This window comes from Antechinus flavipes, chromosome 2 (assembly GCF_016432865.1).
Source record: "Antechinus flavipes isolate AdamAnt ecotype Samford, QLD, Australia chromosome 2, AdamAnt_v2, whole genome shotgun sequence".
NCBI classification, from domain to species: Eukaryota; Metazoa; Chordata; class Mammalia; order Dasyuromorphia; family Dasyuridae; genus Antechinus; species Antechinus flavipes.
The window spans coordinates 659,427,828-659,572,006 of NC_067399.1; positions in this window are offsets into that span (position 1 = coordinate 659,427,828).

Sequence of the window (144,179 nt, forward strand, 5' to 3'; positions counted from 1 at the left end):
TTAGCACTTTTCTAACAATTATGAATTATCTTACAAAATTGCTCTAAAGTTTAAAAAAGGCAATCATATTAATGAGAAATGGTCTCTGACATCCTATTTAATCCAACAAACATTTATGTAGCTGCCATTCTATACAATGCATTGTGTTAAGCCCCCAGGTTAAAATGGCAAAAAACTTTTAACCTTTTTCAAGTCCTCCTAAGTAGATAAGACACATGGATATATAGATATGTAAATGTAAACTAACTTGAGAATTAACAACTGGGGAATGAGAGCAGCATAATTTTTTAGTCAAATGACCTGATATAAACTATGTTCTTTCTAGCCGAGTGGTATAATTTGACTTTTGCACTAAAAGTAAAGAACCCCATCCGCATATGCAAATTAAGGCAGTAAAATCCATGTGAACAAAATCACAACTCAAATTTATATTCAAATAAAATTTATAGAAAGCTTTATATACTCATCTAAGCATTTAGATGGTACAATAGAAAAAATTCTGACCATGTATTAGAAATGTTAAAACTATATGATGATTTAAACCACTGTAATTCTTTATTTTTATGCTTTTTATAAGTTCATAATATTGAACTCATAGTAGGACTTCAGGAGTGTGAACTCTACTGACCTCAATAGAAGAAATAAATTTTCAAAGTATATTCACATTAAAGGTCCACCAAATAAGTAAATCATCTAAACAGGTGAGTCAAAGGTTTCAAAAAAGGTCCTGGATCTTAATATCCCACAAAGATACCCCAGAGAATATTTAATGTCTTTTTTAATTTTTGTCTTCAAATAACTAGAACCTTGCAAGAAACTTGACATGAAAAACAACTCTCAACTTGAATTCAGTTTAAAGCTTGTAAGAAAAAAAAAAAAAAAAAGAACCTGGATGTTCAGATAAGTGTCTATGGTTTCTAAGTCCAGGTTTCTTAACATGAATAAATTAAAAGGCTTGATTAAATGATTTCTAGTCTTTGATTCTGTCATTGATGGAAATAAACCCCAAGGACAAAAAAAGACAAAAAATAACAATAAAGAAATCAAAACCAGTAGTAATTTTAAAATAATATCCAATTAAAAAATAGACGAGAACTGCAAACAAACTATATGTGGGCAATGATTGAACAGAGTATGTATGATCTATGAAAAGAATTATGTATTATCTCACTATGAGAGTTTACAAATATGATAAACATGAAAAAACAGATGAGTAAAAAAAAAGGAGTAAAGGAAGCTGATCCAATAGAAAAGGGATATACAAGACTACTTCCCAAAATGCAAATAAAAAGAAAAAATTACCTATTTTTATATGTGCATGTGTGTCTCTGTGTACATACATATCATTACACATACATATGCATACACATACATCTTAATATTTAGAGTAATACAAACTACAAGCTTCCTTGGGAGGTAGTAAGTTCCTCCATGTGCAAAGCAGCAGAATGATAATGATTAATTCAATTTGGATAGACAGATTTTTTTCCCCCTTTTTATTGAAGATATTAAGGTGGACAATAGCTGTGAAATGCTTTAATTCCTGTAAGGTGGGGTATATGTAAAACTTTGTTTTTCCCCTTCACTGCCAAGGAAGGCAAAGATAAGAAGTCAATCTGGCAATGATTACTATGAAAACTAGAAAGAATGGATATGTTTAAAAAAAATAAAAATAAACTGTCAGGCTGGGTGAGGTTATAGATGAGAGAACTCCTTCTTCTCAAAAAGGAGGCCTGAGGACTACCTGCCCTTGGCACTCAATAGTTATTTTTCAGCACTTACCTGTCTTCCCTATTCCCTCTTAGTTCACTATGATTTTGACCCCAGATGCTCTCACCATTGGTTCTCTTCCCTGCTTGTCTTAGTCATTCCTCCTAAGCAGTGGTCCATTTTGGTGCAATATGACAACTAAAACTCTTCTATTTGTTGAAGTCCATCTCAGTCCTGACCTCAATCTCACCTGCTTTGTCTGCATTCATTCAGCAGTGAATGGCTCCTCTGTGCTTTTGCCCTCACTCTCATTGTCAGAACCACTTACCCAGCTGCACAGCATTGATGCCCACTTGTGGATCCTGTGCTGTCTGGCCTCTGCTGCTCTAAGCCATTGTGGATAGTTTCTAGACAACTTAACCCTTCAAATCCTAGAGTCCCACAGCTAGTCTAAGGGAAAAAAAAAGGTATATCCCAAATCTGCAGACATAAACAGGTTAGATTTGAAGTAAATATCACAACAAAAGGAATCAGCTCCTGAGTCAGAGATCTGAGATGAAATCTCACTTCTGATGCTTCTTTGATGCTCCCATGAGAGCTTGGCCAATCTGGTTTATCTCAAGGAATTTCTGAGTCTTCCTATGCAAAAAGATGAAGTTGGACAATTTGAATAGAGATTGTTTCATCATTTCTACTCTGTCACCTTGCACATTCACTGCAACGTGGAATGACATTTTGGCTATTGGAGCCTCATCATCTTGGAACATCCAACCCCTCATGATCTTTTCACAGCTACACATCTCTCTGATTGGCTCTTTCTGTAAGTTCCTCCTGGAGCCCTCCGTTATAGGTAACGTCCCAGAGCTGAGAACATTCTCCTCACTGTGCTTCTGAATTTTATCAGAATGCCTGATCTTTAGTCTTCCTCTGGAAACTCTCTCAGCACCAGAACTGTCTCATCCTGGAATATCTATCAACACTATGTACTTTTCAGTGTTGATTAACTTGATTTCAAAACCATGTTGCTTCATAGATACCTTAATGCTTCATTTTGACCTCCAAATGTATAAATCCATTTTTTCATGTTGTTTTTCCACATTAGAAAATAAGCCCCTTGAAGATAGGGATGGTCTTTTTTAGGAAGCTTGTATTTGTATTCCCAATATGGCAGTTTCAAGCATATAGTGAAGACTTTGTACTTGTCTTACTTTACTCTCCCTTGTCTTAATAAAAATTTACTGAGTGATTGATGCTATTTTGTGACATTTCATCTGGCTCTAATCCAAAGAGCTCCTGTATTATATTTCAAAAGAGATGAAGTTTGGCATAGTGACTAAAGTTTTACATTGCTATATTTGAAGATTTGCTTCATGCTGATGGCCTTCAAGATCCTGATACAATGATGTATCAGTATGAATGACATACGTTCTGGAAGTACCTTTCAGGGCAAAAAAAATTAAACCTAGGCTGATACTCATGAAATCATTGGATCATAGATTTCAAGACAGAAAATATCTTTTCCATCATTTCACTTAAATTATAGATGAGGAAACTGAGGCCTTCTGAGGCTAAGTAATAGATAGGATCATACGTCCAGAACTAGAGGGGACATCTGAAACTTCTAGCCCAATTCTTTATTTTATACTTGATGAAACAGAAGCCAAGGAACTTATGACTGTGGCAAACAACTGGGTTGATTTATGGCTAATGGTCTAAGTACAGTTTGTTATCACCAGCCCTGAGTCTCTATATCCTAAATTGGACAAGTAGGGAGCAGTGATCAATTTTGCATCCAATCATCAGCAAATTGGATGAGCTACCTGCCTGTGACAGTTTGGTATTTGGAGTATAAAGATGGAAGAGGGATTAGTCTTATTCTCTTTGTCTCCAGAAAGAGAGATCAAAAAGAAATCAGGCTTCTATTTATCAGTTCTTCCTCTGGATATAGACAACATTTTCCTTTGTAGTAAATTTGAGTATTTATAATGTTGAAAATGACTTTGATCTTGTAAAAATACATACATATACACATATATCCAAACATATACACACACACAAATATCAATTATACACACACACACACACACATATTTGTGCCTAATTGTAGCCATTTTTAAGGTAGGGGAGAGGAAAGAACAAGAAAGCAAAAGAAATTTGCATGATATATATTTAATAGAAATAGCAAGTTGTACATAATATATTTATTGTTTCATATGCAATCATCTTTTTTATTATACTATATTATGGAAATGCTTATTTTATTCCATAAATTAAAAATAAAATAAATTTTAAAAATCAGTCTTGCTATTTAAAAATATAGATGTTTGACTCAACAGTCATTCACTGGAAGAGAGGGGGGTAATGTCAAAGTTTTTGTGGTTGGAATGATCAATGAGTCAGTGGCGTAATATGTTATCCAGGAAAGTCTAATTCAATCTTATGCTGAGTTTTTAAAAGACCATGTGTAGATTAAGGAAGGTGATGCCATCCTCTGCCCTAGTAAGATAACATCTCAAGTATTGTGTTCGTTTCTTATTATCATATTGGATGGCATAGATGTGCTCACTATCATATAGAAGATAGTGAAAAAAGATGGCAAAGGATTTTGGAATTATATTCTCTGTCTAGTGGTGGAATTTAGCTAGCAATGTTTAGACTAGTAAGGAGACTCGAGAGTCCATGAAATCTGTCTTCAAGTATTTGGCGTGATGTCAGGGCAAGGAGACATTCAAAATATTATTTTTGGAAACAGAAGACAGAAGTAGGAGTAATGATTACAGGGAAAGCTTAAAATAAGTGTATATGATCTTAATATCAGGGAAAATAAAAAAAAGAAAAATATCTAAATTGTGTGTATATATTTGTATATATATACATATAGACTTTTTAAAAGCTTTTATTTACCTTGACATTTTGATGAAATTTATCTATTTTTATGTGAATGTGTATCTCTGTATGTATACACATAAATATACAAACATATGCATACACACACATCCTAATATTTAGAAGAACATCAATTTCAAGCTTTCTTGGGAGATAGTAAGTTCTTCCAAAGTGTGTACTTTTGAAGCAAGGAATAGATGTTCACTTTTGAGCACTGAGTGGTAATTTGGATGTATTCTTGGTGTGAATCATATTGGACTTTATGACTGTTGGTTTCCTTTCCACTTCTAAGATGCTACAATTCTTTGATTCCATGATTCTGAGATAGGACCTATGAAGAAAGACAGTCTCATATATTTTTCAATTATAAACCACTGCTCTGGATGTGCTTTAAGGAGAGATAATAGAACTGACAACTTATGCACTCACTGCATCACAAACTTGTCCCATTCACTATCACATGCCTGAAATTTCTCTGCTAAGGTTAACCCCTTTGGTTTGGGTTCATATATCTATATATTGAATGGTTCAACTAGAATGTTGCCTCTAAATTGCCTTTTATCAAACTCGGAGATTTCTATGGGCTTAAGATGATGTTGAATTATTCCTGTATTCACTTTCTAATCACCATAATTTTCCTGAATGTTAATTTTTTCCTTGTACTACAATAGTTTTAATAGTAGTTCAAATGATTTTTCTGCTACAAGGACAATGTTATTACACAATCACTTTCTATTTCCTTTGATGTTCTCTTGCTTGTACCATCATGCTGCATGAATGTGTTCATGACCTTTGCAGGTACAGCGTGCCATTTTTCTTCTTATATCTAACTGAGGCTGTTTATCACCAGCAAGTCTCATTGTCATCCAAAAATATACCTGCATCTTCAACATTCTTTTTGGGTAGGTTTTGTTGCCAAGGAAACTTCTCAGCTGTGTCCTGGCATGGAATGATTTTTCATTGAAACTTTGAAAATATTAGCTCTATATAAATAAAATAATAGTAACAATCATCTGCACTCCCAATGGTAGTTTCCAGCATTGGGACCTAAGGAGTTGTAAGATTCCATATAGAATCTTTCATTACTCATTAGCAAAGCATATGGTAAAAAGCAATTAGTTCATACTGTATCCCTTAGCCTTGATTGAAACAGCTTTTATAGCTTTTTTCATTTCTCTAAATATCACATCCCCAGAGAATCGATGGTCCTTGAGGGCAGATCCCTTTTTTCATCTTCTTTTGTTCATGTATCTTGTTTGTGTCCATAGGAAGTACTTAATGAATACTTGTATTTAAGATTGAATCAATGGAAATGTCAAGTTTTATGTTAAACTAGGTCTGAAAGAAAGAATACTCCAACAATTATGCTCATTTTAGAGAGAATCACAAATCTAGCCCAAAAAGTACTGCAGTTGAAGAAAATCATCTTACGTGTGAGAAAACTGGTCTATGGAGGAAAATAGACTGCTCCAACATCATGTGGTGTAGAGGGCTAAAACTCTTGAGTTGATGCACTGAGATCAGGACAGCCAAGCACTTGAGGCTAACTACCAATTGGACAATACTCTATGGGCATGTGCTTGGAAAATGGCCCTTCCCACTAACTTGTGCTGGCTCAATGATTGGTTTATGCAGAGGATTGTAGGAGGGACTAGGGGGTAGAGTAAGACTAGCCAGAGTCACTCTTTGTGGTGGACGAGGAAGAAGGCAGTTGTGGAGATTCTACTTCCATCCCCTTCACTTCTACCCCTAAAGACGAAGACTAAAGACTAAAGACTTTTGCTTATCCTGACTCCAGCTGATTCTAAGGTATCCTGGGTGCTAGCGCGGTCATCACAATGTGGCAATGAGCATCAGGAACAGGATTTGAAGCCAGGTTTTAGGGCTTTTGACCCCTCCTCTGTAAAACACTCCCTTCTCTAAGTATGGGGATTTCTCCAAGTATGAAAATTAAGTGGAAAAGGCATTGTCTTTTTCATCAGAGAATGGCAGTTCTAGGCTTCCCTCCATGAATTAATGTATTCAAGCCCTTTAATAAGTCGTTTAACTTGCTGGGCTTTCAATTTTCTTTTCTAGAAATTAGATACAGATGGTTGGCTAGATCTCTGTGAAGAATTCAATAGCTCCTAATTCTTTGATCTGACCTCTGTGTTGTAACTTTTCCTACTTTGATCATGTCAACATGTGGTACATAAATCCTGACAGATTTAGTCAGGCCATTCTCTCTAGATTCATTTAGCATCTTTATATCTTCTGTACTTATGCTACTGGAGAGCTAGATAAGCATGGTGGATAGAGCAGTGGACATGAAGACAGGAAGACTCGAGTCTAAATTCTATCTCAAACATTTACTAGTTGTGTGATCATAGACAAGTTAACTTTTCTGTGCCTCAGATTCCTCATCTGTAAAATGAGGGGGTTGGACCCAATTGCATTTTCAGTCTCTTTTAGCTCCAAATTTATGAGGTCATAGTTCATAACTATTCCAGTCAGGGAAAATCCAAGCCACATTTATCATTCTTGGCAATTCTTTTTAGAGGCTATATCAGAACTGCCAATCTTTACCTGATATTAAGCTCTGAAAGATTTTTTTTTTTTTCTATTTGACAAGCATACACAGGCAAAAAAAAAAAAAATAACTCCCATTTGAGAGAGCACTAGACACTTGCTCTTTGTGGAAACCATTTCTTTCTAACTAAAATGAAACCTAAAGTTCAGAATGTAAGTCCTCATTGATAAGCCTCCATACATTAACTTTCTTGCCTATGTTGTTTGAATGAATTCCTTATGTCAAAACTCACATGTGCTTCTTTCTTCATCCTCACATACCTTCACCAAATGTTTTCTGATAGTATTTCTTAGGGCTGCACATATCACTCACAATGTTCATCTCATTATTAGAAAAGTGATTTAACTTATCCTTTCTATTCTTTTCCAGTTTAAAAGACTGACTGACCAACAGATCCAATCATGCAATTTTTCTGGTTAGATATAATGGGCAAAATAGTTAAACATTTGCACATAATATTGATGAATCCCACTGGTATGAAATTTCTACCCTATTTTCCCCGTCTCTTTGGGTAAAAGTATTATTTTCTGTTATGACTTATGTTATGACAACACAGAGGTCAGATCAATGAATTGATTTCCTTGAACCAAACCAATTGATATGCACACATAAAGTAATGAACATTTAACAGAGGTTATAAGTGATTATGATCAACTAAGAGAAGAATTATTTATTCTCCCGCTCCTACCTGACCTTGTTATTCTATCACAATATTTGAAAACATTTCCCTGAGTGAATTTTGAAGAGATCTAATCTTTGGTCAACCAAAGATTTACCAAAGTTCCTGGAAGCCTTCAAAAGCTAAGCTTGTCTACCTGAGAGACATTTGAGTCTGGAACAGTTCTGAGGATTTTGACCCCCATACATCTACCAAAGCGTGGAGCTTTTATTTTTCCCTTACTCTCATCAACAATGATATCTTGCAGAAGACTTAAGTGCTCATTAGGTGACAACAAATTCACTTGGAGCAGAGACATGGGAATTGTGTGTGTGTATGTGTGTGTGTGTGTGTGTGTGTGTGCATACATGTGTATAAGGGGAATAATCAATGTCAAGGAACATATCCTCTGCCCAGAGAATTGTTAAATTATAATTGATAATGATTGTCATGAGAACCAACCCTGAAAGTAAAAAGAAATTAGAGATATAGAAACTAACAGGTCCAGGAACTCAGGTGAGTGAACCACAGAGCAGATAGTGTTAGAGATGCTACTGGAATGGAGAGGAGGGGTGGGCATATCCAGAGAAAACAAAAGGGACATGATATAAAGTCCTCAAAATACTAAAGAATTCCCTTGGAGACATGTATTTTCCTTTGGTTTTTGCTCTCACTTTAATCTATTTCTGTGCTCACAATTCTCACTGCTACTTATGTACATTTATGGAATAGTGTGCCCAAGGGTAGGGTCAAAGGTTATTGTATAGCTATTATTCATACTATGTTATATGTGTAAATGCCTTCTTTGCATGTTGGCTGACCATTAAAAGGGAGTACCTGAGTGTGGGCTTCTGAACTATGATTTAGATACATAGAATGAAAGAATATCATATAGAATTTGGGAGCAGTATCCATTCTCTGAGAGACCTAAATCACCAGGGTAATTTGGGGAAGTAGCACAGAAAGTATATTACAAATATATTTTAAAAAATACAAATATCACTAAAGGGATAATCTGATAAACCACTATTGATTATTATTAACATAGTACTGGTTGGATACGCATATCATCTAGTTGTCCTTTCAAGTAATTAGAAAAGTGTTGAATCAATAGGAAAGAAGATACACAAATCTTGATGAAGGGAAAAATGGTCAAGGCTTGCTGTAGGAAATTGTAAAGATCATTTTGTGTATACTAGCACAGGGAGAACTTCTGGATATTTAAATTGGTTTGATTATTTTCCTAAACACTGGGTGCTTGAAAGGACAGACAGATAACAAACCCCAAAGGGGGAAAAACATGTATTAAAAAAATGAAAATAAAGTGTATAAAACTGTTTTGCTAAAGATCTGTACTTTTTCTAGCTTATATAAAGGGATTAGCAAAGTTCTATTCCCCTTCCTTTCTCCTTACCTTTATCTTAATTAGTGAATATGTGCATATGAGCTTGGTTAAGGCAGCTAAGTGAACAGAGTAAAATGATGGACTTAGAACTAAAAAGTCTTGAATTTTAAACCTGGCTCAGATATTTATTAACTTTATGGCTCTGGAAAAGTCTCAAAACCCTTCTCATTCTGAGTTTCCTCATTTGTAAAACATAATTATAGAAACTATCACAGAAATCCAAAGGAGATAATATATCTAAAGAGATATGGAAAAAACTTAAAGAATTATGTAAACAGTTAGTAGTAGTAGTAGTACCAAAATTATCTTCATGTAGATGAATTTCAAAATTCTTTTGATTTATTTTTTTCAAATTGGTATTTATTATTTCCAATGAAACAGTATAGTACAAGGGGGGAAGAGAAAACTCCTGCACATGGATCCAGGAGGGCCAGGGGTTTGAATTTCATTTCTTGTTATGTGATCATGGGCAAGTGAAATGTCTTAACCTCTCTAAGGCTCAGATCTCTCATATGTAAAATAGAACTAAAAAGCATGTACTCAGGGTCAATGTCAGGCTAAGCAGAGATAATATATGTAAAGCACTTTCTAACCCTTAAAGTACTATATAAATGTCAGCTATTATTTTTATTCTCCCATCTTATTCTTCCCCAGTCTCTACTTCAGCTGTGAAATCCTTCTCCGTTAAATCCTGTTTCAGGCCTTTTAAATGTTAAATCACTCCAGGGAAGAGATTCTCAGAAGCACCCAGCCATTTCAAATTCCCTGGTCCCCAAAAAGGTTTATGGAAAACTTCAAGGACTCTTACTGTGAGTGTGTCAGCAATATATGGATGTCTTTTAAAAGTCAGATTCGATTCTGAAAAGATTGCTGTAATTAAACTCTGAAAATCTGGGTTCAAATTATAGCTTAGATACTACCTCCTTGTATAACCAGAGATAATCATGTCACCTCTCTGAATCTCAGTTTCTCTACCATAAAAATGAAGAGGATATATTTGCATTAGTTACTACCACAGAGATATTGTGAGAAGAGAGATATAGAGATAAATGGACCTTGTCAACGTAATTCAAAATTCATATTACCAGGAGCTCTATTTAATCAATCAATCACCAATATTTATTAAGAACCTACTATGCCTCTGCCATAAGCAGCTAGGTAGCTCAGTAGATAGAGTCTTGGGTCTGGAATCAAGAAATGAATTTAAATTCAGGCTTTTATAACTCACTACTGTGTGATGCTGGGCAAAGCAATTAACCTCTATTTGCCTTAATCCACTAGAGAAGGAAATTGTAAACCACTCCAGTATCTTACCATGAAAATCTTGTGGACAGTATGGTCCACATGATTGTGAAGAATCAGATATGACTCAATGACTGATCTACAATAACACATCAGTCATTTTAGTAGACATTGGAAATATAGAGGCAAACAGAAAATAACCCCTCTCATGTCTCTCTCATTCAGTTAAGACTCTTTAAAGGATGAATGGTTTGTATTTTTTGACCCTTTTAAAAATTAATTTTTCCTGTTCAAGATTTATCCCAGAGCTAATGAGACTGATTATCTAAAAAAAAAAAAAAAAAAAAAAATGGCAAGATTGAAATGCTCTCACCATCATCCCAGTCATGCGTATTTTCTCCTGATCAAGTCATCACATTGACATCAGTGAGCTTTAAAAAAAAAAAAAAAAATCCATAGTGGTCAGGGAAAAAAAAATCTGGTTCTCCAAACCTTGTATAGCCAAATGAATATTTACATCCTCTCTCTTCCTTCCAGGGCTATGCCTCAGTGATTACTCCCTCACTGAGCAACTGTGCTGAGCCATGAAAGTGTTCTCCCCAGGCCCATTTTGTTTATGGAGAATGTCTGTTAAACAAGATATTGATTCTGAGATGAGACTCTTGCTCAGCTATAATCCCAAACTCAGAGGTTTGGCCTTTCCCTGCTATGTTGTCATTCATGGATCTTCTGCTTACTTAGCATGACTTATGTTCACAATCTAACCTTGGGGAGGTTGGGATTTACTAGCAAACTGATTTTGACAATCTGAGTGTACTACAAACAGACTTTGGAGATACAATGTGCAGTAGAAGAAAGGATGGTAGACTTTTAGGATCACAGATTTTGAGCTGAAAAAGATCTTTGACTAATCTATTCATTTTACAAATAAGGAAACTGAGACCCACAGAAATTAAATCATTTGCCCAATATCATATGAGTTGTATCATAACCAAGATTCATATGCAGGAGCTCTGCCTCTGTATCCAGGACCCTTTCCCTGATAAAACATATCCTTTGGTAAAGACATGTATCCTCATGGATAACCTAGTCCAACCTGCTTATTTTGAAGAGGAGATGACTGTGACTTTCTCAAGGCATTATAGGAAAGGTCAGGGGCAGGATCTGAAGCTAAATAAGCCTGACCATGTCACAGCCCTCTACAAGAAATAAATACCAGTAGTTCCCTCTTCCCTTAAGTATCAAATATAAAATAATGTGTTTGACTTTCAGTTTTCTATAACTTGGCCATTTCTATATTTCCATTCTTCTTACACCTTACTGTCCTTTACAATTCTGCAACCCAGTGACACCACATTCTTACTGTTAATCACACCAAACATTTATCTCTTATCTCTGAACATTTTCACTGATTTTTGTCCTTTTGGCTTCTACTACTTCTATGCTAAAGAATATTCCTAATACCTATTGTCTTCACTTCGCCATAGGCCTCCATTTACATATTCTATTCTTCATCCTTAATGTGATCTTCAATCCCTTGACATCTCAATTATGTCCTAGGTTGTTTCTCCTCTATTAGTTACTTTCTCCTCTTCTTTTCATCTTGATGCCTTACTATTACTCTTAAAGTTAACTCTACACTGTCGTTTGTTCTCCCTTGACTCTTTAGTTCTCTTATGTCATTGATTATATTCAGCCAAGCCTCAGTCTTGGATCATTATTACCATTCCTTGACTATTTGTTGCTGAACAGAGGTGGAGAAAAATCACACAGTCACTGTGAATGAGTTCATGGCAAATTTATATTACATAAATCCAACTGAGTCCTCACTGCTGTAGGCAATCCTACTATACCTTGTCAACACTATCCCTTTCTCCACATGAGCTCTTCCAATTTAAAAAAAAAAAAATCTCTTTTCAGATTTTCCATGATTTTCCCTACCATATTCTCTCAGATTAAAGCCTTGCCTCATATTTGACAGAAGACTTGCTGGAAACCTCCTCTTCTTTCTTAGCCCTCAGATGTCTTCTGTCACTTTCTTCTTTTTCATATTCTTATTCCCTTACAATCTGGCTTCTCACATTTTCATTATTGCCAAACTGCTCTTTCCAAAATTACTAATGATCTCAAATTTGTCAAATCCAATGACCCTTCCTAAATTCTCATTCACTTTGCTCTCTCTGTCATCGTTGACACTATTGATTACTCTATTTTTCTCTACATTTTTTGGGAATACAACTCTGTGTGTATTCCTACTTACCTAAGCATTGCTTCTGACAATGGAATTTACTCCAAATAATGTCTTCTCATCATAGATGTCCCTCGGGGTTCTACCTTGAGCCATTTTCTCTTTGCCCTCAATACTATTTTTCTTTATGGTCTCATAAGTTTTCATAATTACCATTTTATTTTGATAATTCTCAAATCTACTTATCCTGCTCTAATGTCTCTGATGACCTCCAATCTCATATCTCCATTTGCCTTTCAAACACCTCAAAATGAATATCCAGTAGAAATTTTAAACTCAAAATTTCCAAAAGAAAACATTATATATTTTTTCTGTCTAAATGCTTTCCTTCTTTTACTTTCTCTATTAAAGGGCAATATCGATCATACTTCCCGATTCTCAGGTTCATAAACTATGAATCATCCTAGATTTCTCAGGATCTCTCACTTCCCACTGCCAATTATAGGACTTGCAATTTCACCTTTGCAACATCTCTTGGATGTACTCCCTTCTCTCCTGTCTCACTGTCAACACTCTAGTGCAGTCTCCTCTTCTTATACTTGGACAGTTCAGTAGCCTTCTGAGTCTTCCTGCTTTAAATTTAGCCACTGGAATGTTTTTCCCAAATTACAGGACAGATCATGTGATTCCTCTACCCCATAAGCTCCACTCATTTTTTTTTTTTTTTTTTTTTTATTACTTCTGGAAGTAAAACCAGAACCCTTTGTTTGGCATTCAAAGACTTTCTTAAAACTGCTGTCTCCTAACTTTCCATTCTTCTTGCATCTTACTCCCTTCTGAGAACTCTTTGATTCAATATCCTGCCTCTTGGATGTTTCATAAAGATATACTCTACCTCTTGGCTCCAGGCATTCTCCCTGGTGTGTTCCCAGTTGCTGGAGTATTATCCCTTCTTTTTTCATAGTAATAGCCTTCCTGGCTTTCTTTAAGTACCCACTAAAATCCCGGTTTTGATAAGAAGCCTTTCTCAACCCCTCTTTTCTATTTATCCTGTGCATAGCTTGTTTTGTAAATTTTTTGTGCATTGCCTCCCCCTTTAAATGTAAGCTCCCTGAGCTTAAGAACTGTCTTTTGCCTCTTTCTGTATACCTTGAACTTAGCACCCTGCCTGATGCTTAATGTTTATTGATTGATGTTATACCATTTTTATATAGAGAGACATATATATATATATACACATGTATATAGATACATATATATATATGTATTAGAGGTAGACAATAAATACCTAGTCTTCTTAACATTAAACAGTCTTTTATTCATTCACTTTTGAAAAATCTCATCTGAAAAAAGGATAACAGTACTTGTAATATTATAAAGTTCTTTAAGAAAAGTAAGTAAATTTGTGGGCTGCTAGATGGCACAGTGGATAGAGCATGGACCCTGAAGTCAGGAGGATCTGAGTTCAAATCCTGCTTCACACACTTACTACTTCCTAGTTATGTGATTCTACGCAAGTCACTTAACCCCAATTGCCTCAGCCAAAAAAAAAAAAAAAAAAAGTAAGTAAATTTCATTTTTTTTTTTTAACAGAAATATTCCTACTGAGAATAGATACATAAGGGGCCAAAGATAGAACACATGATCTAATATACACTAACATATTCATTTTTTTTCCCTAACAAAAAAACTAACCAAGCAAACAAAAACAACTTGGAGAAAAACTGCCCATTGATTGGGGAATAACACCAAGACATAGGAATAAGTAAATTAAATTTTTAGTCAGAAGAGCCAAAAGACCTCAGGTGTAATTCTGATTGTGCTTGGATGATGATGAGGAGAATAATGACAGCTAATATTTTATTAGGGTAAGCTGGTTACATAAAATGCCAGTCTTGGGGTCAGGCAGACTCATTTTCTTGAGTTCAAATTTGGCCTAAAATACTCACTAAGCTATGTGGCCCTGGGCAAATAACTTAACACTATTTCCCTCAGTTTTTTTTTTTTTTTTTTTTTTTTTTTTGGATCTATAAAATAAGCTGAAGAAGGAAATGTTAAACTATTGCAGTATCTTTGCCAAGAAAATTCCAAATGGGTCATGAAGAGTTGCACAAGCTGTAACATCGACAAAATCTCTTCTTATATTTTATGATTTTTAAAGCACTTTACAAATATTCTCATTTTGTTCTCCCTTATGCAAAACCTTTCAACATTTTAACTTTTTTAAAAAAAAGTTTTTTAAATATCTTCGACTTTTTTTTTCTCTGTATCTAGTTCTTGTTCTCTTTCCACTTCTGTCTCTCTCATATCTCTACCACTATTCACTAATTCACTTCATCCTCTCAATAAATGAACTCCATTGCAACAAATAAGTCTAGTCCTCAGAATTCTAGTAGTAAAAAGGAAGAGAAAAGGGAAGGATCAGGTAATTCATATTGTTGAACTCACAGAGCACAATTAATTCATGCTATATGTAGAAGAGCATTAATTACTGAAGTTGAGAGATAAGAGATGGAAGGATGGGACAAAACTAGTAAAGAGTAAAGGGAAAAGAATACTGAATCTAAAAACAAAAATGACACTAAACAGAAGTAAAATAAGAAATCATATTATGCTGAAAGAAATTTAAGACAACAAACCAATATCAGTATTGAACTTATATGCTCCAAATTATAGAGCATCTGAAGTCATAAAAGAAAATAAATAACTGAATTGTAAGAGGATATAAATATTAATACAAAAGTGGATCCTAGCATTTTTGCTAGTTGCTAAAGTCAGAAGACTCATTGAAATGAATGAAATTCACAACTTTCTCAAAGTCATTTCAGTTATATTATTTCAAATGACCTACTTAGCCAGTATATGGCTATGTGGTTCTACCAAACTATATCAGAATATATTGAGGAAGTCCATAAGCAAATTTGGATAGAAAGTGTTTTTTGGTTGCCTATTTTTGAAATGTAGAATTATTTTACTACATCCAGAGAGATGTGTGTGTATGTATATGTGTGCGATATTCAAGGATATCTATATAATAAAAAAAATTGGTTATTTTTGAAAGTCAATAAATTAAAGCATATCCATTTTCAATGTACTGTGCATATGTGTAAATAACACAGTCATATGCATCCCAAGGAGAATTCACTACATTTTGGATGTGGTATTTGTTGAATCTGACAAAGATTAATTGATGCAATTCAGTGACTCCTACATGATTGAAAACTAAGGAATTCAGGGTCTTGGTTTGATATTAAAGAATTTGTCCAAATGATATTAAGGATTTATTTTCATGTAATAAAAATACCATTTGGTAAAAACATTATTTTCATATTTATAATAGACTTTTGTTTTGTTTCTCTTTGGAGGGGGGTTTGTCACAACAGACGAGTTTATTTGTACTGTTTACTCCATTTCCTTTAATTAATTAATGCATTAAACTTCTCTGAAGTGTTTATAGCAATCATTCATTCATTATATCTATTATATATTATAGTTTCATTTTAGTTCCAATATGAGAGAGCACAAGAACTGACTATTTTTTTTAGTTGCCCTCTATTCCAGTTCCTCAGTTTCCTTTCCTTTTTACTTTTCTTTACATCTGTTTTCAATCAGCTGGCAAATCCTGTGGCTCCATTGTTATATTGTTGACATATTTCTCCTCCCCGTTAAATGGACATTCTTCAACTCTTTTTTAGTCCTTCTACTCTTGCCTGATTATTACAAAATCCTTTTGTTTTGCTTCCTTTTTTATAGGAAAAACTTTTCTGTCTACATTGTATGTTACAAAAAATACCAAAACATACTTCATAAAGCATTGTTTTGATCTATATCTCTCCAAAAGTCTTTGTATTTGCAATTTTATCTGAAAGGCAGTTAAGCATGTTGGATAGAGAGCTAAACTTGTAGGAAGAAGTGAGTTTTGGCTCTGCCTCTGATGTATATTTGCTCTGGTACTCTGATGAATCAATTAACTTCTCTGTGCCACAGGCAACTTTTGAAGACTCATAGTTATAGATGAAAGGCCAATCTACATTAGTGAAGCACTAGTCATTAGGAGCTTACACCAATTAATTTATAGATTTGATTTTTAAAAAAGAAGTAAAAACACATTTTTGTATACTTACTATATAATCTCTTGAAGACAAAAATCCTTTCCTTATCATCTCTGTATTCCCACTGCCTTAGCAAAATACCTTGTATTTAACATCAAAACTTTCCAGTATTTATCTAGTCCAGAATTCCAAATGTAAAAACATCATCCATCTAATCTAGATTGACAACTATTCTATAATTTATATGTGGTCTTAGAGTTCCCAGGAACACTAGAATGATCACGAAATCCCTAAATACCCTTGAATCCATTTTTTGTTTGTTTGTTTGTTTAAGATTCATCTTCATGAATTCAAATCTGGCTTCATACCCAAACTGTGTGACTCTAGGTAAGTCAGTTAGTTCCTATTTGCCTTAGTTCCTCATCTGTAAAATTAACTGAAGAAGGAAATAGCAAATCATTTTAATATCTTTGCCAAGAAAATCTCAAATGGAGTCACAAAGAAATGGACATTACTGAAATGACTGAAAAATAGCAATATGCTTTTCCTATGTATCAGGTACTGTAGTATGCATTGACTGATACAAAGACAAAAGTGAAATAGTCTCTGCTAACTAGTAGCTTATTTCCATTGACCTTTAAGAAAGGAAAGATAAAAGTGAAATTATTTTTTTTAAGTCTCTACAAAATACATATAAATTAAATCCAGAGGGGCAAACAGGTTGTGGATGAAATATTTTGTGTAGGAAATAACAAATTGCTGGAACAGACCATGTGAGGGAAGGTGATTTGATATCCATCGAAAGTTTGGCATTATACTGGGAAGAAATTCAAACACCATTTGGGGAAATTTGTCTTTTTTTCCTTTATAGATGGAATAAGACACCACTAAAATCCTTGAACAAGAAGTCAGTTGATGAGCATTTAAGTGCTTACTAAAATCTAGTAAGTGATGGGTATAAAACATAATGCAAAAACTAGCCTCATTGTCAAGAAGTACGCATTCTAATGGGGAAGACAAGTTACAAATAAGTATACACATAGGTGTATCTTTTGTTTACACATACATACATATACACATATCTATGTCTATATGTGTGTATGTATATATCTATATACATATCTATATTCATATATCTGTATCTATTTATGTCTTTATCTATCTATCTATCTATATTCTGTGCTAGTATGGTAGCAGTATTGAGAGAAAAGAAGGGAGGATATAGGAGAGATATTAGATGCTGGTAAAATATGTCTGAGGAAACAGTACAGTAACAGAACCTTTAATTTGGTATTCATTGATAAACTTGAATTCTCATCTTCCTCCCTCTTATTCACCCAACTTCTTTTGGGAGTTGTTAGGTAATACCTCGTTACACTCCAAGGAATAAAAGTAAGTATGCTGCCATTGTATTACTTTTGATAAGTTACTGTGCCCTTATTTTAATTTTTTGCATAGTTTTGACCTAACATGTAATCAAGTCAAGGAAGTTCATATTAATTTTCTATTTCTATTTCTTACTACAATTTATTTCAGCAGAAAACATATAAATAAAAAGGTGAATCACTAGTGCCCTGGCATACTGTGGAAAACTGTCTGACCTGTCAGAAGATACTACACAGAAAAGCAAAAATCAAATCAGCTCTGCATTTATTTGATGAATTTGAATTCCACAGTGCTATTTTGTTTTATGCTAAAACATACTTTTTTATATATTTATGCTGTTTAGGTTTTAAATTTTAATCCTGTCAAGCCAACTAGATGTGATAAATCCCATCTGTTTACTTCCTGGTCTTTCAGTTAGAATTTTTTGTATATTGTCATTAAATATGCTATTAGGTGATGAGATTTTTTTTCATTCAGATTTTATTGCTTTACAAACAATCCTTTTCAACCATACAATTATCAGTCCCCAGAGATGACACATTTTCCTGATAGATTTTAAGTTTTAAACCACTAATCTCTCTTCTATATCTTAGTAGCTTCATTGCCCCAAAAAAAGAAAAACAAAAGAATAATTTTTGAAGGCCAAATATTCAACTTCATAGTTATCATGCATGACTGGAAAATCTATCTGTAACTGAGGAAATGGATAAAAAATACAAAACAAAATAAACAAACATAAAACCCCAAATGACCACTAGATATATGACTCATTATCTTAGGAAAGAATAATACCTGTCACGTAGTTTGTTTGAGAGTATTGGAAATTCTAATTCTTTTTTAGCCAAACCCAGATTCAAAAAATAAACCTGGTAGAATAAGTGGTGCTTTATTTAAAGTTTTTCCCCTTTGGTTAAAACCTAGGATGAGGGGGAAAGAGAAAAAAGGAGGAGGGAAAGAATAGGGAGACACTAGCCTCTCTTTGTTATCTTTCTGTTGTTTCTAGCTTCAGCTATGATTCCCAGAGTTAGAAAGACAAGAGAATTTGAAAGAGAAGATGACTTTCTCACAGGAAAAACAAATTTACCTTTACAAGAAATAGATAGACTAATGTTCAGGAGCATTTCCTCAAACTGACATGTAAAAACTTTCCTAATTTGTCTCAACATTCTTTCTTGGTTGTTATTTCCTTTCATGCATGATGTAGCCTATGTAGATATGTTCCTTTTACATATGTGTTTCCTTTTATGAATGCACCACGTGGTGTAGCAAAATGGCTTAGTGTTCCCTGAAGCTGGCTTTCCATTTCTCACCTCCATAACTTAGACAGGTCGGCCTCCAAGCTTACAATGTGTTCTCTTTTTACCTCTGCCTTTTCAAAGTTATAACTTCTTTCAATAGATAGTTATTGAGCTAATTCTTATGGAATATTTTTATTCCTTTATTTATTAATAATATTTTTTCCTCCTCAAAATACAAATACATACAGACACACACAAACACACACACACACGTATTTATATATATACCTCTTTACATAATATCCTCCCACTCCTACCACTGCCAGTAGAATGTAAACTCTTTGGGACTATTCTTCATTTTGCTTTTTTGATTGAATTGCTCTTTGAATATAATAGACTGTTCATAGTCACTACTTACTAGGAGTGGATTGGCCCCATGTCTTGTTGGGCTAAGTTTTACAGGAAACATATTTCTATTGAGAACCCATTTATGACAACAATCACAAAAAATGATAGCTCTCATTTATGTAGCGCCTTACATATGCCAGATACTGTGGCAAGTACCTTGCAAATACTATCTCATTTGATTTTTATACCAATCCTGAGATATAGGTGCTATTATTCTGCTCTCTTTAAAATTGGAGAAACAGACAATAGAAGTTAAGGGACTTGCTCAAAGTCACACAGCTAGTAAGAATCTAAGGTCAGATTTGAGTTAAAATACTTGAGAGTCAAGAACTCTTCTTGACTTGACTCTAGATATAATACTCTATCCACTATCTTTCTATGTCACTATAATTGGCTAAAAAGAAACTATTAGGTGCTGTTTCATCTGGCCATGTGTTTTTTTCTGTCAAGTCACTATATATGAAAATCTTTTTTTTTTTTTCTACACAGTAAGTAGCTTATAGGAAAAGAAGTTCAATACTAAGCATAACTGTGAAAATTTTCTTTACATAAAGAAATTTTACAAACATTGTTTGCAAAGCTGAAAATCCCAAGTAATGCATTTTTATTAGAAAATTAAAAGAAGAAAATCTACATGCATTTTATTAAAACAAATTCATGCTCTTGTTTAAGGAATAAGTCTACTAAGATTTGTTGAAAGGGTCTATATGAATAATGCTCCTTTAAATCCATTAGCCAGTCTTATACAGTATTACACAAAGAAAATAACGGACTGGTTTTTAATTAGATATTCTCTGCTTCTAAATTAGCAATGGACTGAGTATTAGGCATTTGAATCTAACATATTTAGCTATTTTATCTCTATTTAAAACAACCCATCAATAGCAACAGTTTGTTCCACCTTGCTATGGCATCCTAATATCACCATTTTTTTTGGGGGGGTGGGGAAAATAATTATGCTCTGGTTGAAGCCATCCATAAGACAACTGCATCTTATTTAAAAGTACTGAATCTACTGAGCCCTAACTACATAGTGTCTCTTTTGAAAGATTCAGGTACTAAATAGTTAGTATTAGCATTTTGATTATGAAACCATAGTTTTTCTTATATGGAGCTGATGGTTAGTCATACTGTCATATCTCTGTATTACTGTCAGTCATTTGAAAAACAAGTACAAAGAGAAGGCAAGTTGAACAAAAAAAAAAATGCCTAAAAAACCGAAGTAAATAAAAAAAAATAAACTATTCATCCATCCAACCAAATTAATAAATAACATAATAATAAACAAATATTTATAGATGGAACTATAATAGATAATAGAGAGATAAATAGATGATAAACAACAGAAACAAAAGAAAATAATGGGAATAGCTTTTCTCTTTGGACTCAGATCAGTCACCTTCTTTGCATTTCATATATTTAGGTAAGAAGAAAGAAATGGCTCTCTGACTGTTCTCTCACTTCACAGCATTGTTTGGCTATAATATAACCACAACTTTACTCCAAAAAATCTGAGTAAATATTCATTATTTTCTGTAATCAAGTCATCTTTTCTTATGAAAAAAGATTTAGAGGCTTCTGATTCTAGCTAAAATGCTCTTCTCTTGGACAGAAGCTATTTGGTATAGAGGAATAATCACTTAATTTGAAGCTAGTAAACAATAGATTTAAGGTAAAGACTTAATTTTCATCCAATTCAGTCCTTTCAACTTGTGTGGTCTTGGCTAAGTCACTTGATAAATTCTGTTTCATTTTCTTCCTCTGCAAGGGGAAGGAGTTGGATTAAGCATGTCTAAAAGATGAGACAACTACGTGTCATGGTATGTAGAGTGCCGGCTCTGGGATCAGAAAGACATGAATTAATATCTAGCTTGAGACATTAGCTAGCTGAGTGACCCTGGGCAAATCAGTCTGTCTATCTCAGTTCGACTAGTGGTAAAACTGGTATAATTGTAACAGTGACCTTCCAAAGTTTTAATGAAAATTAAATAAGATATATTATTTGTAAAGCACTTATCCCAGTTCTCATACATAATAAATATTTGAAAATATTTGTTATATGTATAAAGAGTGGAAGTCTCACTGATAATGTATACTTCAGTATTCATTACTTTTCAAAGTCTGATAATGCATGTACAGAGGGAAAAATGAATTTGATTGATATTAAAATGACCAATAAATAGCTTTATTACTTATTATAATTTTATAATCTAGCTGGTTATAAGATATTTCTATTTATATATCATCTATAGTCATCTAATCTATCATCTATCTGTCTCCATATCTATATCTATATCTAGATCTATCATTATTGATATCTATGTTCATATCTAAACATGACTATATACTATAGATGAGAGAATCTAATAGATGAATGCCATACATTGGTTCACCAGTTTCTTGAAATGAATACCTCTTTTCCTTTCTGATTCCTTTCTCTTCCCTGCCATTCCCCCCTTTCTTTTCCCCTTCTCTCCCCTCCCTTCATTTTTACTCTTTTTTTCCTCCCCCTTTCTCCTGCCTTCTTTTCTTCTCTCACTCTAGCATAATCTCTTTCTATCGCTGTCATTATCACTTCCTCTATGCCTATAAATTCACTGTATGACATCTGTGAAATCATTTGGATTTAGAAGAGACAGCTGCTGAGAAAATAAATTCCTCTACCAAAGGAAATCAAAAATTGTTCTGCAACTTACAGCATTACAATGCTCCCTGGAGTAGAGGGGTTCTGAGTTGCCAACAGTGACAAAGTTAGTATCAGAGTAAGGTTTGAAACAAGGAGCATCTCCTTGACTTCCTAGTTTAGTTCACTGTCAGGACTTTATTCCATGGACAAATATGTGCATAAATACATATATTTAAATCCACATAACCATTTATTAAGCATTACTTTGTTCAAGACACTGTGCTATGTACTAGAGATATAATTAATAAAAAGATCCTGCCCTTAAGGAACTTGTAATCTAATGAAAGGAAATGACACAAAACAGGAGGCAAGAAAAGTGAACATGGAGGATACTTGTCCTGAAGGTGTTTTATTCTATGGTATTGAAACCAGTCAGAGAAGCAGATGAGAAATGTGGAATTCAACACATACACACACAGACACATATGCTCTGATATTTATGTATTAAACACTCATAGCACTGAATATTTCTTTGTTGTGGTTTAATAACAGGTTAATGCATAGTATTGATGAGGTTTGGCTCCGTTAATTCTTCAGCTCAGGGCAGGGAATTGTGGGAACCCTCTTCTGGTGACGCAGGTCCTTCGTAAATGAATTTACGAACCTGAAAAGTTAAACTGGCAAAAGAAGTTTATTATTAGAACTGAGAGATCAGTTTTTGCTGGCTGACTTCCTTGGTGGCAGGTCCTGACAGAGAAGTAAAGATCTAGCAGAGGAGTCCTGGCAAAGAGAGAGAGAGAGAGAGAGAGAGAGAGAGAGAGAGAGAGAGAGAGAGAGAGAGAGAGAGAGAGTTTCTAGCTGAGAAATCCTCTAGCAGAGAAATTCTGACAGAGGTGAATAAGGTCTTCTTAGGGAAATAGGTGAGAGAGATAAAAAGGGAGTAACACTGAAAGAGGATGTCTTTCAATGGGCAGAGAGTCCCTCGCAGGTAGCTATGCCAAGGGAGGTCCCTTGGCCTGGCAAGAATCCTGCTTTGAGGTCTTCTGTTACAAAGGATTGAGCCCAGCTGCCCCCTTTTATAATTGAAACCTTGGCTAGAAGCTGGGGGAAGCTCTTGGTGGGGACTGGGAGCAATTTGAGCTGGAATCAGAATAGAGAATCTTGGAATTGAATGAGTGTCTCTGGGCTAATTTCTAGCTCAATAGAGCCCAGCTCAGGCTAAATAGGAATGGTCCTGGACTCAACTAGTCCCACCCAGATAACAGAATGAAACCACTTTATCTTGATTCCTGGGGTGGGTCTGTCAGGGGAGAGCTTAGCATTCCCTCCATAGTGAGAGAGAGAGAGAAAGTTTTGTGGCTCCCCTTATCATTTTTGCTAATAAAATTACTATTAAAAAAACTGTGTTTAGATGATATAAATATTAACCAGTTTCACCCCGTTTTTCCTCATAGTTTCCTCATGATATAGTTATGCTCTTGAAAGTTGTTAGTAAATTTTAAGCTCTGGAAGGATGCAAATATATGAGAAAAATAGTACTTTGGGCCAATGAGCTGTATCTCTATTGTCTGGAAGGTACATTACCTAAGGTCATAGACCCTCATTACTAGGTTCTTAGTCACAAAGTTATAGTTTGATTTAGCCACAGGCTCTCATGAAGTCTATTTTCTGAGGCATGGAGGGTGGTAAGATCACTTAGAATGAAGGAGGAAAGGACTACCACCAGTAACAGTAGAATAATGAATAGTTTGAAGCATTAAGGTGATTGTAGTCTTAATGTACCTTTATAGGTCTCTGTTCAAGGTTTTTTTTTTTTTTCTGGTGACAGAGTTCTCCTTTGTTTCTTTTCTCCTTGGAGATTTTATCAGCTCAATGTATTATGTCAATTAGATTCCTTTTAGGCAAGGGACAATATTATAGTCCTCAAGTCTTATGTCATACCTGTGTGTTTTTTAATTGAGCATAAACAAGATCAAGTCATTAATTCAATCATAACATTTTTGGAGTTTTTAAGTAGTAAAATTCTTATCATCGATTGTATGGGGGGAGATTTCTCTCTTCTAACATAAGTCATATATTTCCAACTAAGTGGTTCAATGACTACAGTGCCAAACAATTTGGATTCAGATACTTACTAGCTTGTATATTCCTTGACAAGTTTTTTAATTTTGTCTCATTTTCCTTATCTGTAAAATAAGTTGTAAAAGGAAATGGCAAACTACTTCAGTATCTTTGTCAAGAAAATACATAGTTTGTCATAACTGAAAAATGACTGAAAATTTACAGCTTTATCCATTATCTTTTCTTTTTCTTTTTCTTTTTCTTTTTTGCTGAGGCAATTGGGGTTAAGTGACTTGCCCAGACTCACACAGCCAGGAAGTGTTAAGTGTCTGAGGTCAAATTTGAACTCAGGTCCTTCTGACTTCAGGGCTGGTGCTCTATCCACTGAGACACCTAGCTGCCCTGGAGTGGGGTGAGGCAGTCAGCAACTGATAAAAAAATTTATCATTTTTCTTAACATGGACTCAGTATATAATACAAATTTTTTGATAAACCTTGTTTTTTTTTTTTTTTTCCCCCCATGAAAAATGCTTAGCATAAAATGAAGACAAATAAAAGAAACAAGAAACAGTGTAAAAAATGGTGGGCATATAGCAGAGATTTGCTTGTTTGTTTTTTTGGGAGTGAAGGGAGTATGATGTAACATTTTGGAACTTTGGTGAAAGTAGAATTATAACAAGTACATTTTACAAATTTCTTTGATCTAAAAATGCTTATTTCAGGGACCTTAAAGAACACATCATATTCCTTTTCCCACTATCTATCTCTTTGTTTTGTTTTTATCTCTTGGTCTTTCTATATCTCTGTCTCTCTGTCTCTTCACCTTCCCTACTCCACATAGGCCCATTATTTGCAATTCTCTAACTAAATTTTAAATCTTCACTGGGCTAAGGATGTCATCTCCTCCCATTTCTATTATTACAGGAAGATTGTGCATTCCCAGCAACTTCCTCTTTGTTCTTATGCAGACTGTTTGACTTTCAAGTTTGATAGTCATTACTCAACTCTGCCTTCTGACTCAAAGATAACAATAGTTTAATGGCACTGTGTGTTGGTTAAATTAAAAATAAGAGAACAACAGTCAATTATCAAAACCCTGCTACAAAGGAATGCTTCTTAGACTGAATATTTTGGGAACCATCAGGGTCATTTGATCTGTGTATTTTTAAGTCCTAATACTTCAATGATTTCTTAGAAAATCATTTCAATTATTCCATTTCTTAAATCTTTGAAGTGGGGATAATCCTACCAGCCTATTTTCAATATTCATTGTAAATGAATATTTTAAATAGATTGTTTCAAAAGAAAAAAAAAACACAATAGAAAGACAGAAACACTTGAATAAATAAGCCAAAATCAACATTTTAAGTGACTAGTAACACCTATTTGAGTATCAGGGAAATTTCCTAAGGGTAATTGCCATATATGTAAGGGAAAGAAAAAAAATGAGATCTTGAAATTCCTCTCCTGGAAGGCCACAAAGCATTTATATACATAGCTCAAATATATTATATTTGAATATACTAATATTAAGGTTTTAAGGGAGACCTAAAAAGGCTGGAGTGCAGACTCCACCCCATGAGATGTCACAAGATGTCACAAAGTATTTCAAAATAATTTGCAGTCTTGAATCCATTTCCAAGTTAAGGGGTAAAGTTTATTATAATTGTAACGCCATTTGAAGTGGACAAACTTGTGAAATGATTTAGCAGAGATGCAACAACAAGAAAATTAAATTATAGGACAAAGTTAGAGAGACCAGAGCTTCGTATTACTTATTTGCTAATTTTTGATTTACAGGTCATTACAGGTAGTTTGGAAGGATGTTCTAGTAACTGTTTTCCCAGGAACTTGGTTGTCACTGACCAATAAATTGTCTATTTGATAGTCACCAGTATTTGTAGGACTATATTATAGTATTCCTAAGGCCAGGAGACTTAAGAATCGTTGATAGATTGTTAGAATAACTAAAGTTAAGGAACCACAGAATTACTGCTGTATTTTCCCTAAAGTCTAAGGGAAGAGATATATAATATTGTATTTCTTAGGTCAGGAGACATCAAAATTACTTCTGTATTTCCCCTAGAAGCTGCACCCCATGCACCCCATCACTAATCACTCAGCCAAGGTTCATCAAATTGTCAGACTTTATTGACCAAAATAGGAAAGAGCTAATTTTTCGCATGAGTAGTAGAAAGGACAGAACACATCTATTTCACTAGTATCATTGCTTGTGGTTGCCTCATCCTGTTTCATTAAAATAAGGCCATTATATATCTTTTAATGTTTAAAAAAGTAAAATAACTTTTCTTCATATATTGGCCTCCCTCCCTCCCTTCTGTATCTCTCTCTCTCTCTCCCTCTTCTTCCTTCTAGTTTGATTCCATCCTTTCTTCCTTCCTTCTACCCATCCATCCTTCCTTCTACCCATCCATCCTTTTTTCTTTCCTCTCTTCCTCTCTTCCCTCCCTCTCTTCCTTCCCTCCTCCCTCCCTTCCTTCTTTCCCTCCTCCCTCTCTTCCTTCCTTCTTTTGTTCCATCCTTCTTTCCTCCCTTCTCTCTCTTAGTATTCTCATCCATAAAATTCTTTAAAGTCCTCTATAATGACAACTATAGGATGAATTGAAAGGAGTGTTTATTATAAATTACAGTGGCAGGAGAGAGGATTTTAATGGAGTTTCAAGGATAAATAAAATAAATTTATAAGATGTAGAAAGTAATTTCAGGTATGAGGATACTCTATATAGGATGTGTTTTCCTAATAAGCACTATTTTTCTTTGTGTTTCTTTCATCCTATATGAATCCATTTAATTGCATTGACATATGGAACATCTCTCTCCATGTTGCCTAGGTCACCATGAGGAATTTGGCTAAATCTAAATATAGTATTGCTGTAACATCCTTCTTTACAATCATAATTTATACAAAAATAAGATTTAATTTAAATGAGAAACAATAAAAATGATGACATTCAGTATTAGTAGACTCAGATAAGCAGTCTTAAAATTTCACTAAAAATTGTCAAGTGCACAAGGGATTGTTACTTATATTTGAGCATAGAGAGTAAAACAAAATAAAATGATTGCGATATCATTAGAAGTCAAATTATATTGAATATCTTGGGGAATAAAGATATGTGGGTGTGGGTTTGTAGACACACACATATTATACATCTATATACATGTATATATATATATACATACACACACACACATACACACACACAGATAGGTATTTATGTTAAGAATTACAAATTTTCAAATTTGAAATCATCTAAAGTGGAGGGACCTCAAAAAGTGGAGAAAGTTCAAATTTTCTGGAGGTACTGAAGCAGAGGTATATGCCCACTTACCAAGAATATTACAATAGATATTCCATTTTCTATAGGATAAAATTAGCTGGATATGAATTCACTTTCTTACTCTCAAATTCTATGACTGTAATACTTGGGAAGATGCATGTAGCATAATCTTTTTGGAAAAAAACGCGACAGGTTTTTATATACCCTTTGACTTATTGAGTCTAAACCCTTAATGAAAGCAGGAAGAAGTATATTGATTAAAAAAATTAAAATAATATTCACAATATTAAAAAATTAAAATAATTATTTATCTGGCAATTCAAAATATTTGAAAACAATGGAAAATATCAATGTATATTGCAGCTTATTTTCATTGTGAAATATATTATAGTCTTATCATTTGTGTAATATTTTAAATATTGTTATGTCTTATAATTTATATTTAATACATAACTGCCCATATATGTATTCCTATATCTACATCAATATATATGTATATATGTGTATAAATGCATCTGCATATATCTATGTACATACAAATACACATATCTACATATTCACATATATGCATATGTGTACATATGCATGTATGTATATATTATATGATTGTGAGTAAATGTGGCAATGTATATAGTGTGCCAGTTTCCTTTTATTATCCTGCCTCAGTTTCCCTAAATTGTCCTGTTTCAGTTCCTTGAATTATTCTGCCTTAATTCCCCTGTTTGCAACCCCCCTTCCTGTTCATTAGACTGAGATAATTAGGATTGTACTCCAGATATCCTATCTCAGCTATCTAATTGGTATCCTCTATCTCTAAGTTTCAGACTTTGTCTCTAGTGACTACCCCCCTTCACTCCCAATTTATCAGAATTTATGGTCCTACCCCCAACCTGTCAGAACTGGATTGATGGTCCCTGCCTGGAAATTCCTGCCTTTTACCAATGTTCAGACTCCGCCTCCTGCCTTTGTCTACCCTGTTCACTTAGAGTCACATATATGAATCATTGGAATCTCACATTTGATGCTGATGCTGATGCTGATGCTGAATGCTTTAGGGCATCAATCCTAGGACCAAAATTGATCCTTTGGTCCCAGAAAATCTCTCCCTATCATTAATCCAAATAAAATATTAAAAACCCTCTAATCTCTTTCTTGCCTCAGTTTCTCTGGCATTACAATAGGAATTAATGGGTAAAGAAAATATACCTTGGAAAATATTCACTTGCTATAATTTAGTAATAGAAAATAAAGCTACAAAATTCAGTTTAGAATACTTTGAAATTAATGTACAAAATGTAAAACGAATGCATATGTTTGAGGTATAGGACTAATATTGCGATTCACTTGCTATAATTTAGTAATAGAAAATAAAGCGACAAAATTCAGTTTAGAATACTTTGAAATTAATGTACAAAATGTAAAACGAATGCATATATTTGAGGTATAGGACTAATATTGCGTTCCAGATTCTGCAACTTAGAATTTTGTGACCTTGAATATGTCACTTCTCTTTAGAACCTGAATTATTTTTTCTCTAAAATTAGAAGATCAAGGTAGATGACTTCTTTTTAATTAGGGTGAAATGACTTGCCCAGAGTCACACAGCTGGGATATATTAATTGTCTCAGGTCAGGTTTGAACTTGGGTCTTCCTATTTCAGGATAAGTGCTCTATCCACTGAGTAATCTAGCTGGCTCATAGATGACTTCTAATATACCTCCAAGATCTAAATCTATGATATTATATAGCAAATTTTGGTAGAAATAGCTTCTGGTGAGACACATATGTAAATGAATGAAACATATATATATATATTCTTTGTTTACTTAAAATATAAAGCCATCTTTTCTAATGGCTTTCAAGTTCCAGCCGGTTAAATTTAACCACTGATTTTGGGTCTTTTGTCCCTGGTAGATGATTAAAAAGGTGTCCTTGACAATGGGGATTCTTGTCAGCTATTGTCTTCTTTAACACTCAGGAAATTACAGGGACATCCTTGTTATAGTGTCAATTAGACCTCTCATTAATGATTTTATAAGAGAATGATTCCTTTTTTTTTTTAAAGTAAGGATCTGCATAATTTTTTTTTTAAACAGAAGTATGATTTCTTTTGTACTTTCTAAAGGACTTCACTGTCCTTTATCCTCATTTGGTACTTGATGATATAGATGAGAAAAATTACTGTTTATAAAATCTAAAATGGAAGAGCTCTGAAATGGAAAAAACAGAGAAAAAGTGAGATGGTGAACAAAATTATCAGATAAATAATAGTGAGGGTGCCTTATGAGCTGAAAAGTTGGATTGATCACTGAGTATTAGAGAGGCTCTAGAAAAGGGCTGAGGTTATTTACAATACTGATAATAAGTAAGAAAGACATTTGCTGTGTTTGCAAAAGCTAGAGTTATTTTCAGATTGATAAAGAACTCCAAAGCAAAAATGCATCAGCAGAGTGAATGAAACACACACACACACAATTATATGTATGTATATATGTGTGTGTGTAAATGATTTTTTTTTTTCAAATTGTTTTTACTACAAAGGCTATGTCAGTTACACATTTTGAATGAAAGACATAATTATATATATAATTTCTCTGTGGATATATACATTTATATATAATATACACACACAAACTTTTTGGGAATTTGTACTTCAATAGTCTGTATTCACTAATCCCTCCACCTCACTGGTAAATAAGAAATCAGAAATATTCATCAAGAGTTTACTGTAAAAAAGGCTTTGGGGATTAAAAAACAGAAACAGAAACAAAACAAAAATAAATAAATAAAGAGGCTGTCCCAGCCCTAGGGATGCTTATATTCTATCTGAGAATGTAGCTGGTTAATCTTTGGCTTATTCACAATTTGGGAAAATCTATATTGAAAGGCAGAATGCTTATGAGGGCACCAAAATATAGCTTCCCTTGATTTTCATGGACCTAATTAAAAGACATTGCAGGGTAACCTTGACACTTATTTTAGAAGAAAAATAGAGAAAATAAGAAGGGTGAGAAGAGTTTTTGCCTTACTTGTTAATAATTGAATCAGATGCTAAGTGAAATCAGCAGAACCAGGATATCATTATATACAGTAACAGCAAGATTATATGAGAATAAATTCTGATGGACTTGTGTTAGAATTCTTACAAGGTGCTAAGTCAGTTATCTAATTTTGCATGGTACTAAACAATTCTCTAGTTCACTAATATACTTAGTACTTATTAGAGTTTCACAAGATTCACACCTTTAAGAGAACATATATAAGGAGGACCTACTAAAGGACAAGCCCATTAAGAGACAAGCCCCCTCGGAGGTAGAGATAGATTCATTCCATTTTCTACCCCTGTGCTGGCTAGAGACATTCGGAGGGAGCTAGAGGCAGAAGCTGGAAGAGACAAAGGACTAGCGGCAAGAGCTCTTGGAACCAAGGAAAGAGATAGGCCTCTAAGAAAGCTAACTGGGCTATTTTGAAGGAAACAATAAAGGATCTGAACTTTAATCCCTGGCTGCATTTGAGGCAATTATTATACTGAATAGAAAGGAAGGCTGCCTCCAGAAACCCCCCCAAGAAACCTGCTCCCAGAAAACATTATATTTTAGAGAAGAGAATATTGGCTCTCTTCAACAATGAAATGATTCAGGCCATTTCCAATGATTTGGCGATGAAGAGAGCCATCTATACCCAGACAGAGGACTGTGGGGACTGCATACATATGCCTATTATACATATGCATGTGTGTATGTATTGTATGATTATGAGTAAATGTAGCAATAGTATTTTCACTCTTTTTGTGTTGTTTGCTTGCATTTTTTTCTTTTTTTTTCTTTTTTGATCTGATTTGTCTTGTGCAGCATGATATTTGTGGAAATATGTGTGAAAAAATTGCACATGTTTAATATATATTGGACTACTTGTCATCTGGGGAGGAGTTGGGAGGAAAGGAAGTAAAAATTTGAGACACAAATTTTTGCAAGGGTGAAGGTTGAAAATTATCCAAGCATATATTTTGAAAACAAAAAAGCTTTAATTAAAAAAAAAAATGTAAAAGCAAAAATAAATAAATAAATCAGAACTTTGGTTGTCATAGATTAATAATAAATTAACATGCATGCAGTGATATATAGGTTTTAAAGTGACTTACATATATTATCTGTAATGCCAAAATAATCTTGGAAGCTTGGAAATATACATAATATCTTAATCTTATATGAAAAGCTAAATCAAATGAAATAAAATAGACTGAAGTTGTTTATAATTAGTGGAAATAGTATGAAAAAGCAGATTTCTTAATTCCATATAGAAAACCCTATCTTGTCACATTAGAATCATCATGCATGAAGAGCAAGAGAAAATCAAAAATCAGCCTGTGTTCTTGATTGATATTCATTTAATTCCAAAAATTCCTGAAAGGATCTTTAAAATGGTCAATAAATGTACTCTTGAAGATATGTAGTGGGACGTGGCTTGTTGTTACCCCAGAATTTTATAACGTTTTGTTTAAAACAAAATTATCTTTAAAATCTGAAAGATATACAAAGAATAAAAATGACATACTGGGACAAAATACACCGAACATTCAAGGAAACAAAAAAAAAAAAATATGCAGCCTTTTCAATCATTCATCAGGCAAAAGCAAAATCAAAATTCACCATATGAATTTAAATTTAAAAAGCATGTCAACTAAAATATATAGATAAAAAATCATTATTAACATTAAAATTTACTTAGAAGTTCAGAAATCTATCACATCTCATTTGACAAAGAAAAAAATATCAATTTTATTTCACATGAAAATTTTCTTTGTTGTTTTGGTTATGAATACTCCCTCTGTACACCAAACTGAAAGATAATTTCTTTCACACTCCCCTAATTTGCTTATGGTACCATTCTTTATGTCTAAATTATATATCCATTTTGAGTTTAAATTGGTTTAATGATTATCTCATTAAAATATAATTTAAGATCTGGTTCTTCTTGTCCCTCTTCCCTCACTGTTTTGAAAATTAAATTGGCTCAAAAGTAGACATCACAGTAATAATAGAAAACTTTGAATGTTACTCTCTCAGAGTTAGATAACTTATACAGAATTATAAAAGCAAAAAAAACATAATTTAACACATTCTTAAAGAAATCAGAGCTAATAAGTTTACTTTATATTCTCAGTACCACATAGCACTTTTACTTTGGTCACAGCTTACTACACAGAGAAATTTAAAGCAAAAATTAACAATTAGGTAAGATATATTTATATACCATATTTCTATAAAAAGAATCATGTCTGGGAGCATAAATTAGATATATGAAGCTAATTGGATACTTAATGATTAAGTCTAAAATTATGAGTCACTGAAGAAATCAAAGGAAATTTATAATCATAGGAAAAAAATTAATGATAGAATACCAAAATTCCTGGAATGTGACTGAAATAATTCTAAAGATAAAAATCATATGCAAAAAGGTTAACAAAATAGGAAATAACAAAACTGTAATGCAGTGAGGAAAATTATGAAAATTAAAGGAAAAATAAATTTATTGGTAACCCAAAAGTATATGGAATTGAGAAAAGAAAAAAACTAAAAGTTGGATGTTTGGAAAGTCTAAATGAAATCCATACATTTTTAGCCAACCCAGTTAAAATATGGGAGAAAATAAAAGTCAAAAATGAAAACAGTAAAACCCTATCATGCTTTTGTGCATATGTATGATTATTGTGTATGTTTAAAAATACATAGTTATGTGAGAATACCAAAAAAATGAAAAAAAATCTTAAAAAATATAAAAATAATCAAATTAATAGAGTTTTAAATAGACATTCAATCTCAGAAAACGACATCAACCGAGTTATGAAGGAACTCAAAAGGAAGTGAGGACTGCTAGAGTTCCTGGAGAACACTCTAAAACCTATTGATATATTTTATGAAGAATTCTAGCATATACTGAGAAAATAAGTACATATAGCACACAAAAATTTAAAAAGAGAATGTACTTAGAAAATCCTTTTAAAGAAAATTATAAACAAATATAATTCATCAATATAGATTTGGCAATTTTATTTTTTAAATGTTAGCTTTTTATTTGATAGTTTTCAATATTTACCATTGCAAAACCTTGTATTTCATATTTTTTTCTATACCTCCCCTCCCCTAAACAACAAATCCAATATATGATAAATATGTTCAAGTCTTCTATATGTATTTCCACATTTATCATGCTGCACAAGAAAAATCAAATTAAAAAAAGGAAAAAAAAATGAGAAAAAAAAGTAATCAAACAATAACAAAAAGGTGAACATGTCATGATCCACACTCAGTCCCCATAGTGCTCTTTCTGGATGCAGATGGCTCTCTCCATCATAAGTCTGTTGGAATTGGTCTGATGGATGTTGCTGACTTCTTTGCCATGCTAGGTCAGCCTAGCCAAGTCCTGCCTGTTAATCTGGGGTCCAGGGTTTCACTCTTTGCCTTTTATAATTGCATTGGAGGTCTTACTGCTAGTCTGCTCATCCACTAGCTTCTGAACCAGGACGGAGTAGCCAACACTGCTGTATTTGGCTAGAAGCCTCCCATTAGAATCCCCATGCATGACTTCTCTGCCCTGCGCCTCCCTGCACTGCACCTGCATTAGACTATGTCCCCCCTGTGTAATTGAGACAGACCTTTCCTGAAGTTCTCCAAATATCTTCTGCTGAAAATTTGTTAAGCTCCAAATATTTCTGAGTTCTGTCACTCCAAAACCTGCTCAGAGGTTTGATTTGGTGTTAACTCTGAAAAAGCTCAGGCAAAGATCTATCTACTCTCCACCATCTTGGCTCTGACCCAAGATTTGGCAATTTTAAATAGAATTCTGCTCCCTAACTCCAAAATTATTCCTTGCTTCATATTTTACAATTTTGCATCATAGTCAAATTCAACTTATACAATGATTTAAACACTATTAAGAAAATTACCAATATAATTAGTCATATTATATCAAAATATGTCTTTAGGAATTACAAGATTCTTTCACTATATACAAAAAACTTCAATGGCAAAACCTAATATTTAAAAAATGAAAGTCTTAAAAAATTTAATCATAGAAGAACATATGTTTATTTGTACACTTTGTGTATTCATATGTAACATATATATGAAGATATGGAAAATTTTATAATACATTACATTTTATTTTACAGTTATGTTTATATTATTATATTCAATATTATATCTTATATAAGATGATGATATCTTTCAATATGTATTATTATTATATATATAGTGTATATATACATGACAGGCCCCCAGACCATGTTGAGAGAGTAGGACATAATAATGAGATTAGGCTGTTCATCCTCCTTGTTCCTCTTACAATTTAGCAGAGCCCAACTCTAATGTAAAATACAAAATCAAGAAATGGCCTGGAAAATGAGAAACAACAACAACAAACCACAGAAGTGGAGAACTTGTTCTGTTGATAGGCTAGACCAAGAAACAAAGTCAAGAGAATAAGAACATCTATAAGCAAAACCTCTAAGAAGAATATTTATTTGACACAAGTCAATCAAGAGTTTCTAGAATAACTAAAGAAAGGAAGAAACACAAGGAAAAATGACTTAAAAATCAAATAAAAGCATTTTAAAGGAAAGTTAAATGAGTTTCAGGAGTTTAAAGACAATAAGACTAGAGTAGTCAGGTGAGTGAGACCAGGTTTAAATTTTCTCAAAAAGTCTATGAGATGGAGTAGAACAGAATTTAGGCCTAAATCATGTGATCCCTATTCCCAGAGATCTGCAGATTACAGGTAGTCACAAGATCTCAAGGCTTAGCAGTCTCTAAAGGTCAGATCCTAAGTCAACTTCAGAAAGTGACAGGAAGTGAAGTGACCTACAGGAAGCAGACAATATTGGTGACCATTGGTCAGTAAAGGATACTTTCTTTTTAGTCCATCCCGTGAAAAGACTTGGTTCTTGCTATTTAACCAGTTTACAATTCCATCTTGTCAGGTCAGGCACATGTTGGGAGCTGAGATGCCTCCCAGGTGTGCTTGGGCCTCTCCCTACAGGGACTAAATAAATGCTTTCTCTTTGTACTTGAAGATGTTAATTTGGGTAAGAGGGTCTAGCACTTCCACACATCAAGGATCTCACCTGGATATGTGTAAAGATAAAATAATCAAGAAAAAGATTAAAGAGATGAATTGAATCTTAGAAAATTTAAATACGATTGACATTTGTACAATAATAGAAAGGAATACAAGAGATTATATATTTTATGTTCAATATGTGACACCTTCAAAACATTGATAGAATTATTATAAGAATAATTACAAGAATTAATATAAGAATTATGTAATTATATGTAATATAATATATAAATATATAAGAATATATTATATGTATATAATTCCCATATACACAAATTCAGAGAAGCAAAAAAATTATAGACACCTCTTTTAGATCAGAGTGCAATAACACTACTTTCAATGAACAGACTTTGAAAAATAGATTGAAAATTAATTGGAAACAAAATACTGTAAGCCTGAAGAATGAGTGGGAGTAGAGAATGAGTAGAGTAGAGTGAAAGAAGAATATGAAATATGTGTGTGTGTACGTGGATGTAGTATACTCTGTGTGTGTACATTGAATGTAATTTCATTCAAGGTAATGATGAGAATGAGACAACATAACAAAACTTGTACAATATCACCATTGTTGTTGTTTGTCCTACATTCTCCAAGAGGATCATGACATCAGGGAGGTCATGCTATGACATGCGAGTGAATTGGATCTAAGTGAGGGAGGGCTGGGCAAGGTCACCTGCCTCACTTTTCCCTTAAGAGCCATCTGGATTCAGTGGTAAGACCTAGATAAGGAAGACTGGAGATGACCCTGGATGTAATGGGAAACCTTAACCTTTATAAGCTAAGGTCTTCAATAAGTTTCAGTTTGACTGAATAACACACATTCAGTGATTAAGGCTAGGTAGCAATTGAGAAAAAGAATCTCCTCTTTCACCAGTCCAAAAAAAATCTAAGTAAATAAATGATTGAATAGAATGAATCTGGAAGAGAAGGCTGAGGATTTTTGACTAAAGCAGAAATCATTGCTATTTATATTCAATCTGAATCAATCAGGACCCAAACAAAGACCTAATTGGGCTTGGCCTATTGATTGCTAATTAGAATCAGATTGAATTTGTTTTAAGGCCTTGTCCTTAATAAAGAAATATTACCAGTAAACAGCATGATATCTTGGGAGAATTCAAAGATGTAAAAGAGAAAAAAATGCTTTTAAGAATATCTGTAGATATTTGTATGAGACCTGTTGAAGACCTTAGCTTAGAAAGGTCCAGGTCTCCCATTTCATCCAGGGTCATCTCCAGTTGTCCTGATCTATATCTGGCCTTTGGACTCAAATAGCTCTGGTGGGAAAAGGGAGGAAGGTGACCTTGCACAGTCTTCCCTCACTTAAATCCAATTTACTTGTATGTCATAACATTACCTTCTGATGTCATGATCCTCTTCGAAAAGCGAAGGACAAACAACAACCTCTGTGAGTAAAATTGGCATGGAATTGGCCATTTGGAAGATGCCCATCCTTCTTTTCATCTTCTCCTTTCTTGCCTGTCTAATGCCACCAAGGCAATACTTAGGGAAAGAATTAAGTCCCTAAATATTTCTATCAATAAAATAGAGAAAAAATACATCAAGGAATTGAACATAAAACTCATAATAAATGAGAAAAAGAGCAAATTAAAATGCTCCAAAAAAACAAACAAATGGTAATCCTGACATTCAAAAGAGATTAATAAAATGTTATAATAAAAACCAATACACTGATAAATAAAGTTATGGTTGTTTAAAAAAATACAACCATTAGATAATTAGATTTAAAAAAAGAAATAAGAAAACCAAATTACCAGTAATAAAAATGAAAAGGGTGAATGCCTCACCAATGAAGATAAAATTAAGACAATTAGAAATTCTCTTGCCCAATTATGTGCAAATAAACTGATAATCTAAGTAGAAATGATGAATATTTATAAAAGTTATAATTTTTACAATTAACTGAAGAGATAATAGAATGCTCAAAATCTACTATTTTAGAAACAGATTTTAAACAAGTCACACATATGGTTCCAAGATGAGGGGTAAGGAAAGAAAAGGTGGATGAACAGGCAAATTCTATCAAAATATAAAGAACAACTTATTGCAATATTATATAATTTGTTTAAGGAAAAATATGTAAAAAGAGACAATATTGCACAAAGAATATTGAATAAACAATGAAAAGAAAGGAGATTATTGCAATATATCATATAGATATATGACTATAATCAGGGTGGTATCTATTTACAAAAAACAATGCCAATTCCTACTAAAAATATTAGAGAGCTTGAGACAAAGTTGTTTTTTGTTTGTTTGTTTTTTTGCTTTTTTTCTTAAGAATGATAAATATATAAAACCAAGAGCAATAATTATTTGTAATACTGATAATCTATAAATCTTCTAAGGAGGATCAGGAGTGAAGTGGGTTTATCTATAATGACTTTTATTATTCAATAATATTCTAGAAATTTGAGATTACATAAATGTAAGATTTTAGATAGATAAATACAGATAGAAAGCTAAAAGATAGGAAAGTAATAACATAATTAATAAGAAAATAAAGCTCTGACTTTTTCTAGATTATGTGATAGTATATTTACCGAATCTTACAGTCAACTAAAAAAATAGTCAAAACAATAAACAATTTCAACAAAATTTCAGGATATAAAATAAACCTAAATAAATCACAACCATTTCTATATGTTACCAACAAAACTAAGCAGGAAGAGATAGAAAAGAAATAGAGTCTAAAATATGTGGGAATGTATATTCCATAATAAAGTACTTACATGAACTCAATTACAAAATATTTTTTATACAAAAATAGATCTAAACATTTTTAAAATATTAATTGATCATTTGTAGGTAGTACCAACATTAAAACATAATAAAACTATCTAAAGTAAGTTTTGATCCCTCTTCCATAATGGCACATTACTGAAGAATTACTTTATAGGCTTAGATGTGGATCTATGGGGGGGAATATAAAAATTTGTGTGATGGGGAAAAAAGTCAACATCATGAAGGCAATTTTTAAAAAAAGAGGAAAGAGGTCCTAATAGGAACAGATCTTAAACTATATTATAAATTGATAATCATCATAACAATGAGATATGAAATAAACTAATTGATCAATGGAATAGATTAGGTATAAAATATATAGAAGCAAATGTTCACATTTTCCTAGTATTTGATACATTTAAACATCTAGGATGTTTGGGAAAGATCTCATCATTTTCTTGGAGAGTAGTATAACAAGAATTTGGTATAGACCAAAATTTTACATCATACATCAGATAAATTCAAAATGGATATAGGAAATAGACACAAAGTGTGATTTCATAAGCAAGTTAGGGGAACATGGAAAAAATTATCTTTCAAATTTATGTTTAGGAGAGAAGTTCAAGACCAAACAATAGAGTGTTTTATGAGAGGTAAAATTAATGACTTTGGTTATATAAAACTAAACAAAAAGTTTTTGCAGAAACAAAACTCATTCATATCAAATTTTTAAAAAGCAAGAAAATGGTAAAAATAAATGCAAATTTCTCTGGTTTAGGTCTCTTTTCTCAAATACATAGGGGACTGAGCCAAATTATATACATATATACATATATATATACACACACATACATATACACACATCTATATCTATCTATAGCTATATTTCTTTATATCTTATTTAATCTATCAATCTGAATCCATTCCAAAGTTGAATAAAAGTTAAATATTAGCAACAGGTAGTTTTTAGAGGGTGAATCAAAGCTATTAATAAAAATTCTCTAGAATATAAAATAATTAGAAAAAATACAAATTAAGAAAAATTTGTGGGGCTACTTCATATTCATCAAATGGATAAGATGACAAAAAAGGACAATGAAGTATTCTGGAGGTTTGGGAAAATGCTATGTAGTGTTTAATAGAGTGCTGGGCCTGTAGTCAAAAAGACTCATCCTTTGAATTAAAATCTAACTTCAGACAGTTACTAGCTATGTCCCTGGGCAAGTAATGTAACCCAGTTTGACTTCATTTTCTCATTTGTAAAATGACCTGAAGAATGAAATGACAAATCTCTCAAATATATTTGTCAAGAAAATCCCCAGATGGTATTATGAAGAGTTGAATGTGACTTAAATGACTAAATAACAGTAGCAAGAGTACTATTAGTGGAACTACTAAATAGTCAAACAATTCAAGGGAATGATTTGATATTCAACCTATAGAGATATAAAGCAGCACACTTGTTGAATGAGCAAGATCACTACGAAGGCTATATAACAAGCAGATCAAAAGACAGAAAAGACCTATCTTTAAAAAAATTAAATTTATTGTGGTGACCATGTATTTTAAAATCAGCCACAGTCAGAAATTCAGGTTAAGGAAATATCCTTGATCTTTATTCTTTGCTGAGGTGAAGGGGGATGGCGATAGGAAGTGAGAGCAGTCGCAACATGAACCCAACCAGCAGTCTCTCTGCCTCTCTCTCTCTCCAACCACCAAAACCATCTCTATGTTATTTCCTATACAAACATCAAAACTTGCACAGAGAGTGGGTGGGGCCATTCTTTTTCCAAGCATATATTAATAGAATATCGTCCAATTGCTATTTAGCGCACATGCTTGGGACTTCAGTGATCAACTCGAGCTAAAAAAAATAATAAATCTTTTTTTGTGTGTGTGATGACAAAGAATTAGATTTCAGAGGATGCCTATTAGTTGAGAAATGGGTGAACAAGTGGTGGTATGTGGTTGTGATGGAAAACTATTTTTAAAGAAATGATGAAGAAAATGGTTTCAGTGACCTACAGAGAAAATTTATATGAACTGATGCAAAGCGGGGTGAGAAGAATTGGGAGAATAAGCTATACAGTAGCAACAACATTACAAAGATAGTCAACTTGGAAAGATTTAATAACTTAGATCAATACAATAATATACCTTAACTCAAATGGTCTAATGATACACAATGCTATTCTCTTTTAGATAGAGATCTGATGGATTCAAAGTGCAAATTAAAGCATATTTTTCCTTTTATTTTTTGCTTTTTTTCTAGAGCATGATTAATATGAAAACATATTTTACATGACTGTATATGTATAATAGGGTTTGAATTTCTTTCCTTCTCAATAAGTGCAAAAGGAAGTGAAAGGAGAAAGAGAATTTGGCATATAAAATTGAAAAACTGAAAATAAAGATCAACTAATTGCAAAGTTTTACATCACCCATAGAATAGCAAATATAACAACATATAAGAATAGTAATTTTTGAATGGTTGTGAAAAGACAGGCACAGCAATGTACTTTTTGTAGGCTTGAGAGTTGGTACAAACTGCCAAGAAAGCAGTTGTAAATTTTGTAAATATAGATGTTAATAGTAACGAATCAATATTTCAACAAATAGTAATATACCTCACAGAGGTCAATGACATTTAAAAGAAAGGCCCCATGTAAACCAAAATATTTATAAAAATATTTTTGCTAGCAAAGAACTGGGAAAGGTGCCGACATTCATTTATTAGAGAATATCTCAACAAACTTAGGTGCCTCAGCATAATAGAATATTACTATGTTATAAGAAATAATGGATATAGCAAATAAATAAGCATGGGAAGACTTATAGCAACTGATACAAAGTAAAATAAGCAGAACCAAAAAAATATATGTCTGTCTGTATGTATACACACATGCTCATTCCAAAGATATGTTTGAAAAGAATAAGCACAAAAAAGTCTAAATAATTAGATATTGTAAAATGATAAAGATAATGTAAAATGGTAAAGAATAACCCAGATCAGAACTAAAGTTATTCCTTACATTTTAACAATTTATGAATGTATACAAACACATAAACATGCTTTATAGTTATATACATTTATAGCAGTAAGTGTATCAGGTCACTGCAGAATTGAGTTGGGTCATGATATAGAAGTGATTTTCTTAAGAACAATAATTAGTTTCATCATCAAGGCATCTTTCTCAGTAGTTATATGTGTGTGTGTGTGTGTGTGTGTGCGCGCATATATACATTCATATGATATATACACATGTATATACATATCTATATACATATATATGTGTGTATATACATATATAATTCAAATGTATATCAAGTTCTATGTTGTATCTCCTAGTCCTTAAGGCTCTATCCCACATATAATAGAAAATAAACCAAATACACATACACTCTCTCTCTCTCATTCTCTCTCTCTCTCTCTCTCTCTCTCTCTCTCCTCTCTTTCTTTTTTCTCTCTCTTTCTCTTCCCTCCCTCCCTGACTTCTTCTTCTTCTCTCTTCTTCTGCTCTCTCTCTCTTTCTCTCTCAGTTATTTATTTTGGAAAAGTAGTTCAAGAAAAAAGACAGAGAAAGGAGAAAACAGTATGAAAAAAAAAAGTATAGAATTCCCAATAATCAAGGGGAACATTAGCATCTAAGTATTTTCATGGAAACCAGATCCTGATCAAGCCAACTGAACATCCTTTCAGAAGGCAATGGATTCTTGTTGCTTGAGAGTCATCATGAATATAATTGTTCTTGTATCTAACAACCAGCTCAAATGGATTTTCAATGAATTTTCATTTTTTCTAGGTATTATAATAAAAAAGATTAATGTTATTAAGCAAGGTAACATTTTATTTTGTTTTTCATTCTGCTATCACATTGTATATCCCCTGCCAATTATAGTCTCTGGTGATATATATGGATGCAAACATAAAATAAAAATCAGTTTCTCAAAACAATCCTTGTAAACCAAAAATGATAATCTGTCCCAAAACCTTCTGCCAAGAAATTCAACTACTTAAAATAATCTCTTAGAAAGGTAAGAAACAGATAAGAATTTAGTTAAACAGCAAGCAGAATACTTTATTTATCAAAGTTTCAGTAAAAGATCCTATGCAGAGCAAGTATTTCTATTTTTCTGTGAACCCTAGGACTGAAATCATTCGACATCTCCCATTTGTTTAAAACATCCCTGGTGAAAGAATCCTCCTTAATTTCTTGGTATAAAGATTATTGATGAATAGGCTTGATATTTAAGTAAGCGTTTATTTTCTTCCTCATTACTTAGAAGCAATGTTGGAATGATGTTAAGATTTACAGTTGTATAACTCAGCCCTCTACTGGACTAGATGAAATTTATCAAAAGACAATATTAAATGATGGTACAATGGTGAGAGACTTTTCCATAAAACAAAGAGAGATATAAAATTATCACTCAAATTCACACTGGAACAGGGTCATATTATTACCTGTATGATTAACAATTAACAATTAACTATTTTCATGATCAAAAATTAGCCTTAGTCTCTATTAACTATTTAAATAACAATTTTGGGTTAAAATATTTTATTACTTGGGATGGTTTCTTTTCCATTCTTTTGGGGCCTAAGATCCCTTCACATACAAAGGAAGAAATTAGAACTCAAGGTATTAATAAATCCTAATAGTTTATGGAAAACATAGTAAAAGATTTAGGCATTTTTTAAACTTTTAAAAGAGAGTATACAACATTTAATTGTTTATTTCTCATTTGCTGCTCCAGAAATCAAGCTTAAAAAAAAAAAAAAAAAACTGTCAAACTTTACAAACCTATTTGAATTTATGTATTGACCATTATTTAGTTTTGTAAAACCTTAGGAAATCAAAGGCTGTTAATCTAGGTTTGAAGATCTGTAGTGACTTTGTGAAGTTTGGGATTAAAGTCTGCTTAGTCTTTTTTTGTATTTTAGGTTTTGTTAATTTAAAAGAGAAAAAAAAAAGGGATTGAAGGAAATAACACAGGAAGGCAGAAAGGAAGGAAATAAGGATGAAAGAAAGAGAAAGAAAAAAAAAAAGAAAGAGAAAGCTATTGATCTACCTTTGGGGGAGGGAAAGAAGAATGTTTAACAATATGGATAGAAAAAGTATTATACAAATAGCAAAGTGTTTAAGCAGTGATTATAACATCTCTGTCTTGGAGAAGAACCAGGGACATGTGAATTTCTGGCTCAAAGAACACCATTCAGTAGGATTAGAAACAAGCTGTATTAGGGCTTTCAAGATAGAAAATAGTTCTTATATAGTATTAGGGCTTAAGTAGAAAATAATGTGAAACATTCTGGATCCCTCTTGAAATTGATGTGAGCTCAAAAATTATTGGTAATGCAGAAGAGCTTTAGAGTTTTGAAACTATTAAAGATATCTATGTCTTTGATATCATCCAAAGACAAAAAGTACCATTGAATTTATAGTTGTATAAATGGGGCAAAAAAAGTTGGTCATACTTTGTCTTTCTGTAGTATAATGTGGTTATATTTGACTTCATCCTCTTTAAGGGAGGTGAGGTTGAGAATCATTTCTCTTCTCTTTTTTCAAATATCAACCACTTGTGTTCCCATTTTATAAGTCAAGGACTCACAACTCAGTTCCATTTACCTATGTATTATCAAATTAGCATACACAATTGTATTTCCTTCAAAATTATCTAAAGACAACCCACTGAACATTTTTAGTTAACATTTTAGAGGTACTCTCACCTCAGTCTCTGTAATAGAAATTAGGAACACCATTTTGCTCATACATAGGACATGGCTTATCATGTTCATGCCTCAAACTGGAATTGTTACTGACATTTATTGGAAGCCTGTAACATCTCACCTGGATTTCTGTATTTCCAAGTCCACATCTGTGTGGCTTATATGCCCATTTCCAATTGAATATTGTGGTACGTTTGCCTATTACAGAAAGAAAAAAAGGAGTGACCACAGAGTTAGGTCTTAGTTTTGGAAGGTGGTAAGTCACCTAGGGATGGAATGATGGAACCTCCAAGATTTTCCTCCTTAACCACATAATGTGTCAATGAATCTCTTTCATCTTTACAACTAAATGTAGCTAAAGCCCAGACAGCTGCTGTATCAGTTCTTTTTTAAAGATACCCAAGAGTTTGGGCTATATAAACAATGGAACAAAGCTATTCATTCTCATGTAAAAATACAGTGACAATACCTGTGCCTGTTCTCCAGTATCCTGGAAACATATTTCCAGCATTGTTCATGTAGATGAAACCATCTGATGTTGTCTGGCCATATGAAGAAATTCTATTGCAAAAAATTATAACTATAATTTTATTCTTAGTTACAATAATATCCAATAATAAAGTATAATGGAATGTATCCTTTTTTCTGTAAATGCCAAAATACTTCCTTTTATGTGTTAGCTTTATTTTCTTTATGTTACCTCAGATGCACACCTGTAGTGTATTATTCTATAACCATAATCCTAGTATCAATAAAAATACGTAACTTTTCTTTATGACTTTGTACAATTTAATGGTTGGAAGGAACCTCAGATTTTAACCAACACTCTCCATTGGAATATCATCTTTTTAGTCTTTCAGGATCATTTTAGGTCTTTATTGCTATTCATCAGGGTAGAAATTAGTAAAAAATGACCATCTGCAAATTCAGTAAGCCTGTCATTTCTTCTTTTATTAAATTCATGAATAAAATATTCAATAATATTAATAGCTATAATTTACATAAGGTTGCAAAGTTTGTAAAGCACTTTATGGACAATATTTAATTTTATCGTCACAACCATACAAGGAAGGGCCTATGATTATTATCTATATTTTGCAAATAAGGAAACTGAGGGAGAGGGAGATTAAATGACTTAAAATATTGTCTAATGCCAGGGTTATTATCAAATTTTCCAGATTCCAGATCCAACATTCTCTACTATGTTGCTTAGCTAGGATCAAACTCAGCTCCATGAAGTACTAGACTGGAGACTTTTGATTCTTTGCCACATTTACTTTAAGTGATTAACTATTTTTCTTAAAGTCTATCAATACAACATCTACTCTCATTCATTCCATTTCTCTTCCTCAGATCCATAAGGGTATAATCAAATACATCATCATTTTCTTCTAAAATATATGTATTCTTTTTGTAGTATTTTATTAATTTATCAGATTTGTAAATTTGTCAAAAAAGTTAAAGAGCCTATCTATTTATTTTGATGAAATAGTCTTGGTTCTTTGTAATTACTTCTACTTTTTTTGTATGTCAGTAAGTCAGAAAATAGCTAGTAAGGATTTGCTATGTTCTAAGCATTGTGCTAAATCTCAAGGGTACAAATTAAGGCAAAAACACAGAATCTGATGTCCAGCATCTCACATTCAAATGGGGAGGCAATATGTTTATGTGTATATACATACATACACAAAATATATGTTGTGCAGGGATGCAGTCAATATTAAGTGTAGATAATGTAAAGCTCACCAATCTATCACTTCAAAAGTACATTTGTTCCTTTAAACAAGGACAGTCTGTTCCATTCATAACTCTTGTGGTGCCATTCTCTTGTCCCATAAATATCCAGGTGTTTCTAACAAAAATTACATCAGTGATACTGCTCAACATTGTAGAGTAGAAAAAGGAAGCACTACACCTGAGCTCCTTCCACGCCCACTCCCACAACTCAAATGTAGACTGAACAAGAGAACCACACCCAGAAGTGATTTTTTAAAAATCCAAGGAGAAATATGGTCAGTCATTAACCTCTCTTCCCCAAAGAGCAGGAAGGAAAGTCATCTGGCAGCTATGTTTTTCTGACCCAAGTTATAGGTTTAGGGTTCAGGGTAGATTCAGTTGTCATAAGAATCAATATGTGGTTGTGTTGCATGGAAATGAATATGAATTATATGCCCTTTCCATACTCTCTCTTTTTTTTTTTTTAATTTTTATTTAATAATTACTTTATATTGACAGAATCCATGCCAGGGTAATTTTTTTTTTTACAACATTATCCCTTGCACTCGTTTCTGTTCCGATTTTTTTCCCCTCCCTCCCTCCACCCCCCTCCCCTAGATGGCAAGCAGTCCTTTATATGTTGGATATGTTTCCATACTCTCTTGCAGATCTTCTCTTTCCTTTCCCTATTTTTCTTCTAGCTCTCTTTTAATATCTTTTATAATTTCTTCTGGGAGAGCCTTGTGTGATGGGGAACCAGCTTACGTCCCCTTTTGGGGTTTTGTCTGGAGATTGTCTACTGTTAGTCTCCCTGGGGTTGGGAATCTGCTCTCTTTCTGTATAGAAGCTATCTATAGTTAGAGTTTACTTGGCTTTTTTACTCTTTTTTTTTTTTTTAAAGCCCCTAGGGTCTGCCTTCAGGGCAAGGAGGTTGCCAGCTTCCTCTACAGAACAGGGATAGATAGATGGACAGTAGCTGTCCTGCAAATGGGCTGCAAAGAGGGGCAGAGCTGCAGAAGTGGGACTGCCCTGCATTGGAAGTTTCCCTGCTCTGGGCAGAGCCCCCCTGTTGTGCACATGTATGACTGCCCCAGGCAGAGCCCTCTGTAATGATCTCCTGCTTTGCAACCACAGCAGAGCAGCCAACCTGTGCACCTGTGGAGACCGCCCCTACTCCCAGTCCACTCAGTGTGCTAGCCTCCGTGTTCTGCCTCCCTTCCTGGGCTGGCCTCCCACCCGGTCAGGACAGACCATTTCTGGTCATCTTCCAGATTATCTTCAGCTGGTAATTTGTACTCCCAATAGTTGTGCATTCTACCGGCCATGCACTATTTCAGAGGCTGAATTTGGCAATTAGTTGTGAGGGTGAAAGGAGGAGATTAGAAAGAAGTGTGTGTCCTCTCTGCTCTCTTTGCACTGCCCCTCCCTCTCAGATCTCTTTTAAGGCTCTTTCATTTCTTCTAGGAGAGCCTTGTGTGTTGTGGACTAGGTTACAGCACCTTTGCGGCTTCATCTGGAAACAATCTGCTTTTAGTTTCCTTGGTGTTGGAAATCTGTTGTCTTTCACTATAGAAGCTGTCTTTGCCTTTTTACTCATTGAAAAAACCAAACCAAACCAAAACAAAACAAAACAAAAAAAAAACCATGAGATATGATTTTAGGACAAGGAGGTTCCAAGCTTCCTCTGCAGACCAGGAAGTGACAGTGGCTTCGCTGGGATTGTGCTGAGTCACTCCTGGACCTAGGTGGGTGTGGCCGGGTGCTGTGAGACTCTAGCACTTTGGGGTTCACTCGTTACATTTTATGTTTTAAAACTTTTTATTTTATAACTTCTCTGCTGATCTACAGGCTTGCAACAAGGGCAGAGTGGCCAACACCGTGCTAGAGTTCTCCCTGTAGATTCCCCTGCCTTGTGGAGACCGCAACTCTCTTCTTGTCTGCTCAGCGTGTGCTGGCCTCTGTGATTTTGCCTGGCCTCCGTGTCTGTGCCTGGTCTCCTCACGTGCCCGCACCCGGTCAACACCGACCTTTTCTGGCGATCTTTGAAATTATCTTCTCCTGATAATTTGCTGCACTCCCAATATTCATGAATTCTGTCAATCTAGCACTATTTTCCGAGGATGAATTTTGTAATTAATGTGAAGGTAGTAGGAGAGGTCAGAAAGAAATGTGTTCTCTCTGCCATCTTGAGTCTGCCCCCCTCCCCTTCTTTCCCCCCCTCCCCCATGTCCTTCAAGATAAGAAAATATATGGAGGGGAAAAGAATACCATTGAAGAAAACATTAAAACTTAATTGGAGAGCAATTCAGCACTAAAGAACTTTTGCAGAAAAATAATAACTAATATTATTAACCATCTTGATGACAACAAAGAGAAAACATAACAATTTTTTATGTAGTTATAATAGTTCTTAGTGACATATTTATTTCTTGAAGTACTTCAAGAAAATAATTTTTAAAAATAGATAATTGTTCTCTCTCTCTTATACACACAAGGACATTCTCAGAGGTGAACCTGCATTATTTCCTTTTTGCCTATTCACACAGTAACCACCTTAAGTTCACACATTTCCTGAGTTATTGTGCCTGTCTCAAGTCTCTCCCAACTCTTGTCCATCAACCACTGAACTGCTAAAATGATTTTCCTAGTGTGAATGTCTGATTTCTCCTCTTCCTATTAATCAAAATCAGAAGGATTTCCTATTCCTTCTAGAATCATTTTACACTCAGTGGACTTTTCCATCATGCCTGTATATTAAGTATACTCCCTTCCCTTCCTTCCTTTCATTTACATTTTATGTGTTGCTAACCCCCATGATATTTTAAGCTCTTTGAAGGCAGAGACTGTCTTTTTCATATTTGTATTCTAAAAATTTAGGAAAATGTCTGGCACATGATAGCTACTTAATAAATATTTATGAATTGAGTGACTAAAATATAAGCTTTTCCACTGAGCCTTTAAGATTCTTAAATCTTGAGTTTTTAAAAAAAATCTTTTCAGTTTTCTTAACAATAGTACCAATAAATAGCATTTAAAGAGTGTTTTTAGCTTTATAAAGTGCTTTATCTATTTTTTTTTCTTTTAAACTTATAACATACCTGGCTAGAGCTGGTGTAATTATTTCCCCATTTTATGAATAACATAAAAAATAATGTTGTGACTTACCTAGTATTATGAGGTTAGTATGAATCAGAGTTAGGATTCAGATCTTGCTGATTCCAAGTCTAGCTCCTGAATCCCAATACAAGATGTTTATTTTAGTTTACTTTTTCCACATACCTCTACTCTAAGTACTCTGCAGTCTAATCATACTCTATTGCTTTAAGTTTGTCTTATATTACATATCATTTTGTACTATCTGCCCAACTCCTTTTTAGAATGTTCTCCTCTTTCCATTTTTGTTGTATAATCTCTGGCTTCATTTGAGCAATGCTTCAAGCGTGACCTTCTGAAGAAAACCACTTATCATCTCAAGTTGCAAGGACCTTCCTATATAAAGCTAAATTTCACCAACAATAACTGACAAGTATTTATATGTTATTTTTATCTGCATTAGGATGTATACTTTCTAATAGTAAGAAATATTTTTTGGTCCTTTTATTTCTCTTAGTTCTTTGCACAGAACTTGATAAATAATAATGTTGATACAAACACATGTTTGCTCAATTGATGTATGTCAATCGCTCTCCTAGACCCAGAAGATAGGGGGTATTAGTTAGAGAAATTCTATCAATGTAGATATACCTGTGTGTAAATACATCCCATAAATACACAAATACTTGTGTGCAATATATACACACATAGATTTATATGCATGCACACAATACAAAAAATAGTTTAGATTGAGAATTTCATGTGCAAGGCAGTTCTTAAAGGTAGTTTAAGGCAAGAAAAGGAAAGAGGTGCGTAAATATTTGGAAGAAAGCACTCCAAATATGGAATTCACATCAGTTTTGTTAGAGTAAAATCTTTCTCCCTGTTAGTGAAATAAGACCCAGAATAGAATTTGCCTTTGGTACAGATGTGATATTTATTTGTTTTCCTTGTATATATCTTGACCTTCTTTTCTTTGATCTTAAAAATAAAAATCTAGGAATGAACAGTAAAGTGACTTCTCTCACATAAATTATAAGTAGAAATGGACTAAATTACATCATTATCAATAGAGGATCAATATAATTTAATGCTGACCTTTAACTTGGATAACTAGGCTCTGCAACTAGTGGAGCACTAGACCTAGAATCAGAAAATCCTAACTTTTAAACCTTATTTATATATTTACAAGTTATGTGAACCTACAGAAAGTCATTTAATCTCAGGGTTTTTTTTATTTTTTTTATTTTTTATGTAAAATGGAAAAACAATGATGCCTACTGTATAGAGCCAGTGGGAGAAAAAATATAAAATTAATTTGTAAGGAGCTTTTCAAACTACAGTGTTATACAAATTATAATTAATTATTGTTATTGTTATTAAATATTTCTATTTTTATGTTGGGCAATGTGACAATTAGGAACTGAAGCATAAACAAATAGGGCAGAAGATTTGAATTAAAAAAAACTAACTATGTGACATTCATCAAATCATTTAATCTCCCTATTTTTTTCCCACAATTTGGAAAATTTTTTAAAAAATGACTAAAAGAAATATAATATACCGAATTTATAATTTTTTGGCTTAATACTTGTCCTATACTCATGAGGAATTGCAAAGTGCTATTTTTTTGGTTAGTTTATATTTCTTCTTTTGAAATCTATTCATACCTACTTTTTTGATGTAACTCTAGGAGGAGCTTTGATGTTATACATTCTGAAGATTCACAATAAATCAAAGATGTCAGACTTTTCTAAGAGATAATCAAAAATGAAAAATTTAATTATAGTCTCAAAATGTGAATAGTCCCTTCAATGATGCAAAACACAAATGCTTTAATTCATATGGCTCTTATGAAACGGTTGTTCATAATTTTCCTAAAATTTACCAAAAAAAAAGTATGAAGTAGTTCTTTTTCCTTTTCTATTCTTATTATAGTTTTATCAATTTGTTCACATGAAATCATTTTTAAATTGTATATTTTCCATATTCCTTATTTGAGCTCTTCTGATTTCCTGTGTTCTTCATTTCATTATGAGTTTTTCCTAACTATAAATCTGAAAGATAGCTCAATTGTTATTTGACTTTTTAAATTATATAATTTTTAATTTTAAGTGACACATCTCATTATAGCTTATATTGGTATAACTTGTATAATGCTCACATAAATTTTTTTTTTCTTTTTCCAGTCAAACCAACTTTAATTTCCTAGAAGTTCTTATGCAATAGTGAGCCCTTTCATTAGTATTCTGTCTTTGGTTTTATAAACTATTGAACCACTAAATTATTTGGCTCTGATTCTTTTCCTATTTGCTTTTGATTATATTGATTTTTTTAAATTTAAATAATGAAAATAGGTTATTTTTTATTGTTTTTCAAAATTTCTATTTTAGATGAATTTTACCATATGATTATATATTATCACAAATTTACTCCCTTCAACAGAAACAAAACAAAATAAAACAAAACTCTAGGGGCAGTATGATGAAAAAAATCCAAAGATGTATTCTTCCTTCATTACCAGATGTTTTAGCCACATATTAGATAACCACAAAACCTTATTCCTTAGATTCAGTCTATAATGAAATCATTCCTTTCTAATTATAATCTTCTAATAATAAAAATCTATGGCAGATCAATTTCCAAGATTATACTCTTGAGACAAAATGATTATAACCTGGGCGAATGTCTTTTCCTCTGGACTGTTTTGCAGGCAGAACATCCAGAAATATCCAGCAACAGCCAGGTTGAAAATAAAGAAAAAAGATGAATGCTCACAACTATAAGATATAGATTTTTTCAGTTTTGGTTCAAATAAATAACTTATTTTTTAATGTAATCAAGGAAAGAATACATATATATAACATATATGTATGTGTATATGTATATGTATATATATATATATTTGGTAAGATTTAGATTATATCTTCATTTCTAAATAATTTTATATATGTATGAATATGAATTTAGCAAATCATTTTCATTATTTTTTAATAAGAAAAAAGTTTTAATTATTCTAAAGAATGAAAAAATCCATCACATTATTTTAATTCAGTTAAATGGGATAAAATAAAACAATTAAAAATAAATGAATAAAGTTGCAAAAAGCAAAAAAAAAAAAATGGCAGTAATATTTTTCAAAAATGGATGAAAAATTAGCATCCAAAATTTCTTATTTCAATTCATTGAAATAGTAAAATATTTCAGAATTATGAAGAAATACTTATAACTATATACATACATAAACTTAATATGCACAATTCTATAATGCTACTGAGATTAATCATTGCCTAAAAGAGATAATCTCTGGAGAGTTGTGATTTCAGCTTACCATACCAATTAGTCATGTTTCTGAGTAGTGGCAATCACTCCAGCTTACTTATATTCTATTTATTCTTGTATAAAATGGAGATAAAATGAATACAATGTCATTTAACATTCCTACAATAAAGCAATTTATTTACTTAATTTTCTTTTACTATTGACATCTTTATTAGCTGTTTCTTAGCTACGTATAAAAACTATTAACATTCATTTTTTAAAACTTTTAAGTTCCAAATTCTCTCTCTACTTTCTTTCCCCATACCCTCTTCTCATTGAGAAGGCAAGGGATTCAATATAGCTTATACATATGTAGTCATACAAAATATTTCCACAATACACATGTTGTAAAAGAAAATATAGACAAAATCCCCCCAAAAAATAAAGTTTAAAAAGGTATGCTTCAATCTGTATTCAGTCATTATTTGTTCTTTCTCTGGGGATGGGTACCATTTTTCATCATAAATCCTGTCTCAGATCATTGAATGACTGAGAATAGCTGAGTCAGTCAAAAATGATCATCATACATTAATGCTGTTACTTTGTACACAGTACATGAATGTCTTTCCAGATTTTTCAAAGAGCATCCTCCTTATTTTTTCTTATAACACAATAGAATTCTATCATAGTCACATGCAACAATATATTCAATCATTACTCAGTTGATGGGCATCTCCTCAATTTCCAATTTTTTTTGCCCCCAGAAAAGAGCTTATAAATATTTTTGAACAAATCTCATCCTTCTCCTCTTCTTCCTTTTCCTCCTCCTCTTTCTTCTTCTTCTTCTTCTTCTTCTTCTTCTTCTTCTTCTTCTTCTTCTTCTTCTTCTTCTTCTTCTTCTTCTTCTTCTTCTTCTTCTTCTTCTTCTTCTTCTTCTTCTTCCTTTTTTTTTTTTTTTGCTTTTATCATTATTGTTCTTGTTATTCTTCTTCCTGTTCTTCATCTTTTGGGATTACAGATCTAGTAATGATATTAATCTATCATAGGTGATAAGTCCTTTTGACATTATTACAAATTATTCCACAGAATGGTTGGATCAGTTCACAACTGTACCAACAGTACATTGATATCTCATTTTCCCCTGCTTCCCCTCCACCATTTATGATTTTTCTTTTCTCTTTAATAGCCAATCTAATAGGTATGACTATCTCAGAATTGTTTTAATTTTGCAACCAAAAATGAGCTACAATATTTTTTTCATATGACTATAGATATCTTTGATTACTTTTTTCTGAAAACTGTTCATATCTTTTTATCATTTATCAGTTGGGGAATGGCTCTTGTTTTTGTAAATTTTACTCAATTCTTTATATCTTTGAGAAATGATTACTCTATCAGAAAAACTTGCTTCAATTTTTATAAAGTTTCTTTTTCAAACAGTATTTACTTCCATCCTTCCCCCACCTTTATTCTATTCTTTTTTCCTTTTTCATCTTGTCTCTCCCCAGTGTTTTGCTTCTGACTACTACCTTCTCTAAACTTCTCTTTTTTTTATCATCTTTTTCCCTTCTCCCCTTTCCCTCCTATTATGCTGTAGAGTGAGATAGATTTCTGTCCCCAATAGAGGTTTTATTTTATTCCCTATTTGAGCCAATTCTGTTGCGAGTAAGGTTTGCTCACTTCCCTTTGTATCTTTCTCCTCTTTCCCTGCAGGATAAAAGATTTTTCTTGCCCTCTTTAGGTGATAAAGTGTGGTGTTCTCTTCTTTTTTATAATATATATACTGGTTCTCTCTGGGAGCAGGTTTCTTGGGGAGGTTTTCTGGAGGCAGCCTTAGTTTCAGTTCAGAGTAATAATCACCTCAAATAAAGCCAGCTGATAAAATCCAAACGTTTATTTTCTCCTTCTGAGTCTTGTCTCCTTGCCTGGGGCTGAGCAGCTTTCTGGAGAGCCTTTCAGACCAGCCTTGGTCGCAGTGGGGGAAGTGTCTAGGATCCTTTTTCTTTGATAATGGTTTTCAAATAGCCCAATAATCTTTAAATTATGTTTATTGGATCTTTTTTCCAGGTCAGATGTTTTCCCCAAAGAGATCTTTTATATATTCTTCTAATTTTTCGTTCTTTGGATTTTCCCACTGAATCAGAATCTGTAGTGTCTGCTTCCACAGCACTCTGCTCAGAGATGTTAAAAAGGTTGAACAGCTGGTCAGAAAGAGATTACAGGAGTTTCTTTGCTAGCTAACACTGAGGCAGGACTCTTGCTTTATCCATACTAAACTCTGGGTGTCAGTTCAAGATCAATGAGATCACTAGCACACAAGAGTTTGTGTTCACAATAAAGCAGGAACATTCTTCAGTGTTCTAGGGCAGAAAAGAGTGCTTGTGGTCACTCAGAGACCAGAGCACAATCCAGGACAAGAGGAAACACCTCTCATTAGATCACATAGAAGTTTCTTTGAAAGTAGATGCTCAAAACTGCTAAATCTTGGGAAAATGCGCCCCTCAGTCTGAAAGCAAAGAACTATTTTTTACAAAGAGTCAGTGTTCCAGTAATAGACTGGAAAAACAAGCAAGCAATAGAGAAAAATATTCTGACCATAGAAAGTTACTATGGTGACTAGGAAGACCAAAACACATAGTCAGAGGATTACAATCTGTAGCCTTCAAGAAAAATACGAATGGGTCTGAACACAAAAAGCATTTGGGAAACCAAGTAAGAGAAGTAGAGGAACAATTGGGAAGAAAAGTGAGGATAATGCTCTAAAATCATGAAAAAAAGAATTAATAGTTTGATAAAAGAGTCACAAAAATGTTAAAGAACATGGATTGATGAGTTATGGATGACTGTTAATCTCAGCAACAAAAGACAGCTCTGAAAGACTTATGATGAAAAATGCTATCCACACTCAGAAAAAGAACTGATTGTATCTGAATACAGATTGAAGGATACTTCTTTTTGCTTTTTTTAAAAAATATTTTTCTTGGGGGGTTAATTTATATTTCTTTCAATCATGACTTTTATGGAAATATTTTGTATAATTTCACATATGCCTTCTTGGTGAGGGGGACTTGGAGAAATAAGAAATGAGAGAATGTAAAACAAAGTTTTAAAAACAATGTTAAAACTTGTTTTACATATAACTAAGAAAAATAAAATATATTAAAAACAAACAAAAAAGAACAATACTGATTCTTCTACATAACAGCATTTTACATACTTGAATTGCCCTACCACGTTCTGCTTGAGTCTTTTTCAGGCTAAATATCCGTATTTCCTTTAGTTGTTCTGAAATAATGTGAATTTAAATCTCTATCACCACTACCACAAACACACACTCTTTGTTACCCTTTTCTGGACATTTCAGAACTGTCAATGTCAAATGTCATCCATACAATTAAATACATTTTTTTTAGCTGACTAGATTCTCATTTTAACTAGGACACTCAATGCATCTGCTGAATCTGTTGAATGTGGCAGTGATGATATTGATAAATAAACATATTGATAAAATAACAGATCCTGTTAAATAATAAGATATAGTATAAGAATAATAGATATAGTCAGAAAATATGAATTATTCAGATGAAACAGTCTCCATAAGCAACACAAATATCAATTTAGCTTAAAATTTAATCTCTAAAGTTCTTTTTTTTTGTCTTAAGTGATCAAATTATTTGAATTGATCATCAAGTGAAAAAACACAGAAACTTATTATCCCACTTCCATTTTCCTTGAAAATGACTCCTCTTTAACTCCATGAATTCTCAAGGTTGATTGCTAATAGCTATAAACCTTTCAGTGTTGGTTGTTGAAAGGATCTTTCAGTGTGTGTTATCTAGGTTGCTGATTTATATACAATTTAAGTGACTAAAAATCAGTCAAGGAATCACAATTACCATATGCAGAATCATGAGAAATTTGGGTTATCTTCTACTACCTGTGATTATTGTGGATGTAGAGTAGGGGAAAAAGATGCTGATGAAGTTGGTCAATGAAAATAATTTTGGAGTAATGGAGCATAGATATACTAAGGACAGAAAGTATTCTGAACATTTTCTATTTCATGAAATGTCCCAATTTTTTACATTCAAATGCAACTATTCATAAATCTCTTTCTGTATGAAACTATAATTAAAGGGGAAATGAACTTTAGATAATGTCCAGTAAAATTAGGACCTTTTATAGTTGAAAAAGCTGAGAATTCTAAAGGATAAATTTATCTGTCCGAAGTTCACATAGATAGTAAGTAGCAAAACCAAATCTGAAGTTATGTCCTCTAATTTTAAACCAAGTATCTTCTCCACTACAGAAAACTGATTCACTTTAACTGGGATCACACGAAAATAAAACATCTTGCTCATGAACTACAGGCCAACTCTTCCTAGCAGGATTCCTTTAGACAAAGGTTTCCCAGTGGTAACTTCTTTTATTCTCTGTTTCCTAAAATAAAAACCTAGTGCTGAATTACTGAGGAAGATTTGGAAGTATTATTTCCAGGTCTTTAAAAATAATGTATTTGACAAGTGTTATTTGAGGTTAATGCACCCTGGGGTCCATCTGGCTGGGATTGTATCCATGTGATATTGTTTGAAGGTCAGGGAATTGTCTTAGTACCTGATAAATGCTTATGGTTCCAAAAAAGAATGCAGCTAATGACATATATCTCTAAAAGAGAGTATTTATATATTATGACAAAGATTAGGAGATAATATTTAGGTCTACTTAAAATATCAAATTCCTGATATTTAAGAGAATAAATGAAAAGGAAATATCTTAATAACTTTAGCAGAGTGGAGAGTATTAAATATTTTTTTCCTTAGAAAATTCAACTAGAGATATTTAAATTTTCCCATACATGTTGAACAGTGATTTAAACGAATATCACTTTTCTCTAAGCTTTGGACTCATTTTTCCTGTCAGTAAAATGCTTTGGTATATAAATCATATTATATGATCACTAAAGTATTTTTAAGTTACATTTTTTTAATTATCATCGATATTACCAAAAGAATTGTGAAATTGTGAGCAGGGCCTACATAGAATAAATAATTATAGTTTTTCAGTTCTGGTCTTCAAACCATGTTTAGAGTAATATATATATATATATGCATGCACAAGAACACAAACAAGTATTCAAGGATCTCAGACCTTTGCAGGACTATCAAATCATATGCTACAATCTTTATCTTCTAATAAAGTCAAATGTTTTGTAATATGTAATATTCTTTACAGCAACTTATTTGATTTTGAGTGATTAACTTAGTCTCAGTGGTCCCTATATCTTCATCCATACAATTAAGATATTAGGAAAGTCGCTGTGCTTTAGCCTAGCTCCAGATATGTAGGCAGCCTCCCTCAAATGGCCTGACCATCATTTGATGCTGAGGAAACACAGAAACACACCATCAGCCTCAGTACATAGCAGTCAATAGCTCTATGACTCTGGATGAACACCAGATAAGCTTCCAGACACTTACAGCTTCCAACATCACCAACCATAGCTTCAGTATAGCACTGGACAGATCCTTCAAGAATCTCAAGGCAATATCAGTACAGCCCTAAGTAAACCCATGCAAACAGCACTATGGCACAAGAAGCCTAACACAGTGTCCTTTCCATCCCAGGAGTAGAACTCAAATTTTTAAAAAAAGAAGAAAGCCCCCCCCCCAAAAAAAGATAAGCAAATAAAAACCTAAGCTAAAAACAAAACAATAATAACAACAACAAGACTCTGACAATGGAACATTATTGTGTTGATAGAGAATATCAAAACACAGTCAGAAAAAACAATGTCAAAACATTTATGGAAAACACTCAAAATAAAATAGGAAGTGCCCTGGGAATAACTCACAGAAGAGCTCAAAATGAAGCGTAAAAATCACATAAGTGAGATAGAAGATAAATTGGGAAAAGTAATGAAAATGATACTAGAGAATTATGAAAAAATAGTGAACATTAAAAAAAATAATACAACTGCTTGACAAATAGAAACTGTCAAATAGAAAAGTATACACAAAAATCCACTAAAGAAAACAACTCCTTAAAAAGTACAATTGGTAAAATAGAAAAGATGAAACAAAAACTAAATGTAGAAAATCATATACTAAAAACTTCCATTGGGCAAATGGAATCTGATTGAGATCTCAAGAATCAGTCACACAAATTAAAAAGAATGAAAAAAGTAGAAGTCTATGTAAAATGCTTCATTGGAAATGCAATCAACCTGGAAATAGATCCAGGAGAGATAATCTAAGAATTCTTGAACTATATGAAGCCATAATCGATAAAAAGGCCTAGACCACATCTTTGAAAAAATTAAGGAAAATTGTTCTGAAGTCCTGGAAACAGAGGGCAAAATAGTCATTGGAAGAATCCATTGATCATCCCAAGAAAGATACCCCAAAATAAAAATTCTAAGGAAACAAATACTTTCTCCTTCTTTAATTAATGTAATGCCATTTTCTCAAAGTTAATTTATCTTCACATTCTCTACTTAAATTCCTTCTAACTACTCTATTAGTGGGGTCATTTTTAAGGATTGTAGCAACATCTTTTCATGTAGGGATGTAAACAATACAGCTCCTTTGATTCCTTTATGTTTCTCCCCACCCAACTTTTTTAGTTTCTCTTGGGTCTCAATATTAGAGGTTTCCTTCCCCCCCCCCAATTCTGATCTCATCATAAAAGAGTGAAATTCTATTTAATTGAATGACCAGTTTTTTTCCCTTGAAAAATTAAACTGAATTTTTCTGGATAAGTAATTCTTGGTTGCAGTCTTAGCTCCATTGTCTTCTGGAATATCATGTTCCATGACAACTGATCTTACTGATGAAGTTGTAAACTGATCCTACCATTCTGGAGAGCAATTTGAAACTATGCCCAGAGGGCTATGAAACTGTCCAGACCTTTGATACAGGAGTGTTTTTACCAGACCTGTATCCCAAAGAAATTATAAAAAAGGGAAAAGGACCTATTGTGGGCAAGAATGTTTGTAGCAGCCCTTTTTGTAGTGGCAAAAAAGTGGATGGCCATCACTTGGAGAATGGCTGAATAAGTTAAGGGATATGAATATTATAGAATATTATTGTTCTACAAGAAACAATCATCAGGATGATTTCAGAGAGGCCTGGAGAGACTTGCATGAATTGATACTCCTTGAAGTGAGTAGAACCAAGAGATCATTGTACACAGCAACAGCGATATTTTACAATGATCAATTTTGACAGATTTGGTCTTTTCAATAGTGACGTGCACATTTTTAATGTATTGGGTTACTTACCTTCTAAGGGAGGAAGTGAGGGAAAGGAAAGGAAAAAAAAATGGAATACAAGGTTTTGCAAAGGTGAATGTTGAAAATCATCTATTCATATGTTTTAAAAATAAACAGCTTTAATAAAAAGAATAAAACACTTCAATAAAAAAGTGAGAAGACATCTCCAACCCACTTTTTCATGAAGTTAAAACATCCACAGCTAATTTATTTTCTCTTTTTTTCTCTCCAGAAAATATTATTTATCATATGGCATGAATCTCTAGGAATGGGAAAGGGAAGGATATATGTAATATTTTGATATAAGAAATAAAAATATCAAAAACACTTATTTAAAATGATGAAATCACTTTTCTGAATGTAACACATTCATATATATATATTTTAAAAATATCTATTCTACCTGAATGCTAGTTTCTTTGTCTAATGTTAAAAGAAGTGAAAATAATTCCTAACATGTTTGGTGGACCTATAGAAATCTATCTGATAAGATGTGGCCAAGAGTTTTATGGAATGGGACAGTATAGATAGATCCTTACCTATTTCAGTGAAGATTATGATCAGCTTTGTATTAATGAAAATAATGAAATAGAATAATAATGCTTTATGTCACTCAACATATGTTCCTTGAGCTTAGTTTTAAATGTTCTTTATTATACTGAATGTGAATCATTTACATGAAGCTTCATTTGTTCACCGATCTTCTAGCTGTCACTGGCTAATATAACAGTGATCATTTTCTTATTACTTAAAAAGAGAAGACATGATAATTTTATTCCATGATCTGACATTTAAGCTGTTATTTGAACCATTTCTGTCATCTAAGTTAGGTTAGAACAGTCAATTAAAAAAGTTGTCATTACCTATTCAATGAAAAAATGTACTTATTGAAATACTGTGCATGTACAAAATATGATCTCTGACTTCATGAATTATGAAGTCTATAACTAAATATAGAGACACTTGTGAAAATAAATAAATTATAAATCAATAACATGGTGACAAAGTCAAAATAGCATTGGTTTTATATTTGGGAGACATGGCCTTGTCTTGGTAATTCCATGATGTTGGACATATAATTTAATTTTTCTATTGCTTTACTTTCTCTTTGTCATCTGTAATGTAGGGAAATTAATGCTCATATTAGCAGTTTCTCTACACACACACACACACACACACACACACACACACATAAAGACATACCTATATATGGATAGATAGATAGACAGATACATAGATACATAGATACATAGATAGATGATAGATAGATAGAGAAGGGGAATCTTGTATAAAGAGACAAAGGGATTCAGACTGCTAAATTATATCAGTGTCAGAAATTTATGTTATAGAAACTCTGTCCATTTGATCTGTACAGAATTTACCTGCATATTATAGTCTTTGAGAATGGTATTAAAATACTTAGAAATAGACAATTCTGGTTATAACATAGTTACACAGACAATATATCTTAGAGGCAGCAGTCCAAAATCTATTTTTCAGACATTTAGAATGGCTCTCTATACCCTATACATTGTTGTATTTTGCTATAGAAATGACAGTTATTCCTCTTATTCTTATAGTTATTAACATACTGCCATGTAATGGGCTGAGGCTTGAGTTGATGCACTGAGGTCCCAAGCACGTGAGGCTAAATAGTAATTGGACCGTACTCTATTAATATATAAGCTTGGAGAAAGAATGACCCCCGCCCATTGTTTGTGCAAGTCCTGATGTGTTGTACAGGAAATGACGATTTTGGTGGTTGGAGGCAGGGGAGTGGAAAGGGAAGCGGAAAGAGAGACTGCGGGCTGGCATCTTGACACAGCTGCCCGCATTGCCATTGTGACGGCCCTTCAGCTCCGATCTCCCTCTGCTGGCTGGCTTCCTGTCGCAGCTGCCCATATTGCTATTGCAATCCTTCCTGTCCATATTGCTATCACAATCGCCCCTCACCTCTACTGAGAATAAAGATTGAAGATTTTTCCCTTAACCTGAATTTCTGACTCCGGCTGATTTTAAATACGTAGTCATCACACTGCCATATAATAATAATAATAAATAATAATAATAGCAGCATAAGGCAATATATTCTAAATACTAAATGAATAACATACTCATTGAGCTCTATTGGATTTTAGGGGGGAAAGGAATATTGTTGTGTGCTTTGATTTCCAGGGATAACTGAATGTGATAGACTATCAATCAACTTTAGTAGTTTTAGGCCATCTATATATGTGTCTATGTCTATGTCTATGTCAATGTAGGCCAAATATATATATATGTATACACACACACACACACACACACACACATTTGATAGTAAATTAATCTGCAATTTTTTATTATTCTTAGTTATAATAATTTGGTATTTTCAAGGTTTAGAGAAAAGAGGTGCTAGTATAGGGACATATAGGTAGTACAATGGAGAGAATGTTGGACTTGATATCAGAAACATTCATCTTTCTGACTTCATATTATTACTACTTCACTTCCTTATTTGTAAAATGAACTGCAGAATAAAATGGCAAAACCATTGGGAAGAATATCTTTGCCAAAAAATAAAACAAAACAAAAAACCAAGTGGGATCATCGGAAGTTGAACATGACTGAAATGACTGAACAATAACAAATGATGGCATAGTAGCTAGAGGGCCACTCAGCATAGGAAAAGCTATATTCCTGTCTCACTTCTTATCCTTACTGTCATTGTAAACATGAACATATCACTTATCTCTTCAGTTCCTTAGACAGATGTCCAAACTCTTTTTGAAATGAGATAACAATTTGAAATAACAGAGGAACATTTTACATTAGGGGATCTCTACCTTGATTAAATTATGTGTTTGGATCCATTAAAATAGCTAGAAGTAATTAGGATATATCATTATCCTAACCGTATTATTATTATTATTATTATTATTATTATTATTTACATAATCTGAAGTACTTAATCATCAGTTATTATCTATGAGGCCAGATACTACTTATATCTGTAATTGAAATATATATGACAGATAACATATATTGTCAGTGGCAATATATAGAATTCTGTGTTTGAATCTTGGTTCTTCAACAACGACAAGCATAATGTGGAACAAGGTATATGACCTAGCCATTCTTGTTTCCTCATACATAAAATGAAGTATTTGGCCCAGATGACTTCAGAGTCTCTATCTCCATTTAGAATTATATGATTTATATTTCACATTCTTATTCACAATGGACTAACTTTCCCAGGCATCATGCCTTTTCAACTCTGTAATTACCCTTTGAGATAAGTTGATTATTGACATATCATTGTTATAAATGAGGGATGTAGAATTCTTAAAGATAAAGTTGTCCAGGTAAATCAATATCAGAGTTAAGATTTAAACAGGATTTTTCCTGCCTTTGAATATAGTGATTTTTTTTTTTTGGCTGTTTGTTCATTTGCCTACTTTGTTTTATTTATTTTCTCCTCTTCCCCAACTAAATACCACTGGCTTTTCTGACCATTTTTTTTTTCTGAATATCTTTTCTTATATTTCTTGACACTTCATTGCTACTCAGGTAAGCCTTCCCTTGGTATTTCTCAAAGTTCCCTATGAATTAGCATGCATTGTATTAGATATTCACATTATTAAAAAGGGACAGATTGCAGGGGTTACAGTTTGAGTAAATTTGACCCATTAGGACCTGAAGTTTAATCATTAAGAAACCAATTTAACTGTCCATTTCTAAATTATAAAAAAGCCTTTCAAATATTTTGAGCTTCACTTTGACACACTATTAGAAGTGACATTTACAATGCCTAAAATATGATGAAGAGAACCCCTTAAATTCATGACTTCCCAATTCTTGGTGTACTTTTAATGACCCATTCATCTCACTATATAGGGATATTTACATTAATATCCATACTTTGAATTGCTTCAATGAAATATTTCAAAGAAACAGGAAGGTAGAGGGTATCTTCTTCTATTTATTTAGAAGTATGTGGCTGACATGGAAAACATGGAAAGCTGATAATTCAATAATTTGTACATTTCAAATAATTTGTGAATATATAACTCACAAATTAATCCTTGGAACTTAGTCTTAGATGATAAACCTTCCTAATGTTGCCTTTAGTGTATGGAAAAGTATGCACAAGAGGAAATCATTCCTGTACTAAAGTGACTCTCTTTAATCTCTGAGTCAATATTTTTATTCTTTTTGTGTCAGTGATCCTTTAGGAGTCTAATGAAACCTTGTAAGAAAAAAATATTAATAAAACAAGATACATAGGATTATAGAGGATATTAATTCTATTGAAATATCACTTTCAAAATGTTAACAAAATAATAGACCCATATTTAGAGCATCTACTTTGGTGAAGTAGTGTGTCATGTCAATACAAATCAGCTGTGTGACATGGAAAGCACAAAAGCTAATGTGGTTTTGTTGGCACTAAAAGCTTTATCTTGCCCCAAAACATAATGTTACTGCTATATTCTACTTTTGCCTTACCATATGTCTCATGATAAATCATATATATTCAATTCCAGGTACTACATTTTAAAAACAGTGCTGATTAATTAGAAAACATCCTGAGGAAGTTGATGAGGGTAATTAAAGATGCTTTTTTTCAAGAGAAAGTACAATTGTATATGAGTGAATTGTAATGTCTGCATTAGTTTTCTGGTGGTCCTTCGGATGGGCCTTTGTTTCTGCACGAGGATAGACAGAAATAGAGTCTAAAGTCTTTATTGTCTCCTTCACAGTCTGTGTCTGTCACAGTCTGAGTCTGCCACAGTCTTAGTCTGATACAGTCTCCAGTAGTCTGTCTCTGTCATAGTCTGACTCAGTCTGCCTCTGTCCCCAGTTCTCTTAGCCCTTAAATACCCTATAATAGTTACAGCAATTGTAGAACTATTATATCACCATGCTAAGTACTAAGTATATGTAAACTAGAGAACCATTATCTCATCAATTCCACTGAGTTAACACCTTGTTGTAAGTATTCTTGTTTCAAGTATATTTCTCCAGAGTTCTGGCCCTTTACAGTGAATGAATTAAAATGATTTCTTGGGTTTTTACTGTAGACTAAGAATGATACTATAACAAGGGATACAAAGATAAGTATGAATATGAAAACATAAAAGAAATTTCATTCTAAGAAGAGAGATACCACCTTTAGAAGATTTTACTTTGGAAGTTGAAAGGATGATGAAGGTACTTTTTAAGCAAAAAACTTGTTCATTATTACATCATTTATAAAGAAAATTTTGGTTAGATAGAGACTGAATTAAATTACCTTTCACTAACTTCCAACTAAGATTTTGCCCCTTTCTGATCTGTAGTGATAGCTACAATAATAAGAACAGATTGAGCATATTTTACATTTTTTGCATATATTGCATATATTGTCAATTCACTAACTTTTCCCCTTGGCTTACAGCTTTAATCCTTGAAAAACCTTTGTGAGTTAAAAAGTATGACTTATTGTACTGTTTTTTATAGATGAGAAAGCTGAGAACTGTAGAAGGGAAATGAGTTTCAGAGAAGCTCCAGGCTTTTGTTATTGATAAAATGTTTGATTTGGAGTCATAAAGTCTGAGTTAGAATTCCACACTAGCTACTTATTAATTCTGTTACACTAATAAGTAGCAGAACCTCCCTGGATCTCAGTTAATTAATTGGTAAGATAAAAAGATTGTTTTTGCTTAATTTAAAGGTTCCTTCTAATGATAAATCCATGATCTTAAAATTCACAATCTATTTCTGGACAACTGCCTTTTTGTGACAGAAGGACAGGCTTTATTCAATATCACTATAAATTATAACATTCAGGATTTCCCGAGATGGATACATCATAGTAGAGAGGTCTATGAAAAACTGGTCTGCTAAAGAAGGAGAAGACAAAAAAAACTTCTATATTCTAGTGAATAATATTCCATGGACAATATTAAAATGAAAAAAGTTATTACACAGGAAGATTGGACAGTATCCAACATGTAACTTGGGGAAGAAAAGATGATAAATACAAGTAGTTCCAGAAAGAATAAAGCATCTGTACTCAAACCAAAAGGAAGTGTAGCTTTGAATGTATCTGGTGATAGAAAGCCCAGTGCTATCAAAATCAGTATTGCATAGGAACCTGGGATATAAGATATATGAATGAAGGCAAAATGGATGTAGTCAAGCAGGTGATGGTAAGATTAAACACTAAGACTTTCTTAGAAGAACTAAAAATCAATCGTAAATAAAAGGGTGAGAAAAACAGGACTAGGATATAGTCTTAAATGATTGAATCTTAAATGCAAAACAAACCATTCAAAATCACAGTTATTGAGTCGATGCCCATCAATTGGAGAATGGCTGAATAAAATGTGGTATATGAATACTATGGAATATTATTGTTCGGTAAGAAATGACCAACAGGATGATTTCAGAAAGGCTTAGAGAGACTTGCACGAACTGATACTTAGTGAAGTGAGCAGGACCAGGAGATCATTGTATACTTCAACAACAGTACTATATGATGATCAATTCTGATGGACCTGGCCATCTTCAGCAATGAGATGAATCAAATCAGTTCCAATGGAGCAGTAATGAACTGAAACAGCTACACTCAGCTAAAGAACTCTGGGAGATGACTAAGAACCATTACATTGAATTCTCAGTCCCTATATTTTTGCCTGCCTGCATTTTGGATTTCCTTTATAGGCTAATTGTACAATATTTCAGAATCTGATTCTTTTTGTACAGCAAAATAACGGTTTGGTCATGTATACTTATTGTGTATTTAATTTATACTTTAATATATTTAACATCTACTGGTCATCCTGCCATCTGGGGGAGGGGGTGGGAGTAAGGAAGGGAAAAATTGGAACAAAAGGTTTGGCAATTGTCAATGCTATAAAATTACCCATGCATATAACTTGTAAATAAAAAGCTATTTAAAAAAGAAATCACAGTTATATAAGTCTATGCTTCATTACTGATGCCAGAGTTCAAAATTGTTCAGTTCTATGAAAACCTGCAATATCTTCTATGGTTTTTGATTAACATGCTAAAATAGAAAGTCAAAAGGTATTGAAATAATAGGCAAGTTTGGCCTTGGAGTACAAATGAAGCAGGACAGAGACTAATAGTTTTACCAAGATAATTTGCTGAAAGGAATTTAGTAGGACTATTTCTTTCCTAAATAGTTTGCATGGTATTGGAATTAATTGTTCTTTAAATGTTTGGTAGAATGCACACGTAAATCCATCTGGCCCTTGAGATTTTTTCTTATGGAGCTGATTATCAGCTTGTTTGTTTCTTTCTTTTTCCAAAATGGGACTATTTTAATAATTTAATTCCTCTTCTGTTAATCTGGGCAATCTATATTTCTGTAAGTATTCCTCCATTTCACTTAAATTATCAGGTTTATTGACATAAAGCTGGGCAAAATAACTCCTAATTATTGCACTAATTTCCCCTTCATTAGTGGAAAGTTCTTCCTTTTCATTTTTGATACTAATAATTTGATACTCTTCTTTCCTTGTTTTATCAAATAAAATAAATGTTTCTCTATTTTGTTGTTTTTCTCATAAAACCAACTCTTACTTTTGTTTATTACTTCAAATTTTCTTTCAATTTTCTTTATCTTCCCTTATAGTTTCAAATTTCAAATTTGGCAATTAAATTTTTTTAATTTGTTCTTTTTCTAGCTTTTTTAGTTGTAAGCCCAAGTCATTAATCTTCTCTTTCTCTATTTTATGCAAGTAAGCATCTAGATTTATAAAATGTCCCCTAAGAACTACTTTGGCTACATCCTATACATTTTGGTATGCTATCTCATTATTTTCATTTTCTTGGATGAAATTATTGATTGTGTCTATGATTTGTTATTTCACTTAATCATTCTTTAGGATTAGATTGTTTGTTTCCAGTGTTTGGTGCTACATGGGTGTACTCCAGTCCCAAGTTATTCTGTATTTCAGAGGCTCACTATTCATCTTTTGTATTTGGGTTGTATGTCTTACAGCTAATCTGCTAATCCACTGGCTTGTAATGAGGACAGTGCAACCAGTGCCACTGTATCCTGGCCAAGCACCTCCCAGTAGATTTCCTGACACCTGGCTGCCTCCCTCACTCTAAGTGCTTGAATGAAACAGATCTTTTCTGAAGTTCTTCCAAAATACCTTTCCTCAGAATTTGTTACCTTTCAAATATTTGTAGGTTTTGTCACTCCAAAACCAATTCAGAGGCCAGGGAGAGCAAAGATAAAGACCTGTCTGCTCTCTACCATCTTGGTTCTGCCCCAATATTCAAATATTTTAATGTAATATTTATACATTCATGGTGATTAAAACATTATTAACTTATTTTTTAAAAGATGCAATAGTTATAATTGGAAAAAATCTTTTCTTATTGAATATTTCAATTAACAAGTCATTTTTATTTAAAAAAAAACTTGTAATACATAGATAAATATCACAAATTTAGAGGTGCATCATAGATTTAGAAATGTTTGGAAGAAAGTTTATATATATCATATAGCCTAAATTAATCATTTCATAGATTAAAAAAACTCTGGGGAATTAAGTTAAAGTAAAGATCACATGGAGAATAATGATCAGAAGTGAATTAGTAATCTAAGTCCTCTTGCTTGTGAATGTTTTCTTTCTATGTCTCCATATTCTTCTAATTCACAGGCCGTTATAATTTGGCTACCTAACTCAAAGTTATTATCAGAACAAAATGAATTTTGATTAATGAACAAATATTTATCTTGTTCTAGTTTTTAATGTGTGATTTTCTTCAGAAAATTTCTTTTCTCATTTTTCTTCTACCTCTCATTTGCTTTTTGAAGTCTTTTATGAGTATTTCTAAGAAATCTCTTTGGGCTCAAGCCAAGAAGCCTCTTTGGCCTTGAGTCATAAATTGCTTTGATTTTTTTTTTCATTTCATCCAAATTTTCCCAGGTTTTATAGAAAACAAACAACAAATTTCTCTTGTTTCTTAGAATATAGCAATATTCTATAACATTTATATATCACAAGTCACTTGACATTCCACAATTAATGGTCACCCTCTCAGATTCCATTGTTTGTCAGCTCAAAAAGAGCTATGAAGACAAAGTTTTTGTATATCTCGCATTAAAATTAGTTTTGCTTTTGAATAATTCCTTAACCTGCTGCATCTATTCTCCCTCTAATTCTTTTTTTTCTTTATATTTTTTTCTTGGTCAAAATTCTTTTCTTTACTTTGTGTTTGCATTTTTCTTTTCTTTTCTAGATAAAAAGGTTCATGCACCAGCCACTTCACCCCTTAACTACCTTCATTTTTCACATAGGTTCAGTGATTATATAATATAGTTTTTCCTCTCTTATTCATCCTACCCCTAGCAGTAATAATTTAAACAATTCAACAATTGAGGCTCTTATCATCTCACACATAAACTAGAGATTTTAAACAACTGTGTCCTTATACATTTTCTTTTTTCTGGGTTGCTTTCTCTTTAAAACAGACCACACTTTTGCCAAAACCATATTCATAAGAAACAAATCCAGGCACATATTCTTGTGCCACAAACTTAAACTGGCACCTCTATATCTATATATTTCTTATGCCAATTGAAGACATAAGGTAACTGTATATTTACATACATAAGGGTAATTGTATCCTTGCCAACTTTTTAACTTTGAGTAGTTCTGTATTACAGCTCACTTGGAACATCCATTAATTTTCAAAATGTGTTTCAACTTTTGTGAAGCACTTTGTTTCTGTGAGATGGGTAGTATACACAGCACTATCCCCATCTTACTGGTCAGAGGACTCTAGATTCTGAGAACTTATATAATTTTCCTCATAGTCCCATGATACTAAGTGTTTGAAGCATGATTATGGCTAATTTTCTGAATATAATTCTTATACTTCTTACAAAAGTTAGACTCAAATGATATTCTTCATTATATGTCCTCTATAACATATTTATTACAGCTCAGATCATGCTTTCCATCTTAGAAAGCTTTCACTGAAGTTAAGTGTACATTCTTTAAATCTCCCTACAGTGTCTGGGAAAGAGCTTTACATAACATTATTCTTCATTTACTTAAATTGAATATAATTTTGTTCTTTTACAGCTGGAATTGGACCTGGTCAGAGTGTGAATTGAAAGATGGAAGAAATGTGTTTTATTTTTAGGGAAAATGATACTATGTGAATAGTTCAGTGAAAGTTTTTGTTAGATAAAATGGGAATATAGGATTTCTGAAACCAAATTCAATTTAAATGCAATTCACCATATTAAATTAGATTTAAAAGCATTTTTTTTTCATGTTTCTACACTGCTAGTGGACTTTGCTAAGCATTAGAGGTACTAACTCTGGTACTTTGAAAGAGTTATGATTGCATTTGGATGTATATAGCTAATGCTCTAAGTAGCATTCCATCTATCCTTTGTCATCATGTGCTCCTATTAACATGTGTGACTTGCTTTTAAATAAATTTGATTAAAGGATATAAAAACAGTGTACTTGAAGATTGTCCTTGAGGCTTCCGGACATCATATGGCTACAAATGGACCTTAAATGTTCTTTGTCATTTGTTTCTTCATTCTTGACATATAGTTGGATCTATCTTGATTCTGTGATTCTATTTCTCTCTGATCTCAACTTTTATATGCCATTGGGGTTTTGAAAAAGATGAAAATAATATAATTATTCTCAAAGAATTTAAAATCACTTTTTCAGTCCCCTCTAATGATAGTGATTTTTAAAATATGAATTTCAGTTTATCCCATATATATCTTGTTTCTACAGAGTTATTTCTACAATGTCTCTCTTATTATAGCATGAGAGCCTTAAGAAAAGGATTATTTTGGAAGGTACTGAAATTTGTATATAGGAATATAAACACATGTAAATGTGTATTATGTATGTAGTTACATATATATTATTTATATCTATCTACAATGCATGTATATTTTTCACATAAGCAGGGCTTACCTTAGCACATTCCCAGAAATGTGTTCATATACACACACACACACACAGTTAAACTATGTATCTATTTTTTCAGTTGTATCTCACTTTTCCTGACCCTATTTGGGGTACTTGTCAAAAGTATTGAATGGTCTCTCATTTTCTTGTCCAGCTCATTTTCACATATGGATAAACTGAGGCAAACAGGGTTAAGTAACTTGCCCAGAAGTTACTAATAAGTATCTGAGACTAGATTTAACTCATGAATGTTCTCATGAAAATTATTCTTCCTGACGTCAGGTCCAACTCTCTATCCACTGTACCACCCAGCTGTGTACGTATAGCTATATTTATAGAGGGGATAGGGGTCGATGGAAGGGAGGGAGAAAACATTGGAACACAAAGTTTTGCAAGAATAAATGTTGAAAACTATCAGCATGTGTTGGAATCCTTACAAACTGCTAACTAATTCGAGTTGATCTAATCTTACAAGAAGATGTTTTGGGCAGAACCTGAAACAAGGTACTAAGTAGAACTAATTAATACAAGGCTTGTTTTCACACCTTTACTCATTGGAGTTCACAAGTATGCCAGCTTCACAAAGTAAACTTTGTACCTTTATGAGTTCACACCTCCCTTGAAGCTCTTTGGGCCAGAGAGCACTATGGGAGAAAACCCATAATCCCTCTCTCTCGTATCCCACAATTCCTCCCTCTTGTATAAAAGAAACAGACACAGAGCACTTTGAGAGATTTCACTGGAATGACATGAAGAATGGAGCTGGCTGGAGGCTGAAGAAAGCAGAGTCAGAGGCTGAAGGACAGAACCTTTGGATTTGGCGACATTCGGAGAGAGCTCTTGGAACCAAGCAGAGAGATAGGCCTCTAAGCTAACCAGCCTATATTGGAGATAATAAAAGATCTGAACTTTTATCACCTGGCTGAATTTTGAGAAGAAAAAGCTTACCACAAGCATGTATTTTGAAAATAAAAAATAAAAAAACTTTTAAAAAACACATGCTTGTTCATTATGAATAGTTCAGCAAATGTAATTAGTAATCATTACCTTGCTAATTTTTAGTAATTACTAAATTTGTAATTAGTGACAGATTACTAATTTAAGCTTTTTCTTTGCTTTTTAGAAAATTTTTCTTTTATGATTGTGGCTACATGTTCTTGATACGATATCTTCTCTTAACTACAACTTTGCATCTTAGTGAAGTGGATTGCTTGCCAGATTTAGAGTTAAATGATCCAACTCCCAGTTCTACTTTCTATTAATTATTGCCTGTGTGACCTTGTACTGATACATCTGAGTCTCAGTCTCCTACTCCTGATACAATGTAGGTAAGATTCTTGCTCAGGGATTAAGTTAGATTATGTTGGAGTAAATGTCCAATGATATTCATTCTTACTTTGTGATTTAATTCTGTATGAAAGGGAATAATAAAACAGATATTTTAATCAACTCTTTCTATGTAATATTATTCTTTCGAATGATTGAAAGATTAAAAATATTTTCTATAATAAAAGTCAGCTGCCCAAATTTTATTAACAATGAATTATAGTTAAGATGATCAAGATTGACAAGTCAATAATAATATTGAAAGTAATTCATGTACCACTACACACCTGTCAGATTGGCTAGAATGACAGGGAAAGATAATGTGGAATGTTGGAGGGGATGTGGGAAAACAGGGACACTGGTACATTGTTGGTGGAATTGTGAACACATCCAGCCATTCTGGAGAGCAATTTGGAACTATGCTCAAAAAGTTATCAAGCTGCGCATACCCTTTGATCCAGCAGTGTTTCTACTGAGCTTATACCCCAAAGAGATACTAAAGAAGGGAAAGGGACTTTCATGTGCCAAAATGTTTGTGGCAGCCCTGTTTGTAGTGGCTAGAAGCTGGAAAATGAATGGATGTCCATCAATTGAAGAATGGTTGAGTAAATTGTGGTATATGAATGTTATGGAATATTATTGTTCTGTAAGGAATGACCAGCGAATGAATATAGAGAGGACTGGCGAGACTTACATGAACTGATGCTGAGTGAAATGAGCAGAACCAGGAGATCATTATATACCTCAACAATGATACTGTTTGAGGATGTATTCTGATGGAAGTGGATCTCTTCGATAAAGAGGCCTTAATTGATCAAAGATGGACAGAAGCAGCTACACCCAGAGAAAGAACACTGGGAAATGAATATAAGCTGCTTGCATTTTTGTTTTTCTTCCCAGGTTATTTATACCTTCTGAACTCAATTCTCCCTGTGCAACAAGAAAACTGTTCGGTTCTGCACACATATATTGTATCAAGGATATACTGCAACCCATTCAACATGTAAAGGACTGCTTGACATCTGGGGGAGGGGGTAAAGAGAGAGGGGGGAAAATCGGAACAGAAGTGAGTGCAAGCGATAATGCTGTAAAAAATTACCCTGGCATGGGTTCTGCCAATAAAAAGTTATTAAAAAAAAAAGAAAGTAATTCATGGGGAAGACTATGTAAGAATATCAGTTTGAATTTTACTAGATTCATTGTAGAAAGATTTCAACAATCTAGAATGTTGAGCTAGATCTAATAAAACAAAATTAGAGATAAATGTAAATTCTTATAATTTTTTTTTAATTCTCAATTGGAATGTGAAGAATGGTATATGTAGACAGCAGCTCATCAGAAATATATTCTATAGATATTTTTTGGCTTAAAACCTTAATTATCAGAAACCACAAAAGCTAATGTGATTCAAAATTTCTTTAGGGGAAGCAATGCATTCAGCATTAGAACAATGACAATCTTGCCAATCAATAGTCAGACAATCCTTGTACTATTATGTTTGGTTCTATATTTTATATTTTACAAATCAAAAACAGCATTAAAAGCAAATGGGGGGCAGCTAGGTGGCACAGTGAATAAAAAACCAGTCCTGAAGTCAGGAGGACCTGAGTTCAAATCTGTCCTCATACACTTAACATTGCCTAGCTATGTGACCCTGGGCAAGTCACATAACCCCAATTGCCTCAGCCAAAAACAAAACAAAACAAAACAAAACAAAACAAAACAAAACAAAACAAACTGGAAAACATCTAGAGAAGACTCAGTGAATTTATGAAAGCTGCCTTAAAATATAAAAGAGTTTAATTTTGAACTGAGATTAAGCTAATTTTGCTTAGATAGTATACCTTGGGCAATGGAGAAATGAGTTGAAGTTTTTTATTGGTAAATTTAGGTTTACCAATTGGTAATTGGTTAGAATTATCTATAACAAAATTAGGTCAACTTTCTTGAAGGGTCACACTCATTTTGAATCTTTAGGTGAAGGATCTGTGCCCAATTCTTAGGTATTTTGTAGGCAGAATGTTTTGTAAAACTATAGGTTAAACTAGGTGAACTCTGTTTCTTTCTACCACTCATTTTGTGTGTGTGTGGAAAAAGTGGCACCATGCTTCTTTTATTTGAAATTTGAATTTCTAATCTTTTCTTTGGGGGGGGCAGTGGAGAGGGAAGACAACTTTCAAGTAAATATAAAATCATTCTACTTTAATAACTTTTTTCTTTATTTTTTCTTGTAAATTTATTTCTTTTTAATACATATATTTTTTTTAATGAATCATGTTGGGAGAGAAAAATCAGAGCAAACAGGGAAAACCATGGGAGAGATTAAAAAAATAGAAAAAAGTGAACATAGCATATGTTGATTCACATTAAGTCTCCTTAGTTCTTTTTTTGGATGAAAATGACATTTTCTGTCCAAAGGCTATTGGGAATGCTTTGGATCACTGAATCACACAGAAGAACCAGGTCTTTTGTAAATGATCATCACACATTCTTGCTGTTATTCAGTACAATGTATTCTTGGTTCTGCTTGTTTCTTTCAATGTCATTTAATGTAAATCTTTCCAGGCCCTTCTTAAATCGGATTGTTCATGCATTATTTTTAGAGCCATAAGTTTCCATTACCTTCATATACCACAATTTGTTCAACTATTCTCCAATTGATGGGAATCTACTCATTTTCCAGTCTTTGCTATCAAAAAACGAATTGCTACCAACATTTTTGCACATGTGAGTCCTTTTCGCTCCTTTATGATTTCCTTGGGATACAGACCCAGTGGCACTTGCTGAGTCAAAATTTATGAATGGTTTATAGCTCTTTGGGCATTGTTCCAAATTGTTCTCTAGAATAGTTGGATCATTTCACAACTCCACTAACTAAAGTGCCATGCGAGGTTGGTTGAATAAGTGATTCATTATAAAGAAATAGAATGTGAAGCATTATAGAGGAAGTATAATTAGAATTCAGGATTTTTTTTTTTTTAAGATAGGAATGATCTGATAAAGAGTCCAAGGGACGATATGGGGAGAGAAGCATATAAATATATGCATGGAAGAAGTAAAAAGCAAGATTTTTTCATGGTACAATGAGTTGTCAAATATGGCTTTCTTGCTTATACATATGATATTTCTAATAATAACCAATAATTATAGTGAGCCTTTACTTAGTACTTTAAGATTTGCAATCTGCCTAAAATATTATCTCATTTTATACTGGCAACAAACTTAGAAGGATATATATTATCATTGGCTCCATTTTTTTTAAAGAGGAAACTGAGGCAAATAGAAGTTATGTGTCTTGCTCATGGACATACAGCTAGAAAGTACTTGAAGCAGGTTTTGGACACAAGGTTACATGACTCTAAGTCCTTCACTCTAACCATTGTGTTATTTTGATGCTTATTCTATGCATTAGTTTTTAAAGATTGTGAGAATTAAACAAAAGTGGGGTTGAATATTAGCAAGAGTTTGAATTTTACTGGTCAGGTAATAGAAAATCAATAAAGATCTGAATGTAGAATGTTAGCAGATTCATGTAAGCAAGATAATGTGGACAGTGGTCTCAAAAAATTGATCAGAAGAAACAGGAAGGTGTAATAGGAAAGCCTCTAAGAAAAGCAAAGCTTTGAGCCAGTTAAGGATAATGAGGGCCTGCTTAGGGTGATGGCTACAATACTGGAAGACAGAACAAGTGAGAAGAAAGTTATTATAAAGGTTCTATCACTTTTAGTGTATTTAGTAAACTAGTAAATGATTGAATATAAGAATAACAGGGCAGGCAGAAAAGTAAGCATACTTCCTTTATTTATTTATTTATCTGTCCATTTATTCATTTATTTATTTGTTATTAAGCTTTTTATTTACAAGACATATGCATGGGTAATTTTTCCAACATTGACCCTTGCATAACCTTTTGTTCCAAATTTTCCCCTTCTTCCCCCCACCTCCTCCCCTAGCTGGCAGGTAGTCCAATACATGTTAAATACGTTAAAGTATACGTTAAATACAATATATGTATACATATTTATACAGTTATCTTGCTGCACGAGAAAAATCAGATCAAGAAGGAAGAAAAAGAAAAACTGAGAAAGAAAACAAAATGCAAGAAAATAACAGCAGAGAAAGTAAGAATGCTATGTTGTGATCCACACTCGGTTCCCACAGTCCTCTCTCTGGGTGTAGATGGCTCTCTTCATTACTGTCCAAGTGGAAATGGTTTGAATCATCTCATTATTCAGAAGAGTCACGTCTGTTAGAATTGATCGTTGTATAGTTTTGTTGTTGCTGTGCACAATGATCTGGTTCTGCTCATGTTGCTCAGCATCAGTTCATAGAGGTCTCTCCGAGCCTTTCTGTACTCATCCTGCTGGTCATTTCTTAGAGAATGATAATATTCCACAACATTCACATACCATAATTTATTCAGCCATTCTCCAATTGATGAGCATCCACTCAGTTTCCAGTTTCTTGCCACTACAAAGAGGGCTGCCACAAACACTTTTGTACATGTGGGTCCCTTTCCTTCCTTCAAAAACATAATATTATATTCAAAATATGAAATGTAGGGAGAAAGTCATCATCAAAAAATGAAGTGAATTTAGAAGTGTAAGCTATGTATTTACATTGTGTTATCTCCTTGTCTTCCATCTTGGTAGTCTTTTTTTTTTGCTTTTTTTTCCCCCTGTCAATTTAGTATTTGGTGGTAATTGCTCAATAGTCAGGTAACCAAGCAGAATGCAATTTTCTCAGATGACTTCAAGATAATCAAGTGAATATTGACATAGTTCTTAAAATAATATTTTATATTACTGTAATTACTTATTTTCTATCAACATGCAATACTACTTCAACCATACATCAAAATTTGATTATTGTTGTTTATTGCCTTGATGATAGTTGAATGGATTCAGTACTTATCCACAATATTAAGGTCTTATTTTTCCATAATTTTCCAATACCACCATCTCAAAAGAAAAACAAAATGTGATATTGATAACATATGTGGCCCCATGTCAGGAACTTCTTGCTTCAATTCAAGTCCTGGATATTTACTCTTTAATCATGGGCAAAAAGTTTGACCTTTCAATTCTCTATACAACCATCCAAGTTTAGAAATTAAAATGGAATTGCTTCATTTTTGTACATTTCTTTTCTTTCTTCAAAAAGGTGCTGTCAAATAGCTTCTGCTTCTTCCTGATTCATCAGTTTGGAATATTGATAAAAAGACACACATTTGGAATCTGTAAACATGAAATTCACTACTGTACTGTGGATGAGATTGTTAATTAATTTAAAAAGTCTAGAAAATAATGTGAAAGTCACAAATTACATATCCTTTGACCCATACTGCCATTATTAGGCATCCAGAAGAAGAATTCAACATTATTTTTTAACAGAATTTTTTGTTGGAATTTGAGGTTATAAAAGTTGAGATGACAATGAGTATAAATATACAATTTTATATTTAGGTTCCCACACCCAAGTATAACAAATACAGAATGGGCGATTGATGCTTAGATAATTATTCTTTTTAAATTTTTAAAAACATTGTATTATGCCATTACATGTAAAATTACTTTAAACTTTTAAAATTGAGTTATAAACTCTCTTCCTTTATCCCTCCTTTACTTTCTTTATACTTAATTTAAAAAGACAAGCAATTGATAGTAGTTATGCATTTATAGTTATTCAAAACATATTTCCATGTTATACAATAATTCTCAGAGGAAGAAAAAAATTTATGTGTTTTATTGGACTAAAATGTTGATAAAGAAATATGACATAACATTCAGAAAAAAACCACACTTGATATTGGGTTGAGAAATAAAGCATCTAGAAATAGGAAGATAAGAGATTCATTCTAGACAGACCACATCTAGTATTCCTGTTTAATTCAAGATGTCACATTTTATTTTCTCTGTCTGTCTATCTGTCTCTGTGTCTATCTCTATGTCTGTCTGTGTGCCTGCCTGTCTGTCTCTCTTCATTACAGAGGTGAGCACATTGAAAAAAAGCAAACAGGACAGTTCAAAAAGAGAAGTAAAAATAATTAATTAAAAGATAAAAAAATAATTGTATATTTTTTCATCTTTTTTTTCCCCCTGAGGCAATTGGGGTTAAGTGACTTGTCCAGAGTCACAAGCTAGGCAGTGTTAAGTGTTTGAAGCCAGATTTGAACTCAGGTCCTCCTGACTTCACGACTGATGTTCTGTTCACTGCATCACCTAGCTGCCCCTCATGTTTTTTATTTTTATTTTTTTAATCTTTAGAGAAACAGAGTTGAATCAGGATTATTTGATGGAAGTTTCAGAGGGGTAGATTTATGTTTGAGATTAAAAAACACTAGGTACTCAAACCAGAAACCATTCCTGCTCCATATTGGATGTTTTCCCCTTTCCCCAGATAATAGAAGGCCACCATTATATATGTTTTGGAAAAGAGATCATTATTTGGTTAACAGTTGAATTAATGGAAAGTTAGTATCTCTTGCAACATTGAGATCTATGAGCCTAACAAATACTAAGAGATAAATTTGAGGAGTTGATATAATGTCAATTATGAATGAATGTTTATTTTAGGATAAGGAAATTGAACATTATGTTTTAGGGAATAGAATCTTTCTTGGAAAACCTCCTCCCTTCTTACCATTTTAAGCCCTCAGAAGATCATTCTCTCACTCCAGTATCCCTTTTTATCTGCTCCTCATCCAGCCTCAACACATATGATTCTTCCTTCTAGCTTAGAGAATTGTAAACAAATCACAGCAACATTACCTTTCATGGAAAAGTCAAGATACCCTCATGTTCTATTGTTCTATCCATCTTACTGACCTGCTAATTCACAATATGCCTCCCTGACAAATTCTTTCTAATTTTTTTTATCTAATTGGAATGTAATTTCCTTGAAGGCAGGAGTTGGCTGTCTTGTATTTATATCAACAGCACTAATTATAATGGCTGATACATAGTAAGCAAGTTTAATTGAATTTCACTGTTCCTTATACATTAATCTGAGAGCAGATTGTTGTGTACATATAACAGTGACACTAGCTATTATTTCTACATTTTTCATTACTATCCTTTATTGTATATTTACAAGGAGTAATTTTCTATTTCATAAACAACTACTTTATAATTATAAATTTCCTCAAATTCAGATAGTCATTCTTTTACTCATTTTAAGGTAAGCAAGATGTACAGGTAAGTTTAACTGAAAGTTCGATAATGTCTTTACAATTTTTTCAATTTACTATTTATTTTAAATGATTTTAAGAAATTAGTTGAAAATTCTCTCCCTCCATTTGGTCTTTTTGCTTGTAGGGAAGGCAAGACAATATGACATTGATTTCCATGTGAAAGCATGGAAAATATCTTTCAATATTAGCTATGGCAAAAAAAGAAGCAAAAAAATAAAGTTTAAAACATCTTAAATTTGCATTTAGATTGAATTAGTTCTATCTCTGGAAGTGGATAAAATTGTTCATAAATGAGTTCTTCAGAAGTGTCTTGTATCATTGCATTGATCAGACAAGGTAAGTCTTTTAGAGTTGATCATCATTATAATATTGCTATTATTATATAAAATGATTTTTGGATTCTGCTCAGTTCATTCTACATAAGTTCACTGTCTGAAACTCCTGTTAATCATTTCTTATTGCACAATATTATTTTATCACAATCATATATCACAGCTTTTCAGCCATTCCATAATTGATGAATATCCCTTTAATTTCAAAGTCTTTGCCAACCCAAAAAAGAGTTGATGTAAATATATTTTTTGTACATATAAGACTTCCCCTCCCTCTTTTTTTTTTCCTTTGATCTCTTTGGTATAGAAACCTAGAGGTGGTATTTTTGCTTAAAAGGGTAATCACAGTTTTATAGCACTTTGGCCATAGTCTCAAAATGTTCTCCAGCATTGTTGAACCAGTTCACAGCTCCACCAATAGTGTATTTGTGTTTAAGTTCAATATGTATTTGATGAATGAGTTCTTAAGAAAATTTGCTATATGCCTTTAGAAAATATTACTTCATTATCTCTCACACCATTTAGTTTGATGTAGTTTACCTGATTGTCTACTTTAATGAAATCTTTTTTTTTTTTTGCTTTGTCTGATATTATGATTGCTAGCTTTACCATTTTACTTCTATTGAAGAAGTACAGATTATGTTCTACCCCATTATTTTTATTCTCTGTGTTTCTTTCTGTTTCAAGTGAGTTTCTTTAAAGGACATAGTGTTTAGTATTGTTTTCTAATCCATTGTGAGATATGCTTTTTTTAATGGGGAAATTCATCCATTCATACTCATAGTTGTGATTACTATGGACTTCCCTCCATCTTATTTTCTTCTGTTTATCCTTTTCTCAATCTTTTAAATTTATTGTTCTTTTAATGATGTCTTAAAGTTACACTTTCATGAAGGAACAACCTATAAAAAGTGCTACAAAACAATAACCAGAAAAAATAGAATGGAGATAAATACATAACTAGAAATCATAAATGGGAATGTGAGTAAGTTGAATTCATTCTTAAAACATAAGCAGAAAGCATAATTGATTAAAAATTAGATTCCAACAATATTCTGTTTAGAAGAAACACAATTGAAAAAGAAAAAGACAGAGAAAAATAAGGAACTGTAATTCCCATAGACTTGTGATAGAAACTCCCATCTGTATCACGAGAAAACTATGGAGACTAAATTTTGATCAAAGCATAGTATTTTCACGTTTGTTGGTGTTTGCATCTTTTCTTTTTTTTTTTTTTCTCTTTCTCAAATTTTTTTCCCACTTTGATCTGATTTTTCATATTCAGCATGAAAAATATGGAAATATGTTTAAAAATTGAATATGTTCAACCTATATGGGATTGTTTGATCTCCTGGGGAAGAAGGAAAAAGGGAGAGAAAGAAACATTTAGAACACAATGTTTTGCAAAGATGAATGTTGAAAACTATCTATGAATATATTTGGAAAAAAATAAAAATAAGGTACTGGAACAGAATCTATTTTGTTTCAGCTGAGGTTAAAAATAAAAAGATTGATGTCATCATAATCTCAGTTAAAATAAAAGGAAGGAAACAGGACTAATTAAAGAGATGATCAGGGGAACTACATTTCACTAAAAGTTATTTTAGAAAATGAATATAAATATTAAATGTGCCAAATGCCATAATATTTAAATTTTTAAAGGAAAAGTTAAATGAGATACTAGAAGATACAGAAAAACAGGAAGATAGTGGGGACCTCAACTTTCCCATTTCAGAACCAGATAAACATAAAATAAATAAGAAAGAAGATAAATAGTTTAATAGAATTTTTAAAAAGGTAAAAATTATAAAATTGCAAAAATGAATAGAATTAGAAAGAATTTTTTCAGATGTAGATAGCACATTCACAAAAATTAACCATATATTGTGATGATTTTCTTCATTTAAAATATATAATATGATGGTTCTCTCTGAGAGAGAAAGCAGGTTTCTCAGGGAGGTTTTTTGGAGGAAGCCTTAGTTTCAGTTAAGAGTAAATAATCACCCAAAATGCAGCCAGGTGATAAAAATTCAGATCTTTTATTGTCTCTAATATAGCCCGGTTAGCTTAGAGGCCTATCTCTCTGCTTGATTCCAAGAGCTCCCTCCAAATATCTCCAAATCCAAAGGTTTTGTCCTTCAGCCTCTGCCTCTGCTTTCTTCAGCCTCCAGCCAGCACAAAGATGGAATGAATCTCTTTGAAATTCACAATTGTCTCCTTCACTTGGGGCTCTGCTAGCTTTCTGGCAAGTCTTTCAGACCAGCTTGGTCTCAGTGGAGAAAGTGCAGGAGCCCAGCCACCACAGTGGTGTAAGATGAAGATGAATCTGGTTGTGCCTTTGAGAGAGCCTTCTCAATCTTCAGCTCAACTCTGTCTGAGAGCCTCTGTTTTCTTATATATGAGAGAGAGGAATTATGGGATTTTCTCCCATAGTGCTCTCTGGCCCTAAGAACTTCAAGGGAGGTGTGAATTCGGATATCTCATACTAAATCCTGAAATCTCCCAAACGTGTGAACTTCAATGAGTAAAGATATAAACACAAAGCATTGTATCAAATTAGTTCTACTTAGTACCTTGTTTCAGGATCTGGCCCAAAACATCAACTCTAATGAGTTAGCAGTTTCTAAAGATTCCAACAATATATTAGGATATAAAAACCTTGCAACCAAAGGAAGGACAGCAGAAATATTAAATGCATCACAATGTAATATAATTGTATTAAAGACACATAGAAGCATAGGGTAAAAATTAATTGGAATATAAATAATCTTTTGTAAAATATGGGACAAAGAACATATAGAAATAATCCATACTTTCATTAAAAAGAACAACAGTGCTGAAAAAAGACACTGAAATGTATGGGCTACACCCATAGTAATACTTAGGGGAATGAACCTAATACAAAGCAGACTTGTTTTTCTTTTTTTGTTATATATTTTCTTTCAAAACATAGCTAATATGGACATATGTTTTACAGATGTATAATCTGTATCAAATTTCTTGTCTTCTCAAGGAAGTGACAGAGAAAGGAAGGAGAAATTTTGCAACTCAATTTTTTTTGTTGATTTTTTTAAATGTAATTAAAATATTTAATGAAACAAAATTATATAAGGAAAATAAAATTTCATTAGCTTCTTACTATGTGCATGATTTCCTTCACAATAAATCAATAATTCTTTTCCTACTATATGAAATTGAGAGTCATTGGCTTCTGAATTTCACATTCAACTTTGAAATTCACAATGTCTGGAACATAGTAAGTGCTCAATCAATCAATCAAAAATCATTTATCAACTACCTAATATGTCTGATGGATATTCATAAAGTGAATCATCCTACTTTTAAAAATTAACTTATTTAATAGTTTCCCCAATTATATTCAAAACAACTTTTGAACATTTGTTTTTAAGACATTTTAGTTCTAGTTTTTCTATTGGAACCCACAATTAAGAAACCATATGTGAAGTTATGCAAAGCATTTTCATTAAAGTTAAGTTATGAAAGAAAACATAGATCTTCCTCCTTAATAAAAATAAAATCCTCAAGAAAAATTAAGTTAAAAAGAAGAAGAGAAATACAGAATTCTTCAAACTGTATTCAGACATAGTTCCTTCTCTGGGTATGGATAGGATTTTTCATTATAAGTTCTTCAGAATAGTTATGGATGATTTTACAGGTGAGATATATATGAATTTTTAGTCCTTTGGGCACAGATCACATCTTTTAATCATTTATCAATTGGTCTATGTCTTTTTTTTTTATAAATTTGACTCAATTTCATTTATGTTTGAGCAATGAGGCTTTGTCAGAGAAACTTGCTTTGAATTTTTTTTTTATACTTACTATTGCTAATTGTATTTCCCCCATTTATTCTCTTTCTACTTTCACTCTGTCCCTCCTCAAAAGTATTTTGCTACTGATCACTCCCTCCCCCAATATGCCCTCTCTTTGCTCACTCTCTCCCCTTTCCATATCACATTCACTTCCTATTTTCCTGAGGGGTAAGGTAGATTTCTATACCTTATCTCAGTATAGTCCTCTCTCACCCTTAATTTCATTATTTTTAAAAAGAGATATTATCTCTTCATATTCAACACACACACACATGCCCTTTGTCTCTATATACTCCTTCTAACTGTCAAAATAATGAGCCTGTTCTAATGAATTACAAGTACTATCCTCCCAAGTAGGAATGTAAACAGATAAACCTTACTAAATCCCTTATGATATCATTTTCTTGATTATCTCCTTATGCTTCTCCAGAGTCCGATATTTGAAAATTAAATTTTCCATTCAGTTCTGATCTTTTCATCACAAGTGCTTGAAAATCCTGTGTCATTGAATGACCACCAACTTTTTTTTTTTTTTTTTCCTGAAAGATTATACTCATTTTTGCTGGGTAGGTGATTCTTGGTTGCAATCCTTGTTTCATTGCTCTCTGGAATATCATATTCTTAGCCCTCCTATCCTTCAATGTATAAACTGCTAAATTTTGTGTTTCTGACTATTACTCCACTATATTTGAATTATTTCTTTCTGAATGCTTGCAATATTTTGTTCTTAGCCTGGTAGTTCTGGAATGTGGTTATAATATTCCTGGGAGTTTTCATTTTGCTATCTCCTTTAAGAGGTGATTGGTAGATTCTTTCAATTTCTATTTTTACCCTCTGGTTCTAGAATATCAAAACAGTTTTTCTTGATAATTTTTAGAAAGATAATGTCCAGGCTCTTTTTTCATCATGACATTCAGGTGGACCAATAATTTTTAAATTATTGCTCCTGGATCTATTTTCCAGGTCAGTTGTTTTTCCAAAGAGGTATTTCAATTTTTCTTCCTATTTTTTTGATCTTTCTCTTATCATATCTTAATTTCTCATAGTCATTATTTTCCATTTGCTTAATTCTATTTTTTAAAGAATTATTTTCCTCAGTGAGCTTTGTATCTTTTTTTCCCCAGTTGGCCAATTTTGCTTTTTAAGGCATTCTCTTCATTAATATTTTGTATTTCCTTTTGTATCTCTTTTAATTCTTCCCTACTTTTTCCTCTGTCTCTCTTATTTGATTTTCAAAATCTCTTTTGAGCTCTTCCATGGCCTTAGCCCAATTCTTAGTTTTCTTGGAGGCTTTGGTTGTAGGAGCTTTGACTTTATTAGCATCTTCTGAGTGTGTTTTTGGTCACCATAATAACTTTAAATGGTCATACACTTTTTTTTCCTAGCCTATTACTCTGCTTTTAACTTTTTGGTAAAACAGGACTCTGTTTCCAGAGTGGATGGTGCACTTTTTTAATCTTCAGGGGTTTTGTGCAGCTGTTTTCAGAAATCCTTGCAGGAATCTGACCACAGGCACTCTTTTCTGTTCTGGAGGTATTTGTTGTATTCCCAGCATATTGTGACTGTAATATCTAGTGTGCTGGTGAAAGGCTGGGGCATATGCTGATGGGTGCTGCACTGAGAATGGTTGTCAGATACCCATCTTGTTGCCACAAAACTCTCAACTTGTCTTCTGAGTCCCCTCTGGTGTCCCTGGGCTGAGAGGTCCAGATGCTTTCAGCATTGCTGCTGATTCATAGGGCCCATTTCACTGACACTGGGCACTGGCGCAGGGCTGGGGCCAGGGAAAGGACTGAGCTCCCATCCTGAGTCTAAGCCTGCAGCAGTGCACCTAGACCGGGACTGCACACTGAATAACTACCCTAGTATCACAGACCTTTTCTGCTGAGCTTCTAAGTTGCCTTCAGCTGGAAAATGTTCTCCTCCATATTTTTGGTTGTTCTGATGCTCTAAAGTTTGTTTAGATATCATCATTTAAAAAAAAATTGCTGAAGCAATTGGGGTTAAGTGACTTGCCCAGGGTCACACAACTAGGAAGTGTTAAGTGTCTGAGACCAGATTTGAACTCATGTCCTCCTGATTTCAGGGCTGGTGCTCTATCCACTGAGCCACCTAGCTGCCCCCATGTAGTCATTACTTAAAGGAATTTGGAACAGTTTGGGGGAGAGATTGCAAAACTAGCATTTTTTTCTCCTACATCAAGCCACCTCTCTATTGTACCCACTATTTTGACTCACCCATTTTTGCTTTAGTGTTTGGATATACATAGAATATTTAATCACCAATTTCCATGTCAATCTTTTGAACATTTGAAGTTACACATTTCACATCATTCAATTCACATTGAAGTTATGGAGAACTCATAAGACACACTTGTATCCCAACTATGTGCTAAAGATACAAAGACAACTTTCTTGCACTCCTATCAATGTCAATAGATTTTTCAAGAAAACTTTTAGTCCTACTACTATATCTGCAAATTAATTCTCTAGCTTGGACTCTCACGTGTATGAGCCCAGAGATCTGAATTAAAGTCAAATATGTATTTTCTTAGGTTATTTTCTGTATGTAGGTTTTTAGTCCTCTCAATGACTCATACTTATTCATTGTTTTCCAGGTTGAAGTGCTAAACCAGATCAAGTTGTAGGGGGAAAACAGAAGCAATATGGATTATTTATGAAATATATATCTATATATGTCATATACTAGGTGGTAGTTTTTATTATAGTAGAATATATCCTTAATTAGCTTAACAAGGAAAAGATATGTATACTTTTTTCAGTATTTCCCATAAAAATTCCCTACAAAACACACTTAATGATTGCTCACTCATTTGCACATGAATATAATTACATTCATTTTTGATACATACTTCCCCAAATTAATATAACAAAGAAAATGAATTTTGTTTTTAGTATGGAATTGTCTCAGTTAATTCTGTTAAATAATATTTTTAAGCTACCCTTCACAACATGTACTTAATCAGTCATGGAGAAAACTTTTAAATTATCTCTGCTAAGTCTTTCATCTTATTGCTCTGTTATTTAAGTGATAATAAGTGTTTATTAAAGGATAAAAACGCTGTAATGATTAAAAGAACATTGGGAAGATTATATTGTCATATTAAGTTTACTTTTAGTGGGCTCCCATACTTTGTACTGAGCAGAATTTAAGAAAGCAGTATCCTCAGAATATTCATAAATGAGAGCAATTTTTTTTTTGTAGGATGAGATCAAGTTGATTATAGAGAAGTAAAATATAGAATTTGAACTTTTCAAATATAAAAGGGTGACATCTTATGAGTTGGAAAGATATACTTTTATATTAATCCTCAAATTATATGCAAAGTATTATTTTTTAACTGTGGAGTCATTGACACTAATTATATTGCTATACATTTACCTATCAAGGTGTTGCCAAGGAACAACCAAATCATCACTTCAGCTATTAAACTTTAAGTCCTGACTATCTTTAACTTTCTTCCCTATGTTCTAAAGAGGCAAATAAAAAAATATAGTGTGTGTGTGTATGTGTGTGTGTATATATATATATATATATATATATATATATATATATAGTTTTCAAGTGATATCATTCAAGAGGAATATATAATTGTATGTATCTACCTTTTTTTTTAAACACAAGTCTATTTAATTCAGGTAATTTAATCAATTAGAGAAGAATTTCTTAAATGCCTACTGTATACAAGGTTCTAAATCAAGTATTTTCTACAAAAGTAAAAATAAGTTTGAGAGGTTTTTTTGATACAGTGAAAAAAAAAATTGCAGGCTTTTCAGACAGAAAACTGAACCCATGTGACCTTGGACAAATAATTAAACCTCTCTAGGTCTCAATTTCCTTTTCTTAAAAAGGAGAAGATTGAGGTTAATGACATTTGAAGTCTTAAGAAATTCTAGCTCTATGATGTTAAAAAATATTATTTGATTTACCAGCATATTTTCAGACAGGCAGAACAAACATTAAAAAAAAAACACAAACCAGAGACATTGAGAGTATTACTTAACTATTTCATGATCTGCTATTAAGACAATTATCCTTCGATAAATGTTATAATGGATTGGAATGATCACTGCATCAGGAATTAGATGCTATAGACTCAAATTCTATCCTTGATACTGATACTATGATCTAGAACAAGTAAACTAGGAAGGAAATAAACATTTATATTAAGCCTATTATGCACCAGGAATTGTGGTATATACATTTTATACATATTAACTTTTTAGATTTTTACAACTATTGAGTGGGAGTTGCTGTTATTAGACACATTTAATCATCACTAATATTCCCTAGTTTTCCATTTTTTCATCAATTAAAAAAGGAACTAAAATTTGCTTGTTTGTGCTGTGTCTCTGATATCTATTTCATAGCTGATGGTGGATGAAAATAATGAGATGTTTTTATCACAGTTAAAGTCTTCCAAAACAGTATTATTGTGTTATTTATTTTTATTATTTCTATTTTATTTTTCCAATAACATTTAAAAACAAATGTTAACTTTTTTGAAAATGTTTACTTATTTGTTTTATTAAAGTTTTTTTTTTTATTTTCAAAACATATGCATGGATAATTCTTAACATTCATCCTTGAAAAACTTCTGTTCCAATTTTTTCCCCTTCTTTCTCCCCCCTCTCCAAGATGGCAAATAATCCAATATATGTTACACATATGCAATTTTTAATACATATTTCCACAATTATCATGCTGCACAAGAAAAAATAAAGGAAAAAGAAAACAAAATCAAGCAACAACAAAAAGAGTGAAAATACTATATTATGATTCCCTCTTTCTGCTGTGCAGATGGCTCTCTTCATTATAAGACCATTGGAACTGGTTTGATTCATCTCATGATTGAAAAGAGTCATGTCCATCAAAATTGGTTATTGTATAACCTTGTTGTGCTGTGTATAATGATCTCCTGGTTCTCATTTCACTTAGCTTCAGTTCATTTAAGTTTCTTCAGGCCTCTCTGAAATCATCCTGTTGGTTATTTCTTATAAAACAATAATATTCCATTACATTTATATACCATAACTTATTCAGCAATTTTCTAACTGATGGGCATCCAGTTTCTTGCCATTATAAAAAAGACTGCCAAAAAGATTTTTGCACATGTGGGTTCCTTTCTCTCCTTTAGGATCTTTGGGATACAAGCCCTGTAGAACTACTGCTAAATGAAAGGGTATACACAGTTTCATAGCCCTTTTGGCATAGTTCCAAATTGCTTTCCAATATTTGAATCAGTTCAAAACTCCAGCAATAATGTAGTAGTGTCTCAGCTTTCCCATATTCCCTCCAACATTCATTACTATTTGTTTCCTATCATTTTAGTCATTCTGAGAGATATGTAGTGGTATTTCATAATTGTCTTAATTTGCAACTTTCTTATCAATTGTGATTTAGAGTACCTTTTTATATGATTAGAAATGGCTTCAATTTCTTTCTCTGAAAATTATCTGCTCGTATCCTTTGATCATTTATCAATTGGAAAATGGCTTGAAATCTTATAAATTTGAGTCAATTGTCTACATGTTTTAGAAATGAGGCCTTATCAAAACTCTTGACTATAAATTTTCCCCCCAGTTTAGTGCTTGCCTTCTAATCTTGTCCGCATTGATTTTGTTTGTACAAAAAATTAACTTAATATAATAATTATTCATTTTGTATTCAGTAACGTACTCAGTGTTTCTTTAGCCACAAATTCCTTCCTTTTCTATAGAGCTGAGAGGTAAACTGTCCTATGTTTTTCTAATTTGTTTATATGATCATTCTTTATGTTTAAATCATGAACCCATTTCAACTTCATCTTGGTATAAGGTGTTAGGTGTGGATCAATGCCTAATTTTTGCCATTCTAATTTCCAATTTTCCCAGTAGTTTTTGTGAAATAGTGAATTCTTATCCCAAAACTTGGAGTCTTTGGGTTTGTCAAATACTAGATTGCTGTAGTTATTGACTATTTTGTTCTGTGAACCTAACCTATTCAACAGATTGACTATTCTATTTCTTAGCCAGTACCAAATGATTTTGATGACTGCCGCTTTCTAATATAGTATAGGTCTAATATAGGTCTGGTACAGCTAGATTACCTTCATTTCCTTTTTTTTTTTTTTTTTTTCATTAATTGCCTTTTATTCTTCCAGATGAACCTTGTTACTATTTTTATAACTCTTTAAATTAATTTGTTTTGAGTTTGATTGGTATGACACTGAATAAAAAGATTTATATAAGTAGTATTATAATTTTTATTATATTAATTCAGCTCACTGATGAGCACCTGATATTTTTTTCCATTTTATTAAATCTGATTTTCTTTGTGTGAAAAGTTTTTTGTAGTTGTGTTCATATAGTTCCTGACTTTCCCTTGGCAGAAAGATTCCCAAATATTTTATATTATCGACAGTTATTATGAATGGAATTACTTTTTGTATCTCTTGTTGTTGGGCTCTGTTGATAATATATAAAAATGCTGGCGATTTATATGGATTTATTTTGTATCCTGCAACTTTGATAAAGTTGTGAATTGTTTCTAGTAGTTTTATAGATGATTCTCTAGGATTCTCTAAGTAAACAATCATATATCATCTGCAAAGAGAGGATACTTCGGTTTTCTCATTACCTACTTTAACTCCTTTAATCTCTTTTTCTTCTCTTATGGCCAAAGCTAACAATTCTAATACAATATTGAGTAGTAATAGTGATAGTTGAAAAAGCCATCAATGAGCTGCCTAACCAAAAAATCCTGAGAATCAAATGGATTTATAAGTGAATTCTATGAAACATTTAAAGAATACTTCATTCCAATACTAAATAAAGTAATTTAAAATAGATTTTTAAAAAAGAATCCTATCAAATTTCTTCTAAGACAGAAAAAATCTTTATTAAATCAGGTAGATTTTATCAGGAATTCAACATTGGCTCAATATTAGGAAATTTTCATGGTCAATTGGATTCATACCAAAACAACAAAAATCATATGATCATCTTAATAGAGAAAAAACTTTTGATAAAATGCAGTATCTATTACTATTAAAATATAAATTAAACTTTTTAAAAATAAGTTGTAATTTTTGTTTATTATTATTATTATTTTTTTAATCATTTTTTTCACTTATACATTAGTCTTCATGATAACATTTGGGACTTATTTTGCAAAGATACTGCAATGGTTTTTCACATTTCCTTCTCCAGCTCATTTTCCCATGTAATAAAACTGAGGTAAATAAGATTAAGTGATTTTTCCAGGATCACACAGCTAGTTAATTTCTGAGGCTTGATTTGTAGTCAGGAAGATGAGTCGTCCTTACTCTAGGCCTGGTAATCCATCCAATTATTCACCAGGCTATCCCAAAATGATAAGTACTACCTTTCTGAAAACAAGAACAGGCATTATCTGTAATGGGGATACACTTGAAATCTTTTCAATAAGATCAGGAAAGAAGAAAGGATGTCCATTATCATGACTATTATTCAATATTGTACAAGAAATGCTAGCTCTAGCATTAAAATAAGAAAAAATGGAGGGATAATAATAGGCAATAAGAGTACATGATGGCATATTTAAAGAACCCTGGAGAATCAATTAAAAATAACTGAAATAATTAACAATTTTAGGAAAATTGCAGAATATAAAATACATTTACCTAAATTATTATCATTTCTATATATTATCCACAAAACCCAGCAGGTCGAAATATAAGGAAAATTTTAATTTAAAAGTACTGCAAATGTGTCTCCACTGGATCTGTATCCCCAAGAGATAACAAAATAAAAAAGGACCCATATGTGCAAAAAGGTTTGTATTCACCATTTTGTGGTGGCAAGAAACTGGAAAAATTAGTAGATGCCCATCAGTTGGAGAAGGACTGAATAAATTATTTTATATAAATGTAATGGAATATCATTCTATAAAAGTGATGAGCAGACTGATTTCAGAAAAGTCTGAAAAGGCTTACATAAACTAATGCTAAATGAAGTGAACAGAACCAAGTGAACATTGTATACAGTAACAACAAGATTATGTAATGATCAGTTGCAATGAATTTGGCCCTTTTATACAATGAAATGATTCAAGGCAATTCTAATAAGCCATGTGATGGAGAGCATCATCTTCAGCCAAAGAGAGAACTATAAAGACTGAATGGGAATCAGAGCTTATCATTTTCACCTTTCTTCTTGTTGCTTGTTTGTTTCCTTCTTTGTTTTTTTTTTTTTTCTCCATTTGATCTCATTTGTGTGTGTGTGTGTGTGTGTGTGTGTGTGTGTGCGCGCGCATCATGATGAATATGGAAATATATTTAGAATTGCACATATTTAAGCTACATCAGATCGCTTGCTCTCTTGGGTCAGGGAAAGAGAGAAAAGGGAAAGGAAATTTGGAACATAAGATTTTCCAAAGGTAAATGTTGAAAAGTATCTTTGCATATATTTGGAAAAGCAAAATACTATTTTAAAAGGATTGCTAAAATAATAAAATAAAATAATAAAATCACTAGAGATAATCTAAAATAATTCTGACTCTTTTTGTAAGCATGAACCTAGTAATTAAGTGAACATAATTATAAAATACTTTTCACACAAATAGAGTAGATTTAAACAGCTGGAGAAATATTAATTGTCCATGGGTATGTCAAAATATGATCAAAATGACAATTCTACCTTAAATTAATTTGTATAACAATCAAACTACAAAATAATTATTTGTTGTTCTAAGAAAAATAATATGAAAATTCATGTAGGTAAAAATATGAAGGAAATCAATGAGAAAAAAAATGTGATGGTGCCTTTGAAACTAAATTGCAAAATGGCAATGATCAAGACAATTTTATACTGGGTAAAAAAATATATTGGTGGGTTAGTGGAATATATCAGTTACACAACACACAGTAGTAAATTAACATATTAACGTAATATTTGATAAACCCAAAGATCCAAACTTTAGGGGTAAGAAGACACCATTTGACAAAAATTGCTGAGCAACTAGTTTAGCAGAAATCATGTTTAAATATACTAGTGATCAGAAACATTAAGCCCATAAAATCATTTGTCTAGCTCTGCCAAGACATCCACAGGTGATACTCAGAATTTGATAACTGTAGGAGCTTTTTTCATGACAACATGAATATATATTAAGTGAATCATAATAATAATGTAAGTTCTAAGGACCACACAAGTCAGGATAGACAAGATATATGCACGTACATGCTGGAGCAGACATTTATGTTTTTTTGTCAGCTGACCTTAGTCCTTCTATCTCTTTTGCTGTGATTCAGAGGTCAATCAATGCCAGGTAGGTATGAAGAATATTGTGAAATATTAACATGGTGAAATTATAGCAATCTGATGATGATGAGAATAGAAAGAACTGAATTATCTCAGTCTTTTTTTTTTTTTTTTTTTTTTTTCACAAAAGCAAATGGTTTAGTATAGTGTTCTGGTTGGTTTTCTGGAGTTTTCTGGACCAGCCTTCGTTTCAGCAGAGTAATCACCATGAGAATAGCCAGAGATAAAGTCAAAATTCTTTATTATTTCCTTCAGTCTTGTCTCTTTGCCTGGGGCCTGGGGTTGCTTTCTTGAAGTCCTCTTCAAGAATGTGTCTTGGTTTCTGTGGGGAATGCAGGAGGACCACCACAATGGTCTCTGTCTTGAAGTCTGTCTCCGTCCAAGAGTTTGAGCACCCACCTCCAGTCCTCTGTCTTCTCCGAGTCTGCTGTGAGCCCTTCTAAATCTGTCTCTGGCTGAGTTTGTCCCAGTTTATATGCAGTATACTGAGTATAAACCAATCATTATATCACTAGGAAACCACTATTTGTTGTAAGATTAAATAAATCATACTGAACTAGAGGATCATTAATCACCATGCTAAAGTAGATTAACCATTTTCATCAATTCGACTGACTTAACAACTTGTAAGAATCCTTGTTTCAGAGTACTGGCTCATTACAATTTAGCAACTTTTAGTTTAAGAACTGACTGAATGATCTTGACTCTGTACACCCTAAATCATGGAAACATGTTCACGTTCATCTGGGGAATGAAGTCAAGCAGTTCATGGATGAAGGGAAACCTGTCAGGGAACTCATTGACAGTAAGGAGCTGTGTGATCCAGAGTTCATGGTGAACACTAACCAAGTATCTCTCAGAGCTAAACATCAAACTGAAGAAACCCAAAAAACTTCTCAGCTTCCTGCTTTCAAACATGAAACTAAAGGCTGTGGAAAGTGTGACTCAAAAGGAATAGCATGTTGCATTTTCTTACTCAGGACAAACAAAAGTTTTCTATTATACTTGATTATTTTGATAAATGTGCAAAACTAACTGAGGCATTTAAAGAAAGATTCAAGAACATGACAAATAAACAAATAGAATTGAACATCTTTGCTACATCATCGAATGTGGAACCAGATGATGTGCCTGATCACTCATAACACAAAATCATTAAATTGCAAAGTGATGATGAGCTGAAATCTAGGTACAACAAACTCCTACTGCTTGAATTCTATAAATATTGCATAAGGAATGATGAATTTCCCACTTTGAGGAAATGTGCATTTTTGAAATATGCATCTGTTCTGAACAATTTATTGCTGTGAGCAGTTTTTTTCAAAACTTACCATCACAAATGTCAACTGTGCTCCAGACTGACCAATACAAACCTGGAAAAGCAATTGCAAATAGTAATGTCATCAGCAACAGGTAACATTACACACTTCACCAAAGAGAAACAGTTCAAAGCATCACATTAAGGGTAAGTAATTAAATGCTTGATCAAATATAGCAGACTAATTTTTAAATTAATAAATTTATATGGCCCCTGAATGATATTATAAATATCCAAATGGCCCTTGGCTCAACAAAGTTTCCCACCCCTGCTGTATAACTCCCTCAAAATGTCAAACCGTATGAGTGCAAAGGAAGAACACATCAACAAGCTTAAAGATCTACTTGATAAAACTGGCACAAAGAGAAAGTGACAGCATGATCTAAGGACAAGGACAAAAATATTTTTTGTATCAAATATTCAGATAGATTTTGTTAAAGTTGCATTTTCCATAAAGTGATATTGAAGGTATAAGAGCCTCACAGTATTGACCTATTTTTAATCCAGCATAAGTGAAGGACACAGGATGTCACTTAAAACTAAAAATAATAATTACTTCAATTGCTTTAAAACATTGTTACTTCTCACACTTACCAGATTTGTCAAGCATAGTGTGAACAAAGTATATTTTGCACATAAAGTGATGCGTGTAGAAATATTGAATAGCAATCACAAACCCATTCATATGGCACATATTTTAATTCATAGTAATTTATTTTTTCTATAACTTGCAGAATCATAATATTATTTAAGAAAATATATTTCATAAAGGTTGATTTGTTTAAGTGTATTGTTCTTCACACTACATAGTTATATACTTGTAATCTATTATGTGCTAAAAGCATTTTCCACATTGTCAAGCTAGGAAATCCTTTAGGCATCTACTGTGACTGCTAGTGAATAACATAGACAGTAGATTTCAAAGGAATTTGAGACAGAGCTTGTATTTAAAGAAGAATTATTGGTTCACAGAAAGGAAAATAAAAACAACTCATTGTTTTGTCATAATGTATCTCGATGATGATTTAGAACTGAGAGTGATAGGTCATTTAGTGACTTTTTTCAACCTTAATGACCAAAAAATTTTAGGTTCCTATAATTCTTAATTTTTACTAAATCTTTCAATGCCATCTTCCCAATGTGAAATAAGATAAACACTAGAATTCCCCATAAATAATTCCATTAGTAACAGAGAAAAAGAAGGTATGCATATATGTTTATATATCTGTATATATGTATCTATATCTTTAAACATAGATATAGACATTGATATATATTTACGTGAGGGAGGGTTATGTAAGGTCACCTGCCTGACTTTCCCCTTCAGAGCCATCTGAATCCAGTGGCAAAATGTAGATCAGGATTATTGCAGATTTCCCTGGATGCAATTGGAGACCTGGACCTTTTTAAGCTAAAGTCTTCAACATAGGGTCCACATAGGGTATCATGCCTATACATTAAGATACTCTTAAAAGCTTTGAACTTTCTTAAGATATTTGGGTTTTACTGGTTAAATTTCTTTCTTAGGGACCATGCCTTAAAACAAATCCACTCTGATTATCATTGATTGGCTACTAATAGGTCACAGGTCAAACCCCATTTGGTAATTGTTTGGGTCCTGATTGACTCAGGTTGAATATTAATAGCAATAATGTTTGCTTTGGTCAGAAATCTTGAAAGTCTTCTCCTCTTAAATCTCTCTCTCTCTCTCTCTCTCTCTCTCTCTCTCTCTCTCTCTCTCTCTCTCTCTCTCTCTCTCTTTTCTCTTTCTTTCTCTCTCTCTCTCTCTCTCTCTCTCTCTCTCTCTCTCTCTCTTTTTCTCTTTCTTTCTCTCTCTCTCTCTCTCTCTCTCTCTCTCTCTCTCTCTCTCTCTCTCTCTCTCTCTTCCCCCACCTCCCTCTCTCCCTTTTCTTTCTCTTTTCTTTTCTCTTTTCTTCTCTGTGCTCTCTCTCAGTCAATTGCTTCCCTGCCTTAATCACTGAATGGGTGTGGCCTCAGCTGTTAAAGAACTTAGTTTACAAAAGCCCATTGCATCCAGAGCCATCTCCAGTCACCCTGATTTCTATCTGGCCACTGGACCCAGATGACTCTGGAGGGGAAAGTCCGAAGGTGACCTTGCCCAGCCTTCCCTCACTTAAATCCAATTCACCTGCATGTCATGGCATCTCATCTCCTGATGTCACAGTGCTCTTTGAAAACAAAGAACAATGCACATATTATGTTCCCATATAATTTTAAGAATTTATATTTTAAGGGCAGTGTTAAATAGTAGAGGAAGGATAGAAAACTAACACAACATACAATTTGAGAAAAACTCAGACGCTTCAATGAGACAGCAAGGCAACAAATGTTTCTTGCACCTTACAGGACAGAGAGCTGGTCTTAAAAACTAAAAGAACTAAATTTAAGTTTTGCCTTTAATCCTACTATTTGTATAATCCTATGTCACGAGATCTCAGGGCTCAGGGCAAATTTCTGAGATTAAAAATCGAAGAATTATTACTGACCTGCATTAATAATGTGGGAATCTTTAACAATGAGTTCCTATAGGCTATAAGTCTAAATAGTAACAGCAATAATAATAACAATATTATATTTCCACTTCAAGTTAAATATTTCATTAATTGCATGCATTCACTTTCCTTCTCTGAATCTCAGATTTTTCCTCTGCAAAACCCTGGTGGTGGGCAAGGTACTTTCTAAAAGCTTTTTCAAATCTAATAGTCTACAGATTTGTAATATCAAACCACAATTGGGAATAGTATAATGAAGTAATTTCAAAGGAGTACCCCAGTAAGAGCTGTTATATAATGAACAAAATTTGTTCTATCAAGTCAGACATGAAAACAGCAATTTCTGCCAGTTGTGTAGGAGCTATCATATCAACTCTTGATGTGCTCAGACATGAATGTTGCCTTCAGCTATAATGCAAAGAGTAAGCCACACTCTACATGTACATTTTGATTTAGATCTAGTGCAACCATTCCATGATTTTGAAAGTGTCATTCATGAACAATTGCTGAATTCAGTAACTCTTCCTGCTGCACCTTGTCATTGTTAACGTTGTTGTTGAGATCATTGCTGTTGTATAATACGTGTGATCTAATGTAAGCTATTTTTTATTTTTCAATTAAGAAAATATAGTCTGTTAAAGTGTGAATCAATATTCTTAAGAAACCTGGTAGACTTCAGAAGAAACTGTTTATGACTTTATGTTTATGAAGAGATCAATTACCTGAGCTGATGCTTGATTGTAAAGTCCTACAGCTTGTAAAAGAAATAGTTTTGAAATATGAGGTAATGAAATCTATTTGATTTTTTCAACCAAATGAGAAGAATAAAAGTATTAGATTACCAAACATTTATAAGTATACATATGTTTGTGTATATGTTTATGCATGTTTATAAATACATGTGTGATCGTATGTAACTATATAAATATATATGTCTGATATAGTTATGTCTATGTTTTGTAATGACCGTGTTTAGCACCCAGGGTATTTTAAAATTAGCTGGAGTCCGGATAAGCGAAAGTCCTTGATCTTTATTCTTTGTGTAGGTGAAGGGGAATGACCATATGAAGTGAGAGCAATCACGATATGAAACCGGCCAGGAGTGACTCGGGCTTTTTCACTCCACCCACCAACTCCTTCACCCAATTTCCTATACAACACATCAAACTTGCACAGAGAGTGGGCAGGGCCATTCTTTCTCCAAGCATATATTAATAAAGTATTGTCCAATTGGTAATTAGCCATAAGTGCTCGAACCTCAGTGCATCTGCTCAGCTTCAGCCCATTACAGTGTGTCTACATCTATATCTATCTATCTCTATTAGATAGACAAACATCTAACTTCCCTTTTTACAAATAAAAAAAATTGAGGTGAGAGATGTCAGAGGGTCTCTGCAAAGATACAATTTGAAAATGGGAGGTATATAGATGTTTGACATATGAGAAAAATTGCAAAATGTAAGTGATAATAGTAATATCATTTAAGACATAGATGGTTTAGCATTAAAATGGAAAAAAAACTTACAGATCATGTGGTTCAAGACCTTCATTTTAGAGAGGAGCAACTAATGCTTAGAAAAGTCAGGGACTTAGCAAAAGTCACATAGGTAAAAGGTGATGAGGCAAGGATTTGAAAGTTAGAAGTAGATATATCCTTCTGCAATATGAAAAAAAAAAAAAGATGAACATTAAGTAACGTTGAATCTCTTGTATCTGCCTTCTCTCAGGCTTTCCCCCATGCCCTCTGTTTCAGAAAATCCTTATTTTTTTTTAAGATGAAGCTCAAATATTATCTTCCACATAAAGCTTTTCCTCTTCCCCTGATACTAATGTCCTCAATCCCGAATTATCTTTTATTTGACTATTTTGTATGTTTATATTCATTTGATTTATATTTATACTGTATTGATTCAAATTTATTTCTCCCCCACTTTAATATAAGCTTCTTTTGAGTAGGGATTTAATAATTCTTGACACATAGTAGGTATGTGATAAATACTTTTTTCCCCAAGATTAGATTTTAGGATATCTAAATGCAGGTATGACTCCAGTTATGCTGGATAGTTTGCTGCTTATCAGATGACTAGGGGTTTAGAACTAAAAATAGAATTCTGGAACTATAATTGGAAAATAAAAGAGCAAATAACAGCCCTTAGTGACATTGGGCAAGTCATTGACTTGTCTTGACTTTGCTTTGCATTCGTGGATTTGATTTCTTTATTGATGAAAATGAATAGAATGGGTCGCTTTTAGGAAAAGCAAGGTTCAGAGTGATGGCATGATCTGCCAAAAATCACACAGGTACTGAGTAGCCAAAATAATTATTTGATTTCAGATACCTTGATTCCAATTCCAACATTCCTTTACCCTAGCATGTTTTCTATCAAATCAAGGCCTAGAAATTATTTTAGAAGAGCTTCTGACAGTTTCCTTGGACAAGAGGCTAAGTACCTTGCTTTAGTCACTTGCTTAATCTGGACTAAGATCAAAATCCTAGTAAATAATACAGTTGGAATTTAAATTCAAATCCTCAGTAATGAAAGATTTTCACTTCTAAGATTGCCTTCTAAACTATTACATATATATAATTTTCTTGCATAGTTCCATTTATTTGCATTTTGTCTTTACAATTAGAATTCAAGTTCCTTGAGGACAGAAATTGCTCTTGAAATTCTTTGTATCAATAGCACCTAACACAATGCCTGGTACATTGTAACTGCTTTATAAATTTTTGATTGATTGAATTGAAATTGTAACCAGAGAAATATCAATTAATTAATGATCTGTTCTACAACAAATATAATAAAGATCACAACACAGAAAGCTATCAGTGTTTGGCTGTTATTGAAACTAAATCATATTTAACTAATTTTTTTGGAGCTGTAGTAGCAAAGTTGACATTAAAGACCATTTTTTTTATGGCCAATTTACAGGGGTCCTCAAACTTTTTAAATAGGGGGCCAGTTCACTATCCCTCAGACTGTTGGAGGGCCGGACTATAGTTAAAAAAAACAAAAAAACAAAACAAAACAAAAAAAAACTTTGTTTTGTGGGCCTTTAAATAAAGAAACTTCATATCCCTGGGTGAATGGGTTAAACGTCCTCAGCTGCAGCATTTGGCCCGTGGGCCATAGTTTGAGGACCCCTGTAACGTCTCGGCCATAACATATGAAAAATAACCAAAGAAGAGAGAAGAAATTTGGAATTGTGTGTGTGAATGTCTATGTGTATTGGGTTTAAAAATTCTAATCCCAGTATATACAATAGTAAAGATAAAAATTGGTTCTCTACAGAAATCATATCTCATTCTGCCAACATGATCATTCAGGCACTTTAGATGTGATAAAACGCTATCCATCTTCCCCATAGAGCCTCACCAGCACTGAGAACTACTAGGGTAGCACAAATGTCATATTTATAGCTAGGACTTGAGATCCAATTTTTACCAGCTTCTTGGTAATGGCTACTGGAGAATAACCTCTTTCCCAGTGTCTCCCCTGTCTAAACAAATTCCATTATTCCTTTCCCCTAGTTGGCCAAAAAAGGAAATAGACTTGATTTTCATTTGCCTGTGGGTACAGGTGGTCTCAATAAAGAAAATATTTCATAACCTTAAAGTAATACATATGTCCTTATAGTTTTCTCTCAGGGAAATAAAAGGTCCTATTATTTCTGCTAATATTCTTATCCCCCATTCACCTAATTTGCTTAAAAATCAATCAATATGCATTTTAAAAGTTCCAATTATATTCCTGGACGTTGCTCTAGATGTTGTAGTTAGTATATAAACCATTGCAAGTACACATTTATCCTTGAAAATAAATATGAGATAGCTGGATGCACATAAAGAGAAGGCTTAGTTTTGTTTGTTTGCTTTAATTTTTCACTCAGGAAAATAAACAAGCATTACCAGTTATTGAAGAGGAGTTATATGTTAGAGTCAGGAAGCTCTGGCTTCAAATTCAAGCTCTCAAACATGATGACTACATGTTGAAATCTTTACAAACTGCTAACTCATTAGAGTTGATAGTTATTGATCTGATCTTACAAGAAGATGTTTTGGGCCAGAACCCGAAACAAGGTACTAAGTAGAAATCATTGATACAATGCTTGTGTTTACACCTTTATTCATTAGAATTCACAAGTGTGGGAGATTCACAGAGTTAACTATAACTTTGTGAATTCACACCTCCCTTGAAGCTCTTAGGGCCAGAGAGCACTCTGGGAGAAAACCCATAATCCCATTCTCTCAGAAGATATATAAGCCCTGTCAAGAGGATTCAGCTGTATTGGAAGCTGAAGAAAGCAGAGGCAGAAGCAAAGGACAAAGCTGAAAGAGCTCTTAGAACCAAGAAAAGAGAGAGGCCTCTAGAAAAACTAACTGGGCTATATTGATGGACACAATAAAAGATTTGAACTTTCAGCACCTGGCTGCATTTTGGGTAATTATTGATCTGAACTGATACTAAGGCTGCCTCCAGAAAACCTCCCCAAGAAACCTGCTTTCTCCCAGAGAGAACCATTATTTTAAAGAAGAAAAACACCACCATTTTATTATTTATAAAGAAGAACAAGAACACTGCAACTACAGACAATTCACTCACCTTCTCTGTGAGCTAGGCAGCTGTAAGAATATAAGTTGAGGAGAAAATGTTGATCTGGATTGGTGGAGAGATTTTTGTCACACCAGAGATCCCTTTATTAAAGAAATGGCCAGCTGAGCTTTTGTTTTTTAAGATTTTTTTTTTTCTATATGAAAACAGAATTAAAGAAAATTATGGAAGAAAACATTCATAAAATGCTGTGCTATGCCTGAGGCTTGTAAATAACCCACATATACAAACTATGTGCAAAATATCAAAGAGTATAATATGCAAACATAAAGATTTTTGTTAACCAATGCTACCAAAACAATAGATCACACGAGACTGCTTTCAACAAAGACCACTTCAGCATTTTCAACACCTTCCTGACTCTCTTATTGTCCAGGGAAGGGAGTAGTAGTACAGCTACCCTGTTTTGGGAAATTACTTGAAAACCAAAGGATGGCAAGAATGTCATGTTTGCAAAAAAAAAAAAAAATCATCAGAAGTTCTTTGGTCTTCCTGATATGATCATTGAAATTTTTTTTTTTTATAAATTTTATTTTATTTAATAATAACTTTGCATTGACAGAATCCATGCCAGGATAATTTCTACACGACATTATCCCTTGCAATCACTTATGTTTCGTTTTTTCCCCTCCCTCCCTCCTCCCCCCCCCCAAGATGGCAAGCAGTCCTATATATGCTAAACATGTTGCAGTATATCCTAGATACAATACATATTTGCAGAACCGAACAGTTCTCTTGTTGCACAGGGAGAATTGGATTCAGAAGGTAAAAATAACTCGGGAAGAAAATCAAAAATACAAATAGTTCACATTCATTTCCCAGTATTCCTTCTTTGGGTGTAGCTGTTTCTGTCCATCATTTCTCCAATGAAACTCAGTTAAGTCTCTTTGTCAGAGAAATCCACTTCCATCAGAATACATCCTCATACAATATCGTTGTCGAAGTGTATAATGATCTCCTGGTTCTGCTCATCTCACTTAACATCAGTCCATGTAGGTCTCTCCAAGCCTCTCTGTATTCATCCTGCTGGTCATTCCTTACAGAGCAATAATATTCCATAACATTCATATACCACAATTTACCCAGCCATTCTCCAATTGATGGGCATCCATTCATTTTCCAGTTTCTAGCCACTACAAACAGGGCTGCTACAAACATTTTGGCACATACAGGTCCCCTTCCCTTTTTTAGTATCTCTTTGGGGTATAAGCCCAATAGAAACACTGCTGGATCAAAGGGTATGAACAGTTTGATAACTTTTTGGGCATAATTCCATGATCATTGAAATTTGGAAGGGCCTAAGATGGAAGTCAGATTTCAATGTCAGTTGCTGTGAAATTTGGCCTAATGGCTGTGTTCTCCTGCTTTCTTTTTTTATTTCCTTTTAAAAATGACTTTAATTACTCTCTCAAACTGTAGAATTACAATTGAGAAAAATGTTATTAATTGTTTCATTCGATTTGGAGCTCATTATTCTTGATTACTTGTTAGGTTGCTTTTGTTACACTTCTTTAAAAATAAATCACAAGACTTCTTCACTACTTCCTCTCTTCAAACAACTAATGAGCTTTATAGCTTTAATGTTAGAACACTTTATGATATATATATATATATATATATATATATATTATATATATATATATATATGTGTGTGTGTGTGTGTTTTTTTGTTTTTTTTTTTTTTTTTACTGGAAAGACTAGTAGTCCTTTGATCAAAATCTTTTCTACTTCTGTCAATTGAAACTAGGGATATTTGGTAATCCATTTAAACTCCATGGAACTCGGTTTCCTCATAAATAAGATGAGGTAAATGCATCAAAGTCTCTTCTACATTAATATTCCTTAAAGCCCATGTGTGGTCTGATTCACATAAAGTTAGCATAATCCCTAATGTGAATGAAATATTTTGCATACTAGAAGCAGAGCTGGATATGAAGGCATTAAAAAAAGAAAAGCTAGATTCAGATTTCAACTAACGCACATACCAACTACATGACTTTTTGAGAATTAGACTGAAATTAGACATTTGGAATTTGAGAATAGAACAGAGAACAATGTGTGGAAGTGGCAAAGAGATGAACTTTTGTTTTATTTTTGTTTTTAAAATTAATTTATTTAAAATTTTCCCCAATTATATTCAAAACATTTTTTTAACATTTGTTTTTAAGATTTTCAAATTCTAGGTTCTCTCCCTTATCCCCACCCACAATTAAGAAACCATATGTGAAGTTATACAAAACATTTCCACAAAAACCCAAGTTGTCAAAGAAAATATAGATCTCCCATGCCTAATGAAAATAAAAACCTCAGGAAAAATTAAATTTAAAATAAATAGAGAAATAGAGAAATAGAGAATGTTTGGATCTATATTCAAACACAATCAATTCCTTCTCTGGTAATGGATAGGATTTTTCATCATAAGTTTTTCAGAGTAATAGATGATTGTAGTATTGAAAATAATAAAGTAATTTACAGCTGGGCATCCCAGAGCATTGTTATTATTTTGTACATAGTATTTTCACTTTGTTCATAGAGGACTTCCCCGGTTTTGCTTTTCTCTAAGAACACCCTGCTCATTATTTCCCAGAGAACAATAATATTCCATAAGGAAAAAAAAAACAAAAAAACTTGCTTTGAATTTTTTTATAATTACTACTGCTAATTATATTTCCTCCCATTTATTCTCTCTTCTTTCACTCTGTTCCTCATCAAAAGTATCTTGCTACTGTTCAATTCTTTCCCCAATATGCCCTCTCTTTTATCATCCTCCCCATTTTCCCATATTTCATTTCTCTTCTGTTTTCCTGCAGGGTAAGATAAATTTCCATACCTCTATTGAGTACATATTTTATTTCCTATTTGAGCCAATTTTTATGAGAGTAAGGTTCAGTCATTTACACTTTCCTCTCACTCTTCCCTTCTACTATAAAAGTTTTTTCTTGCCTCTTTTTTATGGCAGATAATTTGCATCATTCCACTTCTTTTTTTCCTTTTCTCCCCATATATTCCTCTCTTATTCCTTAATTTCATTTTTTAAAAGATATTTTCCCTTCATAGTCAACTTATATCTGTTCCCTCTATCTATATATACTATTTCTAACTGCCATAATAATGAAAATGTTCTGAGTTATAAGTATCATCCTCTCATGTAGAAATGTAAACAGATAAACCTTATTAAGTCCCTTATGATACCACTTCCTGATTACCTACTTATGCTTCTCCAGAGTACTATATTTGAAAATCAAATTTTCCATTCAGTTCTGGTCTTTTCATTAGAAATGTTTGAAAATCTTCTGTGTCATTGAAATACCACCTTTTCCTTTGCAGGATTATACTCAGTTTTTCTAGGTTTGTGATTTTTGATTGTAACCCTAGATCCCTTTCTCTCAACAATATCATATCCCAAGCCCTCCAGTTCTTTAATGTAGAAGCTGCTAAATCTTGTGTTATCCTGACTGTAGCTCCACTATCTGTAAATTGTTTCTTTCTAGATGTTTGCAATATTTTCTCCTTTAACTGAGAATTCCAGAATTTGGCTATGATGTGCCTGGGAGTTTTCATTTTGGAATCTCTTTCAGGAGGTGATCAGTAGATTCCTTCCATTTCTATTTTTATCCTCTGGTTCTAAAATATCAGAATAATTTTCCTTGATAATTTCTTGAAAAAATGAAATCCAGATTTTTTTTTGATCATGACTTTCATTAGACCAATAATTTTAAAATTATCTCTCCTGGATCTGTTTTCATGGTAAGCTGTTTTTCCAATGAGACATTTCACATTTTTTTCTATTTTTTCATATGTTTGGTTTAGCTTTATTGAATTTTGATTTCTCATAAAATCATTATCTTCCATTTACTCAATTCTGCTTTTTAAGCAATAATTTTCCTTACTGAACTTTTGTACTTCCTTTCCCAATTGGCCAATTTTTGCTTTTTAAAGCATCCTTCTAGAATTGCATTAGCTTTTTAAAATTTCTTTTTGCACCTCTCTCAATTCTTTCCCTAATTTTTCCTCTTTCTCTCCTATTTGATTTTCAAAGTTTGTTTCCATCTCTTCCATGGCCTGAGCCAAATTCTTATTTTTCTTGGAGGCTTGGGTTGTAGGAGCTTTTACTTTGTTACCATCTTCTGAGTGTGTGTTTTGATTTTTCTTGTCATAATAATAACTTTCAATGGTCAGAAACTTTTTTTTTGTTGTTTTCTGCTCATTTTTCTAGTCTATTACTCTGTTTTTAAACTCTTTGTTAAAGCAGGGTTCTCTTTCCAGGGTCCAGAATGCACTGTCTCAAGCTTCAGAGATTTTTTGCAGCTGTTTTCAGAAATCCTTCTTGGAATCTGACCACAAGCACTCTTTTCTGCCCTGGGGCTATTTGGTGTATCCTTTCTTCACTGTGGCTCGAAGATCTACTGTGCTGGCTGGGGGTCCCACTTGGATTTCACACCAGACTCCCATCTCATTGCTACAGACTCTATTCATTGACCTTCGGAGTCCTCCCTGGTATCCCTACATTGAGAAATCCAAAAGGCTCTAGCACTGCTGGTGATTCAGAGGTCCCACCTTACTGACTCTGAGGTCCCATCAGGCACTAGGGCTAGGGGCAAGCCTGCAGTGGGATTGCACTGCAATCTCTCTAAGGTCCTACCTTGGTTCCACATAGCTTTTCTGCTGACTTTCCAGGTCCTCTTTGGTGTCTCTGGGCTGAGAGGTTTGGAAGCTGAAGTGAGCTTTTTAAAGAGCAGAGTTACCCTAGAATGGAATTAATTGCTTTTGGAATTAATTGTTTCTGACTCTTTGGAGGACTTCATGGAAGAGCTGGATGATCACAAAGAATGGAAGTTGTAGATTGGAAATTTGTCTCAGTTATTTTGCATTAGGTGGTCTCTGAGATAATTTATAATTCTGTAATTCTTTGAATTTAGGTAAAGCTCTTACAATCCATTAAAGTGACTTATAAAGAGTTTATAAAGGTATAAATAATGGTAAATGTTTACCAAACTTTTCTCTGGAAAAAATATATATTTATACATATAGATATATATACATGACATACCTTTAGTTTAATCTGAATTATTAAAATTTTCTCTATCATTTCCATAATATCTTTATCATAGAAACAAGCCCTGATATGTATGTTGCACTTGTTGATTTCCTAAAAATGATACAACTGAAAATTTATATAAAATTTAAATATCAATATGAGTGAGTAGGAGCTTTGTTACAATGTGTGGTACAGAGAAATCAGATTCAGTAAGACCTATTTGGCTTCAAAGCATGCTTTTACACACTGATCTTGATGTATAATTTAACCATTTACTTTTCAAATATCTCTCAAATCCTACAAGTTGTAGAGAAGAAAATAATTTGTATCTCTAAAATCAGTCACTGTGCTAGTGTCTGTAACTTGTGGGACTTATACCCACATCTTTTTGACTGTGAGACCAGTGTACAAAACAGTATACAACACTGTCTTCATACGTGACAATAAGTAATATTTATGTATCAAGTTGCATTTTACAGAAAAATTATCCTATCTCTACATTCACACACTATTAAAGGTGGAGAGATCACAGAGACATCACATATAGTATTTACATTTGTTACTCCACCACATCAATTTATACTGTATAAATTTTCCGTTTTATTTTTATTATTCTTTTTACTCATTTAGATCACATTATTCCTAGTTACTTCCATTAAATATTTAGAATTAAGAAAATACCTGCACAAAATCAAGTGAGAATAATCATATTCAACAAAGTATATGCCACATTCCACATTTATAGTCATGGCTCTACTTTTTTATTTGTTATCTTCAAAATCATAATAGATGGCACCTGTGTAGCACTTTAAGGTTTGCAGATTACCATTTGCAATACAAAATGCCTAATACCAATTGCTGATTGGACATTTTAAACAGAAAGCAACATTTACAAATTCCACAATTTACAAATATCATTTCAATGTATCTTTGTAACAGCCCTGGGTATTAGGTACTATTATTAATCTCATTTTAAAGATGGAAAAATTGAGGCATACAATGTTTAAGTAGTGTACCCAGGACCTCACAGATAGTAAGGTGTTATGGGCCAGAACTTGAAATAAGGTGCTATGTTACTGTAATGGATAGAAACAATGCTTGTGTACTTGATTCACACCTTTGGCGTTCACACCTTTGGGAGAGTTCACACCTTAGCTCACACATTAGAGTTCATACCTCTCACACCTTTAAGAGATCATATATAAGAAGCTCCCACAACTAGAAACTTTGGGAGATTTCCAAGTCAGGATTCAGTGGAGGAGATTCACAAGCCACAGCTCCCACAAGCCCACTCTCTTGAAGGAGGAGTCAGATCCATTTGATATTCCACCATTGTGCTGGCTGGAGGCTTTTGAGTTGGAGGGATAAGAGGCTGGAGCTGGCAGAGGCAAAAGGCTAGCAGCAAGAGCTCTTGGAACCAAGGAGTGAGATAGGCCTATAAGAAAACTAACCTGGCTATTTTGGAAGTGGCAATAAAGGATCTGGACTTTAACAGCTAGTTGCATTTGGGATGATTATTACATTGAATTGAAAGAAAGGCTGCCGACAGAAGCCCCACAAGAAATTTGCTCCCAGAGAACATTTATACTTTAGAGAAGAGAACAATTCAGTAAGGGTCAGAAGTTGTTTGTAATCAGATTTTTTCCTGACACCAAGTTCAACACTCTATCTGGAAGTGTTTACACTTAACAAGGTCAGATCTCTGTCCTGGTATCTTTATTTGGATCTTCTCCGAGTTGTTTCAGGAGGGTCGGTGTTTTACCCCAACTTTTGCTGATTTTTACCATCCTATGTTCTTCCTGAAGCTTTGTTTTGTGGGAGAGACCGGAAAAGCTTGGAATTTTCTGATCTACTCTCTAATCTTCCTGAAACCTTTCTTTCAGCTTTTTGCATGTATTAACTTCTGCTATTATAATGTAAGTTCTTTGAGGATATTTACTTTCTTTCTTCATTCTTTCTTTTTTTTCCTCCCTTCCTCCCTTTCTTGTTCTCTTCCTCTCTCCCTTCTTTCATTCCTTCTCTCTCTGTCTCTTTCTCTCTGTCTCTCTGCCTCTGTCTCTCTCTCAGACACACCACACATACACATACACACACACACACACACACACACACACACACACACACACAAGGAATCAAGAGAAGTTATGAGACCAAAATATAATAAAACAAAATGTAAAAAATGAAAAAAATAAGAAAAACAACTGTTCTGGAGAACCTATTAAGAAATAAAACCTAAGAAATATTGGACTACCTGAAAACTATAATATAACAAATCTTGATGCAATAATAAATGATACAAAAAATAACTAAAGGAAATTATTCTGAAGTGTTACAAGGGAAAAGATGGATAGTCAATAAATTACCAGATTTTCAGTATTTCGTTTCAAAAAGAGATGAACTTAAAAAAAGATGAGATCCAAGAAAAATATAAGATAAAGGTCAAAGACCAATTACAAGGAACTCAATAAGGACAAACTGTATACTTTTTATATGTGAAAATATAAATCATATGTCTAAGATTGTCATTAACAATTGTATATTTCAAAAGAAAGACTGTTATAGAGTTGACTGTGTTGTGATTTTAAAAAGGTGGTAGTTCTGGAATCCTACTCTCATTGCTAAAAAAAAAAAAAAAAAAAAGGAAATATATACACATATACATACAATCTAGAAGTGTATACAAGTCTAATATTTCTTCAGAAATAAATGAGGCTAAAAGCCATAGGGAGTTGTGTATGGGGGATATAAGGGAAGAATTTTAAAGAGAACCTCACTCAATCAGATCTAGATTAAAAAGAGAACAACATATACATTTAGAAATAAATAAATAGAATAAAAGTCTTCTTATTTCATCAAGTGTAGAGGGCCGACAGTGGGGGGACTCTCAGTAAGGTATCAGACCCGTCAGCCTAGAGGGAACCTGCTGACAATGTCTGGTTCTTCTCTCATCTTCCCTTGGGGAGCATCTCAGCCTTCCTGAGAAGTAAGGAGGATGTGAAAACCTCTATTTGAAATAGATACACTTCCAGTAAAGGGGTATTCACATATTAATAGCAAGGTGCTTATAATTAGCACGTGCACAGTGTGCTGTGGTGATGCAATGGTACTGTAGTTGGCACATGCTCTGTGTGCTGTGGTGATGTAATTGTACCAAGGTATTGAAGGCTGAGAGAATTTGAAATAAGCGGACTCCATATTTGACCATCAGGGGGGTCCCTGCCTCAACACTTCTCCACTAAGACCTCAAAATTGGATTGGTACTGAGATCCTCCAGAGAGCTAATCTGGGCACTATATTTGGCACCCCAATGTGGGACCCTAGAAAGTACATTACAATAAAACAATAAGAGCATAAGGGAAATAGAGAAAGGTATGTAATTAATGGGAATGGGATAAACAGGAAATGATTATATAAAATTACATATCTATGTCTATATATATTTGGAAGACTAAAAAATGTTTTTTAAGTTCAGACTGAAGCAAGAGAGTTTAAAAAAAGGATGGAAGAGAGGATAAAAGGGAGGGAGCCTTGGGTGAGGTAGATAATGTAAAGGGAACTCAAGGTAGCAGTATTAAAAAAAAATAAGTAGTAAAGCAAAGGAATCAGAAGCGATAGGACATGAGAGATATATACACATAATGATAATAATAATATCAAGAATACTATTAGTTAGGTTGTAATACAGAGGTAACAATTTAAAGCTAAAATAGATTTAATCAAAAGAGAAAATAGGGGAACTACACTCTGTCAGCCTTATTAATGAGATTTTTTTAGATTATTTAAAATAAATTATAGTCTAAGGATGTAACATTGCTGTGGTATTGGAAATGATGCGTGTGTATATCTAGAAAAATATGGAAAGACTTGGACTTATGAAAAACTATGTTATCCATCTTCAGAGAAACAGAGGAAGAACAAGCTTAATACAGTCTTACATAGATATATATGAATATATATGACAAACATATGAATGTATGATTATAGATATGCACATATATATTTATGTATGTATGAATAGATGTGAGAGAGAGAGAGAGAGAGATTAAATATATGTGTGCTTAGTTGTAATCATGTTGGTGAAAGGGGTGGATGGAGTAGGGGATAATATAAAGTTTCTAGCAGAGGACAAAATAAAACCTATAAGGAAGCAAAGAAAAGATGGACATCATTGTATAAAATGTGAAGTATTTATTAAGCTTTCTTGAAATGGAAATATATTGCTTTATATTTTGAATCTTCCCTTATGTTTTGTTGTACACATGGGAATCTTTTTTAAAAATATATTTTATTTGTTTTAAATGAATGATACTTGTAAAAAGCTGAAAAGCAGGATTATGAGAGGAGAAGACACCCAAAAGTAGAGAGGTGGACCTATATCATGGAGAAGTTATTCAGAGAAGTTTCAAAATATTATAGTTATATGAAAAATGAAGATATGTCTCCTTAAATGAAGATTTGGAGTTCATTGTCCCAATCCTCAATTGGAGAGGCAGAGGGCAGTGATGAAGTAGAACATCCATACTGATGAGATTTTACAGCAAGATGAGATTATTCTAATGTGAACTTCCTAAGAAATAGGAGAAAACAGTCAGAAAACACTAAGGTAGTGCAGCCAGGTGATAAATGAAGATGCATATCATATATTTAATTTATATATTTATTGTACATTATATTTATATGCATTATATATTTAGAAATATTTATATATAAATTCTTATTATATTCATATGATTAATAATTATATTTAATAACAATACATGAAGACTATATTGATATATTAATATATTATTATTTGTATTATAGTATACATATAAAATATTTTTACAAAGTTTTTTACTTTCAAAACACAATGTATAGTTTTCAACATTCAACCTTACAAAATATTGTGTCCAATTTTTATCTCTCTCCCTTCTCCCCAACCTCTCCTCCAAATCGCATATATTTAATAATATTAGCATTTAATAAAATGATTATATATCTTATACTTTCTAACATTTTATCATATATCTAAATTATAAAATAATGTAACATTATATTTAGGATAGGACTTGGACTTGGGATTTCATTAATATATGGACATTTCATTTGAGGAGATTACCTAACCATAACCCAGCCAGTTTCCCAGAGTTTAAGAATTTGCTCTATTCAACACACTCAGCAGGTTTCAAAGTGTGACTTAAAACCCACCCAATTGACTTTTCAAACTATCTTCAAAGCCAATAAACCAAATTGCCTCACATTATCTATATATGTATCTGTATTATTTCTGGAAGTTTTACACACATACGCATATGTGTGTATATATAACTACACACGTACACACACGTACACATAGACATAAATTTTGTCTTCCCTATTTAAAGATAAGCTTATTGATAGTTTGTCTTTGTATCATCAGCACCTGGAACTTAACTGAAGCTTAATAAATGTTTTGTTAATTAATTAAATAATTGATTTATGCATCATTTCATTTCAATCTAATTTAGAAAACAATTTTCAAAAATGGTTGACAATAGAGATCATTTCATTTTCTATGACTTTCTACTATTACCTTACCAGGGAGGATATTACTTAATTTAAATAGAAGTTGGTTACAGCTATGTTTTCCCCCTAATACTGTTATACGTTTTTTTCCAGTGTTAAATGCCATAGAAGAATTGAATGTGTATTATTGAGCCATGAACTAATATGAGAGAATGAAAATCTAATGTAGTTTGTAATAAAAAAAAAAAATAGAAACAAAGCTTCCTAAATTCCTTTTGCATGAAAGAGTGAGACCTCCAGCACTTCCTCAGAAACTAAAAAAAAAATCAATAAGAAAAAAAAAAAGTATTATACTATAGGTACATAGGACCAAAGTATTTGGAGCTAGAAGAGACTTTAGATATCCCTCTAAAATATTTATATGTGTATGTTTTATATATGCAAATACATACATACATACACCTGTATATATATATTTGCACATATATACACATAAATCTATACACACACATTCATGTGCACATACTTATACATGTACCCCAAATACAACATTTTTTCTGTGATCCCACACTCTTCCAAGCACAGCACCGGGCACAGAGCAAACTCTGAATAGATACTTTTTTGAGTAAATGAAGATCTATACAATAACTCTTTAATTCTGTATTTTGATTAGCAAAAAAATATACTTATACATGCATATGTAGATATTTATATATGATATATGTCATATATACATATATATGTATATAAAATCTTGATGTTTTTAATGTTTCTTCTTAAAATGAAAGATTTTTAAACTATTCGAAAAAAAGTATTTTCTTTAATCCATAATGCAATATAACCTTGGTAGAAACTCACCATAGGCTAATTGCTGAAAGCTATGGATTCTAAAACAGATTTGCTGACAAATGCTTGAAATATGTTAAAAAATAATTTATTTTCTCTTTGAATATTCATCAGGAGACAATTGTAGATGGCTGATTTTTATGAAGATTTAACTAACTTTTTTATCTAATCTTTATTTTTAGTTTTTTGCAGTTGAATTTTTTAAATGTCAGGCTTAAAGAAGTTTTCAAATCAATTGTTCTGATAGTATTATTTGCTCACATCATATCCCCAATATTTGTAGCCTTTCTGATAAGAAGAAACAAACAAACAAACAAAAACATTTGTGCACCATGCTAGTTAAATACAATATCGCTTTTGGAGGCAAATTATTGGTGAATTTAAAGTCCACTGGCCTAATTCTAACACTCCCTCTTGCTTTGAGCTATAATTATACAGTAGCTTAACTTGATAAGATAATAAAATAATTTAAATAACAATATTGGGCTTGGTATCAAGAAGCTTGAACTCAACTCCTGCAATTCTTAACAGACCATTGTTTATCCTAACTCATGCACTCTGGATCATTCTCTTGACTTCTCTGACATTCAATTTCCTCATCTCTTAAAAAAAAATAAAGGGGGGAGGGTAGTGATAAAACTATCATTTGGTTGAAGAACATATCGAATAAGATACATCTTTGGCAACTTCAATATATATCTAATATTAATATTAATGTCTTCTCTTTCTTTTATAACCCCTATATCCATTTTTATCTCTTTTTAATTAAAATTAAAATAGCAGAATGTTATTTAGAAATAATAATAAAATAATGTTCTATTCATATGATTGTATTCTAATAATAATTTTATACCATAATAATGTAACCTTATAATGTGTTCATGAATTTATGTACATATATGCATATAAACAATATGTGCATTATATATATGCATATATATGTATGCATGTACATACTACATGCATGTCTGATACACAAATGATAATATAAGGGGTAAATTAATTAACTAAGCAGTTAACTATTGGAATAACTCTAGAGTTGATCCTTGGGGGCCAGACTATAATCTAGCTCGCATCTTCAAATCCTCCCTCTTATTCTTAATATATGATTGTTTCTATCTTCATAATATCTCTTGTTTATGTCTACTTCTAGCTTTATGTACTCTAACCACTCTGGTGTACATCATATCTTAGCTAAAAGCATATAATCCCTGTTCATTTTCTCTCCCCACATTTTTTTTCTCCTGATTCTAATTCTTTTACTTAGTTGTCAGATTCATTTTCCTAAAATACAGGTGTGACCCTCATGTTTCTTCAGTTGACCACAATACCTCCCTATTACCTCCAGTATCAAATATAAAACCTGTATATATAAAAGCTTTCAATATTCTTCATATGTTGACCCTTTCCTAGGTACCTATTCTTTTTGTATATCTTACTCTTCTATGTAGCTTAGTTCTTTTTTGTACCTCACATTCAAAATTCATACCTTAAATATTGTCACCTTCATTTTCAATAGCTTATGCCTTGAGTGTTCTTTCTCATCTTGCACTTCTAGATTTCCTAGTCTTCAGAACCTAGCTAAAGTCCCACCTTCTGTAAAAACCCTTTCCCAGTTCTTCTTAATCTTAATATCTTATTTCTGAGATTATTCCCAATTCATTTTGCATACATTGTTGTCCACAGTTGTTTGTATTTTGTTTCTTCTATTAATTGTGAACTCCTTAATGGTAGGTATTGTTTCATTTTATTATTATTATTATTTTGAGAACACTGTTTGCCACATAGTAAGCATTAAAGAAGAGCTAATTAACCAAATATCATCTAATGTTTGAAAGGGCTCATAGAATCATAGACTTGGAATTTTAAAGGTCACATAGTCTTTAAAGGCTATCCAATCCAACACTCTCTTTTTCCTAGTTGTTAATTCATGCAATAAAAATTCGGGGAAAATATGATACATTAAACTACCTTCTAGAATAACATATTCCATATGACTTTAAATGAATATTTAGTTGTTGATCAATTTGTGAGATATGGTGTCTATATTTTCAATATTAATTTGTCCATTTAACTTATGGATTATTATTCTTGATTGCCATTTTAAATATTTTTTCTTTTGTTCCCTTTCTCATTTTTTTAGTGTCTGTACTCAAATATACTCAAACTCAAACTCAAACTCAAAATGTAACATACCATGTATGTATCTTGAAGGCAGAGACTGTTTGGATTTTGTCTTTTTATCCCCAGCACCTAATAGAAACCTACTATGTAGTGTATACTCAATAAATATCTATCAATTTATCCATTTAAAAATTATTGACCTATTTGCAACTGGTGAATTTGATTGTTATAAAAATATTTTGTCATTATTGTTATTATTTAAAGATATTTGAACTATATTCTTTTGTTACATTTTATTAAATGCAGATTAAAATACCAAAAGAAGACCTAGAACATCAGTAGTACAACTACCTTCTGACAAATTTTCATTTGCAATGTCTAAATCCATAGTTCTATCCCTATCCTTATAAAATGTGAAACATTCGACCAGAAATTCAACATTAATTGACAGGACACTAACTCATTCTTTAAGCATTAGAGAAATGTTATTCTTTAGATATTTCTGTTTCATGGAAGCACTGATGGACTCAGAGATAATATGTGATGATGATAAAATAAAGGGAAAAGTGAATGTAAGTCATTTTCTAATTAAAAAATTATTAAAGAATAAAACCAGTCAGTTTTCAAAGTTAGGAATAAAACATAAGCCATCAACAATGATTAAAAATAATTCTAAATCACTAATAATTTAATATAAATTCTGCCAACTTTGAGTTTTAATTTTATAATTTTCATTTTGATAAAGTCAACATAAATGAAAAAAAAAATCAATGGGATTTGAAAAAAAAAAAAAGGACACATTATCTTATGAATTTGTCCAGACATTCTATAAAATAATTTGAAACTATGACCTCAAAGTCACAAAACTGTCCATATCATTGACCCATTAGTACTTCTGTTGAGCTCATACTGCAAATGAACTAGAGAAAAAAGACAAGAGCTCTATGTACAAAAACATATCATTTCTTTTTGTATTTGCAAAAAAACTAAATTAAAAATATGTTCATTGATTTTAAAATAGCTGGACAAATTAAAATTCAAGAATGCAATGTAATGTTCAATATTAGGCCATGCAAAATAACTATCTGGATGGTTTTAGTGAAACTTGACAAAGCTTGTATGAACTGATGTTGAGTGAAATGAATAGAAGCAACAAAATAGTTTCAATAATAACATCATTGTAAAGACCAATAGCTTTAAAGACTTAAGAATTTTATTCATTGCAAAAACCCAGAAAGATGTTGAAGGCTATATATTTGCATATTACTGTGTTTACCTTAAAGACTTGTTTTTATCCTTTTTAGAATCAGTTTTCCTTTTTTAAATAATGAAATGTTTGAACTAGATGATCTCTGAGATCTGTTCCATCTTTTGATGTATGATCCTGTCACTTTAACAAAACTATTGACCAAGATATTGCTTGTCATCCAATGTCTTTCCTGAAAGGAAGGGGACAGTAACTGTTTTGGATTAGATAAAAAAAGCTTGGTGAAGGAATGTCAAAGTGTTAGCTGAACTATTTAAATATAGCCTTAGGCATTATTTATCTGTATGATTTTAGGTAAGTCATTTAACCTCTGCTTGCATCATAATCTTCAATTCTAAAAAGTGATAATGATAGCATCTATAAGGTGGACATAACTCACATTTGAACTTGGTATTTATACCACATGGAATTTAGGCACTATAGCAATGCAAGCAGCACATATCAACTCATTTTCCATTTTTCATAATCCTTTAAGAAATCAGTGTTACTTTAATAACTCTTAGGTACTACAAATAAATGAATGAGTGGATGGATGGACAGATGGATGGATAAATAAATAAAATTTATATATATATATATATATATATATATATATATTATATATATATATATATATATATACCTTGCCACTTGATGAATATATATGTATATATTTGATCTTGAATATATATATATGTGTATATATATGTATGTATGTGTTGTATGCGTGTGTTTGCTTACAGACACACACATAAATACACACATATATTCACTATTGATAATATAGAATGCCTCTGATCCAATAGTCTTGGCAAAGTCACAAGAACATAATTCAAAGATGCAATGTTCTTTAGAGACTTCCTAGTTCAACCCATTAATTTTGCAAATAAAACTGAAGAGCAAGGACACTACTGAGTCTTCTAAAGCAACATGCTTGGTAAATTTCAGGGGCAGGACTCAATTTTCAATCTTCAGACTCCAGATGGACTTTTCTTTCAATTATATTAAATGCACTGAGTAACGGAGAGACAATTTCATCTCATCAGTATATTGCAAAAGCTATATGGCTGGAGAGTGGGAGAGGTTGGAAGGGGCAGGGACAATTACAACACTCTTGACAGATGAAAAATTAATTCATGTATTCTATAGCACATTTGAAAATTACTGAAAATTAAAAAAAAAGGAAACCAAAATAAACTCACTCTGCTCCCACCCCACATCTATAATTTTTTCCCTTTACTATCTCAACATCTTACATTCACACAAAACTGATCATCAACATTCTCTGGTTACATTGTTTAGTGTACAAAAGGAAAATAACAGGAAACTATTCAAGATCATCTTCTGTAATTTATGTCTCTTTCACTAATTATCTCAACTCTCTGTGATTGTGAAAAGAATGGAAGAAATATTTCTTTATTTGGCAATCCTTTTAGAACCAGTTATTTATACCAAATGTAAAGCAAAGGGATCATGGGGAAAGAGGGGCTGCTTCCCTCTCTTTCTCATTAATTATATATATTTTTTAACATTGTCACTTCAGAATTTGCTTCCCAGTTGGGATTCAATTGTATTATTTGGTCCCTGTACTGTAGTCAGTTAAATTTCAACTGTGATGTTAGTATATGTCCCAGATAATCAAATATTACTCCCAGTGAGGATAGGGCTAACAGTAATTATATAAAATCAAACAATCTATGGATAAGTATTGATTAAATGCTTTCTCTGTGTCAGGTACTCACTATTCTAGTAGATATTCTGAGATACAAATACAAGCAGGTAACTTCATAACTGTCCATGGTTCTTTGACCCACTACCAGGAGTGTCCCCTAGTAAAAAGCCATATTTCTTTCTCTACTCAATTAATTAGTAATTAATAGATGTAAAGAAGATAAACCATCAACATACTCTAAGTTTAAGAACTTCTTAACTGTCTATATGTGCTCTAGGAATGCCAGGAAAATGTTTCATTCCAACTAATATGAGTAGATTTTTAGAGCTACCAGTCCTCCTTGCCCATCTAATTTCTCTGAAATTATTCTTCCTCTTGCACCTCATTCACAGACCATGATTATTAATATTCACCTTTTCCTAGATGGTTATAGTTTATTAGATTCACATTATACTCAGCTCTACCCCAGTCTTTCTTTTCAAATACCCAGTTACTAATATCAATCTTAGATATATGGTTTATATTTCCACATATAGACCATAGTCTTTATTTATTGAGTCCTTGAAATTAATCTTTGTTGTCTACTTATGTATTACATTTTCTATTGAGTTTATATTTGAGACAAAATCTTGAAAATCTGACAGTTTATTAAATTTCCATTTTTTCCATTCAATATTAAACTTAATTGTGCTGAATATTATATTTTTGGCCACAATTCTAGTTATTTTGATTGTCATTATATAGTATTTCAGGATCTGTTGTCTTCTATTGCAGCTGCTGATAAATCTAATTGTAGCTTTAACAACATTTCAATTTTGTTGTTGTTCTTGTTATTATCGCTTGCAAAATTTTCTTTTGGATCTGAGGGTTTCAAAATTTAGAAATGATTCCTATATATTTTCCTTGTAGGATCTCTTTGAAGTGGTGATTAATGTCGATTCATTTTTTGGTCATAGCTTTCAGGTAATCCACTTATTCTCATGTTTTATCTTTTTGATCTGGTTTCCAGATCTGTTGTATTTCTTATAACATGTTTCACATTCTCTTTTATTTTTTCATTTTTTATATTTTATTTTATTATTTCATGGTCTTCTATAACTTTATTGGCTTCATTTTCCCAATTCTAATCTTCAAATGTCATTTTTTGCTTTAAGACTCTATATCTTCTTTTTCAAATAGTTGCCAGTCATTTTGTGATCTTGTTTTTCTTGGATTTTTTTTTTTTTTGGTGTGGTTTTATTTTTCTTCAATCTCTGTCATTTGATTTTTAAAGTCTTTTACAAGTTCTTTTTGGACAGTTAATCATTTAAATTATTCTTTAGGCTAAGAGATGCTTTTTTTTTTTTTTTTTTTTTTTTACTTCAATGTCTTCTGAAGATGAAATTGGTCTCCCTAATACCACATGAACTTTCCATGTTTGGGTTTATGGGATTCTCATTGTTGCTCCCAGGCTTGAGCCCCACAGAAATCATTAATTCTGGGTCTCATTAGGATAATAAGCAGGCCAACATATTCTGTAACCACATTACTGGACTACTTACTACATGATGGCTACCACAACATATATCATAGAAATCAGTCATTAAGAAAGTAGCATCAATAGGATAAAAGCAGGGCATTGAACTTTAAACCTCAATAAATCTTTCAGCCTGCATGACATGTGTTCACTCCCCTTCTTTGCTATCCTTGGGTGAACTCATGCTAGTTATAATGTCATTACCATAAATTAATATTCTCCTCAAGTGGGTTTTCTATATGGGTTTTGAGTATGGGAACTTGAGGGCATCCCCATGTTAGAAAACTCCTCCTATCACATCAACATTAACACATTTTGTGATGTAATTAACACCATTTATTCTAAAAAAAAGAAAATCCTTATCTTCCTTTGCTGGGCTTTTGACTCCTTAAGGGAGCTTAACCTGCCCACCGAATGTGAAAATCTTATGAAAATGCTTTTGTTTGGGCTAGAGACTGAGACTAAATTTTTTTCTAAGGTGGTACCATGATAGATACTTACTATTTTACCAAGTTCTTTCTCCTTTGGCTGCTCTTTTAATTTAAATAAGGACTGCACCTTAAGCACCTCTAATCATGGGGTGGTAGTTGGTGGTAGTCGGTGCCACTATCTTTACTTCAGCTTTCCCTTTTGATATAGTACCCCAAATCAAAAGCTCCCACCTCCTTCAAGTGCCCACAATCAGCAGCATCCCTGCCCCACTGCTTCTGCATACACTAGATGTTCTGGTTCCTTCTCAACCAGAGTTTCAGCAGCATAGTTGGGTCTGGTGTTCCTAATCAGCTGAGATTCTCTCAGTCTGCCTGGACTCAAAACCCCAACAATTCATGCTGTCCATTTGGGAAATAAAAGTTCCTATGGTTGTGGCTGAGGCTGCCTCAGAATCCAGCTAACCAGGCTCTCCTTTAGCCATTTCTGCAGAGCTATCCTGGGTTTTTTTTGCACTTCACATCAGTTAAGTCCAGTTTTAGGTTCTTCTCCGCTTGCAATGGGAGAACACCTGTTCTGCTCCAAGTCTCCCTCCTCCTCCCCCACACTGTTCATCCTGAGGGACAAATTTGTTTTGTTTTGGGAGAAAATCTGTCATTTTCCCAGAATCCTACCTATATCTTCCCAGAATCTACCCCATGTGATTTTCTAAGTTAATAGTGACCCATAATAATTGTTATGCACTGTTCAGTGATCTTCATTTCTGTTTGAGTTTGATCTTACTGATTTAATATGCCAAAGTGTTAAATATGTATATAGTGTCAGAAAACCAGGTTATATTAGTTGTGGGATGGGAACCAAGGTCCCCCTTTTCTGTGGCCTTCTTTAGTTAAGTAATCCATATTTCCTCTTAAAAAAATCTTCATTATCTAATGCTTTGAGGCACTTTGAATACTTTCTCCATCAGCAGCTTTTCTAATGACTAAATTCACCCTTTACAAATGTATTTTAGCTTTTGCTTTTATTTATTGACAAGTTGAAACAGTTTCATAAATTAAATAATTAGAATTAACAAATAAATGGTCATGTATTCTTTAAGACAACAAAATATACTACCTCTTGGGATTTGCATAATTTTTACTTTTTAAAAAAATTTCAATAGCTTAAATTCAGTTATACATGGGAAATAATCAAAACCACAATATGGAAAGAAGGTTTAAAAGCCCCTTTCAATGATCATCTCATTTTAAATAAAAAAATTGAGAAAAATATTTTGTTATCTGTATTTTACAGATAAGAAAACTGAGACTCAATTGTTAAGTTATTTGTTTATAGTAATACAGTTTAACTCCTGAAACAGTAATATGGGTTTCTCTGACAATAAGTCTAGTGAGTTCATGACTTTGCCTTTTGGTTGTCAAGCAGTTTCCAGGTCTCTAGTCATTTGTGAAAACTTTTTTTTTTTCCTTCAATCCTGAGGCAGACTAAAGGGTATTTGACTCTATGACTTCCACTGACAGTTAGGAAATGCATTTACCTTGCAGTATTCAGCTAAGTAATTTTAGCTTTAAGGATCATATTTTTAACTATGTGTCCAGGGAGTTGATTTTTGGGGGAATAGGTAAGAAATGAATTCATGAACCCTTTGATTAAATTGCCATATTGTCTATGGCTCTTCAAAATGAATTCCTCATTCAGATAATTTCTTTTCAGAATATGGATATTTTTATTTCAATTTTAGATAACATTTAACATTTCAGAAGATAGTAAACTGGCTTCGCCTTTCTGCTATTCCCTGGAGTCAGGAGCGCTAAAGGCACTAGCTCACTAAAGTGTTTCATTTACAATCCATTCAATGATCTCTCCATAGCATGAGTAAATCAGCCTCATTTAACATCTTATCTACAACCAGGGAGGTACTTAAGAATCAAGTCCTATGTAACTAGTTGATTACTCTTTGCCTATGAATAAACTGTGATTTGCATTAATAGATGGTATTCCCAAATCAACAAGTTTAAAGATCCCAGGTTTGGTAAATGTTGGATACCATTCATTGGAAAAGATATTAGACTAGATTCAAAGAACAGGACTTCAATTCCTGTACCTGGATGACCTTTGATTAATGATATGTTATCTTTAGTTATCAGCTTCTCCCTCTAACAAAAAGAGGGTTGAACCAAAAACCATCTAAAGTCATATATAGATTTGAATATACAAATATATGATTTATGAAAGCCTCCAAATAGCCTCCACATCATGGTCATAAATCCTTCACAGAGGATCTTTACAACATGGTAGAGTTCATCCTTTAGGTGCACTAATAAAGCAAAGATGCCAAATCATCTGTCAAGTAGTCCATCTCTTGTTGCCATTCTTCCTACATTAAAGGGGTCTAAAGAATTGTCAGACCCCATAAGCTAATTCATGTTATCTCCACATGGAGGACACTAGGGAACTAATTCTAAAAGCATCATGATGATATGTGAGGAAAGTATATGAACAGTAATTCTATAATAATTTGGCCTACCGAATGAAGAGTCCTTTTCCTTTGTTTTCTGTCAAATTTTTTTCATAAGGCCAAGAATAAAATTTGCAGCTTTTTCTTTGATATATTCCCATCTGATTTAGCGAGGTAACTCCTTCACTCATAGGCTTTATTTTGAAAACAATGCTATCACGGACCTTTCTGACAATTTTATATTACTTTTTGTTGCATATTATTTAGAGTACCCTAAGGTAAATAGTTGTGACTTGATATCAACTATCTTTTAGCACATGCTTGCTGTTTGGGAGACATTTAAATACTGGAAGCCTTCTCCCAGTGAAATGGATGGGTGAGAAAAATTTGGTCCAAAGGTCATGAAGTTAGCTAAAACAGGTTCTGTGAAATGCTGAGATTGGTTAGACATTGAAGTCACCAAAGTTATCCTTTGCATCTTGTATTATCACCAGTCATCTTGATTTTTGTCTTGCCATTGGACTCCAATGACAGCAGTAAAAAAGTAAGTCTCATGACTTTGCAAGCTTCTGCTTTATTCAAATGCAATTTACATGTGAATCAAAATATTTCACTCATGCCATTTTATCATTTTTATCTACCTCAAATCCTATGACAACAGATAGATAATGAAACAGCAGATGTGGACACACTGACACACTGTGAGGTCTAGTTACAACTCTGTACACAGGCAACCTAAAACTCAGGATCATCTCATTGAATTAAAGCAGCAGTGATATTTGGCATCTGCTGGGTGTTTGAGCAGCTTTTGTTTTTTTACAGAAACCCCTTGTTCACCTTTTGACATGAAGAAGGGACTAAAAAAAGTGCTCCAAAAATTGCCAGCTCCACCCAACCCTGGTCTGATTTCTACAACAGGGAGAAATCCTGCCCTGTGGTTGAAAAACATACCAAAAAAGAGACTTATATGAGTTGATGCTAAGTGATATTGAGCAGAACCAGATCATTATATATGGTAACATCAAGATTATATGATGGTCAATTCTGATGGACATGGCTCTCTTCAACACTGAAATGATTCAAACCAGTTTCGATTGTTTAGTGATGAAGAGAATCATCCACACCCAGAGAGAGGACTGTGGGAACTGAGTGTGAATCACAACATAGAATTTTCACTCTTTTGTTGTTTGCTTGCATTTTATTTTGCTTTCTTTTTTTTCTGGTTTGAATTGATTTTTCTTGTATGGCAAGAAAATTATATAAATATGTATGCCTATATTGAATTCAACATATATTTCTACCATCTTTAACATATATTAGATTGCTTGCCATCGAGATGAGGGCATGAGAGAAGTGGGGGGGAATGGAATACGAAGTTTTGCAAAGATTAATGTTGAAGAATTGTCTGTGCATATGTTTTGAAAAATAAAAAAAAAATTTTAATAAAGGAAAAAAAAAGAAAAACATACCAAAACTCCAAAAACTTTTGACAAGATGATTGTGCTTATTATTGGTATGTGGAATATGTGCACAGTTATTAAGAACATGAAATTTATTAGACCTGAAAGACCAACAGCTCTTGTTTTGAGAAAATTCAATAGATATCACATCCAAATTGCAGCCTGGAGTGAAACAAAACTAGCAAATGAAGGCCAGCTTAGCAAAATTAGAGTTGAATACTTTTATTTTTCTAGAGTGGCTATAGTAAAGGAGAGTGCCTTGAAGCTATTATGGGTTTTGCAATCAAAATTAATCAAGTCAACAAACTTCTATGCCTAACCAAAGGGAGTGAATGAAAGGCTGATGACAATGTGATTGCCACTTTCAGGAAAGTGTCATGTCACCATCATCAGGGAATATGCTCCCATAATGATGAACCCTGATGAAGTCAAAGAAAAATTTTATGAAAACCTTGAGATCCTCATCATCAATATTCCAAAAGCAGGCAAGCTTATAATTCTGGGTGATTTGTATGCCAGAATAAGCAGAGTAGCAAACATGTTAGAGAGTAAGTTGGTCATTTATTACTGAAAATTTGTGAGTTTCATGACCTTCTCATCATCAACACTGTCCTCCATTTACTTAAACACAAAATGTCAAAAATTCACCCTTGAAGTAAACATTGTATTTAATTGACATTTAATTGTCATTGTTAGGAGAATAAATAGGCAAGACGTGGGAGTAAAAAAGATGATGTGTGATACAGAGAGATGGACTTGTCATAAACTTATTCCTTCTATGCTAAATAACTCCTTTCAACAAAAGTGGAAACCCCATGGCAAAAAGATTAAAAGTAGTCCTTGAATGAACAATTTGTGGCTAACTTGGAGTGAAAGTTGAACTAACAAATGGTTGGCAAAAGTGGAGCAGAAAAGGAATGAGATTTGATGTAAAGCATCAGATTGAGTCATATAGATCACAACCTTCAAAAACATCAAGATTGGTTTGATGAAAATTATGTTGGACCTAAGAAGCTGTTAAATGAAAAAATAAGAGCTCCAAAAGGTTTACTAGCATGGTAGTTTGTCCATTTCTAAGAAGGCAGGATTCAACTCCATCAAAAGTAAAATATAAGTAAAACCTATAGAGTTGCAGAATTTTTGGCTCAGTGAGGAAATGAAATTCAGTTTTACACCAATAATAATAATCCAAAGTGTGTGTTTTTTTTAAATGATTTCCTGAAGCCTATTTATGGACCAAATTATTATGTCTGGACTACCTCTCTGGACGATCTTGGTACCAGCCAGAGTCCTTGATCTTAGAAGAGAAGTGATGAGATGGGACTCACATGGATGGTCAAACATAGAGTCCATTTATTCCAAATTCTCTCAATCTTATATGCCCTAATACCCTTGTATAACCAAAGCACATTATACATGCACTAACTATATACTGCCCATGTGGGACCACATAAACAACTTGCTGTTGTACATAGTTTGACATCTGATATCACTCTTTGACACCTAGTATCCCTCTGCTTCAATCACAACACAGGTTTGTCATACTCCCTGACTTATCAGGAAGGCTGAGAGCCTTTAGGGGAGATAGGGAGCTGAATCAGACATTGTTAGCAGGTTCCCTCTGGGTTGAAGGGACTTATACCTCACCCAGAGTTCCCCCACTATCTGTGGCTCTCTATACCAAATACCTATGGTGCATCTCAAATATTTAGTAATGTTGGAGCCATAGCTATGTTGAACATGGGCTAATCACTTCCTTAATGTCCTCAAAAGATTATTAAAGATTATTATCAGTCAATGCTGAAGCAATGGATCATATAACACAAATACAGCTAGGAAGTGTTAAGTGTCTGAAGTCCTCTTGACTTCAGGGCTGGTCTCTATCTACTGTACCACCTTGCTGCCCCTTGAAGTTTCTCTTTAGCTAAACTTCCAACTGAAGAATAGAAATTAGGTTCATTTCTCTCTCTCTCTCTCTCTCTCTTCTCTCTCTCTCTCTCTCTCTCTGTCTCTCTGTCTCTGTCTCTCTCTTTCTCTCTCTCTCTCTCTCACACACACACACACAGGGAATTAAAAAAATAAGATTTATTCTCCCATTGATAAAGAAATAAAAAAAAAGAAGTCAGTTTTCAGACAAAATATTTCTATCTACAGACAGATGAAGAAAATACTTCCACTCATTATTGATTGGAGAAATGCAAATGAAAACAATTCTGAAGAATTACCATATACCTATTCAATTAGTTAGTAGCATAGAAAAGAATGTTTAATGAGGTATGTGGAAAAGAAGACATAAAGGAGATTGAACTGATAAAACCATTCTGTAGAGGAATTTGGAACTATGTTCAAAGGTCTATTAAACAACCCATATTCTTTGACACAGCAAAACCACTACTAGGTCTATATCCCTAAAGAGAATTTTAAAAAGGAACAAAACACACCTACATATATAGCACATCTTTTCTAGAAACAAATAATTTGAAATTGAAGAGATGCCCATTGATGGGGAATGACTGAAGAAATTGTGGTATATGATTTTGATGAAATATTTCACTATAAGAAATGAGGAGGAAGGTACTTTCAGAAAAAAAACCTGGAAAGACTTCCATGAGCTAATACAAAGTGAAATGTACTGTTCAAAGTAATAGCACTATTAGAAGATGATCAGTGATACAATGATCCAAGACAACTCTGAAGGACTTATGATGAAAAATGCTTTCCATGCCCAAAGAAATAATTGATAGTGTCTGAATATATATTTGAAGAATACTTTTTATAACTTAACTTTTTTCTGTGTTCTTTCACAATATGATTTTAAAAGTATTTCTTATTACATATATATTATCTCTATATAATATTAGAGCTAGATGAGAAAAGTTATAGAAGAAATAATGAATAGATTTGGAAATGCTGAGTCCAATATATCTAAGTGGATGGATGAAGGCATTTGGTATCTACTATAGTAAATGGAAGGGACTGGGCCAAAAAGGACAATGGGTTTTCAGGGAAAAGAAGAGTGACCACCAGAGACAAACTTAACAAGTTTACTTAGGACTTCCTTGATGACAATACCACCTTCTGTGTCTATAGCACTAAGTTTCCAAAGCGATTTCTTCTTAACATGTTGCAATGTCAAGTAGTATAGCAATCCCTAAGATCAAAATGCAGATCTAGATGATATAAACTATCTGTTTCAACTCTCACTTCAATTCCCTTGTTTTCCAGATGCCATGTGATTGAAGGAATCAAGGATGCATAGTCTGTAGAAGTTAAGTCTTAGGGAAAACATAATAGCCTTGTTAAAATACTTGAAGCCTACTTAGCCTTTATTGGACTCATAAAATAGATTCAAAAATAATAGGTAAGATATATAGAAGGATAAATATAGCCATCCTAAAGTGAGAGATCTTCATAAATTCAATGGAGGTTAATGTGTTTCCCTCCATTGTAGGACTTTACTCAGAGGCCAATAATGAATAACATGTTGGATATTTTATAGAAAGAATCTCTTTTCTGATATGAATTTATGACTAGTTTCTGTAGTCACTTTTACTTGGACTTATGAAATAGGTGATATGAATATAATTTTACTGATGAGAAAACAGAGAAAAAAGAGATCAAGTATTATACACATGGAAACACAGTGAATTGGAATAAAAGTTGTCTTTAATTTTAGTGCTTTTGGCTCTAACTTGTATGCTTCCTCTATTATTTACCTCTTAGAGGAAAAAAAAACTGGGAATATTCACCTATATAGGCATAGGTTAGAGACTATGATCTCATGGAATACATCCCTATTTCTCTCATCTTTTACTGTTCTCTCCTTAATTTTTAAAAATTATCTGTGCATATAGCACACAATAGATTACAAGTCTCTTTATATTATTTTTTTCTACTCCCATTTGGAAAAGAATTTGGAATTATGCAAATTAAGTGACAAAAATGCCTATAGCCTTGAGATTCCATTATTGAGATAATATACAAAGATGAGGGAAAAAGTTCCCATATACTTCAGAAACACTTGTAGCAATGGTTTTGTTTCCTGAAGAATATAGATGCAAGTTTTAAAATTAACTGATTATTTTTTAATACACATTGTTGTATGAATCACATTGGAAGGGAAAATCAAGAGAGAGGAAAAAAAAAAAAAAAAGTAAACGTAATGTATTGATTTACATTCAGTGTCTTTCTTTCTTTTTCTGGTTGCAGATGGCATTTTCTGTCCTAAGTATATTGGGATTGCTTTGGATCACTAAACCATTGAGAAGAACCAAATCTTCCATAGATGACTATCACACATTCTTCCTGTTATTGTGTACAATGTATTCCTGGTTTTGCTTGTTTTGTTCAGCATCAGTTTGTGTAAATCTTTTCAGACCTTTCTAAAATCAGCTTGCTTATCATTATTTTTAGAAAAATAATATTCCATTACCTTCATATTCACAGCTCATTCAGCCATTCCCCAATTGATGGGCATCTACTAGTTTTCCAATTCATTTTTGCCACAAAAAAGCTACTATAAACGTGTTTGGACATGTGGGTCATTTTCTATTGTTTATGATTTCCTTGGGACAACCCAATCAGTTGTCACTGCTGGGTCCAGAGATATGCAGAGTTTTATAGCCTTTTGGGCATAGTTTCAGATTGCTCTCCAGATGGTTGGATCATTTCACAACTTCATTAACAATGCATTAGTGCCCCAGTTTTTCCCAGTTTCCAACATTTGTCATTATCTTTTTCAGTCATCTTAACCAATCTGAGAGGTGTGAGATGGTACCACAATGTTATTTTAACTTGCATTAAAAAAATGGAGGGGCTGGATAGAAGAGAGAACCAAAACTCTAGGAGAAAGAGGTAAAAAAAGGGGTAGGGTGATAGGAGGTAGGGTAGATAGTGAACGGGGTGGGATAAAAACAGAACACTGCTAAGGAGGGACATGGTGGAACTAGAACAAAAATATATACAGAAGAGAAAATAGGATGGGGGAAATACAGACCTTGTAGTCATAACTATGAATGTGAATAGGATGAACTCTCTAATAAAATAGAAATGAATAGCATAGTGAATTAAAAAAACAGAATCCTATAATATGTTGTTTACAAAAAACAAAAAGTAATATACAAAGTAAAGGTAAACAGCTGGAAGAGAATGTATTATGCTTCAGCTGAAATAAAAGTAAGAATAGCAATTTTGCTCTCAGATAAAGCAAAAGTAAACATAGATCTATTTAAAAGAGATAAGGAAGAAAAGTACATCTTGATAAAGGGTACCATAAAAATGAAGTAGTAAAAATATCAAATGAATATTCATCAAGTGGGAGAGCATGCAAATTTCTAGAGAATATATTAAGCCAGTTGTAGGAAAAAATAGACAGCAATAATATATTAGTGGGATAATTCAACCTTCTCCTCTCAATATTAGACAAATTTAACCACAAAATAAACAACAAGAAAGAAACTAGGGAAGTTAATAGAATCCTAGAAAATCTAGATATGATAGACCTTTGAAAAAAATTGAATAGAGATAGAAAGGAATATACCTTTTTCTTGGCACTACTTGGCACCTACACAAAATACTGACCATATATTAGTGCATAAAAACATTCACAATAAAAGTCAGAAAGGCATCAATAGTAAATGCTTCCTTTGCAGACCACAATGCAATAAATAATATATTCAATAAAGTGCCATGGAACAACAGACTAAAAATAAATAGGAAATCGAATAATCTAATTCTAGATGCAAGATTTTTAGATTTTTAATAAATAAAATTTATTTATTATTTATCCATAATAATTCATATTATTATATTATTTATATTTATATAATATATTATACAATTATATAAATATAATACATATTACATTATATTATTTATAATAATTTATTACCAGTTAGTTTTGATGATTATTGCTTTACAATATAGTTTGAGATCTGGTATTACTAGACCACTTTCCTTTCCTTTTCTTCTTCCAGATGAATTTTATTATTATTTTTCTGGCTGTATCAGAGTTTTTCCTGGTACCTTGATTGGAATTTCACAGAATAAGCATAACAATTTAGGCAGAATTGTAATTTTTACAATATTGGCTCTGTCTACCTATGAGCGATTGATATTTTTCCAGCTATTTAGAACTGACTTCATTTGTGTGATGAGTGTTTTGTAAGTCTGTTTTACATTGCTTCCAGGTTTGTCTTAGCAGGCAGACTTCTGAGTATTTTATATTCTTTAGCTATTTTAAATGGAATTTCTCTTTCTGTCTTTTGCTGGTGAACTTTGTGAGTCATGTAAAGAAATGCAGAGGATTTATGTCAAATCCTACAACTTTGCTAGTGATAGTTACTTATTTAAAGTAGGTTTTGTTGTTGTTGTTGTTGATGTTAGCTATTACTGTAGGACTTTCTAGTAATACAATTGTATCTCCTGCAAAGTATGTTAGTTTTGTTTCCTTGTCATGAGTTTTAATTCCTTTCATTTCTTTTTTCTTCCCTTATTGCCATAGCAAACATATTGATGATAATGCATATCTTTGTTTCACCACTGATCTTGTTGGAGGGACTTCCAGCTCATCTAATGATCCTTAAAGATGATTTTAGAAGGACAGTGTTTGTCAGTTTAAGGAATGCTCCTTTTATTCCTATCCTTTCTGGTGCTTTAATAGTAATGGGTGCTAAATTCCTATATAAATTAAAAGCTTTTTTTTTTTTTAATTGAGATAATAACATAATTTCTATTGGTTTTCTTAGTGATATGGCCAATTATGCTGATGATTTTTCCAATATTGAACCAATTCTGTATTCTTGGCATTCATCATACCTGGTTATAGTGTCATTAAAATCCTTTTAATCTATAGCTGTAATCAACTTGGTAGTATTTTATTCAAAAAATTTGCATCAATACTCATTAGAAAAAGTTATATATAATTTCCTTTTTCTGTTTCAGCTCTTCTTGGCTTGAGGTATTAGCACCATATTTGGACCATAAAAGGAGTCTAGTGGGGTTTCGTCATCTATATTTACAAATCCTTTTTATAGTATTGAAATCAATTATTCATTAAATGTTTGGTAAAATTTACTCATGAATCCATCTGGTCCTGGGGATTTTTTTCTAGGGAGCTTGTTAATGGCTTGTTCTATTTTTTTTTTCTAATATGGGATGATTTATATTTTCTATTTCCTAATTTGTTAATCTAGATAATTTTTATTTATGGAAATACTCATAGATTTTGTTCAGATTGTCAGATTTATTGGGATATAACTGATCAAAATATTTCCTGATTGCTTCTGTGTTGCTGGTGATTTTACCTTTTCATTTTTGACACTGGGCATTTGTTTTTCCTTTCTCCTTCCCTTCCTTTCTTCTTCCCTTTCTTCTTCCCTCCCTTCCTTCCTTTCTCCCTTTCTTTTTTCTACCTTTCTTCCTTCCTCCCTTCCTCCCTTCCTTCTTCCCTCTCTACCATCCTTCTTCCCTCCCTTCCTTCCTCCCTCTTTTCCTTGCTATCAGAATTCTGAAATTTGAATATTATGTTCCTTGAAATCTTTCTTTTGGCAAATCTTTTATGATGTGATTAGTGAAATTTTTCAATTCCTTTTGTTGTTGTTGTTGTTGTCTTTTTCAAGATATCCAGGCAGTTTTCCTTGGTGATTTCTTGGAAGATAATGTCTGGTTCCTCCTTTTTTTTGTATTGTGACTTTTAGCTTATCAAATGATTCTGATATTTTCTCTTGTGGATCTATTTTTCAGGTAGTTGTTTTTCACATGAGATATTTTTACATTTTATTCCATTTTTCATCTTTTGAATTTACTTGACTCTTTCTTGATGTCTCATAAAGTCTGTAGCTTTCACTTGTCTGATTCTAGTTTTTAAAATGTTGTTTTCCTTTTGTAATTTAACTTTTGTACTTTCTTTTCTATTTGTCCAATTGATCTTTTCAAGGACTGAAGACAAATAAGAAAACATGTTCAATCAAACCTTTGATTGGGCAGTGCAACAACAGGAATAATACATAGTAGGAACTGGAAATATTTTAGGAACCATTTAGTCAAATATTCTCAATGTACAAATTAGGAAAGCAAGGATATAATTAATTTAATAGACTCAAAAATATGGACTTAGCTAATAAATATCAGAGTATTTCAGAGGTAGTATTTGAATCTATATTTTCTTGACTTCCCACCCAATAATATTTCAACTAACTAAACTATGGGTTCTTGGTTTTATATGTATTTTTTCTGTATCATATGTTGCTTTGTCAATCTGATTCACTTTATAAACCCAATTTTCTTGTAATCTGGAAAGAATTAGCAAAAAAAAATTGGTAAAATATGTTTTTCAAAAACATTTTCATAATCTAAGTTAAAAAAGTTCTCATACTCCAGATTTAAAAAAAAAAAAAACAAAACTGAAGTCTTTAATTTGAGTTTAAAAAGCTATATACCTAGCTACCTTTTTTGTTCAATGAAATACCTTCATTATTCCATTCATGAAAAAATAGCAAGATAAACTTGCAGGAACCTACATATCTCTTTTAGTAATGTGTTCTTTCTTTCTTTTTTTCTTTCTCTCTCTATCTCTCTCTCTCTTTCTTGGACAAAATGAACACTGACTTTATTAAATTGGTATGGAACTATCTTGAATACATATAAGAACATTATGACATTTAGCTCACTATATTTAGTAAGAGAAATGATGAGTAACCTCTTTCTTCACAAACTGTTTCACTATACATCTTTATCATACCCTTTGAAACCCAAGAAAGTGTCCCAGGGATATATATATATATATATTTTTTAATAAATCCATTAAAATGACATTTTACAAGATGTAGCCACCATTAAAAAAATCTCATTGTTCTTGGAGACTAGTGACGTGTGTGTGTGTGTGTGTGTGTGTGTGTGTGTGTGTGTTTTATCTAAATCCTAGCTTTATAAGAAACCAAACTAATTTCTGGTGCATAGTTCTTTTTTTTTTTTCTTTCTTATTTTCTTTTTGGTTTCATATTATTAATATAGTCCTTATTTCCTTCTAATAACTACATTATATTTTACCACTTGTTCAAATGGCCTCTGAACAGTGAAGATATATTATTATCCATTCTCTTAAGAGATACAATGATTGTCTTTGCATATGTTAGCAGAAGATGTCAACTTCTTTCTCCACATTCCTTTTAGAATAAATGCTTTTGATTTCCATAGACGAATATTACTAATCACATGACATATTCCAGAGATGAGGAAGATGACCTATAGTGCCTGCAAATGTATTTACAAAATATTACTTTTGATTCATTGTTCTACTTCTAAATGTAGACAGTTTATTTAATGGCTTTTTTTGTAAAGAGTGATGGAGGAGAAGCTTTCAGTTCCCTAATCCTGTGGAAATACATATTGTCCTAGACTATTCTAAAGAAACTGATAACTTATAAAAATATGATATTTATTCTAAATCAATCACATTCACTCTTTCTTATGAGTAGAAATGTGTAATAGACAACAATCAGTGTGTTGATTGTACATATTCCTTTAGAGTTAATTCACAAGTAAATTAACCAAAGGAAAAACCCTTATGGGAAATGGATGACTACTACAGAATTTAGACTGCGGTAGTGTATCAGCTGCTTATGGATCCTAAATTACTGTCTTTTCTTCTGCAAATGACTCAGTACAAAGGTTGTCATCAACTGGAACAGCCACATAAATGGCAACAGAGAAAAGATTGATATGTATCCCTTACAATGCCTCCTTAACTTTTACTGCACTCATAAACTGTTTGAGATCCCTATGTTCTTTTTAGGTAGACTATTTAAAATGATATATAATTCATTATCCAGCAGCAGAGACAGGAGTAGTGTGTTTATCCTTTCTTTGTATGGTGATCATTCCAAGTCATCTCATCTTAGCATCTCAAGAACACTGTTTTTCTTTTATGTGTGATTGTCTGCATCCATCAGAAAGCACAGCTGAACTCAGGTTTGCATTTTAGAAAAAATGTCACTAATTTTGAACTCACTTTAATCACAGTTGGTATGATTCCTAGTTTGTGTTTATGAAGAGGAAATGGTTGGAAATTACTAATTTATCACTTGAGCAGATTTCAGTCACAAAAGAAAAAAGAAGAAACTATTTTAATATAAGCTTTAAAAGGATCAGAATCACTGTTATCTGCCCAAATGTACTCTTAACAAATTTTATTTTTAGAGGAAGCCATCTAACTGCCAGCCAACCTTTGATCCTTCCCCCCTGGAAACTTTCCAATGTGTCCATGATGTAGGGGAGAGAGAGGGCAGCATTGTGCTAATAGAATGATAGGTTTCAAATCAGGAAGGAACCTTACCTTATATTCAGCTACCTCATTTCACAGATGATGAATCCAAGATCTAGAGTAAAAGTGACATTTTTCAAGTCAGTGAAGATCCTTGAGGGAAAGACTTGTTTTCACTTTTCTTTCAAACTATAGCTCATAGCATTGTGCTAGACATATATTTAATTACATTTTTTGAATGACTGATGGGTAGTTAAGAACATACCCAAGATTGAACTGAGGTGTTTTTCATTCTATTTTTCCAGTGACCTTTTCACTATATCAAAGATATCAGTTAAAACAATTACTTTTTTTTTCTTTTCTGAAACTTCAGTTTATTCATAAATGATGTGGTGATCTGTACACTGAGAATGGGATAGTCCTGATAATCTGAGATCACCCAGAAAGTTCAGTCAAATTTGCTGTATCATTTATCCAAATTGATATAACAAGTAATTAATAATTAATTCATTATATATATATATATATATATATACATATATATATATATATATATATAATATGTGGTATAATATATAGTATACATAGTATAATAGATTTTAGAATTAGAAGGACCCTTAGAGTCTTTCTAATTTAAGAACCTATTTTTGCATTTGAGAAAACTGAGGCGTAAGGAAACAGAAAGAGCAGAAGGAAGAGGGAAGAGAGAGAGAGAGAGAGAGAGAGAGAGAGAGAGAGAGAGACAGACAGTAAATATTGTTTTAAAGTAACATATAGAATTCATATTATACCAAGTTCCTAAGCCCTTAACTTTACAATGGGAAAAAAGAGTGAGACTTAATTTTTTAAAATTATTATTATTATTATTATTTTCAAAACATATACATGGATCATTTTTCAACATTGACCCTTACAAAACTTTGTTTTCCAAATTTCTCCTCCCCTTCCTTCTTCCCTAGGTGACAACTAACCCAATATATGTTAAAAACATGTTAAAATATATGTTAAATCCAATATATGTATGCATATAACAATAATCTTGCTACACCAAAAAAAAAAAAATAATCATTCAAAAAGAAAAAACAAAACGCAAGTAAGCAACAACAAAGAATGAAAATTCTATGTTGTGATACACACTTAATTCGTGTTATGGGCCAGAACTCTGTACTTAAAACAAGGACTCAATGGAATTGATGAGACAATGCTTATCTAGTTTAGCATGGTGATTAATAGTTCTCTAGTTCAGTACATGTACTTAGTACTTAATATAGTTCTACAAGATTCACACCTATGATAATGTAATTATAATAGAGCATATAACAGCCAGCAGGGACTCAGAGCCAGATTCATTTACTCCATCTCATACCACCATGGTGGCAGGCCTGATCTCCTACACTTCCCCCACTGAGACCAATGAATGTCTGAAAGGCTCTCCAGAAAGTTGCCCAGCCCCAGGCAAGGAGATTAGATTGTGAAGGAGATAATAAAAGATTTGGACTTTAACACCTGGCTATTCTTGTGGTGATTACTCTGCTGAAACCAAAGCTGCTCCAAGACCTCCAGAAAACCAACCAGAATATTACAAGTTTCCACAGTCCCTCTCTCTGGGTGTAGATGGCTTTTTTCACCACAAGATAATTGGAACAGGCCTCAATCATCTTATTGTTGGAAAGAATCAAGTCCATCAAAATTTAACATCATAGAATCTTGTTGCTGTGTATAATGAGCTCCTGGTTCTGCTCATTTCACTCAGCATTAGTTCATATAAGTCTCTCCAGGCCTCTAAAATCATCCTGCTGATTGTTTCTTATAGAACAATAATATTCCACAACATTCATATACCATAACTTATTCGGCTATTCTCCATCTGATGGGCATCCACTCAGTTTCCAGGTTCTTGGCACTACAAAAAAGGCTGCCATAAACATTTCTCCACATGTGGGTCCCCTTCCTTTCTTTAAGATCTCTTTGGGATATAATCTCAGTAGGAACACTGCTGGATCAAAGGACATGAACAGTTTGATAACTTTTTGAGCAAAGTTCCAAATTGCTCTCCAGAATGGCTGGATCTGTTCATAACCCCATCAACAATGTATTAGTATCTCAGTTTTCTCATATTCCCTCCAACTTTCATCATTATCTTTTCCTATCATCTTAGCCAATCTGAGAGGTATGTAATGTTACCTCAGAATAGTCTTAATTTGCATTTCTCTGATTAATAGTGATTTCATATGACTAGATATGGTTTTAATTTCTTCATCTGAAAATTTTCATATTCTTTGACCATTTATCAATTGGAGAATGGCATGAACTATTATAAACTGGAATCAATTCTTCATATATATATATATATATATATATATATATATTAGAAATGAGGCCTTTATCAGAACCTTAAATGTAAAAATGTTTTCCCAATTTATTGCTTCTTTTCTAATCTTGTCTGTATTCATTTTGTTTGTACAAAAACTTTTTAACTTAATATAATCAAAATTATTTATTTGGTGTTCAATGAGTACCAATTCTTCTTTGGTAACAAATTCTTTCCTTTTACACTAATCTGAAAGGTAAACTATCCTATGTTTTTCTAATGGTATAATAGATTTTAGAATTTGAAGGAATCTTAGGGTCTTTCTAATTTAAGAACCTATTTTTTGCCTTTGAGGAAACTGAGGCTTAAAGAAACAGAAAATACAGAAGGAAGGAAACAGACAGAGAAAGAGAGAGAGAATGAGACAGACAGACATAGAGAGACAGAAGAGAGGGAAAAGACAATAAAAATGTTTTAAAGGAACACATAGAATTCATATTATACAAGCTCCCAAGTCCTTAACTTTACAATGGAAAAAAGAGTGAGATTTAAGTTTTGAGGACACGTATGTAATGTCATACAGGTAGGAAATGGAAAAGTTGCTTCAAAATTCAAATCCACTCAGCCACATTATCATTATAAACTGACTGAATGCAATTTAAGTATCACATGGTTTTTTGATTTTACTTCAAAATCAAAAGTTATAATTTAGATTCTCTTAGGCTTTAGTTAATGCCATTTTTTCTAATTTCTCTGAATATCCATATTTCCTACTCTCAAGATGTTGGAATCCTTACTAACTGCTAAGTAATTAGAGTTGATCTAATCTTACAAGAAGTTGTTTTGGCCAGAACCTGAAACTAGGTACTAAGTAGAACTAATCAAGACAAGGCTTGTGTTCCCACCTTTACTCAAAGTCCACACCTTAAAGCTCTTTGGGCCAGAGAGCACTATGGGAGAAAACCCATAATCCCATTCTCTCAAGGTTCACATATAAGGCGAGACAGCCATTCCAGAATACATTTTTTCCTCTTGGCTGGCTGATCGCGCTAGACTCGAGAGAAACGACTCTGCTGCAGAGAACACTTTTGACGGACTTCAGTGGAGCTACGCCAGAAGCCCTCTCTCCGCGGCAAATTGGTGGCTGGGCCCCCCAGAAGGAGATAAGAGAGATCTTCCATCTCTGTTGGAGACAGAAGAAGGCAGAGGCAGAGGCTGAAGGACAGAACCTTTGGATTTGGAGACATCCGAAGGGCTCTAAGCCTCTAAACCGGCTGTCCTCTGAGAACAAACTCCAACATTTGAACTCTTAACATTTGGCGCCCAAGCGTGGGAACCAAGGACCCTACTTTCACTGAAGAAGTCTCCAGTGACCAGGAACTGAGTGAGTACAACCTTTTTTGGCTGAAATGGGACAGATCCTAGGTAAAGATTCTCCATCCCCCACCCCAACCCCCCCAACCCCAGACCCACCCAAGAGTGGTGCTATAGAAAGCCTGCTTAAGCTGATAGAAGATCAAGGGCTACTTGTAACTTGGGGACAGACAGCTAGACTTCTGGCTACATTAAAACGCACCTCCCCTTGGTTCTTAGAGGAAAAGCAAATCTCTCTAAAAAACTGGGCATTGTATGGATGATATCTTGGGTTGTGCACCTGAGGAACAAATTCTAGAAGCATGTCTACAAAAAACCATAGAAACACTAAGATACTACAAACTTCATATCGCTACAGAAAAAATTCAAAGGCATGCTCCTTTTCAATATTTAGGATATGAAATATATCCTAAGGCACTTACACTACAAAAACTGTCTTTAAGAACAGAGAGGTTGAACACTTTAAATGATTTCCAAAAATTAATAGGAGATATCCAATGGATGCGTCCAGTATTAGGTTTAACTACCAATCAATTGCAACCCCTATATGACATTTTAAGGGGAGACACTGCTTTAAATTCACCACGCCGGCTTACAAAAGAAGCTCAAGAGACCTTGAGAGAAGTTGAACTGGCTTTATCCAATGTAGTTGAGAGAATAACTCAAAAACCCTTGGAAATATCAGTTTTTGCTACGAAAGAAGCACCCACAGCAGTCCTTCATCAAGGAGACAGTGTGATAGAGTGGGTGAACCTCCCAGCACAACCAGAACAAAGCCTTACGCCTTACCCAGTACTTGTGGCTAGAATTCTATTAAAGGCCATTAAGCGAGCAGTACAATTATCTGGGACAAGACCTGACAAGATATATACCTTCTATACAAATGCACAAATTAATGTATGCTGTGAAACCATCCCAGAGTGGCAGATTTTATTGGCCATGGCTCCAAATTTTGCACATGGATCTCCATTAAAGATAACCAGACTACTGCATAATTGGCAATGGATTTTTGAAGAGAAGGTTTCTAAGGTTCCTCTTGAAGGACCAACCATCTTTACAGACGCAGCCAAACAAAATATTTGTGCTGTATACTCTCATGATCTAACCGTAAAAAGAGTAGTCAGAACTCCTTTTCAGTCCACTCAGCAGAACGAATTATATGCGATCATGCTAGCTCTCACTTATTACCCAGGCGACATAAATATAATATCTGATTCAGCCTATTCAGTAGGTGTGGTACAAAGAATTGCCACAGCCCAAATAAAATTTGCAGCTTCTAATATATATCAGCTCTTCAAGGAACTTCAAGAGCAAGTGAGAAAGCATCCAGGAAAGATTTATATCCTGCATGTCCATTCACATAGTGGACTTCCAGGTCCTATTTTTGATGGAAATTCAAAGGCAGATAGCCTTTTAACTATGTTGGCCAGTACACCTTTATTTCAGGAGGCCCAGGAATCCCATTCTAAATACCATCAGGCTGCTCGAGCTTTGCGTTTACAGTTTGGGATTACAAGAGAAGAAGCTAGGAGCATAGTGAAAAGCTGCACAGCTTGCCTTCCCTTCCATGCTCCTACACTGCCTCCAGGGAAGAACCCTCGTGGTTTGAGACCCAATGAAATCTGGCAAATGGATATGACTCATTATAAATCTTTTGGTCGTCTGTCTTTTATCCACGTTGTGGTAGACACCTTTTCAGGATTCACTTTTGCCATACCAGCAGCAAAAGAGACAGCCCGAGTGGTCACTGAATTCCTCATTCAAGCATTCGCAATTATGGGTGTGCCACAAGAAATAAAAACAGATAATGGACCGGCATATACCTCCAAACATTTTGAACACTTTTGTGCACAGTATAAGATTCTACACACTACTGGCATACCCTTCAATCCTCAAGGTCAAGCAATAGTAGAAAGAAGAAACAGAGACATTAAGACACTCCTCCAAAAACAAAAGAAAGGAGGAGCCACGGGTAACCCTAGAGAACTTCTAAATTTAGTTCTCTATACCATTAATTTTTTAATCTTTGATAAAGATGCACTGGCTCCAGCAGACAGGTTTTATAACCCACCAGAAGAGCAGTGTCCAGTGCGAGCAGCTCCACTATCTTTAGATAATCGCCAGGTGATGTGGAGAGACCCAGAAAGTGGTGAATGGAAGGGACCAGATAGACTAACTGCTTGGGGGAGAGGATTTGCTTGCATCTCTACAGGTGGAGAAGGAATCAGATGGGTGCCTACGAGCCGCATTCGCCTTGTCCATCGCAGAAAGATGGAGCAGACCCTTGAAACAAAGGAGAAGACCCAAGAAATATCGGGTGGTTCTGTTGCTGATTGTGCTCATAAGAATTATTAGATTCCTGGCACATGAACTAATGGACAATGGAATCCTATTGGACTGTTTCTAGGACTTATGGACATGTGTAAATTTTCAGATTGATTCTTGTTATTTGTTACATTACTACTAGCCTGTGTTATATTGCTATGTGCTCATGTAAATTATGTATAATGCCTCCCATATTGATGGATTTATGTATACCATGTATATCTGTTACAAAGTTCTGGCCCATATTGATGAATTTATGTGTACCCCCTCAGAAACCCCCTATGTTTTAAAACAAAAGAAAGGGGGAGATGTTGGAATCCTTACTAACTGCTAAGTAATTAGAGTTGATCTAATCTTACAAGAAGTTGTTTTGGCCAGAACCTGAAACAAGGTACTAAGTAGAACTAATCAAGACAAGGCTTGTGTTCCCACCTTTACTCAAAGTCCACACCTTAAAGCTCTTTGGGCCAGAGAGCACTATGGGAGAAAACCCATAATCCCATTCTCTCAAGGTTCACATATAAGGCGAGACAGCCATTCCAGAATACATTTTTTCCTCTTGGCTGGCTGATCGCGCTAGACTCGAGAGAAACGACTCTGCTGCAGAGAACACTTTTGACGGACTTCAGTGGAGCTACGCCAGAAGCCCTCTCTCCGCGGCAAATTGGTGGCTGGGCCCCCCAGAAGGAGATAAGAGAGATCTTCCATCTCTGTTGGAGACAGAAGAAGGCAGAGGCAGAGGCTGAAGGACAGAACCTTTGGATTTGGAGACATCCGAAGGGCTCTAAGCCTCTAAACCGGCTGTCCTCTGAGAACAAACTCCAACATTTGAACTCTTAACATCAAGAATTTTACATTTTTCTGAAGAAATTAAAATCATAAATTTAAAACCTATAAGATATAGAAGGGACAGCTAGTTGGTATAGTGAATAGATTGTCAAGTCTTCCCAAATTTATATCTGGCTCCAGAAACTGGTGAATGTGAGAAAGTCACTTAGTTCTCTTTGTTTCAGTTTTCTGATCTGTAAAATGATCCGGAGGAAGAAAAGACAAACTACTATTGTGGTTTTGCCAAGAAAATCCCAAAAGTGATCACAAAAAAGTCAGTAATAATTGAAAATGAATGAACAGCAAATATGTACAAAACACAAGTTTAAAGAAGGGGGTGTATCAACCCCGATTAAACTGAAAACATTCATACTTTTTGATCTAATCAAGTAATACATCAATAATACATAAGTAGTGCAAGTTAAGGTGAAGATAGACCTCATTTATTTGGAAGAAATGATGGATTTTCTTTACTATTTGAATACACTTATTTCCATGATGAAAATGATTTATAATTGATGGAAAGAATCAGAAAAATTATGGATTTTTGGTTGTTGTTTTTCATTTATTTCAATCAGGTTCGACTGTTTTGAGACCTCATTTGGGATTTTCTTGGCAAAAAAATATTGTAGTGTTTTGCCATTTTCTTATCCAGTCCATTTTGCAGGTGAGAACTTTGAGGGATTAAATGACTTTCTCAGTTTCATTTGTCTAGTTTCTAAGACCAAATTTGATCTCAGGTCTTCCTGAGTCCAGACTTGGTGCTCTATGCACTGAACCACTTAGCTGACAATCTCATAGGCTATGTATAAATGCTATTTAGTTTTGCATCTGGCAGATAATAGTGAGGCTTTCTCCAGGCTCAGGAGAAAGTTGAAAATACAGATCCTTGTAGTTGGATCAGGGGAACTGTTTCTCTTCCATGTCTCTCCTATTACCCAGGTAATGACATTGTGGACTTAGAGAGTTAGTAATATAGAGAGAGTTTATCTTTAGGTCAGTGTCAATATCAACACCTGTAAGTCAAAGCAGGTAAGAAAGCACGATTGGGAACTGAGAGACCATTGCAAATAAATTAGATAAAGAAAAATCAACATCAGAATTCTACAAGTACACAGTTCACTAAAATCTAGAAAAGAACCATAATTAGGGAGACCTTCAATGGGGTTCCATAAATGGAAAAAAGGAATTCCAATAAATGAGAACTGATAATTCACCCCTTTATAACTTGTGCCTTATAATCATTTTAAGTTTTTGACTCTTTCCTAAAACTATATATGTATGTGTATATATATATATACATACACACATATATATATATATATATATATATATATATATATATATATATATATATATATATATATACATACATATATATGTGTGTGTGTGTGTGTGTGTGTGTGTGTGGTGTGTGTGTGTGTTCCTGGATTCTTGGGAAATTTTTTTTCTCTTCTTACTCTGTTAACTCAACCTGTGGATTTTCCTAATTGAAGCTACTGACATAGTTATCAGGGAATTTAATAGATGGGAACTTTTGAGTCTATAAAATATATAAGATGTATTCACTGTGCTTTAGTTTTCCCATCTGTTTGACAGAAATAATAATAGTACTTACCTCCTCACATTATTGTGAGAATCAAATAAATTAACATATGTAAAGTGCTTTGCAAAGCTGAAAATATAAAGAGAACTCCAAAGTATTAGGGAGATTTTAAAATACTGAAGCCTCAATTTATATCTTCAAATGATTCTAAGACTTTGGAATACCATTATGATAGCATTATGTAAATAACATAAATTATATCGCTAAATTATTATATAATTATTGTCACAATCTATTCCTGTTTTACCAATAAGAATCCTGATTCTGTGAAAGGTTAAATGACTTGTCCTGAGTCACATAATAAAAGTCTAAGGAAACATTAGATGCTTGAATAAAGTGGAATTTGTTAACCACAAAAAATAAGTTAAACACTGTGGAAGCACAGAGATAAACTGACAAGTAAGCTGAGGTTTTGCAACCTTATGGGGTTTATTAAAAACATCACAACTCAGAAGTATGAAAAGTGGAATTTGAAGTAAATCCTCTTTCTCTTGACATAATTTGCTTTCAACGCATCAGTCTGGTTTCTAGAAGGAACATTAATAGCTAATGCAAACTTCTCATTTAACAAAAGAACAGATTGAGAATGAAGCAATTTGACAAAAGTCAGCAGATATGACTAGTGGTAGAATTTGTTTCTATGCTGCATTAATAAGTGCTGTTTTTAAAAGTGCATTAGGATGGATATCATATTATCCAAAAACTTTGGAGTTGAAAAAAGACATCATTGGTCATCTGCTTCAACTCTTGTTTAAAAGGAATCTGTTAATGTTACATATCTGTTAAGAGCTCATTAAGCCAAGGTCATGCTACTACTTCATGAGGTAGCATTTTCTATTTTTGGAAACGTCCAAAATTCTGTCTGTCACTCTCTCTGTGCCTCTCTGTGTCTCTGTCTCTGTCTCTGTCTCTGTCTCTTTTCGTCTATCTCCGTATGTCTCTCTGTCTCTGTCTGTTTTTATTTTTATTTGATTTATTTTGTCTTTTCTACTGTCAACTTTTTTTTTCTAAATAGCCTCTTCATTTTTTCCAAATACATGTAAATATAATTTTCCACATTTATTTTTGTAAGATTTTGTGTTTCAGATTTCTCTCCCTTACCTCCTCCCTCCCCAACTCAGCAAGCAATCTGACATATGTATAATCCTTTTACATTTATTTCCATATTTGTCATGTTGTACAAGAAAAATCAGACCAAAAGGGGAAAAACATGAAAAATAAAAAGCAAACAAGTTAATAAACAAAAAACAAAGGTGAAAATATGCTTCCATCCACATTCAGTCTCCATAGTTCTCTCTCTGATGGAGAGAGCATTTTCCATCCCAAGTCTATTGGGACTGACATAAAAATTTATATTTGCCTCATGCAACTTCCACCTATCACTCCTGATTTTAATTCTATTTAATTTAATTTAACTTAATTTTAATTTAATTTAATTTAATTCTATTCAATTCTTTTGAATAGAACATAAAGAAACTTCTCTTTTAACTGGTTTCATCCCTGCATAAATCAACAAATCTGAAAGAAAGCAAAGCAGAGGTGTTTTTTTTTTTTTTTTTTCCCCACTGATAGCACATTCCTTCTAAGATTGACTTCAACTTGCTATATCTGTGTGTAAATAGTATGCATGTGATCATACACACAAACACACACATATATAGAACTATATAATGTATATTTTGCATAAATATTTTTTCTTTTTCTACAAAGTCTTCCCTTAGAATATAAATGGTGTGTGTGTGTGTGTGTGTGTGTGTGTGTGTGTGTGTGTGTATGTTTTGAAGAAAGCCAGGTTTTTGCCTTTAGTGCTATTTTTAATGCTTGACTCGAAATCCAACATATTGTAGGTCATTCATAAATGTTTGTTGACTTGACTTATCATTTCAAATATTTTTTCCAGGAACTTTTATTATAAATGAATATTAAAAGTACTTTAGAGAAAGCAAAACAGTCACTGGTTGAGAGATGAAACAGGTAGTCTTGATCATCAGTGGATCGGACAAGATTAATAAAAGAATGAGCTTTGTAGTTCCTTTCTAGATTTGAGATTTTTATAATTCTGAGTTATACACAGGATTTTCTAGGGTATTTTGCATATATCTCTATTCTAGCCCAGTGCCTTGCTGATAGGAAGCACTCAATAACTGTGGTTTGC